Here is a 144,179-nt window from a genome sequence, read left to right as displayed (position 1 = left end):
TGCGATTCATTTGTCCAGGATCTGAAAAATTGACTCAAAACTCTTTTTGTCTCACATTTCGAAACTTTCTTGTCGTAAAGACTTAATCTGACTTCGTGCCTTTAGGATTTGTTGTCACGGATGTCATGAGGATCGTTGCTGTCAAATTTGTTTTCAGAACTGATAACTTTGAAGTTTTGAGCCTTTATTTTGGACCAAAATGCCCCTGCGTAGTCGTATTTCGGCCCGATTGTCCGAAAATTGTTCTGACAGTTTCTTTGCTTTAGTTTTACTCTAAAATTACCTTGTAAACTGATTTGATCGAAGAAAAAGAGCCGAAGCCCTTTTCTCCTTATGGCCGTGGGTTTTCCTAAGGGGAGGGGAGTTTTTCGTTTTCGAAAACTTGTCTTTTAGTACACGTTTGTCGTATTCTGAAGCTTTGATGCTTTGTCTATCGTTTATGTATTGTTTTGCGATCGAACTAATCGATTTTGTTTGAATTCTGCTTTGTTTTTCTCCGAGGTTCAGTTGAAGGAACTTTGGAATATTCAGAGCAACTGTTTGAGGACAACCTTGATTTCGAAGCTGGAACAGCTCGAGGTTAGGGCAACTTACATATATATTAGCTATGAATGCATGATAGGCGTCGATCAATTCGACTTATGCTTTACTTTGATGTTGATTATGTTGATGAACTGATGTTGTGATGTTGTGCTTTGTTGGATTGAGCGTTTTGACGCAATTTCGGAGTGGAGATTCATTGATCTGGTGATCTTTGATATTTCGGGTTGGATGAACAACCCTAGGCAAGTCCAAATGTGGGGTTTGAGACTTAGCCATATGTTGGAATTCTTAGACTTTCCCCGGGAAATGTATTTTGGGTGGTTGATCTTTGAAAACTTAGAATGATAGAGCTTTGAAAAACTAAAGACTTGGGAAACCTAGATTTTGAGAAATAAACTCATAACCTGACTAATCTGAATTGAAATCATTTTTATTAATGTTTAAGTATAGGAAAACTGAAGGGGAAAATATTTACGAAAGACGGGGAAAAGTCGACCTTTGCTGAGAGTTATCGGAATTGGGGAAAGCCACTAAGGTGAGCTATGGTGATGATTGAAGTCACCGAGTACTTTAGTACTCTTGGGGAGTGTTGTGGAGCCGTGTTGTATTGACCGACACCTAGTGCTCTTGTTGTTTGGGCTGTGTTGTATTGACCGACACTAGACCCTTGTGTTTTCTTGTTGGAGTTGTGTTGTATTGACCGACACTTACTCCGAGTTGTGTTGTATTGACCGACACTAACTCATTGGGTTTGGTTGAGATTGGGTTGTGAGCTAGACACTTTCGTGGTAAGGGCGATTCGTTGTTTGGCTAACCACGTTGCATTCAATCGGGTGAATAACGGGAATGGTTCACCTGTGCATATCATGGTGAATAACGGGAATGGTTCACCTTGCATTAATGATGAATAACGGGAATGGTTCATCATTCGGTGAATAACGGGAATGGTTCACCAAGGATGAATAACGGGAATGGTTCATCCAGGATGGATTTCATCCAGGATGGATAACGGGAATGGTCCATCCATAGTGAAAATGCTTCACTTGTGGCGAACGGGAACGCGTCACAAATCCGGATTCATATTGTGCATTTCACGCATACATTCATGCTGACTGAGACTGTGTGCTGTTTGTTTATTGAAGCAATGTTAGAGCCATAACATGCTAGGATTACTTATATGCTTATATAACAACTTATATATATACCCTGTCACATGTTGTGTGTATATGTACTTATTGCTGTGAGTTGACCCTAGCGCCTTGGCTTTGTTTGTATGTTTGTCTTTGGGCGGTCGGCCTGCTGCCAGATGTCGATGGCCGACTGGTTCTCGACGGTCTCTCCCTCGGGGGGGATCAGATATGAGTTGCTGGATAGGGATGCCCCCACCGCTTGGGTGATCGATGTGGCTGGTCACCGGGCGACGTATAGGGGAAGGGTCATGGAGGACCGGACGGATGAGCGAGGACGCCTGACGAGCGGAGTGTTACGGCGTATGGAGCTGAGTTTTGACTTGCCGCCCTCAGTTCATTGTGGACCAGGCACTGGACATGCACCACCTGCACCCCCTCCGACTTCACCTTCTGTTGAGGAGGACCCAGAGGAGATCGAGCCTGCTGCTGCTTCTACACCTGTTGTGCCACCTCCGGCTACTGCCATCGCTTCTACCGACGTGGCGTCGTCCTCTAGGCTCGTACAGCCGAGGAGGGAGTCTGTTGTCCCATCTGTCTCACGTCTCTTATCTTTCTCTTCACCGCACGGCTACCGTGTGGACCCCTTGATGAGGGTGGAGGAGGAGGATGTTCTCACAGGAGAGGTGGATGTGGAGACCGGCTCGACTAGGGCGGTGCGCAGGACAGTGAGGAGGGAGGTTATGGATTTGGACACCGAGATGATTACGGTGGATTCCGACTCTGACTCCGAGAGCAGTGGGGAGAGCTACTCGCCGAGCAGCGATGAGGAGGAGGATGATTGGTGAGCTGAGCTGGGAGGGTAGGTTAGGATTAGCGACATTTTTGTGTAGAGCTCTGATCGTCAGTTTCTTTTTGGGACAGGGTAGGTTCCGATGTGTGGCTTTTTGTGTGGTTCTTTTGAGGAGGATCACAGAGAGTCTGTCGGAGTATAGGGGTCTTCCTTTCAGGCCATTTTTGAGTGCCGACTTTCTCTTGGATAACTGTATTTTTGATACTTTTTCTCACAGTTCTGGTTTGTATATTTGCCTGCGGGCGTACTACTTTGGAGTCACTGCGGCTTCGCGTGACATGGAGTGCAGCCGAGGCTGTACAGATGTATATATATTTGTATATCGGTTAGTTTAGTTGTTGGGTATTGTCTCTACTTCTTTATCGCTTTGATTTAAAGGAAAGAAAAAAAAAATTACCTGTTTTTCCGCGTAAAGTTTATTTTTGGTTACTAAAGTGACACCTGGAAATCGGGGTGTTACAATAACTACCTTATTGGCACAATCAAGAAGGACATGATGGTGGGACAACCAATCCATGCCTATGATCACATCCAATCCCTTGAGAGGTAAACAGATCAGGTTTGCTACAAACTTCTTACCTAGGTACATCCAAGGACATTCCAAACATGCAGTGTTGGTTACTAGACTCTTAGATGCAAGGATAGCTACAGTCAAGTCAAACGGTAACTTTGACACTTCTAGCTTTAGCCTCTTCGCACAAGCTATAAATGAATGCGTAGCACCAGAATCAAATAGCGCGATAAGGGAATTACCCGCAATGTCGCAGGTACTGTGAATCAAACCATCGTCTTCCTCAACTTTAGTTCCACTGATCGAGTAGACCCTTCCACCAATAGTAGGCCTCTTAGCCCCATCAACATTTGCAGCAACCTCAACCTTAGGAGCCTTGCAATCCTTAGAAAAATGTCCAACCTTGTTGCAGTTCCAGCAAACCGGCTCTGTAAAGCGATTGGCAAAATGCCCTTTTTTGTTGCATTTGAAGCATGTCACATCCTCCAGACTTACTGATAGGGGTCTCGGTGCAATAGCATTCCCGCCCGAGGGATAAAAGGATCTAGAGGTTGTCCCTTTACCCTAAGGACGAAGGTACGGTTTCTTCTGATAATGCTTGCCTTTGTCATTTCTTCCTTGGTTAGCCCTAGACGGACCTCCACTTCCTTGGTGACACTTACTCACACCTAGGTACTTGCCCCTTGCGTTGTCAATAGCCTCGACCCCCTTGGTCTTCTCCACCAGCACTTGGTAGCGATTCAGCCATAGCGGTTGCACAGTTCTCTGCAGCTCATAACTCAGTCCATCAATGAAGCGCTCACACATATAGCCTTCATCCACTTGTCCTCAAAAGTAGCGAAAATGTCTCGCCAGCGACTCTAACTTAGAAGCATACTCAGCCACAGTCATGCCCCCTTGACGAAGTCTCAGAAACTGTGCTTCCTTAGCAGCCCTAACACTTGTAGGAAAGTACTTGCCCAGAAAGGCTCCACAGGAACACTCCCAAGTGATGGCTTGTTGGCAAGCCTCCATCATAGCTCTGGCCCCAACGCCACCAATACTCAGCTTCACCAGTCAGCAGGTAAGTCGCATAGTCCACTTTCATCTCTGCAGTTGTGCGCAGAGAGGTAAAGAACTTCTCCATCTCTTGAAGCCATAAGTCAGCTTCTTCCGGATCGAAGCCTCCAGATAACTTCGATGGATCCTGACGCTTGAAATCATTCAGACCTCTGGTCCGAGCACAGCTAGTTCACGTTCCTCAAGCTGCACACGGCGAGTATTCTCTTCAGCTTGGTTTTGGGCAGCCACCAAAACAGCAGTCGCAACACGTTGAGCTTCAGCTTCCTCCCTTGTAGCAGTGTTAGTAACTTGTTGTGCCATAAGGGCAGTCAGATTAGCAATAGCTTGCTCCATCAGATTCATGTTGTTTGAACCTTGAGTCTCGTTCAGTTGTGGAAACCTCCTGTTCCTGTTTTCATGAACAGTCAAAGACCACAACAGACACTCAGGTCAGAACAACACGAAGTTCTATGATAACTAACTATGTATATACATATCTATATTCTTATATCCAATGTTCTAAAAACCGGACCGGACTGGGAACCGGCCATCCCACCGGTCTGGAACACTACTAAAATTGGGGTATTATCAAACCGGTCAAAACCCGTGAAAACCGGTCAAAAACAGGTCAGAACCGGCAAAACCGGCGATTCTGCGGTTTAACCGATTGGTAAAAAAAAATCCTTTTTCAATCAGACCTGTTCGTATCTGCTCTAATTCCAAGCTGGTACCCCCTTGATTTTCGCATTCTAGCTACTAATATTGGTTATTTCCATAAAAAACTATGAACATTTATTATTGTTTTGAAATATAGCATTTACTACTACTTACTCCATTGACTGAAAAAAACAGAAAGAATATAAGTAAATCACTAAGTTGTATAGCTACTAAACAATGTACTGTCAGATTGTGCAATGATTGAAAAATAAAATGCAATGAAATATTTTGAAATGTAATGGAATCTATCACCTAGGTAGTTTAAAAAAAAAACCTAGGTGGGCTCTCTATCAGGGAATTTTCTGCTTTGAGCTTTGAATGCTTTGTAGAAAGTTGAAATGAATGTTTTGAGTTCTTGTCTTGCAAAGCAAATTCTCTTAGTCTTCATTCTTCATGAGTGTCTTATATACTCACTTGCTAGTGTTGTAGCCGTTGTGAGTCATGATCCGACCATTGTTCTAGCCGTTGTGAGATGAGATCCATCCGTTGATAAAAATGGCTTCGGTTGGTAGCTTCATTGAATGCATGCTCAGAATCAAGTCTGTCCTTTAGCCGGAAAGGTGATGTTTGTCAGCTAGTATGTGGTAATAAACTTGGGCTACTTTTCAGACACGAGACAATTGAGAAATTTGATGTTGACAACTTGTCTTTTTCCCTTGTTGGTCAGCGTGCCTTTAGCAAAAGCAAGATAGTCTTCACATGATTTGATTTGAATGTAAGTCAATTGGTTGCAATCTGACTTTGTCTTTGGCGCTCAAAATTTGTCTTCAATATTTCTAACTGATGAGTTGGCATTGGATGGTCAGAGCAGATGTGTCTTGACTTGAATGAGTTTGCTTGCCAAACAGTCTTGTGACTTCTGAAACCTTTTCTTTTTGTGATGATTGGACGTTGAAGCATACAGAGTGAATTGAATTTCTCCTGAAATTCAAATGTTATAAGAAGTTTAGTTGACAGTAGAGGTGCTTCTATGAAAATTGTTATGATCAAAATAAGATTTTAAAAACGTTATGAAACAATTGAACTTAACAAAAGCTTGTCCGACATAAGAAGTCTTTTGATATTTCTTTTGAAAACTTATTTGTACGCATATTTATGGATATAAATTTATCTATTATAGGGTAATTCCTATGCATATTATAGGGTAATTCGTATGCATTTGCTAGAGCATGTTTTGGAAAAAATTTATATTAGCATTTTTTGGAACTCTGAAAGTTCAGTCAGCATATTTAATTTTTGAAAGGTTACTTAAGTGACCCTCGAGAAATCGAGGCGTTACAGTGGCCCACGAAATCATCGTAGCCGACGCGATTCGCCAACTCATCACCGCTATCGGGGCAGTTTTGACCTAAAAAGTCGTTGTCACAGAACCTTAACAATATTACAGCCAAAACGCTCATAATATCACATACATCGACATCCAGACATGACCAAGATTTAATATTGTCTCTACCAAAATAATTGCCCTTATAAAGACATCATATCACATATAATACAAACAATTTATAAGATAATAATTAATATTATTATTAATATAATATTCCTTAGAACCCGCTCTTACAATTTTCGTGCAACAACTATTTCTTTTATATTACTCTTTCCGTTTCAAATGATTGTTGTTTTAGCTTTTCACATATTTTCCAAAATGATTGTTGTTTTAGGATTTCAAGACTATTTATCACACATTCTTCCATATATACCCTCATTTAATATTGTATCTCTCACCCACCACTTCTACTTCTCACCAATCACAATTCTCACTTATAACTTAATCAATAACCATCATTCTCTTTCTTTAATAAAACTTAACTTTAAATAAATGTGTTTTAGCCAAATTTTATATCAATTAATGAGCTCTTAAAGTGTGTGCTGTAACACCCCGATTTCGGTGGCGTCACTTTAGTAACCAAAAATAAACTTAATGCGGAAAAACGTGAATATTTTTTTTTTCGTCGATAACATAGACAAGACTGAAATAAGTAAAACCCAAATGCGAAGAGCAACAGAACTAATATACAATATATATGACAGCCCCCGCTGTAAGTAGCAACCTTGTCACGAGTAACCTCCAGTGACGGAAAGAAGAAAAGTAGCGCCCGTAGGCAATATGTACAAACCAAATATAAAGGTGAAGTGTCCGCAACACCATCCCTCAAAACTGAGAGTAAGCTGGCCCATCGGCCTGAAACAAGACCTCCTAAGTCCAACCAACTCTCTGTGATTCCCGTAAAGAAACCACACAAAAAGCTATAGGCGGGAAACTACCCTGTCCCCAAGAAACAAATGATGTTCAGAGCTAAGACTCTACTCCTACACTAATCCTATCTCGAGGAGCTCACACCAGCACTAAAACCTACATGCTAGCATGATCGTCGTCTGAATCTGAATCCAGAACGACCAAGTAACAATCACAAAAAATGTAAATTTGAGGGTCCAAAAGTGCATTTAAGTCATTTTTTTAAAATCCCCCTTTTATTCACGCTGAAGGCCATATCAGCGTGTTCCGTCAAGTTTTTGATGGATTTGGACGGAAGGGTAAACGGTGCAGCGTTTTGAAAGAATAGGGTTCCCATTCGTAGAAAAAAAAGATAAGGGTTGACAATCGCAAAAAGTTGAAACATGAGGGTCCAAAAGTGCATTTAAGCCTAATATTATATGCTGATTGAGCAATAGACGGGAAATCACAATTTGAATTTGAACATTGATATTGAAAGTTAGTGCACCTAGCCAAATTTCTTACTCTGTACAGACTACAAAATAAAGTCATATGGATGTTTCTAAGCTGCTTTATATACTACACTCTTGCATTGTCTTCTGAACTATTTTGGACTCTTTTGTCACAAGCCTTAACTTTTGCTTTAGAATACTAAAATGGATTCTCACACACATATGCTAATTATGAAATATACCATAAATATTATCAACTTAAGTGTCTGATGCAGTAATTCTATATTCTATAATAAAACATTTGTGTGCTCATGCCATTGTTCTAATTTAAATGCAGTGTGATGTTATGTTCACTAAAGCATCTTAACAGGTTTGTAATCCTCAATGAAGTCCACCTAAGGAGGCAAGTTCATCACTAATTACTGCATTATCTTGGTAGTCTAGAACCCTATTGTGATCCATACACCTATTTAAACCCTGCTCACAATGACTTCCTCTTCTTAGAAGTTAGAACCCGGGTGACATCCTATCCAGTTTCTATCCATGGCTTCCAATTTGGACAACATATCAGAGGAGAACTAACCTGATTTCTGCATTTTAATCGTAGGAGAGCTTGAAGAATGTTTGGATGGTTGGTAATTCTGGGTGCCTTTTGTTGAGTGGGTTCTTGATGTTGGGAGAACACTGTTTGACGGCGGAGATGAGGAGAGAAGAAGCACTTCAATTCAACTCGGCCTTGAGGTGGTGATGGCTTGATGATGGACATGAACTTTGTTTGAGAAGATCCAGTCATTAAAGCCTTTGCTTTTCCCCTTTATTTTCATTCCATACTTTCTTTGTTTCTAATTTTTATGAGTTCATTTCTTATTCGTTGTTGTTATTTTCTTTGATGGTCGTTATATACTTTAATTGTGCAGAACAAGGAAGAATCAAAGAAAGGGATTCAGCAATAGCTTAATGCACTATTATGAAATTTTGATCCAAACACGCGATTCTGTTTCTCGCGGTCCATTGACTCAGGTATATTCATTACTGGTGAAACTTTAGGGTTTCTCTTCTTCATGAATTGACTTTGTTCTTCAAATAATTGTAAGATATCATTAATATGCTTTGTGTGTTGAAGTTCAATTTAGGATAAAAATGAATGGACGAACGCGTAATTTATATTAAGCTTTGTGCTGTTGAAGTTCTTTTTAGGATAAAAATGCTCCACTCTCCCTTTTCTCTAAACCTCATTTGCTTGGCTGAGTAAAATCTTATCAGTTCCTTTCACCCTTTTGTTTTTGTGATTTCTCTGGTGCCCTTTTGGCCAGATGATCATTCTGAGTTTGTAAGACCCTGAATTTTATTATTATTATTATTATTATAATTATAATTATTATTATTATTTAGAAATAAATAATAAGTGAGGAGTTTTAGTGATGTGGAGATATGATTTTGATTTGTTGTGAGTTAGTTGCAACAAATTGAGAGAAGATATTTATGTTTTAATAAAAAAATTGAGTTTCTTTTATTAAAAAGGGATTTAAATTGATTGATTTCAGTTTTTTTTAGAAGATAAGGGTTTTATCTTTTATTTTTTTTTAAATCCTAAGAGATATGATAAGATTTTGTTTTAAAAAATAAAGATTGAGTGGTTTGAGTATCCGTCCGTGACTTTGTATGAATTTTTAAGAGGTCTTAACGACCTTTTCTGGAGAAGCTTCCTTCAGGAGAGTTGTAGCTCTCTGAGTTAGCTAAATTCTCCAAGTGGTTTCAGGTCATTCCGATATCGGTAGCCCGAGATATCCTAGTTTTAGTGACGATGGTTTTGGCTGTACAGTGCCAGCGGATTAATTGGTTAATTTTCCTTTTAATTCCGGTTTTAATCTGGTTTTTAATAAAAAGTGATTGGATTTTCTTTTGATTCAGACCTGTTTAAGTGGGTAATCAGTTAGGTTCAGGGTTTGCTTGTTTTGGGCTTGAAAAAAAGAAAAATCAAAACCCTAGCCCATCTAGAGTGTAGCCGCAAGTGATAAGGGGTGAAGGGGGGGGGGGGGAAAGAAACCCTTATTTTTCCTCCTCATGCAGAAATAGAAGTGCTGCACTCACGTAAGAAAAACAGAAGAGAAGAGAAGAAAAGAAAGAAGAGAGAAAGAAGGGAGAGGCCGAGAGAGAGAATTGAGTCAGAGAGGGAGGAGAAGAGAGGGAGCAGCCGAGAGTGAGGGAAAGGAAAGGAGAGGAGACTTGAAGAGAAGGCAGCAGCAGCCCTAGAGTTTGATCTAGAGCCGCTGCCACCTCCTTGCACCCTAGCATCGTCGGCCGCCGCACGCACGAGGAAGGGAAGCCGCGTGAGAGAGAGAGAGATCGAGAGGGAGAGATCGAGTGGAGAAGAAAGAAAAGGGATAGGACAACAGCCGTTAGGTTCTTTCTACACCAAAGAATCCTTCTTTCACCCTATTTCATTCAAGGTAAGGGCTTGTTCTTAGGAAAAGGGTAGAGTTAAGGCTTTACCATGATTGTTTTGTGATGTTGTGATTCTTGGCATGCTTTTATGAAATCTTGTTGAGTGTTGTTTGAAGGTATGAAAAACGGTAGAAAGGGGGGGGTTTGAATAACGTTTTCAGAATAAAACTTCCACCTTAAAGCTTTTAACAAATCTTTCGAGAATAAAGTGCTTAAGATAAGAGAAAGAAAAGCACACAGGGATTTTATCCTGGTTCACTTGATGAATCACTCAAGCTAATCTAGTCCACCCGTTAAGGTGATTTCTTCCTTCTTAGAATGAAGGCAATCCACTAATCAGGTAATTGTTACAACTGCACTTGAAACCTACATGTGACTAACAATACACTGACTTAGCTCACACTAAGATTCACTCTCTTAGTCTTCTTTAGGATCCGATCAACCTTGATCTCCTAAAGGTAACTAAACAACTGTTTAAGAAAGAATGTTTACAAAGAGATTGCTTCTAAAAAGCTTATAGTAAACACAATGAATTCAAGATGAAAGAATGCTTAGAAAGTTTGAATATAGCTTGCGCGTGTGAGATTCTTCCAACTGCATCTTTCCATCTTCAGCCTCTATTTATACTCCAAGGATTAGAGTTTGAACGCTGCATGGGAATGCTACCGTTGGAGGGCAGTTCTGGAAATTCCAGCTTCTGTTGTGGCTGAGAATGTTAGGTAGGTCGTCAGGATAGTACATTTGCTTTTGTACTTTGGATAGTGACTTGACCTTTAACCTAGTAGACTTCTGATCAGAAGAACGCTTCATGTTGGAACTTGTGAAGCTCGTTGATTGTGAGACCCAAGTTTTTAAATTTGGAATAAACCGAATAAAATTCCTTTTCACGATTAATTTGATGTAACGTGAAGGAAAACCTGAACAAGTGTTTATTGAATGGAATAAGTTTGTGAAGGAGAAAGTTCAGAAAAAAGCTAAGGATTGTATCAAAGTCGATAAAAGTTATACCACGATTAGTATTCGCTTAAACCTAGGTCAAAAACGCTAGTAAATAGCTAATTTATACTTAAAGACACGATGGAAACTAATTCCAAAAATCTTCAGAGAAATGTTAGAACTTCTCTTATTCGTCTATAAACAAGCGTTTCGATACGAAACCCTGGAATGTACGAATGTCAAATTCCAATACTCGGAAGTTTGCCGAAACTAAAACCCTGATAGTTCAAGAAACCTAAAATCAACGGACGATGAAGACTTTTTCTATTTGGAGCTTCAAACGAAGATTCCACACGCGAAAACCTATTTCTCTTGATGTTTCCAATCTTTCTTCAGAAGGAAGTTTTCTCATCAGACATCAACTGCAAAAAGTAACTTTTCGGGTAAAATCGATTTACACCGACTTTGGATCGTTTGCTTTAATTTCAAGAAACCTGTTTTGAGTTATGGAATTCTGTCGCCAGAACCTATCTTAGAGTTCACGGAGGAATGCGCAGGAAAAATCGGAATCGCGAAATTTTCATTTTTCCGCCTTTTCCAAACCTATAAATAGCAAGAAAATGAAAATTTTCACAAAATCTTCCCCATTTTCTTCCCAAACCCGCGAGCAACCCAAGGAGAGGAGGAGGAAGTGATTTTCGCCGTTTCTTGCCTGATCGTTGCACCGTTCGTTGCTACGCGTAGACCTCGAGGTATAGATGCTATTCCTTACTTCTGATCGTTAATTCTGTCGCTTTTCTCTATGTCTTTCTGTGCTCAAAGTTTTGAGCTTTTTGTAAAACTGTCCAAATAACTTGATTTTAGTGTCTAAACATATTCCCTACGTGCCCAAGAGTACTTCTAGCGGATTACATTTTGCCGAATGTCGCCGAATTCAAATTCTGCTTGGAAAACCCATTTTGAGGCAAAGTTTCGTTCTTTCGGTTTAAAACTCGTCGGTAAACGTCGTCATAAACGTCATAAACGTTGTACAATTTGTTTAGCGCTAGTAGGATTAGTTGTCATAAACGTCGTCGGTAACGTCCCCATCCAATTTGTTTTTTGAAATTCCAATTTTGAAATTCTGAGCTAAAAATGTTGACCAAAATATCCCTGCGACAGTTTTCGACCCGATAATTTTTCTGAGAGTTTCCCTGGCCTAGATATCGCCTAAGAATACCTAGGAATTAAATTAGATCGAAGAAAAAGTTCGGGAAGCCCTATTTTGATAATGGCCGAAACTTATATGCCATGGTACCGTGTCCAAAAATAATTTTTGGGTCTGTATGGCCTGAGCTATAGCGTAGCTCTCTCCGTTGTCGAAATTTTGGCTCTGGTTTCGTGTCATTCTGAGTTATGTAGCTCGAGTTATGCACGTTTTAGCGAATAAAGTGTTTTTGTACAAAACTTGAATCGAGTCAAAACTCATCTATTCGGGAAAAGCCTTTCCATTCGTGCCTAAATGTGGTACTCTAAAGCTCCTTGAGCTTTGTCTAACGTTAGTTAGTATTGTTTCGAGTGTATCGACTTATTTTGATTGATTTTGCTTTGTTTGCTCTAAGGTTCGGTTGTGGAAACCTTAGACTTGACTGAGCAAGCTTGGGATTGTGACTTACACTGTGATTCTGGAAGAACTAGAGGTAAGGGCAACTTACACTGCTAGCTAATGCTTTAGGCGTCGATAACTTCGACTTGCTTATTTATGTTTCTTTATCGCTTTGACTGGAGAAAATGTTTTGAGGCTTCGGCCGTGTGAAACTAATATGAGACGTGTGTCTCCGTTTTCTGAGAAGCTTCGGCCGTTTACTGGTTTCCGTCTTACTGCTTCCTAGTGGATAGGACAGGGTTATGTTTTACAGCAATTACTTGATTCACATGCCATACTTGCTACGTGCTAAATGGTTAATCTTAGGCTATGTGAATACTTGTGCGCATTATGTTGGAACATGCAATTATTATTGGAATATGCTGACCATATAGTGCAATTTATATCGTTTATTCGTGGACTACCAAAATGTGAGGAATAACGGTTAGTTATGCCCCGTTGGTGGCGAATTCTTAAGGGTTTATCTCGACAAGACGAACTGAGGTTCAGACTCTTGTCTTCTTTTGTGGTTTCAAGACCTTCTCATGGGATTTTTGGGGACATCGGGATCTTTTGAACTTATAGTTTTGGAAAGAAAATATTTTCATGAGAAATTCCATAATGCTTTAAACAACATTCAAACTCTTTTAATTAAATGTTAAGGATCTGAAATGAACTTCTAGGATTTGGATATTAGTTTTGGAAAATGAGAAGTGTCGCCGAATCAAAGTTTGGGGGAAGCTCAAAAGTTCCTGAGTATGCTTATACTCTTTCTCTCGATGAGCAGTTTATTTATTTGACTATCTAAAGGATAAGTCAGGGAACTATAAGTTTCCAAGTACATTGTTACTCTTCGCTCGCTGAGCAGTTTTGACCATCGAACTAGATGAGTCGGATGACTCGAGAAGTTATCATGAGTGATTGCACTCTTTTTATAGTTATCTGCCTTTTGTCGCAGAATCGATATATGCCTTCGGGTACAGTATATACCTTCGGGTACAGTATATGCCTTCGGGTACAGTTTTGGGCTGACTTACTTTCTTGGAGGACTGTATTTATAAAACTTATGACTCTGGCTATGGGTCGCACTTGTTTGCCGTTGGGAAATACTTTTAGTTATTTGATGTTACTTTCCGTCACTTGAGGACACTCGTGACGATGATTTTGGTTGCAGCAAGGGCTGTGCTTTTATTGTATATCAGTCGCAGTTAATCGCGGTTGGGTTGAGTCTTTATTTCGACAAGTCTTCTTATTTAAATAGAAAACGAAAAAAAGTATACCTGCTTTTCCGCTTTATTTGATTTTTGGTTACTAAAGTGACGCCACCGAAATCGGGGTGTTACATTGTGGTATCAGAGCTTGTCGAGTCTTTCGGGAGTCTTTGGGGAATAGGTCTTCTGTGCTAGGTTGTGTGACTCTGCAAAGAGTGAAAATTGATTGTCTGCCGAGTGATTTTCGCTTTAATTGATTGAAGTTGCTACCTAATCATATTGTATAGCTATGCATAATACTATCTTATGATTGGTACTGACTGTTTGCTAAACGAATACAGAACATGGTGAACGCGAACCAACTTGCTGAGATGGTGGCCACTTTGGTCCAAGCAATGACTGTACAAACGAATGACAATGCACATAGGCGTGCTGCTGAGGATGCACGTGAGCTACACCGGCGTCAGAGAGAAACAGCCCTGGACCAGAACAGGGGACTTAATGATTTTAGAAGGCAGGATCCACCCAAGTTCACGGGTGGGACTGACCCGGACAATGCGGATCTATGGATCCAAGAGATTGAGAAGATTTTCGAAGTACTACAGACTAGTGAAGGGGCCAAGGTGGGCCTGGCAACTTATCTGCTGCTGGGCGATGCTGAGTATTGGTGGAGGGGTACCAGAGGGATTATGGAAGCTAACAATGAAGAGGTGAACTGGAACTCTTTCCGTGCTGCATTTCTGGAGAAGTACTTTCCAACTAGCGCTCGAGAGGAGCGGGAGGCACAATTTCTGACTCTTTGTCAAGGGAGTATGACCATACCTGAGTATGCTTCCAAACTGGAATCATTGGCTAAGCACTTCCAGTTTTTCAACAACCATGTTGATGAACGCTACATGTGTAAGCGGTTTCTGAATGGGCTGAGAGCAGACATCGAAGATTCAGTGAGGCCGTTGGGAATTATGCGGTTTCAAGCTTTGGTTGAGAAGGCCACCGAGGTGGAGCTGATGAAAAATAGAAGGATGAATGGAGCAGGAATTGGGGGACCGATGAGGTCGAGCTCCCAAGACAACAAGGGAAAAGGAAAGTTTCAGATGAAGAAACCTTATCAGCGTCCTATAAGGGAAGGTTTTACCCCGGGACAGTACAAACCGATGACCATTGCCACTGGAGGTGCAGGGAATCAAACCGGCAACAAGGGTGTGACATGTTTCAGGTGTGGGAAGATTGGACATTTTGCTGACAAGTGCTCAGCGACTGGACCAAGACGCTTTAATTGCAACCGAGTGGGGCATCTAGCCGTGGACTGTAAGGCGCCCAAGAGGGAGCCATCCGTTAACACTGCAAGGGGAAAGCGCCCTGCTGCTAGAGGAAGGGTTTATATCATGGACGGTGAAGGAGCTGAGGGGTTAACCAGAGGAGAGCGCAAGAACGATGGTAACCTTCTAACTATTCTTTCTCATTCTAGTACAACATGCTCTTCATTACTCTCGTAGAATGTGCAACACGCCTAACTTGCTTTTACTGTCTGAGTTTTGACCTTATAATTATTACACCTATTAAGACTTTATTTGACTGTTGCTCGTGTTTAAACTATAGAGGTACACGATGTTTAGAATGACACACTAAGCCTAGAAAAGTAGTCTTGCACCGATGCGTTTATAAGGAAGCTAGAAGTTAAAGAGTGAATCTTAGAGATATTCCTTATGGGTAGTATACGTGTTATGTTGAGGGTGTGTAGTTCCGTAGCGGAATCATTTAAGGATTTAATATCAGAATATTTGTGACTATTGGATGATAGGAACTCATTGACTGTTCCAGTGGGTTTTTCTAAATTTCCACCTTCGATGTATTAGGCCTGATCAACTTAATATTGAGGGGGTGATATTCGGAATCACAGCTGGCTATGGACTTTGATAGAAGGATTGGTAAGATTAACTTGATTGGATCGAAGATTAGTCGAGTTTGGGAGGAAAAGTTCGCATTAAGTATTAGTTTTCTTGCGAAGGAGATATAGTTTTAAGAAATGGATATTCATTTAGGAAGTATTGAAGAATTAAAGGCCATTATAGGTCCAAACTTGGAAAAGGTTTAGGTTTTAAGTCTATGAATTCTTGTCTAAAGTGCGTAGGACTCGAAGTTTGTCAGAATTTGATTGAGAGATTAAGAAGTTGATTGACGAGATGGTGATCAAGTTACAAAAAGGAAAGTGTTAGTATCAAGACGAATACTGGAGGTATCGTATTTGGACGAGTTTCTTAGGGTCTAAGAGTGAATGGAACTTTGTTATGGATTTCGATTATGCATGCTAGGGTTAGTAAGTGAATTTTTACTAAGTTGAATGAGAATCCTAGGGGTAAGATTGACCTTGTGAGTTAAAGATCAGGTATGAATAAGAGATTTAGCGGTGTTAGCAGTTACGATAGCAGTTAAATCTCAGAAGGTTGAAGGATCAGATGTTGAAATGTAGTAAAGTCCCTTGAGGTATAGTTATGATTTGATCTTCTAGGGGACGGGTTCCGATTTGTGCGAAGTGTTAGAGATTTCAATAAGTGTAAATTGGTTTGAGTGAGGAAAGTTTTGAAAAAGGAGATGACAATAATGGATTGCTAGAAGATTAGCTTATAAGTTGTTGATAAGTTGTCGTTAAAGGGAATAAGTTTCGTGAAGGACAAGAAATGAGGACTTAAATCGAGTTTTAATTCGAATAGTGTCTGAGTAGAAGTTTGATTTCTTGGTGTTCGTGAGGATAGTTGCGAAGTTGGAAGTGTTTTAATGGACTAGCAGTTTCCAAGGGGATAGTTCATCTAGGAGTTATCGAACGATCAAGTCGAGTTTTGGATTGTGGATGAAGATCACGAGGACGAGTTGAGCATTCACTTTGAGATGACAGAGAGGCACCGAGTTTATGAAGAATTTCGGACGACCGAAAGTAAAGGAACAAGTGGTTAAGATTGTGCGATTGCACGGAGTGCCAACCAATATTATTTCCAACGGACCCGACACAAGTGGTCGAGCCGGACAACATAGAGCTGAAAGATGAGCTGTTTTTGGAGACGCTGCCAGTCAACATTGGGGATAAAAGAGTGAAACAGTAGAGAGGAAGAGAGATTGTGTTGGTGAAAGTCATTTGGAAGAAGGACACAGGGAATACTACATGGGAGCTTAAGGAAAAGATCAAGGAACAGTATCCGGAACTTTCTGCTGAACCTTAAGTTTCGAGGACGAAACTTTCTTTTTGGAGGGTAGTAATGTGAGACCCAAGTTTTTAAATTTGGAATAAACCGAATAAAATTCCTTTTCACGATTAATTTGATGTAACGTGAAGGAAAACCTGAACAAGTGTTTATTGAATGGAATAAGTTTGTGAAGGAGAAAGTTCAGGAAAAAGCTAAGGATTGTATCAAAGTCGATAAAAGTTATACCACGATTAGTATTCGCTTAAACCTAGGTCAAAAACGCTAGTAAATAGCTAATTTATACTTAAAGACACGATGAAAACTAATTCCAAAAATCTTCAGAGAAATGTTAGAACTTCTCTTATTCGTCTATAAACAAGCGTTTCGATACGAAACCCTGGAATGTACGAACGTCAAATTCCAATACTCGGAAGTTTGCCGAAACTAAAACCCTGATAGTTCAAGAAACCAAAAATCAACGGACGATGAAGACTTTTTCTATTCGGAGCTTCAAACGGAGATTCCACACGCGTACACCTATTTCTCTTGATGTTTCCAATCTTTCTTCAGAAGGAAGTTTTCTCATCCGACATCAACTGCAAAAAGTAACTTTTCGGGTAAAATCGATTTACACCGACTTTGGATCGTTTGCTTTAATTTCAAGAAACCTGTTTTGAGTTCTGGAATTCTGTCGCCAGAACCTATCTTAGAATTCACGGAGGAATGCGCAGGAAAAATCGGAATCGCGAAATTTTCATTTTTCCGCATTTTCCAAAACCTATAAATAGCAAGAAAATGAAAATTTTCACAAAATCTTCCCCATTTTCTTCCCAAACCCGCGAGCAGCCCAAGGAGAGGAGGAGGAAGTGATTTTCGCCGTTTCTTGCCTGATCGTTGCACCGTTCGTTGCTACGCGTAGACCTCGAGGTATAGATGTTTTTCCTTACTTCTGATCGTTAATTCTATCGCTTTTCTCTATGTCTTTCTGTGCTCAAAGTTTTGAGCTTTTTGTAAAACTGTCCAAATAACTTGATTTGTATCTAAACATATTCCCTACGTGCCCAAGAGTACTTCTAGCGGATTACATTTTGCCGAATGTCGCCGAAATGCCGCCGAATTCCAATTCTGCTTGAAAAACCCATTTTGAGGCAAAGTTTCGTTCTTTCGGTTTAAAACTCTCGACTTAGCTTAGCGCTAGTAGGATTAGTTGTCATAAACGTCGTCGGTAACGTCCCCATCCAATTTGTTTTTCGAAATTCCAATTTTGAAATTCTGAGCTAAAAATGTTGACCAAAATACCCCTGCGACAGTTTTCGACCCGATAATTTTTCTGAGAGTTTTCCTGGCCTAGATATCGCCTAAGAATACCTAGGAATTAAATTAGATCGAAGAAAAAGTTCGGGAAGCCCTATTTTGATAATGGCCGAAACTTATATGCCATGGTACCGTGTCCAAAAATAATTTTTGGGTCTGTATGGCCTGAGCTATAGCGTAGCTCTCTCCGTTGTCAAAATTTTGGCTCTGGTTTCTTGTCATTCTGAGTTATGTAGCTCGAGTTATGCACGTTTTAGCGAATAAAGTGTTTTTGTACAAAACTTGAATCGAGTCAAAACTCATCTATTCGGGAAAAGCCTTTCCATTCGTGCCTAAATGTGGTACTCTGAAGCTCCTTGAGCTTTGTCTAACGTTAGTTAGTATTTTTTCGAGTGTATCGACTTATTTTGATTGATTTTGCTTTGTTTGCTCTAAGGTTCGGTTGTGGAAACCTTAGACTTGACTGAGCAAGCTTGGGAGTGTGACTTACACTGTGATTCTAGAAGAACTAGAGGTAAGGGCAACTTACACTGCTAGCTAATGCTTTAGGCGTCGATAACTTCGACTTGCTTATTTATGTTTCTTTATCGCTTTGAATGGAGAAAATGTTTTGAGGCTTCGGCCGTGTGAAACTAATATGAGACGTGTGTCTCCGTTTTCTGAGAAGCTTCGGCCGTTTACTGGTTTCCGTCTTACTGCTTCCTAGTGGATAGGACAGGGTTATGTTTTACCGCAATTACTTGATTCACATGCCATACTTGCTACGTGCTAAATGGTTAATCTTAGGCTATGTGAATACTTGTGCGCATTATGTTGGAACATGCAATTATTATTGGAATATGCTGACCATATAGTGCAATTTATATCGTTTATTCGTGGACTACCAAAATGTGAGGAATAACGGTTAGTTATGCCCCGTTGGTGGCGAATTCTTAAGGGTTTATCTCGACAAGACGAGCTGAGGTTCAGACTCTTGTCTTCTTTTGTGGTTTCAAGACCTTCTCATGGGATTTTTGGGGACATCGGGATCTTTTGAACTTATAGTTTTGGAAAGAAAATATTTTCATGAGAAATTCCATAATGCTTTAAACAACATTCAAACTCTTTTAATTAAATGTTAAGGATCTGAAATGAACTTCTAGGATTTGGATATTAGTTTTGGAAAATGAGAAGTGTCGCCGAATCGAAGTTTTGGGGAAGCTCAAAAGTTCCTGAGTATGCTTATACTCTTTCGCTCGATGAGCAGTTTATTTATTTGACTATCTAAAGGATAAGTCAGGGAACTATAAGTTTCCAAGTACATTGTTACTCTTCGCTCGCTGAGCAGTTTTGACCATCAAACTAGATGAGTCGGATGACTCGAGAAGTTATCATGAGTGATTGCACTCTTTTTATAGTTATCTGCCTTTTGTCGCAGAATCGATATATGCCTTCGGGTACAGTATATACCTTCAGGTACAGTATATGCCTTCGGGTACAGTATATGCCTTGGGGTACAGTATATGCCTTGGGGTACAGTATATGCCTTCGGGTACAGTATATGCCTTCGGGTACAGTATATTCCTTCGGGTACAGTATTTGCCTTCGGGTACAGTATATGTCTTCGGGTACAGTATATGCCTTCGGGTACAGTATATGCCTTCGGGTACAGTATATGCCTTCGGGTAACTCGGACATTCGATGGGGGATATGATCGACCGTAAGGTTAGGATCGACCTGTTGATGTCAGGCATAGCGGAGGGAAAAGTCGACCCACAGGGTTAGGACTGATCCGGCTATGTCAAGGTTGTAAGTGACACCCGAGGGTTATGGTCGACACAATGCCAGTGTTAGGACCGACTCGATCGTGCCCAGCCTACTTCTTCCGGAAACTTTTGAATTGACGTTGCATTGACATATCATGCACTCTGACTATATTTGTTGAGATCTTGATGATTTGATGTTGATAAACATCGTTATGTGTTTTGATGATTTTATGTTGATAAACATCGTTATGTGTTTTGATGATTTGATGTTGATAAACATCGTTATGTGTTTTGATGATTGAATTGTATTAGAAATTTGATAACATGCTATGTATAAACCTTAGGGTAGACAATGCAGAACTTATGTGTATATATACAACATATATATATATATATATATATATATATATATATATATATATATATATATACTCCTTATACTTTACCTGTTACCTTGTATTCTCTATACTATATTCCGTAAGTTGACCCTTGTGCGTGCTACCTGTGTTTGGGGGGCTATGTATGCCCTTTTTGTCTGATGCCGTTGACGGATTGTTTCGTGATGCTTCGTCGTTCGGGGAAGACCCGGAGCGAAATGACTACTACTGAGCCTTCGACGTGGACCCGAACTTCATGCAGGATCGGATGAGGGTCGATGTTAGGGGTGTAGTATATCGGGTTTCGTTATCATAGCTCTGATTTTCATTTCTTATTTTGGGGCAGGGTAGGTCCCCGACTATTAGCTTTTGTGTGGTTCTCTTCCATGAGGATCACAGGGAGTTTGTCGGACGTAGGAGGTCCTTTGGATGCCGTTTTGGGCTGACTTACTTTCTTGGAGGACTGTATTTATAAAACTTATGACTCTGGCTATGGGTCGCACTTGTTTGCCGTTGGGCAATACTTTTAGTTATTTGATGTTACTTTCCGTCACTTGAGGACACTCGTGACGATGATTTTGGTTGCAGCAAGGGTTGTGCTTTTATTGTATATCAGTCGCAGTTAATCGCGGTTGGGTTGAGTCTTTATTTCGACAAGTCTTCTTATTTAAAAAGAAAACGAAAAAAAATATACCTGCTTTTCCGCTTTATTTGATTTTTGGTTACTAAAGTGACGCCACCGAAATCGGGGTGTTACATTGTGGTATCAGAGCTTGTCGAGTCTTTCGGGAGTCTTTGGGGAATAGGTCTTCTGTGCTAGGTTGTGTGACTCTGCAAAGAGTGAAAATTGATTGTCTGCCGAGCGATTTTCGCTTTAATTGATTGAAGTTGCTACCTAATCATATTGTATAGCTATGCATAATACTATCTTATGATTGGTACTGACTGTTTGCAAAACGAATACAGAACATGGTGAACGCGAACCAACTTGTTGAGATGGTGGCCACTTTGGTCCAAGCAATGACTGTACAAACGAATGACAATGCACATAGGCGTGCTGCTGAGGATGCACGTGAGCTACACCGGCGTCAGAGAGAAACAGCCGCGGACCAGAACAGGGGACTTAATGATTTTAGAAGGCAGGATCCACCCAAGTTCACGGGTGGGACTGACCCGGACAATGCGGATCTATGGATCCAAGAGATTGAGAAGATTTTCGAAGTACTACAGACTAGTGAAGGGGCCAAGGTGGGCCTGGCAACTTGCTTCTGGTTCTGATTCTGAACTCAGAGCGAAGTACTTGGTCTTCAGAGCCATCTTGCTTCTGGACTTCAGAGTCTCCACTTTTCAGCTTCTGGATCTTCAGAGTCTTCTACACCATCAGAACATCTGAACCTTCAGAGAGTCTGGGTTGTCAGAACGTCTGGATCTTCAGAACTTCAAGTGACTGAGTCCATATCAGAGCTTGTTTGACTTCAGATCTTCTGAAGCTTTTCTACTGTTCAGAGTGAACATAAAGATTGCGAAAGCGTTGCTTGGGACACTCCTTGAGCACAGTGCTTCTGATTTGTGTAAGATTGGATTAAGGTCAGAGCCTGTAAAAGCACACTCAGAAAAACACGTTAGAGTATCAAAATTGTTCATACTAAAATGTTAACTTGTAATCATCAAAACATAGAGTTGTACTACTCGATCAAAACTTGATCTTACAATCTCCCCCTTTTTGATGATGACAAAACTAAGTATTTGATGAACAATTCTTAAACAATAAACTGAATTCTCTCAGAGTTTAGAGAAATAGAATTAGACTTATCCTGATGTGAATGGTTTATTTTGCTCATTCTGAATCCAAGTCACAGCTTGATTCTGAGCATTGCTCCCCCTGAATCTAAGACTTAATGAAAACGTTAGAAATGTCTAGATTCTGAGCTAAATAATATAAGAGTTCAGAGTGAAAGCGCATGACATAGATGAAATGACTTAATCAGAGCGCATAAGATTTCAGAGTCAACAATAAGTGGTATCAGAGTCAAATAGAATCACTTCAGAAGAAGTGAATTGTATTCCTTGTATTTGCCCAGTGACACATCTATGGTCATAAAGGTGGAACTCTTAAATTCTCCAAAAGAAAGAAAAATGGCATCACTTCCAGAGAGAGAATGAAGCTTATATAAAGCGATTAAGAAGAGGGTAAGCTTCACAACTCGATCAATTCCAAATAAGAAAAATGGCATCATACAGGATTTCATTAGAAGAGCTCAGAAGGAAGGCTTTTGAGGAAGATATGTTCCTCAATATTAGGCACCCTGATGGTACAAGGACCATACAAGAGCTGACGAAGACACTGCTGGAAGAAGATCTTGGTCGAGAGTTGGAGAAAGATCTGAAGGAGTTCCTCTGCTTCGTGGAGGAGATTCAGGAGCTGTGCCAGCTAGAGCTGAATCTGCTGGAAGAGAAAGAAACAGGGGAAAAGAGACTCAAGACGATGGAAGATAGTCTGGAGAGAGATGAGCTGAGCATCAAGCTCGGCAACATAGAGTATGCACTAGATCGTCTGGAGAGGGAAAGAGTGGAGCAGCGCCAGGAATGCAGAAGAATGAGGAAGGATCCTCCATTCTAGATAGGGAAAAAAGTATGATGTAATGAATATGAGTTATATTAATAAAGAAAAGTTTTGCAAACAAATGTTATAAGTTATGCATTACGAAACCAAAAAAAAATAACACTTAAAAGCAAATATCTTGAAGTTAGTAAAACAATAAACTAAAAGTAAATAAATAAGGAAGAAAAACGAAAGAAATCCTAAAAACTAGGGCTTTTCAGAGCAACGCAGAAGTTCTTGAATAGCTCGATTCATGTCCACCAGGAGAGCCTCATGAGAGTTCCAAAATGTCAAGTCTTGAAGAACTTGGCTGTGTAGAGGTAGAGGGAACATCCTGAGCAGAGTGAGGAGCTTGAGTGGAATCAGAATCAGCATGTGTGAAAGGCACTGGTGCAAGAGCTTGACATCTGAGAGCTTCAGCTTCAGCTTGTATCCTTTCAGCTTCTAACCTTGCATTTTCAATTTGTGCAACCTCTTGACGTGCAGCTTCTTCTGCTTGTTCTTTCTTTCTTCTGGCTTCTTCAACAGCTTCAAGTAACTCAATTCTCAGCTGTTGTTCATGCAGAGCCACTCTCTTGTTGAACCGCTGCCTAGCAGCCTCAATCCTCTGATCCCTTTCCGCGGTGAGATGACTCATCATAAAAGGAACTTGAGCAATTATCCAATCACTCAGACGATTCCATTCTTCAGCAACAGAGTCAGAATTCTCACTCAGGTCAGTGTGACCTTGCACATTGCGAATCATCAGTGATGCTGAAGGTATGAAAAACGGTAGAAAGGGGGGGGGGTTTGAATAACGTTTTCAGTATAAAGCTTCCACCTTAAAGATTTTGACAAATCTTTCGAGAACTTAAGTGCTAAAGATAAGAGATAGAAAAGCACACAAGGATTTTATCCTGGTTCACTTGATAAATCACTCAAGCTACTCCAGTCCACCCGTTAAGGTGATTTCTTCCTTCTTAGAATGAAGGCAATCCACTAATCAGGTAAGAGTTACAACTGCACTTGAAACCTACAAGTGACTAACAATTACACTGACTTAGCTCACACTAAGATTCACTCTCTTAGTCTTCTCTAGGATCCGATCAACCTTGATCTCCTAAAGGAACTAAACAAACTGTTTATCAAAGAATTGTTTACAAGAGATTTGCTTCTAAAAAGCTAATAGTAAACTCAATGAATTTCAGATGAAAGAAATCTTAGAAGAATTTGAATTTGTCTTGCGCGTATGTGAATGCTTCTAGCCGCTTCTTTCAGTCTTCAGCCTCTTTATATACTCCAAGGATTAGGGTTGAGCGTTGCATGGGAAATGCTACCGTTGGAGGGCAGTTCTGGAAAATCCAGCTTCTGCTATGTCTGAGACTGTTAGGTAGGTCGTCAGGGAGGTACAGTTGCTTTTGTACTTGGATAGCGACTTGACCTTTAAACCTAGGAGACTTCTGATCAGGGGAATGCTTCATATTGGAACTTGTGAAGCCGGTTGATCAAAGTCAGAGGGAAAGCCCAGATCCTCTGACCATTGTTTCTTCTGATTCTGAACTCAGAGGGAAGTACATGGTCTTCAGAGTATCTTGCTTCTGGACATCAGAATTTCACTAATCAGCTTCTGGATCTTCAGAGTCTTCCACACCATCAGAATATCTGAGCCTTCAGTGTTTCTTAGTTATCAGACTTTCTGGATCTTCAGAACTTCTAGTGACTGAGTCCACATCAGAGTTTGTATAACTTCAGAACTTCTGAAGCTTTTCCACTGTTCATACTGAACATGGTGAATGCGAAAGCGTTGCTTGGGTCGCTCTTTAACACAGTGCTTCTGATTTGTGTGAGATTGAGTTGAGGTCAGAGCCTGTAAATAGCACACTCAGAAAAACACGTTAGAGTACCACAATTGTTCATATCAAAAGGTTAACTTGTAATCATCAAAACATAGAGTTGTACTACTAGATCAAAACTTGATCTTACAGATGCTTCATGATTAAAGGCACTGATGCACTCAAGAAGGGAGTTTGGCTTGAGGTAGGTATAGGGAACGATGGAAAGATTGGTTTCTGGAGAAGTGGGGTGGTTGCTGCTATTGGCCTCAGAAACACCTTGAGAAGAACCAACATCTAAGGTTTGGACATTTGAGGTGTGAGTCTCAAGGTTTGGCTCAGAAGTTTCAACCTGAGGGATTGGTGATCTAACTGAGGAAGGGTTAGATACTGAGTTTTCTGGTTCTGGTTGAATGGGTTGAGCTGAAGGGTCTGCTGCATTCAGAGGGTCAACTTGGATAGGATGATCTGGGTCAACTAGACATTCTGGTCTAGGTCCAGGGTATCTCCTTGGGCTAGGTACTGTGTGGTAGTACTCAGGAATGGCAGACTCTTTCTCTCTCGCAATTTGAACAAATTTGCGAACAGACTTAGAGTTATTGGAGGGTGAGGAATCAGCAACATTGGTGGGAAAAGATACAGAGGGACAGGGTGTTGTGGATTCTGTATCAGTGGTTCTGCAAACAGGACGTTCTGATGCTCTGGGGACAGAGTGATCAGAAGTTCTGGGTTCAGGTTCAGATTGTTCGAGGATGATGGGTTCAGAGGTTTGCGGGTTGTATTGGATGGTTATGGGTGAGGTAGGTTCAGAGGGTCTTGGAGTCTAAAGCATGTTACAAAGAGGTGCTTCTTGTTGGGAAGGTTGGAAAAATGAAGACCTAGGTGAATTGGGTGGAGAAGTGGTTTGGTCAGCTGGTTGAGACTCTGGAATAGGAGCGAGTTGGGTGGTTATACGGTTAAGGAGAGCAGAGATGGGGAGTGCATCAAGTGAATTTAACTCATCATCAGAATCTATAATAGCAGACTTACTTGATGATCGCACGGCAGACCGAGTAACTCTGACAGAAGTCTCCATTCTGATAACTGCAGCAGCTGGTTCCACACAGGTTGGCTTCTCCACAATCCTCACTTGCTTCTTTTTCTTCTTTGGAGGAGGAGCAGCATCAGTATTATAGAATCTAAAACCTTTAGATCGATCAGAGTAACCAAGTAATAAGCATTTAGAAGATTTAGCATCAAACTTATGCAATCTATCCTTAGTGTTAAGAACATAACAAACACAACTAAAAGGATGAAAATAAGAAATGTTGGGTTTTATATTCTTCCACAATTCATAAGGAGTCTTATTCAGAATTGGTCTCACAGAGATTCTGTTCTGAATGTAACACGCTGTGTTTACTGCCTTTGCCCAAAAGTGCTTAGCCATGCCAGTTTCTTGGAGCATGGTTCTAGCCATCTCCTGAAGAGTTCTATTCTTCCTCTCAACAACACCATTTTGTTGAGGAGTTCTGGGACAAGAGAAATCATGTGCAATTCCATAGGAATCAAACAGACTCTCAAACTTGTCATTCTCAAACTCTCCACCATGGTACTTCTGACACGCACAATCCTACAAGCCTTTTCGTTTTGCACTTGGGCTATGAAGGTAGAGAACACAACATGAGACTCATCCTTGCGGGTTAGAAATTTTACCCATGTCCAGCGGCTATAGTCGTCAACAATGACCATCCCATATCTCTTGCCACCTATAGACTCAGTTTTCACTGGTCCAAACAGGTCGATATGCAGAAGTTCCAACGGCCTTGAGGTTGATACAACATTCTTTGCCTTGAAAGGGACTTTTGTGAATTTGCCTTTCTGACATGCTTCACAAAGAGCGTCTGAAGAGAACTTCAGAGTGGGCAAGCCCCTGACAAGGTTGAGCTTACTCAACTGAGAAATCTTTCTCATACTGGCATGCCCTAACCGTCTATGCCATACCCATTGCTCTTCATTAACAGACAGAAGGCACTTCACATTCTGAGCCTCCAACTCAGATAATCTGATCTTATAAATGTTGTTCTTCCTCTTGCTGTTAAACAGAACAGAGCCATCGATCTGACTTACAGCCCGGCAGGACTTTTGATTGAAGATAACATCATAACCCTTGTCAGCTAATTGACTTATAGACAATAAGTTATGAGTTAAGCCGTCTACCAATAAAACATTGTCAATGCATGGACTACTATCTACACAAATAGTACCAGTACCAACAATTTTACCCTTTTCGTTGCCACCAAAGCCAACTTCGCCTCCAGGCTTAAGTTTTAGCTCTTGAAACATACGCCTTTCTCCCGTCATGTGACGCGAGCATCCACTGTCCAGATACCATGATTGGTGTTTCAGTGGAGCTATCAAGGATATCTGCAACATAGATAATCTTATCCTTAGGTACCCACTTTCTGGGTCCTCTCTTGTTAGTTACCCCAGAGGTTCTGATCACCTTGGGTTTCTCAACATGATAATGTAAAGGAATTTTAGCATGATATTTAGACATGGAGAAGGTTCCCTTTTTGAGAGGGGGTTTAGCAACTTCAGCAGGTAAAGGGTCAGGCAATACAGTACCAGAGGGAACAAAGCATTTATATAAGGATTTAGCCTTAGGCATAGGAGGCTCATTTCTATTTGGTTTAGAATAGCCAATGCCATGCAATCCATTTCTGCTTACGCCATAGATCAATGAAGCCATTAAGCTTCTGTCTACGCTTTTAGCCAGGAATCTTTGAAAGGATTTTTCATATTTAGATTCATGCTTACTATCAGAGGCATCACAAGCAATTACTTCTTCTAACTTAGCAATTTGATTCTTAAGCACAGAGTTAGAAATCACTAAAGCATGATTATCATTTTTCAAATCAGAAATAATTTTCTCATGTTCAGAAGGAGTCTTAGAAGCAGCAGATAAGTCCTTTTTCAGCTTTTTATGCTTAGACAATAAGGAGTTATACTTATCCATAATATCAGCAAGGCATGTTTCAGTTCAGAGGTTGAGAAAGAAGCGAATACCTCATTTTCATCGTCTGAGTTAGGATCTTCTTCTGATGCTGAGTCAGAGTCAGCTGCATCCTTTGACTTTGCTCCTTTGTCTTTGACAATAGCCATGAGTCCTTGAACTTCACCATCAGAGTCAACATCCTCAGACTCTGATTCGTCAAAAGTCACCATCAGACTTTTCTTTGTCTTGAAGTGCTTCTTTGACTTCTTGTCCTTTTTCAGCTTTGGACAGTCACTCTTGTAGTGCCCTGATTCTTTGCACTCAAAGCATGTGACTTCCTTGATTGAGGACTTCTTCTGTCCTGATGAGGATTCAGACTTTCCTTTGGCCTTTCCAGAGCCTCTGTACTTGTTCTGCCTGTGCTTCCAGATTCGGTTGAGCCTTTTTGAAATCAGAGTCAGCTCATCTTCATCAGAATCTTCTGATGCTTCTTCAGATTCTTCTGCTTCAGCTTGGAGAGCTTTTGACTTCTCAGATTTAGCCTTCTCAGATTTGGATTTCAAGGCTATAGATTTCTTCCTCAGATCTTGCATCTCTGAGCGCTTCAGCTCATGACATTTCAGTATGTTGATGAGTTCTTCTAAACTCATATGTAAGGCCCGAGTTTTTAAGTTCATGCTAAGTGAATAAACTTCTTATTCACGATTAGGGTTGATGTAATGTGAAGGGAAACCTGAACGAAAGTTTATTAAATGAAATATATTTATGAAGGAGAAAGTTCAGGAAAAGTTCAAGGATTTCATTATGATCGATAAAAGTTATAGCACGATCGTTACACGCTTAAACCTAGGTCAGAAACCCTAGTATATAGCTAATTTTCACTTTTAGGCACGCTGGCAGTTAATTCCAAAAATCTTCAGAGAAATGTTAGAATTTCTCTTCTTCCATATATAACAATCGTTTCGAGGCGAAACTCTAGGATCTACGAACGTCCGATTCCAATCATCGGAAGTTTGCCGAAACCGAATCCCTGGTATTTCAAAACCCTAGAATTTCCCGACTTTGAGGACTTTATCTATTCAGAGCTTCAAATGAATATTCCACACGCGTACACCCATTTCTCTTGATGATTTCAATCTTTCTTCAGAAGGAAGTTTTCCATTCCGACATTCGAGGCAAAAAGCAACTTATCGGGTAAAATAGTTTTACACCGACTTTGCACCGACTTTGCATTAGTTGCCAAAAATACAAGGAGACATCTTCTTAGCTTGGGAATTCCTTTGCCAAAACCTATCTTAGAATTCATGGAGAATGACGCCGGAAAAATCGGATTCGCGAAACTTTCATTTTCCCGCGAATTTCCACCTTCTATATATAGCAAACAAAGGAAGAAAAAACACAATTTTCCTCCATTTTCTCTCCTCTAAACCGCGGCCAAGAACAAGGAAGAAGGAAGAAGAGTTTTTCTTCATCGTTTGCTTGATCGTCGATCAATCAGTTGCTACTTCAAGGTTTCGAGGTATAGTCGCTAATCCTTACCTCCGATCGCTTTTTCCATAGCTTTTCTGTAGAGTTTTCTGAGCGGATAGTTTATGGGTTTTTGCAAAACTATCCTGAATCTTTCATTTCTGATTCTAAACCTCTTCTATGTATGCCCAAGATCACTTCTGCCGGATTAGATTTTCCGTTATGTCGCCGGAATTCCGCCGGAATCAATTTGAACCTAAAATACCCATTTTATGTAGTTTTTGAGTAAAGTTCCAACCTCTAGGCTGAAAACTATCGCCTTAGCTTAGTGTTAGTAGGATTAGTTGTCATAAACGTCGTTAGTAACGTCCCTGCAAAATTTTATTTTTGGGATTTCAGTTTTGAAAATCCTAAGTTAAAAATCATGACCAAAATACCCCTGCGACAGTTTTTGATCCGATAATTTTTCCGAGTTCAGAATACCCTTAGTTACGGCTTATGAAAGCATAGGAACCAAGTTTGATCGAAGAAAAATCGAACCCTACAATTACCTATAGTGGCCGAGAGCTATAAGGGGGGAGGAGGAAATTTCCTTTTCCGAAAACTTGTCTTTTCGCGCTAGATTATCGTACCTTAGAGTATAGATTACTTCGAGTAACCTTAGTAAGTATCGATAGCTTAGTTTCCGATAGATTCTGATTGATTTTTGTGGTTTTGTTCTAAAGGTGATTTTGAGGAATTTCCTGAGGATCAACACCTTGCTTGTGAAGAAGAGTTTGAAGTTTTTGCTGGAGAACCTTCAGGTGAGGGCTTCTCACTGAATCTCTAGTTAATGCTTAGGGTCGATATTTCGACATTGTTTACTGTTTATGCACTGAGATTGTGTGTGATTGAAAATGTTTTCTGAGGCTTCGGCTGACAATGTAGATGATTCATCTACTGAATGTTTTTGAAGATTGACTTACATGCTATGTGCTATGTGGGTAATCTAGGATGTGTGGTGCATGCTTTATATGCTAAGTGCTAAGTGTTTATGATGCGATTTATTGATATATGACATGTTGTTGATTGTGATGATTTAAATATGCTTTACACTGAAAATCTGAGATTCTGAATGGTGAGAATAGCGGGCAGGTCATGCCGATTTTATTTTGAGAGTTTTGAGAAAGTTTGATAGGACGAACGAGGTTCGGGCCTTGTATAGGGTTTATGGATCGAGACATTCTCTGGAGTCATTTGGGGATTCGAAGATCCCGAGAACTTATAGGAATTGCGATAAGACTAAAAATGATATTATTTTGAAAAGAAAATTCATAAGACATTAAACAACCTCTAAATCTTTAAGTAAGGGTAATAATCTCGAAAGGAGGCTTTGGATGAAAATCATAGTTTGGAAAACGAGAAGTGTCGTCGGATCCAAGTGTTGAGTCTGTTGTTGTTGTGCTGTTGGAGCAGCGTTGGTTGTTGTGCTGTTGGAGCAGCGTTGGTTGTTGTGCTGTTGGAGCAGCGATGTTGTTGGGCTATCCTGGGGATAAGTCCGGGGAACCGTTAGTTCCCGAGTATGTGATACTCTTGTGCTGTTGGAGCAGCGATGTGTGTTGTGAAGTGTGTCTTTTGTCGCAGAATCGACTTTACCTTAGGGTAAGCTTTTAGAGACTTTAACTTCCCTAGAACACGTGGCGACGTGTCGAGTGAGGACGGAGACGTTGTTTGACTAATCATTTTGCATACATGCAACATTAATGAGGTATTAACACAGGACGTACTCTGGACCTCGTCGGTTTCCAAAATGGTCATAAGACCCGGAATGCCGTGAAAGAGCGTTTGTAGACGTCTCTTGTAGCAGACCGAAATGGCAGACCTACGGGTTACGGCTGATCTGGCTACCTTGGTTTGGTGTAAGAGACACGCGGGCGGAAATGGTCCCACCGTTGCTGGTGCTAGGATTGATCCGTTGATGTCCATCCCAGAGGCACGCGAGCGGAAATGGTCCCACCGTTGCTGGTGCTAGGATTGACTCGTTGTTGTCCATACCTTTGCTTGGTGTAAGAGGCACGCGGGCAGAAATGGTCCCACCGTTGCTGGTGCTAGGATTGATCCGTTTGATGCCCATCCGTTCCGGATTGCATATTGGTTGACTGGGTTAACCTGCATACATATCACGCAACATGCATACTGACTTAGTTGATGAGTGTGGTTGCTATTTGATAAACTTACTTGGAACATGCTAAATGTTATTATTGTCATTATGATTTGGTGGAACATGCAACCCTAGGAATGATATCTCTAGTTATAAGCCTAAGTGGCTATATATTATTTGTACCTATTGGGTTTATTATCTACATAGTTCTTTAGAGTTGACCCTCGCGTCTTCTGTGTGTGTTTTGGCGGACAACGCCTTTTGTCAGATGAGTATTGCGGACTGGTTCACCATGGTTTACCCTTCGGGGGAAACTAGGTTGGGATGCTGGAACAGGAGCGCGTCGCGGTAGCGAGAGGATGACGGATGGTGTACATAGACTAGGTCGTTCTGGATTTCGAATTCGGACGACGATCATGCTAGCATGTAGGTTTTGGTGCTGGTGTGAGCTCCTCAAGATGGGATTAGTGTAGGAGTAGAGTCTTAGCTCTGAACATCATTTGTTTCTTTTGGGACAGGGTAGCTTCCCACCTATAGCTTTTGTGTGGTTTCTTAACAGGAATCACAGAGAGTTGGTTGGACTTAGGAGGTCTTGCTTCAGGCCGATGGGCCAGCTGATTTTCAGTTTTGAGGGATGGTGTTGCGGACACTTCACCTTTATTTTCAGTCTGTACATATTGCCTTCGGGCGCTACACTTTTCTTTCCGTCACTGGAGGTTTACTCGTGACGAGGTTAGTACTACAGCGGGGGCTGTTTATGTATTATATATTAGTTCTGATTTTGTTATTGTTGGGTTTTATTTAATTCAGTCTCGTCTTAGTTATTATCAAAAAAAAATATTCACGTTTTTCCGCATTAAGTTTACTTTTGGTTACTAAAGTGACGCCACCGAAATCGGGGTGTTACATCATACGCTCAACATCTCTTGTAAGCTCTATTGAGGTCACTAAAGGCATCCAGCTTTCAGGAAGACTTCTGATGACCCTTATGACATGATCTTTTGTAGTGTAGCTTTTGTTGAGAGGTCTTATTCCAGCTACTAGCAACTGAAATCTGGAAAACATGTCCTCTATGGACTCATTTGGCTGCATGATGAAGGACGTTGTCTTTGATCCTTTCACTTTCTTGTTTCCTTCATGAGACATCTTCAGTGATTCAAAGATTCCCTTGGCAAACTCACGATCTGTAATCTTCTGGTACTCTTCATAGGAAATAGCACTCAGAAGAATAGCTCTAGCTTTGTGGTGCTGTGAGTACAGCTTCTTTTGTTCAGTAGTCATCTCTAATCTGGAGATCTTCTTGCCTTCTTCATCAACTGGACGCTCATAGCCATCCACAATAATATCCCAGAGATCTGCATCGAAGCCCAGAAAGAAACTCTCAATTCTATCTTTCCAATATTCGAACCTTTGACCGTCGAACATGGGAGGCTTTGCATTGTAGCCATCTTTTTGCGTTTCACTGGTGGTAGCCATTTGTTTTTCACACCGGCCCGGATCACTGAACACTGTTAGGTGTGGTAATCCGAACTTGCGCTCTGATACCAATTGAAGGTATGAAAAACGGTAGAAAGAGGGGGTTTGAATAACGTTTTCAGAATAAAACTTCCACCTTAAAGCTTTTAACAAATCTTTCGAGAATAAAGTGCTTAAGATAAGAGAAAGAAAAGCACAAAAGGATTTTATCTTGGTTCACTTGATGAATCACTCAAGCTAATCCAGTCCACCCGTTAAGGTGATTTCTTCCTTCTTAGAATGAAGGCAATCCACTAATCAGGTAATTGTTACAACTGCACTTGAAACCTACAAGTGACTAACAATACACTGACTTAGCTCACACTAAGATTCACTCTCTTAGTCTTCTCTAGGATCCGATCAACCTTGATCTCCTAAAGGTAACTAAACAACTGTTTAAGAAAGAATGTTTACAAAGGATTTGCTTCTGAAAAGCTAATAGTAAACACAATGAATTCAGATGAAAGAATTCTTAGAAAGTTTGAATATGGCTTGCGCGTGTGAGATTCTTCCAACCGCATCTTTCAATCTTCAGCCTCTATTTATACTCCAAGGATAAGGGTTGGAACGCTGCATGGGAATGCAACCGTTGGAGGGCAGTTCTGGAAATTCCAGCTTCTGCTGTGGCTGAGAATGTTAGGTAGGTCGTCAGGATAGTACATTTGCTTTTGTACTTTGGATAGTGACTTGACCTTTAACCTAGTAGACTTCTGATCAGAGGAACGCTTCATGTTGGAACTTGTGAAGCTCATTGATCAGAGTCAGAGGGAAGCATGGATCCTCTGACCATTGTATCTTCTGATTCTGAACTCAGAGCGAAGTACTTGGTCTTCAGAGCCATCTTGCTTCTGGACTTCAGAGTCTCCACTTTTCAGCTTCTGGATCTTCAGAGTCTTCTACACCATCGGAACATCTGAACCTTCAGAGTGTCTGGGTTGTCAGAACGTCTGGATCTTCAGAACTTCAAGTGACTGAGTCCATATCAGAGCTTGTTTGACTTCAGATCTTCTGAAGCTTTTCTACTGTTCAGAGTGAACATAGAGATTGCGAAAGCGTTGCTTGGGACACTCCTTGAGCACAGTGCTTCTGATTTGTGTAAGATTGGATTAAGGTCAGAGCCTGTAAAAGCACACTCAGAAAAACACGTTAGAGTATCAAAATTGTTCATACTAAAATGTTAACTTGTAATCATCAAAACATAGAGTTGTACTACTCGATCAAAACTTGATCTTACATTGTTGGTTCTTGAAATTAAAGCATGTTATGAAACACATGTTATATGGATTTTGTTGTTGGAACATAGCTTAAAACCTTGTGCTTAATTGGTTTATAAATTAATTAGAGGCGGAAGTTCTCTGCCAGTTTTCTGTACTGGACCGCGGACTTCAGGGCCTATTATCACTCGTTTCTGGATCTCGGATGAAAAAGTGTTTAACTAGAGAGTTGTATATCTTTAAAATAGCTTTCCAGAAAGGTATCATACGTGATTTTTGGTTGAAAGATGCGTTCTGTAGACCAGTTTCAATGAATGTTGTTCCTGCTGTCAAAAGCTAAGTTGCGAAAATGTTTGAAGTTTTTGTTTAGGAACATGTGACTAGGTGTAAGGCCCAAGTTTTAACGCTTTGGATAAGTGAATAAAATAAAAGAGTTTATTTGATTAAGATAAATTTGTGAAGGAAAAAGGTTCAGGAAAAGTCCAAGAATTTATCGAAAAACCGATAAGAGTTATAGCACGACTAACATACGCTTAATCCTAGGTCAAAGGTATTAGTGAATAGTTAATTTACGCTTTAGGACACGATGGGAACTAATTCCAAAAATCCTCAGAGAAATGTTAGAACTTCTCTTTTCCGTCCTTAAACAATTATTTCGATGCGAAATCCTGGAAAGTACGAACGTCAAATTCCAATTCTCGGAAGTTTGCCGAAACGGAATCCCTGATAGTTCGAGAAACCTAAGATCGACAGACGATGAAGACTTGTTCTATTCGGAGCTGCAAATGAAGATTCCACCCGCGTTCTCCTATTTCTCTCGTCATTCCTAATCTTTCTTCAGAATGAAGTTTTCTCATCCGACGATCACTGCAAAAAGTAGTTTTTCGGGATAAACCGACTTGAACCGACTCACATCGATTTGGTATCATTTGGTTTAATTCCAAGAATCCTGTTTTGAGTTCTGGAATTCTGTCGCCAGAACCTATCTTAGAATGCGCAGAGGAACGCGCAGGATGTAAGGCCCAAGTTTTTAAGCTTATGCTAAGTGAATAAACTTCCTATTCACGATTAGGGTTGATGTAATGTGAAGGGAAACCTGAACGAAAGTTTATTAAATGAAATATATTTATGAAGGAGAAAGTTTAGGAAAAGTTCAAGGATTGCATTATGATCGATAAAAGTTATAGCACGAACGTTTTACGCTTAAACCTAGGTCAGAAACCCTAGTATATGGCTAATTTTCACTTTTAGGCACGATGGCAGTTAATTCCAAAAATCTTCAGAGAAATGTTAGAACTTCTCTTTTTCCATATATCACAATCGTTTCGAGGCGAAACTCTAGGATCTACGAACGTCCGATTCCAATCATCGGAAGTTTGCCGAAACCGAATCCCTGGTATTTCAAAACCTTAGAATTTCTCGACAATGAAGACTTTATCTATTCAGAGCTTCAAATGAATATTCTACACGCGTACACCCATTTCTCTTGATGATTTCAATCTTTCTTCCGAAGGAAGTTTTCTATTCTGACATTCGATGCAAAAAGCAACTTATCGGGTAAAATAGTTTTATACCGACTATGCATTAGTTGCCAAAAATACAAGGAGACCTCTTTATAGTTTTGGAATTCTTTTGCCAAAACATATCTATTAATTCACGGAGAATGACGCCGGAAAAATCAGATTCGCGAAACTTTCATTTTCCCGCGAATTTCCAACCTTTATATATAGCAAAGAAAGGAAGAAAAACTCAAATTTTCCTCCATTTTTCTCTCCAAGGCCGCGAGCTTCAACAAGGAAGAAGGAAGAAGAGTTTTCTTCATTACTTGCTTGATCGTTGATCCGTTAGTTGCTGCTTCAAGGTTTCGAGGTATAGTCGCTAATCCTTACCTCTGATCGCTTTTTCCATAGCTTTTCTGTAGAGTTTTCTGAGTGGATAGTTTATGGGTTTTTGCAAAACTATCCTGAATCTTTCATTTCTGATTCTAAACCTCTTCCTTATGCACCCAAGATCACTTCTGCCGGGTTAGATTTTCCGTTATGTCGCCGGAATTCCGCCGGAATCAATTTGAACCTAAAATACCCATTTTTGGAGTTTTTGGTGTAAAGCTTCAACCTTTAGGCTGAAAACTATCGCCTTAGCTTAGTGCTAGTAGGATTAGTTGTCATAAACGTCGTTGGTGACGTCCCTGCAAAATTTTATTTTTGGGATTTCAGTTTTGAAATTTCTAAGTTAAAAATCATGACCAAAATACCCCTGCGACAGTTTTTGATCCGATAATTTTTCCGAGTTCAGAATACCCTTATTTACGGCCAATGATAGCATAGGAACCAAGTTTGATCGAAGAAAAATCGAGTCCCCTAATTACCTAAAGTGGCCGAGCCTATAGGGGGAGGAGGAGGAAAATTTCCTTTTCCGAAAACTTGTCTTTTCGCGCTAGATTATCGTACCTTAGAGTATAGATTACTTCGAGTAACCTTAGTAAGTGTCGATAGCTTAGTTTTCGATAGATTCTAATAGTATTTCTGTGGTTTTGCTCTAAAGGTGATTTTGAGGAATTCCCAGAAGAGCAAGCCTTTGATTGTGAACAAGTGTTAGGAGATCGTCCTGGAGAATCTACAGGTGAGGGCTTCTCACTGAATCTCTAGTTAATGCTTAGGGTCGATGTTTCGACATTGTTTACTGTTTATGCACTGGAATTGTGTGTGATTGGAAAATGTTTTCTGAGGCTTCGGCTGACAATGTAGATGATGCATCTACTGAATGTTTTTGATGAGTGAATGACATGCTAAGTGCTAATTGGGTAATTTAGGATGTGTGGTGCATGCCTTATATGCTAGGTGCTATGTGGTTATTGCTTAAGATATTGACATATGACATGTTGATTGATTATGATGAGTTAATTCTGCTTTTGCACTATAATCTGAGTTTCTGAACGGTGAGAAAAGCGGGCAGGTCATGCCGATTTTATTTTGAGAGTTTTGAGAAAGCTTGAAAGGATGAATGAGATTCGGGCCTTGTTGTGGTGTTGTATGGATCGAGACATTCTCTGGAGTCATTTGGGGATTAGGAGGTCTCGAGAACTTATAGGATTCGCGATAAGACTAAAAGGATAATTATTTTGTAAAGAAAACTCATAAGACATTAAACAACCTCTAAATCTTTAAGTAATGGTAATAATCTCGGAAGGAAGCTTTGGATGCAAATCATAGTTTTGGAAAACGAGAAGTGTCGTCGGATCCCAGCATTGAGAAAGTTGAGGGGCTTCGAGTATGTAGATGTTGTGGTGCTGTTGGAGCAGCGTTTGTTGTTGTGCTGTTGGAGCAGCTATTGTGGTTGTGCTGTTGGAGCAGCTATGTTGTTGGGTGTACCTTCGACTTTGCGGCGCGAATCCGTATGTCCAAACCCGACGGGTTGGGCCGATTCGGCAATAACTGTTGACACGCGCGAATCCGTATATTCAATCCGATGGATTGGATCGATTCGGCGGTAGTCACTCAGGCACGCGTGAGTCCGTATGTTCAATCCGATGGATTGGATCGATTCAGCGATTGCCATTTTACCTCGCGTGAATCCGTATGTTCAATCCGAGGGATTGGATCGATTCAGCGACAACTTTTCGACACGCGCGGATCCGTATGTTCAATCCGATGGATTGGATCGATTCGGCGATAGTCATTGGACACGCGCAACGTCCGTATGTTCGACTCCTTTGAGTGAACCGACTTGGCGTTGTCATTTGTTGCGTGTGCGAGTCCGTATGTCCATCCCGATGGGTTGGATCGACTCGACATGCCTAATTGTGGGAGTTGCGTGTGCGAGTCCGTATGTTCAACCCAAGGGGTTGGATCGACTTGACATGCCTAATTGTTGGGCTATCCTGGGGATAAGTCCGGGAAACCGGTAGTTTCCGAGTATGTGATACTCTTTGCTTGTTGAGCAGTTGTGACCATCGGATTGAGATGAGTCGGATGATCCGGAGATCATCATGAGTTACTATGTTGATGTGAAGAAGTGTCTTTTGTCGCAGAATCGACTTTACCTTAGGGTAAGCTTTTAGAGACTTTAATTTACCTAGAACACGTGGCGACGTGTCGAGTGAGAGTCGGAGACGTTGTTTGACTAATCATCCTGCATTCATGCATACTGATTTAGTTGTCGAGTGTGATTGTTATTTGTTAATCCTATTTGGAACATGTTAATTGTTATTATTGCTGTTAAGTTCGTTATGGAATATGCAACCCTAGGATGTTATCCCTAGCTATAAGCCTAAGTGGCTATTCTCTTATCTATATCTATTGGTGCTATTATTTATGTAATTCTTTGGAGTTGACCCTCGCGTCTTCTGTGTGTGCTTTGGCGGACAAACGCCCTTTGTCAGATGTCTTTGGCGGACTAGTTCACGACGGTTCACCCTTCGGGGGAAACTAGAGTTGAGATGCAGGAACTGGAGCGTATCGCGGTTGCGAGAGGAGGACGGATGGTGTATGTAGACTAGGTCGTTCTGGATTTCGAATTCGGACGACGATCATGCTAGCATGTAGGATTGAGTGTTAGTGTGAGCTCCTCGAGATGGGATTAGTGTAGGAGTAGAGTCCTAGCTCTGAACATCATTTGTTCCTTTGGGAACAGGGTAGTTTCCCACCTATAGCTTTTTGTGTGGTTTCTTTACGGGAATCACAGGGAGTTGGTTGGACTTAGGAGGTCTTGTTTTAGGCCATCTGGGCTGACTTATTCTCAGTTTTGAGGGGTGGTGTTGCGGACACTTCACCTTTTTATTTGGTTTGTACATATTGCCTACGGGCGTTGCACTTTTCTTTCCGTCACTGGAGGTTACTCGTGACGAGGTTGCTACTACAGCGGGGGCTGTTTATATATTGTATCTTAGTTCTGATTTTGTTATTGTTGGGTTTTATTTAATTCTGTCTTGTCTTAGTTATTATTATAAAAAAAAAATATTCACGTTTTTCCGCATTAAGTTTATTTTGGTTACTAAAGTGACGCCACCGAAATCGGGGTGTTACACAGGAAAAATCGGAATCGCAAAAAAATCATTTTTCCGCATTTTCCAAAACCTATAAATAGCTCAAAAATTAGATTTTTTGCCAAAAACTACCCATTTCCCTCCCCAAACCCGCGAGCATCAAGAGAGAGAGAGAGATCCGGATCTTCGTCGTTTCTTGCCCGTTTGCTTCACCGATCGTCGCTAATCGAAGACCTCGAGGTAGGTAAACTATACTCTCCTTCGAATCGTCGTTTCTGTCCACTTCTCCTACGTCTTTCTGAGTTCAAAATTTTGAGGTTTTTGAAAAACTGTTCAAATACGCTGATTTCAGTGTCTAAACTTCTTCCTGCATGCTCCTGAGCGTGTTCTGCGGATTAGATTTTGTCAAATGTCGATGAAATGCCGCCGGGATCAATTTCTACCTTAAATACCCATTTTTCGGCAAAGTCGCAACCTTTGGGCTGAAATCTATCGACCTGGCATAGTGCTAGTAGGATTTGTCGTTATAAACGTCGTTGTGGACGTCCTCATCCAATTTGTTTTTCAAAAATCCAATTTTGAAATTTTGAGCTAAAAATAATGACCAAACTACCCCTATATCAGTTTTCGATCCGAAAATTTTTCCGAGCTTAGAACCGTCTTAGTTACGGCTTATGTTAACCTAGGAACCAAGTTTGATCGAAGAAAAATCGACCCTCCCAATTAAAGGAAGTGGCCGAGAGCTATATCAAGGGGGGGGGGGGAAGAATCCGATTTTTCGAAAACTTGTCTTAATGCGTTAGATTGTCGTACCACGGAGGTTGTAGTGTACCGTGTGACCCTAGGACTCTTTGATTGCTGAGTTTCTGACTCTTGGTGTTGATTTCTGTGATTTTTTCTTAAGGTTCTTTTGAGGAGATTCCTGGAGAACAAGGAGAAGAGCGTGAAGGACACTTGGAGGACGAAGCTGGAAGACCCACCGGTGAGGGCTACTCTCTGAATTACTAGATAATGCTTTAGGGGTCGACAAATTCGACTTGATTTATGTGTTATGCACTAAATTGCTAAATGTCTGAATTGTTCTCTGAGGCTTCGGCCGACCTTGCTGAGTATTTGATGCCATGATATTGTGTGCTAAATGATTCACATGCTACGTGCTACATGGTTAACTTAGGATGTGTTGGAATATGTTGTTTATGCTTTTGACTGAGTTGTTTTATTTATGCTATTCCACTTGTACCTGAGATTCTGAGGAGTGAGGATTACGGGCAGGTCATGCCAAATTTTTATGAGATTTTGAGAGAGTTTTAAAGGACGAACGGAGTTCGGACCTTGTTATGTTTTAATGGATCGAGACCTTCTCAGGGAATTATTTGAGATTATGGGATCTCTGAAAACTCTTAGGAAGTATTATAAGATTAAAATGAAAACTATTTTATCACGGAAAACTCATAAGACATTAATCAATTTCTAAATCCTTTGAACAATAATAATACCCTTAGATAAGAGCTTAGAGCCTGAATATTAGTTTGGGAAATATGAGAAGTGTCGTCGAGTCCACGTTTTGAGGAAATATACAAGTCTTCGAGTATGTTGAAACTCTTTTGCTCGATGAGCAGGTTATTATTTGGCTATCTAAAGTTTAGCCCAAGTACAAATCGTACTCTTTCGCTCGATGAGCAGTTTAATGTTTGGCTATCTAAAGTTTAGCCGGAGACTATAAGTTTCCAAGTACTTCGGTATCTTTTCGCTCGATGAGCAGTTTATTGATTGGCTATCTAAAGTTTAGCCGGGAACCATGAGTTCCAAAGTATCTTCTTCTTCTTTTGATTAATTCATTTTGTCGCAGAATCGACATTTGCCTTAGGGTATTTTTTTTAGAGACTTTAAGTTATTTAGAACACGTGGCGACGTGTCGGGTGAGGTCGGAGACGTTGTTTGGCTAATCACTTGCATTCATGCACTCATTTTGAGGTTAATACACGGCGTGATACCGGACCTCGGTGGATTCCAAAATGGTCATAAGACCCGGATTTCCATATTTAGGACACTACGGTGGTCCTCAGTAGCAGACGGAATGGCAGACCTACGGGTTCACTGCAGATCTGACTACTTTTGTGTGGTGTAAGAGACACGCAAGCAGGAAGGTACCCACCGTGGCTGGTGTTAGGGCCGCCTCGTTGATGAGCATTGCATTTCATGCAACATACATGCTGACTTAGTTGCTGAGTGTGATTGGTACCTGTTTATCATATTTGAGGCATGCTATTTGTTATTATGATTTCTTATATTCATTATGATACTTGCAACCCTAGGAAGTCATCCCTAAAATTATAAGCCTGAGAGGCAAGTATTTATTATCCTATATTATATCTGGTTTTATTATTTATATAATTCTTTGGAGTTGACCCTCGCGTCTGCTGTGTGTGTTTGGGCGGACTACGCCATTTGTCAGATGAGTATGGCGGATTGGTTTACGATGGTCAGCCCCTCGGGGGGGACCAGGTACGAGATGCTTGATCAGGACGACCCAGGTGCATGGGTGGTCGACCCCATAGGCCACCGTGCGACCTACACCGGTCGGATCATGGAGGACCGTGTTGACCGATTCGGACGCTTGACGGAGGGGGTGATGAGGAGACACATAGTGAGCTTCAACCTGCCGCCTGGTGTGCATTGTGGACCCGGCCTGGGAGGACCACCACCACCATCATCTTCGGATGATGAGGACCCCTCTGAGGAGGTGCCAGTGGGTGGGTTCTCGACGGAGTCTAGTCCGTCTGTAGCTGCTGTCATCGAGGATCTTGTTCCGGGCCCCGAGCCCAATAGGCCAGTGCAGGAGCGCATCAGGGTGGACAGAGAGGGTAGTGTTGTGTATGTCGACCTAGTCGTCCTGGATGCAGATTCGGACGACGACCGCGCTAGCATGTAGGATCGAGTGTTAGTGTGGGCTCCTCGAGTGGGGATTAGTGTAGGAGTAGTCTCGATGCTCTGACCGTCATGCTTTCAGTTTTGGGACAGGGTAGTTTTCCTGCCGGTAGCTTTTTGTGTGGTTTTCTTATGAAGATCACAGAGAGCTGGTTGGACTTAGGGGTCTTTTCTCAGGCCACTGGGCTAATTCGTTCTCAGTTTTGAGGTTTAGTGTTGCGGACACAGGTTACCTTGGTTTGTACATATTGCCTTCGGGCGTTACTTTCTTCCGTCACCCGTCGCTTGAGGTTACTCGCGATGTGGCTGGTACTAGTGTGGGCATGTATATATTTATGTAGATGTATATTAGTTTTCTTTTACCTTTTGTCGAGAAGTTTATTTTCTTTCAGTCTTTCATTTTATTATCAAAAAAAAAAAAAATAATTCACGTTTTTCCGCTTAAGTTATTTCTTTGGTTACTAAAGTGACGCCACCGAAATCGGGGTGTTACACTAGGAGATGCTATGAATTATATGTGGTTAAACTTGTGAACATGTTCTTGATTTTCTATATGTTAAGCATGATGTTACTTGTGAAGTTTTTGGAAGGTCGCTCATCCAGTTGTAATCCCTTCCATTGTGTTTTGTATGTTGTCGTTTATTTTTGATTCGTCGTTGACATAAGACTCTAGGACTGACTTTAGAGCCTTAAATACAAAGAGAATGAGACTTAACTTGCTTGCAAGTAAATGTGATGTCGTTAGAGACAACCGGTAGCTTGCACGCGCGGGAGATTTGTAGATCAGTGGATCCTCGTGAATTGGTTGACTGCGGTCACCGTGAGAATTGTGATTTATGGATCATTGCGTATCCATGTGATTGTGCATTTGCGGATGTACGTGATTGGCCAAAGAGTTTTGGTGGGTTGTGTGATGTGAGGATGCGCTAGTCTAACTGACTAATTGTCATAAAACTTAATTTCATAAGCGAATGATTATTGTGCTTTATGATATGTTTATGCATGATTTGTTGTGGAACCTGACCCTTGCACTATTTGTTTATGAGTTTATTTGGAGGGGGGGGGGGGTAGATGGTCGTGAAGATAACGGCGAAGACTCATTCTTGGGAGCTGATACTCCGTGACGAGCCACTGCCGGATGAAAACTACACTTCTGATGAAGAGGAAGAAGATAGAGAGGAAGGGGCCAAGGATATGGTTGGGTTGAGAGACATTCATTTTTCTTTTGGGTTGAGAGTACCGAGTTTTGGAAGCATTGAACCATTACTTTATTTTAGTTGGGATAGTTTAACTTGATGTAATTTACTTTGAAGTTTTCTTTCGGATATTTATTTCATACTCTTTTCAATGATTAATAAAGTTGAGGTTTACGTTGATGATTATTTCCGCAAGTTTGAAATGGTTAAGTTTCAAGAATTTTGTAAAATTGAACTTTTGTCACTAATTGAAAATTAATTAATTAAACGACGGAAATTCACGACGTTTTGGTTACTGTGTGACACTCGAGAAATCGGGGCGTTACAGAGTTTCTTTTACTTATAAGTTTAGTCTTTTCCTTTTTTGTGACTCAATAATAGGATTATTTTTGTTGCTTGTGTGACATGTGATTAGAAAAGTATATGCATCCCATGTTTCTCTATGCAGTACGCAGGTGGGAATCTTTATCTTAATTTGCAGGTGGCTATTTTATGATGTCCATAGAAATGTAGGCTGTTAAATGCTCAAATCCTGAGTTACCATGCATTTATTTACTTACTTATAGCTAGCTGCTTTGTGTTGGTGGAAAGTATGTGCATCCCATGTTTCTATGCAGTATATGCATGCATGAGATTGGCCTTGGAAGATGGGTTTCGCAACTGTGCTGCCTCAGCAACACCTGAAGTAACTCTGGCAGTTGTCCTACCTGATCGGTTTGAGGTAACGGTGAATTCCGGCCATATCAAGGGCTCCAACCGGAGCTCTTCTTCAAGATGTCACATGAGATCTATAACTATGAAGAAGGGTATGCCTCTAATCTAATTTTTCTTAATGGCATTCCTCAGATTATGTTTGGACTGGGCGAGACCCCAGGGTCCCTCGCCCAGGTAACTCAGCCTTAGGCGCGGAACATGCCTGGACCCTGGGCCGCTCTCCCCAAGGCCCAACCGGCCCATTTAGACAGATTAAAGGCACGAAGGCCCAACCCTAAATCTATAAATAGGGGACGGTTACAAATTGTAAGGGACTCTTGACTCATTTGGCAATAACAATATTGAAATTCAGTTATATTTTCTCTCTCTAAGCAGTTAAGAGCTCATCTCTCTAAAATCTCCGATCACATTCCACACACTCTTGGCACTATGCCTTGATTCTAATTTCTTGGCGAGAACATTGGCGCCGTCTGTGGGGAACGGTAGATTTCAATTCCCGGACTACGTGGAACGTGATTCAGTTGCGTGAAGCTCGTCTTCTTTGCAGTTTTTCTTGGAAGATTGTGATACAGATCCTGCGCGATCCACGATTCGATTTGGAGAAGTTCGATTTTCTGCAAGAATTTGCGTGAGTTTGTGTGGTTGAATTCTCAGCCAGTCAACAAATCCCGATGGAGCCTTCTCGACAACAACAAGGCAAGGAGCTGGAACAAAGCTACATCTCTTCCCCGCGCACTGCGAGGTTGAATCGGCACCGCCGCGCAGAGGCACGCCGTGCTTTAAGCAAAGACTTGCGATTACAAAATGAGTGTCTTCAGGAACAGTTGAGTTACTATAACCTTCGGCAGTGGAATCAAAAAGAAAATGCAGCTGAGGCCGCTGTTGAGGTTAAGCCTTTCTCGGCAGCAGTGCGGGAGGTGACAGTGCCAAACGGTATGACACACCTCGCGTTGGAGGCGTACGACGGGGAAACCGATCCGAAGGATCATTTGCTTCATTTCAATGCAAGGATGGCAATAAATGTAACACCCCGATTTCGGTGGCGTCACTTTAGTAACCAAAAAGAAAGTTTAAGCGGAAAAACGTGAATATTTTTTTTCGTCGATAATGTAAACAAGACTGAAATAAATAAAACCCAAATGCGAAAAACAACAGAACTAATATACAATATATATAACAGCCCCCGCTGTAAGTAGCAACCTCGTCACGAGTAACCTCCAGTGACGGAAAGAAGAAAAGTGTAACGCCCGTAGGCAAAATATACAAACCAACAGGAAAGGTTAAGTGTCCGCAACACGACCTTCAAAAATGAGAATAAGTTGGCCCAATGGCCTGAAAAGAAGACCTCCTAAGTCCAACCAACTCTCTGTGATTCCCGTAAGGAAACCACACAAAAAGCTATAGGCGGGAAACTACCCTGTCCCCAAGGAAACAAATGACAGTCAGAGCTAAGACTCTACTCCTACACTAATCCTATCTCGAGGAGCTCACACCAGCACTCAAAACTATGTGCTAGCATGATCGTCGTCTGAATCAGAATCCAGAACGACCAAGTCTACATACACTACCCGTCCTCCTCTCGCAACCTCGATGCACTCCGGTGCTGGACTCACGGGCTTAGGGCCCGAACCATGATCATCAATGATAGCAACCGTGGGTGAGCTGGACTCTGAAGAAGTCACTCTCACCGGCTCCTCCTCTGAGGGATCCTCATCATCAGAAGATGACGGTGGTGGTGGTGGTCCTCCTACTCCTGGTCCGCACTGCACACCGGGTGGCAAGTTGAAACTGACAGTGCATCTCCGCAGCACTCCTGCTGTCAAGTGTCCTACCCTATCTACATGGTCCTCCATGATCCGCCCCGAGTACGTCGCTCGATGGCTAGCGGGGTCGACCACCCACTAACCGGGGTCATCCTGGTCTATCATCTCGTATCTAATCCCCCCCGAAGGGTGGACCATTGTGAACCAGTCCGCTATGGACATCTGACAAAAGGCATTGTCCGCCAAATCACACACAGAAGACGCGAGGGTCAACTCCAAAGAATTATGTAGATAATAAATCCAATAGGTACAGATAAGATATAGCCACTTAGGCTTATAGTTAGAGATAACATCCTAGGGTTGCATACTCCACAATGAATGTAAACAACGGTAATAACAAATAGCATGCATCAAATAAGATTAACAAGTATCAATCACACTCAGCAACTAAGTCAGCATGCATGTTGCATGAAATGATATGACGGTTAACCCAGTTAACCAAATGCATTCCGGAAGGGATGGACATCAAACGGATCAGCCCTAACACCAGCCACGGTGGGACCATTTCGGCCCGCGTGCCTCTTACACCAACAACAACGGTAGTCAGATCAGCAGTAAACCCGAAGGTCTGCCATTTCGGTCTGCTACTAAGAGTCGCCTACTAGCGCTCTTACGCGGAAATCCGGGTCTTATGACCATTTTGGAATCCACCGAGGTCCGAATTCCGTCTCGTGTTAATACCTCATTAATGGTGCATGAATGCGAAATGATTAGCCAAACAACGTCTCCGACCTCACTCGACACGTCGCCACGTGTTCTAGGTAAATTAATGTCTCTAAAAGCTTACCCTAAGGTAAAGTCGATTCTGCGACAAAAGACACTTCTTCACAACAACACAATAACTCTTGATGATCTCCAAATCATTTGACTCATCTCCATCCGATGGTCAAAACTGCTCAACGAGCAAAGAGTATCAACATACTCGGAAACTACCCGTTTCCCGGCTTATCTCTCGGATAGCCCAACAACACAACTGCTCCCAGAGCACAAGAGTATCGACATACTCAAAACTTCTCACTATCTCAACACTTGGATCCGACGACACTTCTCGTTTTCCAAAACTAAGATTTGACTCCTAAGCTTTCCTTCGAGATTATTATCATTATTAAAAGATTTAAAGGTTATTTAATGTCTTATGAGTTTTTCCTTACAAAATAGTTTCCACTTTTGTCTTATCGCAAATCTTATAAGTTCTCGGGATCTCCTAATCCCAAATGACTCCAGAGAATGTCTCGATCCATGAAAAATCATAACAAGGCCCGAATCTCATTCGTCCTATCAAACTTTCCCCAAAATCTCAAAATAAAATCGGCATGACCTGCCCGCTATTCTCACTACTCAGAATCACAGATATCAGTGCAAGGACATAATTAAATCAGCACAATCAACAAACATGTCATATATCAACACATTCTAAAATAACCACGTAGCACTTAGCATATAAAGCATGCATCACACATCCTAGATTACCCACTTAGCATGTACCATGTAATTCAATCTCAAAAACATTCAGTAGATGAATCATCTACATTGTCAGCCGAAGCCTCAGAAAACATTTTTCCAATCAAGCACAAACAAGTGCATAAACAGTAAATCAATGTCGAAAGCATCGACCCTAAGCATTAACTAAGGATTCAGTGAGTAGCCCTCACCTGAAGATTCTCCAGGGTTCCCGTCTAGCGTTCCTTCACAATCAATGCCTTGCTCTTCAGGAAATTCCTCAAAAGCACCTTTAGAGCAAAACCACAGAAATCAATCGCAATGAGTCAGAAACTCAGCAAACAATACTCACTAAGGTTACACGAAGTAGTATATACTCCGAGGTACGATAAACTAGCGCGAAAGGACAAGTTTTTGAAAAAGGAATTTTCCTCCCTCCCCCCTAGGGTGCTCGGCCACTATTGGTAATTAGGTGGGTCGATTTTTCTTCGATCAAACTTGGTTCCTAGGTTATTATTAGTCGTAACTAAGGGTATTCTAAACTCGAAAAAATTATCGGATCAAAAACTGTCGCAGGGGTATTTTTGTCAATATTTTTAGCTCAGAATTTCAAAACTGAAATTTCGAAAAGCAAATTGGATGGGGACGTCACCAACGACGTTTATGACAACTAATCCTACTAGCACTAAGCTAAGACGATAGTTTTCAGCCCAAAGGACGAAGCTTTGCCCCAAAATGGGTATTTTAAGCAGAATTGAAACTCGACGGTAGTTTTTCGAGAATCGGCGCAGTATTATTAGCTAAACATGCTCTTGGGCACGTAGGGAAGATGTTTAGAATCAAAAATGAAGTTATCAGGATAGTTTTGCAAAAACCTCAAAACTATGAGCACAGAAAGACATAGAGAAAAGTTACGGAAAAGATGATCACAGGTAAGGATTAGCGACTATACCTCGATACCTTCAAGCAGCAACTGTTGAATCAACGATCAAGCAAGAAATGAAGAAAATCTCTTCTCCTCCTCCTCTTGTGAAACTCGCGGCCTTTGGAGAGAAAATGGGTAAGATTTTTGTGTTTTTTTTCTCATTTCTTGGCTATATATAGAGGTTGGAAAAATGCGGTAAAATGAAAGTTTCGCGATTCAGATTTTTCCGGCTTCATTCTCCGTGACTTCTAAGATAGGTTTTGGCGACATAATACCAAAACTCAAAAGAGGTTTCCTTGTATTTTAGGTGACTAATGCAAAGTCGGTGTAAAACTATTTTACCCGATAAGTTGCTTTTTGCATCTGATGTCGGAATAGAAAACTTCCTTCTGAAGAAAGATTGAAATCATCAAGAGAAATGGGTGTACGCGTGTGGAATCTTCATTTGATGTTCTGAATAGAAAAAGTCTTCATCGTCGGTTGATTCTAGGGTTTTCGAACTATCAGGGTTTTAGTTTCGGCAAACTTCCGAGGATTGGAATCGGACGTTCGTACATTCCAGAGTTTCGCCTTGAAACGATTGTTATATATGGATTAAGAGAAATTCTAACATTTCTCTGAAGAATTTTGGAATTAGTTTCCATCGTGACTTTAAGCGTAAACTAGCTATTTACTAGGGTTTCTGCCCTAGGTTTGAGCGTATATCGATCGTGTTATAACTTTTATTGTCCTTGATACAATCCTTAGACTTTTCCTGAAACTTTCTCCTTCATAAATTTATTTCATTTAGCAAACTCTTGTTCAGGTTTCCCTTCACGATACATCAACCCTAATCGTGAATAGGATTCTATTCACTTGACATAATCTTAAAAACTTGGGTCTTACAATAAACGCGGTTTCTGACGCGGTAGAGTGTAGAATATTCTCATCCACGCTCCGAGGATAAGCTATGGATTGGTTTGTGGCTTTGCCTCAGGGATCCCTAGCCAAGTTCCGCGACTTCTCATCAAAATTCCTCGATCACTTTTCTGCGAGAGCGATCGAGGACCTGTTTGACATGCAGCAGCGGGAGCGTGAAACCTTGGAACAATATATGAAACGATACAGTGCCGCGTCCGCAAGATTTGAAGAGCTGGAGCCACGCATGTGCGTGTGCGCTTTCAAAGGTGGTTAATCCTGGGGAAAGTTTAAGCGCGAGCTAAGCAAGGAACTGGCAAGTTCAATGATAGAAGTCCGTGCCAGAGCGCAAGACTACATCATCGAAGAAGGAATTTAAGCACACAAAAGGAAGCAAGAGAGGGCGGCGAGCGTAGAGCTGGAGAGAAAACGGATACAGGAGGAGGAAGCAAATCGTGAGCGAAGGTCTAAAAAAGCTGATCGACCTGTTAAGAAAGGCAAAGGAGAACAACTCAATCGGCGATCTCGCCGAACAGTTGAGGCGAACCGGCGAATGAGGCTGAAGGGACGCACAGGTAAGGAGCTAACAAAGTCGCTCTTGGAAGCGGAAGTCGAGGATGTAAGCAAGGAAGGTAAGTGCAGCACGAAGCTAGGACGCGAAGTGAGGAATAGGCTCAAATGGTGTAAATACCACAACTTGGAAGGCCACGACACCACCGACTGTTTTACACTCAAGGGTCAAATCAAGCGGCTAATCAAGGCGAGACAACCGTGGGTGGCGAAGAGAAAGGAAGCTGAGGAAGTCGAAAGCGGCGAGGACGAAGGTGTAACATCAAGTTTTGATCGTGTAGTACAACTCTATGTTTTGATGATTACAAGTTAACATTTTAGTATGAACAATTATGGTACTCTAACGTGTTTTTCTGAGTGTGCTATTTACAGGCTCTGACCTCAATTCAATCTCACACAAATCAGAAGCACTGTGCATAAAGAGTGACCCAAGCAACGCTTTCGCAACATCTATGTTCACTCTGAACAGTAGAAATGCTTCAGAAGATCTGAAGTCATACAAGCTCTGATATGGACTCAGTCACTTGAAGTTCTGAAGATCCAGACGTTCTGACAACCAAGAAACTCTGAAGGTTCAGATGTTCTATTGGTGTAAAAGACTCTGAAGATCCAGAAGCTGAAAAGTGGAAACTCTGATGTCCAGAAGCAAGATGACTCTGAAGACCATGTACTTCCCTCTGAGTTCAGAATCAGAAGATACAACGGTCAGAGGATCTCTGCTTCCCTCTGACTCTGATCAACGAGCTTCACAAGTTCCAACATGAAGCATTCCCCTGATCAGAAGTCTACTAGGTTTAAAGGTCAAGTCACTATCCAAGTACAAAAGCAAATGTACTATCCTGACGACCTACCTAACATTCTCAGCCACAGCAGAAGCTGGAATTTCCAGAACTGCCCTCCAACGGTAGCATTTCCATGCAGCGTTCCAACCCTTATCCTTGGAGTATAAATAGAGGCTGAAGATTGAAAGATGCGGTTGGAAGAATCTCACACGCGCAAGCCATATTCAAACTTTCTAAGCATTCTTTCATCTGAATTCATTGTGTTTACTATTAGCTTTTCAGAAGCAAATCCTTTGTAAACATTCTTTCTTAAACAGTTGTTTAGTTACCTTTAGGAGATCAAGGTTGATCGGATCCTAGAGAAGACTAAGAGAGTGAATCTTAGTGTGAGCTAAGTCAGTGTAATTGTTAGTCACTTGTAGGTTTCAAGTGCAGTTGTAACATTTACCTGATTAGTGGATTGCCTTCATTCTAAGAAGGAAGAAATCACCTTAACGGGTGGACTGGATTAGCTTGAGTGATTTATCAAGTGAACTAGGATAAAATCCTTGTGTGCTTTTCTATCTCTTATCTTAAGCACTTTGTTCTCGAAAGATTTGTTAAAATCTTTAAGGTGGAAGTTTTATTTTGAAAACGTTATTCAAACCCCCCCTTTCTACCGTTTTTCATACCTTCAATTGGTATCAGAGCGCAAGTTCTGATTACCACACCTAACAGTGTTCAGTGATCCGGGCCGGTGTGAAAAACAATGGCTACCACCAGTGAAACGCAAAAAGATGGTTACATTGCAAAGCCTCCCATGTTCGACGGTCAAAGGTTCGAATATTGGAAAGATAGACTTGAAAGTTTCTTTCTGGGTTTTGATGCAGATCTCTGGGATATTATTGTGGATGGCTATGAGCATCCAATTGATGAAGAAGGCAAGAAGATCCCAAGGTCAGAGATGACTGCAGATCAAAAGAAGCTTTACTCACAACATCACAAAGCTAGAGCAATTCTTCTAAGTGCTATCTCTTATGAAGAGTACCAGAAGATTACATATCGTGAGTATGCTAAGGGCATCTTTGAATCCCTGAAGATGTCTCATGAAGGAAACGAGAAAGTCAAAGAATCAAAGGCGTTGTCTTTGATCCAAAAGTATGAATCCTTCATCATGGAGCCAAACGAGTCCATTGAAGAAATGTTTTCCAGATTTCAGTTGCTTGTAGCTGGAATACGACCTCTCAACAAGAGCTACACAACAAAAGATCATGTCAAAAGGGTCATCAGAAGTCTTCCTGAAAGCTGGATGCCCTTGGTGACTTCAATAGAGCTTACGAGAGATGTTGAGCGTATGAGTTTAGAAGAACTCATCAGCATACTGAAGTGCCATGAGCTGAAGCGCTCAGAGATGCAAGATCTGAGGAAGAAGTCAATAGCCTTGAAATCCAAATCTGAGAAGGCTAAAGCAGAGAAGTCAAAAGCTCTCCAAGCTGAAGCAGAAGAATCTGAAGAAGCATCAGAAGACTCTGATGAAGATGAGCTGACTCTGATCTCTAAAAGACTCAACCGCATCTGGAAGCACAAGCAAAGCAAGTACAGAGGCTCTGGAAAGGCCAAAGGAAAGTCTGAATCCTCAGGTCAGAAGAAGTCCTCAATTAAGGAAGTCACATGCTTTGAGTGCAAAGAATCAGGGCACTACAAAAGTGACTGTCCAAAGTTGAAGAAGGACAAGAGGCCAAAGAAGCACTTCAAGACCAAGAAAAGTCTGATGGTGACTTTTGACGAATCAGAGTCAGAAGATGTTGACTCTGATGGTGAAGTCCAAGGACTCATGGCTATTGTCAAAGACAAAGGAGCAGAGTCAAAGGATGTTGTTGACTCTGACTCAGAATCAGAAGGAGATCCTAACTCAGACGATGAAAATGAGGTATTCGCTTCTTTCTCAACCTCTGAACTGAAACATGCTTTGTCTGATATTATGGATAAGTATAACTCTTTATTGTCTAAGCACAAAAAGTTGAAAAAGGACTTATTTGCTGCTTCTAAGACTCCTTCTGAACATGAGAAAATCATTTCTGATTTGAAAAATGATAACCATGCTTTAGTGAATTCTAACTCTGTGCTTAAGAATCAAATTGCTAAGTTAGAAGAAGTTATTTCCTGTGATGCCTCTGATAGTAAGCATGAATCTAAGTATGAAAAATATTTTCAAAGATTCCTGGCTAAAAGCGTAGACAGAAGCTTAATGGCTTCAATGATCTATGGCGTAGGCAGAAATGGAATGCATGGCATTGGCTATTCTAAACCAATTAGAAATGAGCCTTCTATGCCTAAAGCTAAATCTTTGTATGAATGCTTTGTTCCCTCTGGTACCATATTACCTGATCCTTTACCTGCTGAAGTTGCTAAACCTCCTCTTAAAAAGGGATCTTTCTCCATGTCTAAATATCATGCAAAAATTCCTTTACATTATCATGTTGAGAAACCCAAGGTGATCAGAACCTCTGGGGTAACTAACAAGAGAGGACCCAGAAAATGGGTACCTAAGGATAAGATTATCTATGTTGCAGATATCCTTGATAGCTCCACTGAAACACCAATCATGGTATCTGGACAGTGGATGCTCGCGTCACATGACGGGAGAAAGGCGTATGTTCCAAGAGCTAAAACTTAAGCCTGGAGGCGAAGTTGGCTTTGGTGGCAACGAAAAGGGTAAAATTGTTGGTACTAGTACTATTTGTGTAGATAGTAGTCCATGCATTGACAATGTTTTATTGGTAGACGGCTTAACTCATAACTTATTGTCTATAAGTCAATAAGCTGACAAGGGTTATGATGTTATCTTTAATCAAAAGTCCTGTCGGGCTGTAAGTCAGATCGATGGCTCTGTTCTGTTTCACAGCAAGAGGAAGAACAACATTTATAAGATCAGATTATCTGAGTTGGAGGCTCAGAATGTGAAGTTCCTTCTGTCTGTTAATGAAGAGCAATGGGTATGGCATAGACGGTTAGGGCATGCCAGTATGAGAAAGATTTCTCAGCTGAGCAAGCTAAACCTTGTCAGGGGCTTACCCACTCTGAAGTTCTCTTCAGACGCTCTTTGTGAAGCATGTCAGAAAGGCAAATTCACAAAAGTCCCTTACAAGGCAAAGAATGTTGTCTCAACCTCAAGGCCGTTGGAACTTCTGCATATCGACCTGTTTGGACCAGTGAAAACTGAGTCTATAGGTGGCAAGAGATATGGGATGGTCATTGTTGACGACTATAGCCGCTGGACATGGGTAAAATTTCTAACCCGCAAGGATGAGTCTCATGCTGTGTTCTCTACCTTCATAGCACAAGTGCAAAACGAGAAGGCTTATAGGATTGTGCGTGTCAGAAGTGACCATGGTGGAGAGTTTGAGAATGACAAGTTTGAGAGTCTGTTTGATTCCTATGGAATTGCACATGATTTCTCTTGTCCCAGAACTCCTCAACAAAATGGTGTTGTTGAGAGGAAGAACAGAACTCTTCAGGAGATGGCTAGAACCATGCTCCAAGAAACTGGCATGGCTAAGCACTTTTGGGCAGAGGCAGTAAACACAGCGTGTTACATTCAGAACAGAATCTTTGTGAGACCAATTCTGAATAAGACTCCCTATGAATTGTGGAAGAATATCAAACCCAACATTTCTTATTTTCATCCTTTTGGTTGTGTTTGTTATGTTCTTAATACTAAGGATAGATTGCATAAATTTGATGCTAAGTCTTCTAAATGTCTATTACTTGGTTACTCTGAGAGATCTAAAGGTTTTAGATTCTATAATACTGATGCTAAAACAATTGAAGAATCTATTCATGTTAGATTTGATGATAAGCTTGACTCTGACCAGTCACAGCTAGTTGAGAAATTTGCAGATTTAAGTATAAATGTTTCTGACAAAGGCAAAGCTCCAGAGGAAGCTGAGCCAGAGGAAGATGAACCAGAAGAATCTGGTCCCTCTGATTCACAAACTCAGAAGAAGAGCAGAATCACTGCAGCTCATCCTAAGGAATTGATTCTGGGCAACAAAGACGAACCAGTCAGAACCAGATCAGCCTTCAGACCCTCTGAAGAGACCCTGCTTAGTCTGAAAGGATTGGTGTCCTTAATTGAACCCAAGTCAATTGATGAAGCTCTTCAGGACAAGGACTGGATTCTGGCCATGGAAGAAGAATTGAATCAATTTTCCAAGAATGATGTTTGGAGCCTAGTGAAGAAGCCTCAAAGTGTCCATGTAATTGGAACAAAATGGGTGTTCAGAAACAAGTTGAATGAGAAAGGTGATGTAGTCAGAAACAAGGCAAGGCTAGTTGCTCAAGGCTACAGACAACAGGAAGGAATAGACTACACTGAAACATTTGCTCCAGTAGCAAGACTAGAAGCAATCAGACTGATGATCACCTTCTCTGTGAATCACAACATAATTCTACATCAGATGGATGTTAAGAGTGTCTTCCTAAATGGATACATATCTGAGGAAGTCTACGTTCATCAACCCCCAGGTTTTGAGGATGAGAAGAACCCAGACCATGTTTTCAAGTTGAAGAAATCACTCTATGGTCTGAAGCAAGCTCCTAGAGCATGGTATGAGAGACTCAGCTCATTCCTTCTGGAGAATGAGTTTGTAAGGGGTAAAGTAGATACAACTCTCTTTTGCAAAACTTACAAAGATGATATCTTAATTGTGCAAATTTATGTTGATGATATTATATTTGGTTCTGCTAATCAATCTCTATGCAAAGAATTCTCTGAGATGATGCAGGCTGAATTTGAGATGAGTATGATGGGAGAACTCAAGTACTTTCTGGGAATACAAGTTGATCAAACACCAGAAGGAACATATATCCATCAGAGCAAGTACACTAAAGAACTTCTAAAGAAGTTCAATATGCTGAAATCTACAGTTGCCAAGACTCCAATGCATCCTACATGCATTCTGGAGAAAGAAGATGCAAGTGGTAAAGTTTGTCAGAAGCTCTATCGGGGTATGATAGGATCACTTCTATACTTAACTGCATCTAGGCCTGATATATTGTTTAGTGTTCATTTATGTGCTCGTTTCCAATCAGATCCAAGGGAAACCCACTTATCTGCTGTTAAGAGGATCCTAAGGTATCTGAAAGGCACCACTAACCTTGGCTTGATGTATAAGAAAACATCAGAGTATAAGCTTTCAGGTTATTGTGATGCTGATTATGCTGGAGATAGAACAGAGAGAAAAAGCACTTCTGGAAATTTTCAATTTCTGGGAAGCAACTTAGTCTCATGGGCAAGCAAGAGGCAATCAACCATTGCACTATCCACTGCAGAGGCAGAATATATCTCAGCAGCAATATGCAGCACTCAGATGCTCTGGATGAAACATCAGCTGGAGGATTATCAAATCCTTGAGAGCAATATCCCAATCTTTTGTGATAACACTGCTGCAATTTCATTGAGTAAGAATCCTATCTTACATTCAAGGGCAAAGCACATTGAGGTAAAGTATCATTTCATTAGAGATTATGTACAGAAGGGCGTACTTCTTCTGAAGTTTGTTGATACTGACCATCAATGGGCAGATATCTTTACAAAGCCCTTAGCAGAGGATAGATTTAATTTCATTCTGAAAAATCTGAATATGGACTTTTGTCCAGCATGAAGATGGATCAGAACCTCTGACTATGATGCTTCTTTATTATAAGATGTCTAGTCCAGAAGGTAACTCGATCAGAGTTTATGTACCCATTGGTGCTGACTCTGAAGCTGAGACAGTAAACGTGTGTCAGTATCTCTGATACATAGTTCCTTGTGCCCGTGCTGACAGTCTGTCGTAATGAGTGTTGATGTGCTTCTCTCCTGCGTGTGATATGTGTATTAACTGTTATTATCATGTCTTTAATTTTTAACCGTTGATTTTAAATTGTTTTTTGATCAACAACGGTTATTTGTCAAAACCCACTATACACACACGTTCTCCTACACTTACGGTTTTACCTTCTCTCTCTTCAGTCTTTCAAAAACTTATCCCCACGATCTCTCTCTCTCTCTATTCATCCTTCTCCTTTCTACCCAAAACCTTCAACCGACTTCAAGATGGTGAGACAAAACAGAAACGAAACTGCAGCTACAACCAGATTTCCTCATATGGTAGTAGGCCAAGCTACAGGTCAATTCGGTCCTGAAACTCCAAGTCAAGGTCAGGCTCAAGAGAAGATGATTCCAATTGCAGAACGGGGCTGTGCCGTTCACTGTGTTTTTGCTCCGGAAGAACTCCAGGTGCTTGCTGAATGGAGATTCGACCTGGATAATATAGCTGCTAATGGGTATGATCTTTGTCCTGAAGTTCATGTTCAGGGCTGGGAAGAGTACTTCAACAGGCTTCGAGGTCCAATCTATGACAAATTGGTCAAGGAATTCTGGAAGCATGCGGACTGTGATGACACACAAGTGGTTTCCTACATTGATAGAAGGAGGATAATCATCACCGAGAAGTCTATTGTGAATCTTCTGGGTGCACACACTGGAACTGGGTATAGATTCCAACAGACGGAATCTACGGTGAAACCCAGAACCAAGGATGAAACCAACAAGGCTCTTTACACAACATACAAACCTGGCAAGAGCGACTACAAAGTGGTGGATCTTCATCCCAAGTAAGGATCTGGCACAAGATTCTGCTTCACTGCATCAACCAGAGGCCAAAGGGAAGCTCTCCTGATTACATCAACTTCTGCCAGAAGGCAATGCTGTTTTTCATTCAGGATCATAGGAAGATCTGCCTTCCTTTCTTCCTGTTCTCTTACCTGAAAGAATGCATCAGGAAGTCCAGAACCACTGCCTCCATCAAGTCTGCTATCAAGTACATCCCCTTTGGGAGACTGCTTTCAGATCTCTTCATTGAGAGCAAATTCATAGAAGATCTGATCAAGGCAGGATGCACAGAGGATCTGTCTACAATCGTTAGTGATGTCTTTATATCCACATCTTTAAAGAAGATGGGATTGGTCAAGAAGAAGATTGCCCCTGCTCATGAAGATACTTCTGATGAAGTAAGACAAAGAAGGGTGCCCCTGAATGATTACCCTCTGTGGTCCCAAGCAGATAACCCAGAAGCTATTTTGTGCTACATTGATGATCTGAAGCAACAAGGGTACGAGATTGATGTGGACGAGTTTTTCAGAAAACTGCCACCAGCTCCAGAGTTTGACTCTCCTACCAAGAGGAAAGTTCAGAGAAAAATGGTCTTGGAGGAATCTTCTGAAGAGTCTGATGTTCCTCTGAAGAAGAAGAAGAAGGCTGACAAGCCTAAGAGGAAGCACGATGAAACCACCAAGCCTGATGATGATGCTGGTGATAATGATGATGATGCTCCCTCTCCTCCAAAGAAGAAAAAGAAGCAAGTTAGAATTGTGGAGAAGCCTACCCGTGTGGAACCTGCTGCTGTAGTCATCAGAATGAAGACTTCTGCCAGAGTGACTCGGTCTGCCGTGCGATCATCAAGTAAGTCTGTTGTTACTGAATCTGATGATGATTTAAATTCACTTGATGCACTCCCCATCTCTACACTTCTTAACCGCACAGCCACCCAACTCACTCCTATCCCAGAGTCTCAACCAGCTGCCCAAACCACATCTCCACCAAATTCACCAAGGTCTTCATTTTTCCAACCTTCCCAAGAAGAAGCACCTCTGTGGAATATGCTTCAGACTCCACGTCCCTCTGAACCAACCTCACCCATTACCATTCAATACAACCCACTAACCTCTGAACCCATTATTCTTGAACCCTCTGAACCTGAACCCAGAACGTCTGATCACTCTGTCCCCAGAGCATCAGAACGTCCTGTTCGTAGAACTGCTGATACAGATTCTTCCACTCCCTATACTTCTGTATCCTTTCCTACCAACGTTGCTGACTCCTCACCTTCCAACAACTCTGAGTCACTTCGTAAATTTCACGAAGTTAGGAAAGAAAAAGTGTCTGCCATTCCAGAGTACTACCTCACAGTGCCAAGCCCTAGGAGATACCCTGGACCTAGACCAGAACGTCTAGTTGACCCAGATCATCCCATCCAGGCTGACCCCTTGCATGAAACAGACCCTTTAGCCCAACAAGTTCAACCAGACCAAGTTCAACAAGAACCCCTTCAACCAGAACCAGAAAACTCAATGTCTAACCACTCTTCGGTTAGATCACCACATCCTCAGGTTGAAACCTCTGTACCAAACCTTGAAACCTCTGAACCAAATGTCCAAACTTTTGATGTTGGTTCTCCTCAAGGTGCCTCTGAGGCAAACAGCAGCAACCACCCAACCTCTCCTGAAACCAATCTCTCAATTGTTCCCTATACCTACCTCAGGCCAACCTCTCTCTCTGAGTGCATCAGTGTTTTTAATCATGAAGCTTAACTGATGATTCGCAATGTGCAAGGTCACACTGACCTGAGTGAGAACTCTGACTCTGTTGCTGAAGAATGGAATCGTCTGAGTACTTGGTTAGTTGCTCAGGTTCCTGTTATGATGAGTCATCTCACTGCAGAAAGGGATCAGAGGATTGAGGCTGCCAGGCAGCGGTTTAACAGAAGAGTGGCTCTGCATGAACAACAGCAAAAAACTAAGTTACTTGAAGCTGTTGAAGAAGCAAAAAGAAAGAAAGAGCAAGCAGAAGAAGTTGCACGTCAAGCGGCTGCACAAGCTGAAAATGCAAGATTAGAAGCTGAGAGACTAGAAGCTGAAGCTGAAGCTCTTAGATGTCAAGCTCTTGCACTAGTGGTCTTCACTCCTGCTGCTTCTGATTCCACTCAAGCTCCTAACTCTGCTCAGAATGTTCCCTCTACCTCTACACAGCCAAGTTCTTCCAGACTTGACATCATGGAACAACGTCTCAATTCTCATGAGACTCAGCTGGTGGAAATGAAGCAAGTCCTTCAAGAACTCCTGCGTCGCTCTGACAAGCCTTAGTTTTTAGGATTTCTTTCGTTTTTCCTTCTTAACTTATTTTATTCTCATTTTTTTACGTTTATTATTTGCTATATTTTGCTTACTCGTCGTTTATCATTGCATATATATATATATGACATTGTGTTTGCAAATTTTTTTTTATTCATGATAATTCATGTTTATTACATCATACATTTTATTCCCTACATCTAGAATGGAGCATCCTTCCTCATTCTTCTGCACTCCCGGCGTTGCTCTGCTCTTTCCTTCTCCAGCCGATCCAGTGCATACTCTATATTGCCAAGCTTGATGCTAAGCTCGGTCTTCTCCAAACTATCTTCTATAGTCTTGATTCTTCTTTCCACTGACTCCTTCTCTTCCAGAAAATTCAGCTCAAGCTGGCTGAGTTCCTGAATTTCCTCCACGAAGCCAAGGAATTCTTTCAGATCTTTCTCCAGCTCTGGACCAAGATCTTCTTCAAGCAGTGTCTTCGTCAGCTCTTGTATCGTTCGTGTACCATCAGGGTGCCGGATGTTAAGGAACATGTCTTCCTCGAAGGCTTTCCTTCTGAGCTTTTCCAGTGCAACCATGTATGAAGCCATTTCTTTTTATGGTATTGATCGAGTTGTGAAGCTTACTCTCTTCTAAATCGCTTTATATAAGCTTCATTCTCTCCTTGGAAGTTATTGCTCCTACAGTTTCTCGAGGTTAAGTCCTTGGTAACTGAAGCTTCTCTTTACTCCCGTGGCCGGTGGTAAACGTTCTTCTTATGCTTTAACTCCCTTCTTTAATTCGCGTAACTCTTATTCATGCATCGTTTATTTCTCCATATCGTTTTTAAACTTGGACCTTCTCTAAGGGGGAGTACCTTGTACTTCAAGCTAAGTTTTTCACACCCCATACTTTTTGCTTATGACAAAAAGGGGGAGTACACCCAGTTTTTGATGTGTAAGCTGTGTTAGTGTGGTTTATTTTTATTTTGGAAGCGGGAGTCGAGGATGTAAACAAGGAAGGTAAGTGCAGCACGAAGCTAGGACGCGAAGTGAGGAATAGGCTCAAATGGTGTAAATACCACAACTTGGAAGGCCACGACACCACCGACTGTTTTACACTCAAGGGTCAAATCAAGCGGCTAATCAAGGCGAGACAACCGTGGGTGGCGAAGAGAAAGGAAGCTGAGGAAGTCGAAAGCGGCGAGGACAAAGGTGTAAGATCAAGTTTTGATCGTGTAGTACAACTCTATGTTTTGATGATTACAAGTTAACATTTTAGTATGAACAATTATGGTACTCTAACGTGTTTTTCTGAGTGTGCTATTTACAGGCTCTGACCTCAATTCAATCTCACACAAATCAGAAGCACTGTGCATAAAGAGTGACCCAAGCAACGCTTTCGCAACATCTATGTTCACTCTGAACAGTAGAAACGCTTCAGAAGATCTGAAGTCATACACGCTCTGATATGGACTCAGTCACTTGAAGTTCTGAAGATCCAGACGTTCTGACAACCAAGAAACTCTGAAGGTTCAGATGTTCTGTTGGTGTAAAAGACTCTGAAGATCCAGAAGCTGAAAAGTGGAAACTCTGATGTCTAGAAGCAAGATGACTCTGAAGACCATGTACTTCCCTCTGAGTTCAGAATTAGAAGATACAACGGTCAGAGGATCTCTGCTTCCCTCTGACTCTGATCAACGAGCTTCACAAGTTCCAACATGAAGCATTCCCCTAATCAGAAGTCTACTAGGTTTAAAGGTCAAGTCACTATCCAAGTACAAAAGCAAATGTACTATCCTGACGACCTACCTAACATTCTCAGCCACAGCAGAAGCTGGAATTTCCAGAACTGCCCTCCAACGGTAGCATTTCCATGCAGCGTTCCAACCCTTATCCTTGGAGTATAAATAGAGGCTGAAGATTGAAAGATGCGGTTGGAAGAATCTCACACGCGCAAGCCATATTCAAACTTTCTAAGCATTCTTTCATCTGAATTCATTGTGTTTACTATTAGCTTTTCAGAAGCAAATCCTTTGTAAACATTCTTTCTTAAACAGTTGTTTAGTTACCTTTAGGAGATCAAGGTTGATCGGATCCTAGAGAAGACTAAGAGAGTGAATCTTAGTGTGAGCTAAGTCAGTGTAATTGTTAGTCACTTGTAGGTTTCAAGTGCAGTTGTAACATTTACCTGATTAGTGGATTGCCTTCATTCTAAGAAGGAAGAAATCACCTTAACGGGTGGACTGGATTAGCTTGAGTGATTTATCAAGTGAACTAGGATAAAATCCTTGTGTGCTTTTCTATCTCTTATCTTAAGCACTTTGTTCTCGAAAGATTTGTTAAAATCTTTAAGGTGGAAGTTTTATTTTGAAAACGTTATTCAAACCCCCCCTTTCTACCGTTTTTCATACCTTCAGAAGGAACTGTGGAAACGGCTAACATGATCATTGTTGGGGGCCACAGGGGCGACGTCGGTACATTGATAAGGGGGCAAAAACTAATAGGGGAAACACCGCCGATGGAAGTCTGCTCGGCTTGGCTCGAGAACAAACACTCAGACATAATAGTGTCGTCCGCAGATTTTGAAGGAGTAAAGACCCATACAGACGATCCCTTAGTGGTAATGGTAAGAATCAGGGGTTTCAACATGAGTAGGGTGCTGTTAGACCAAGGTAGCTCAGCCGATATAATCTACGAGAATGCATTCGAGCAGCTGGGACTGGGGGACGAAGACCTAAGGCCATACACAGGGAATTTGGCGGGATTCTCAGGAAAGCAAGTTCAAGTGCGCGGTTATGTGGAATTGGACACGATTTTTGGAGTAGGCGAGGATTCCAAACTTCTGAAGATAAGGTACTTGGTCTTGCAGGTTGCGGCAGCTTATAATGTCATTATAGGGCGGAACACTTTGAATCGCCTTCGTGCAGTTATATCCTCAGCTCACCTCGTGATGAAATACCCGCTACCCTGCGGACGAGTGGGAAGGATAACAATAGATCAGGGAGGAGTGAAGAAATGCCGCGACCGTAGCCTTAACTTGTATGGCCGAGAGAAGGATAATGGTAGACACAGGATTCACGAGAATCGAGGGACTGAGGGCGAGCAGGGACATCCAGCGGCGCAGTACCAAGACGTCGCGGGCGAGTTAGAAAGGCAGGTCGGCGAAAAGTTGGACAGCGGAAAGAAGGTAAAGGGGCGAGATAAGGGAAAGAGTAGAGGAATATTGGCGATCGAGCCCAAGCTCACCATGGAGCAAGAGCGACGCTTGAGTACGCTGGTAAAAGACAACATCGATTTGTTTGGCGGAGAACAAGGAGGAACCTCTCCCAGGGGGCCACCTACATTGGACCAGCTCTTTGGGAAAGCTAATAGAAAGAACAAACGGTGTGAAAGTCGCCGAGATACAAGAGGATACGAACAGTCAGTGGACGGTAGGAAGAGGCCAAGGTACGCCGAGAGTGAAGATGAGCAACAATGGTTCCTTTCCTCCTACGGCGAGAAAGTTGGGCTGGGCGACGAGAATGAGGTGCTAGGTGTAATACTCTAATCAAGGAAGCAGCCAGAAAGTTAGGACTAAAAATAAAGATGCACTCTTTTTCTCCGACACAGGAGTTTTTTAACGAGGTATCCCTCGGTGTAAAAATTTAAACAAATCAAATACAAAAGGATATTCTTAGCAATACTCCTAGCTATCGAACTGAGACGGCAGCCCGGTGGGAAAAATTCCCTGAAGGTGGCAATCCCAACACGACCTTGATGTCTGGGGATCGCTCCGGAAAATCCGGCGCTGACCGTAGCCCATGCAGGCGACATGTGCGGATGAGCTTCCCGTCGCCACTGGTTGGCGGCATGCGTGAATAAAGCTCTTTATCCAAAGAACCTCCCCGAAATTTGGGCGAGTCAAGTCTTCCTGAAACGCGGGAAGCACTTTTAACTAGGCTAAAAGTCTGGGTAAACCCATATGGCCATTGGGCCCCCAGCGTTGTAAGTCCTCACCTAATAATGCTGGAGGGGTTGCACCTGCTCTTACGGGAAATATTGGTGCGAACGAAAGCCTTGGTAAAATACCGAGCGAAAGTCCTAGTTATGTGTAGCACACTCTCGAAAAATTACTCACACGGAACCGGAAGGCTAGCGCTGAAAACACGTGCTAGATGACGACGAACAAAAGGCGGAAGTAAGCTGCGGGCCGCTCGCCTCGCCCGCATAATTACCTTTTGTTCATTTAAATATTCATTCCTTCCTTCATTTATTTGTTTACGTCGTTATGATTTCCTAACTCAATTATTTGTTTGCTCGCATGATCTTATTAGTGCACGACAAAACAATTCGGGACACAAACTTTTATTCAAATACTCGACTTAGTACATTTAGAAGGGAGGGTCTCTCTTCATTCTCCTACATTCTTTGCGCTGCTCTGTTTTCTCGAGCTCCAACCGGTGTTGCTTGTACCCTAAGTTACCGAGTTTCCGGCTTAACTCCTCCTTCTCAGGACCTTCTTCTACCGCCTCCAGAGCTGTTATCACTGTTTCCTTCTCCTCCAGCAGATCCAGCTCCCACTGGCAGAGATCTTGAATTTCTTCCACGTAGGAGAGAAAATCCCGGAGGATGGCGTCCATTTCAGAGCTCAGATCCATTCCCAACAGTTTGTTGGTCAATTCGTAGACATTGGGATCTTTTGGATGCCTGACGTTGATGAAGAGATCTTCATCAAAAGCTTTTTTCCTGAGCTCTTCCAAATAAGCGATGTAACATGCCATTTCCTGTGGCGTTTGATGTTTGAAAGAAAGATGGAGTTTGATGTTTCAGGAAGATGAGGAGATATGAGATTTACTCGGCGGTTAGACTCCATTTATAGCTTCAGTTTTGTCAAGACCTATAAGTAGCAAAACATGCATTCAACCAGTTCAGTTACATACATAATTGATATATAGATCAAACAAATTTAATTTATATCATTTCCTTGATCATCATCAACTTCATATACTCTTCTTCATCTCTCCAATCCACTCAGGAACCTCTCCTGAGAAAGCATGACTGACGGAGGGGTAGACAGTGCACTGTTTGAAAATATGAGGGGTAGAAACGTCGACAAAAATAGAGTAGGGGCAAAATTTGCACAAACTTGAAACATCAGGGGGCAAAAATGCTTTTTAGCCATTTAAATAATTTCACGTAGGTTATCACTTGCAAGCATTTACATTAACATGAAAACATATGTCATGGGGGAAATTACGCATGTCAGAAACTATCAAGGATATGAGCAGGACGGAGCGGTAACCAATATCAGAGACATTGAAATCGAATCTCGACGGTAATTTAGCTTTTATCATAATATACCGGAGAAACAAAAAGACTTTTAATTGCCGACAAACAAATTAAGCGACATTTATTGATTATTTTTGCAGGAAAAATTTAAATGGTTTTTATACGGCGAATTTGTTGACGATTTGCATGCAGTTCCAAGTGCAGGAGATAACAAGCATGTTGTTGTTATCATACTACTGGGAGCGGTAACAACACATCAAGTACATTTAATAATTTTGATCTAAATTCTAAAATAAACTTCTCTATAAAATTCTTAATTCATCATTTTGATTAGTCTGTAAATAACATCCGGCCACTAAAAAAATTGGCAGGGAAATATCAGTTAACTACTGGGTTAGAATGCACTGGAGTAATGTTCAATCCTAACATCCCTGAAGCTGTGTGCTACAAAGACAGGTTTGTCCGTACAAAATATTGAATAATCGTTTCAACAAATTTGAATGACAATTCCAACTCATAATCATTTCTTTGCAGGTTATTGGAGTGTGACACAGTTCCTACTCAACTAATGAACGTATTGCTTGAAAACTTAAAAGTTACTGAAGAAAATGAGTTCCTAAAACTGTTTTCACGCACAAACATCGAATATTTGGTTGCGTGCAGATCGGTATGTTTTTCTCACTTATATTCCTTAATTAATTTTAATTATACCATTTATAATTTTAAAAAAAAATCGGAGCATGTTTCATTTTTACACTACAAAACGTATTTTTTTTGAAAAATAACAAATGAAGATATAATTTTTGAACCACAAATAAGAAAATTAAATAATCAGTAATTAAAATTATAAAACACATATTTAATGCTTTTAAAAATGCATTAAATTGAAAAGAATTATGAGAAATTTATTACAAAATAATATTCAGTTAAAATTTCAAATAGTTATAGCATTGACTCTTATATAAGAAATAATTAGTTTGAATTAAATTTAAATTGTGAAATTTATATTAGAAATATTAGTGCCAGCATTAATTGAATTATTAACCATTCATTTAATTTTCAATCATTTATTTTGAAATATTCATGATTGAAAATTAAATACATTAATTACTTTTATTTATTTATTAAAGTTTATTCTTCAAAAATAGTTTTGATTCCTTAATTCCTTAATTACAGTCATCAATTTCTTAAAATTCATGATTTCAAATTTCACAAAATGATTGAAAAATAAATTAAAAAAACTTATCATCTTTCTTTCCATTTTTAAATACAAAACGCTTTTTAAAGAAAAAATGATGGAAGTATTAATTACCATACATAAATGAAAGAATTAAAAAAATAATCACGTATTAACTGCTTTAAAAAGACATTTAATTAAATTCAATTATGAGAAATTTATTACGCATTAATACTCAGTCAAAATTTAAAATTAATTATAAAATTGATACTCAGCAAACGTTACGTTCTTTTATTTTTTATGATTAATGATTACAAATTTAATTCATTAATTACGTTCATTTATTGTTATAAATCCATTCTTCCAAATTAGATTCATTACTTTAATTACGTCCATTTATTTTTAATAATTTAATCCAATTACTCATATTTATTATTTCAGCGTACAATATTTATTGTGTATGTCGCGATTGAAAAAATTGTGTACACCGACGATTGGTTTTATCATGACTGCAAATGTCATGCGACAACATCATCTAACGAAGCACTTTATTACTGCTCAAATTGTAACATGCACATAAATCCTACCACATGATAAACTCCAATTACCATAATTTAGTTAATTTGATTCATATTCTGTTTAAGATTAAACAATTCCATCGAATTGAGTATGATTGTACGTATGATAGCATCTACTATATCAGGAATATCAATGAACCCGATTATTGAAATTGCTCAGATACCCTTTTTAAAATTAATTTAATTTTTTTTATGTTTACATTAGGTACAAGCTGTTAGTTAATGTTGCGGATAATATTGGATCAACAACTGATAATTATTTATCATGATAGTTGTGCTTTCCTCAATAAAAAAAAGCAAAGAAATACTAGAGAAAAATGGAAAAGGTGAACATGTACATGTAAATAACACTACTCTTTAATTAAATTATGAATTGATAAGATACTAATTTTTTTCTTTTTATTTAAAATTATTATAGAGCGGCAACATGGAACACCCCCACACACCAAAGAAATTGGTGATTTGGCGCATAAGCAAATTCTATTCAAGGTAGAAGGAAAAGACAACTTCGACAAAGAGTTTAAATCAACATTTAACGTCCTCAAAATTTGCACAGTCCAGGACATAATTTCAAAGTTCAAATCAAATGTCAAATTTCATACTCTAATTGCTAAATCATGGTTGTTTAGAACCACATTATTGAATTTATCCACAAATATTACATGACATTAAAATAATTTATCTTTACTATGAACATTACAAGATTTAGAACTCATCGGGTTGGGAGCTCGAGAATGATGCCCAAATGATGTCATTTAACAATACAGAGTTTTGACAGTTTTAAAGTGTAACCTCACTTTTTTTCGGCTACATTACATTTACACCGTAGTTGAACATTTACTATTATTCAAAAGTTTTGTCAGTTTAATTTACATTTTGTTCTATTTTCACATATCGATCTCATAAATTTGCCCTTAAAACACCGTGCTTTGCAACAACAATTACGCCAAAAATTGTCTATTTATTTTCTCAAAAAACTTTATGCTTCAATAAAAAAGAAACAAAAACAAATGCGCAGAAATACAACAAAACCAAACCACATCACTTTGATTATGCAATAAAATTAATTAAATATTTGATCAACAAACTTTATACTTATATTCAAAATTAAATTCCCCCGTGCAAGGCACGGGTCATAAACTAGTATATTAGAAAAGAAGAACTTCCATCAGGCCAATTTGATGAGGTGTCACTCCGAGATTAATTCTCAGGCCAATTTGATGAGGTGTCACTCCCAGATTAATTCACATTTGGCTTCTCTTCTCTTGACACATGTACACCTTTTTTTTTTTAAAGCACCTCTCCCTTCTCTTCACCCGTGCTTTTCCTGCTAATTATAACCTTATTTTCGCTGAAATCATTTATTTTGTTGTATTTTTTGTAAATTAAAAATAACACAATGCTGGATTTTGGTCATTATTATAATTTAATTTCGGTTAAAGGTGGGTGTTAAAAAAAGTATGGAATTTTTTTTAAGGGGGGAAAAATGACAATGTTGTTGCACGTGGCTGAAGTTTCTTGAAAACAACTCTTCTTTTCGTATAGATAATAGATTTCATTTGCTATACTTTTTTATAAATTTTTTAAATATTTTAAAAAATATTTGCAAATAAAAACTATCATTATAATTTTTTAAACAATTATTATATTCTAAACTAATTGATTGATATTATGTTAAATTCAAATAGGAGGAAGCAAGCACAACGCAGCAAGCTCGGTGGAGCTGTGCACCGATGGGAGTATGCGACCAGGGCCGGGTGTGATCGACGGAGGGGGAGTGCAGCACGACAAGGATGGTCGTTGGCTGTCGAGTTTCACAGAATTTTGGGGAGATGAAGATGTACTCACTGCTGAATTGTGAGCTTTGCATACAGGGTTGTGCCATGTTTGGGACCTTGGCTACCGTAGCTTGATGTGCTTCTCAGATTGTACTGAGCTGGTGGAGGTGGTGATGGGAAATCAGGATGTGAGTCAGTATTGATAGTGCGACTTGATTCAGCAGATTAGAGAGATGCTTCACCGCGAGTGGCAGGTTTCATTTCGACACCTAATTAGAGACCGCAATTTGGTAGCGGATGCTTTGGCGAAATATGCAACGAGGACTCATTGTAGGAGGCAAATCTGGCACCTCCCTCCTACTAACGTCGTGCCTTTATTGTGTCAGGATGTTCTAGCTTAGTTTTTTGTTAATTTTCCGTTGTAACAAAAAAAAATTCAAATAAAATCAAATGGGCAACATAATGCATTCAGTTATTAACGGAGAGAAGAAATTTCTGCACCTAAAATTTATTTCCAAAACAAATCTATCTTGGCCAATTTAAAAACTTTAAATCTGAGAAACTTTTTCATAAAATATTAAAATTTTAAATCCACGCTGTGTATTAATTTTCTTAAATTAATAACAAGGTTGTAAGATCCACACTTCTGTAAGGCAGTCTCTAATTTACAAGTTCCAGCCTTCACTTAACGAGGGATGCGTTTATCAGATCCTTCTTTGGAGTGGGGGAAAGTAGAGGAGATTTCAGAACAACCTCTCATGCATACAAAATCAATTTTCAGTATATCCTTTTGTGGCTGAAACCACAACATAAAATCAAAATAGGAGATGACATAGAAATAAGGGAGTTTACTCCTTCTGGCTCTGGTCTTCCCTTCAAATTCTCTCAAAGGCAATTCCCGGTGACTTTATGCTTCGCAATGACTATAAACAAGAGTCAGGGTCAGTGTCTTTCTCATTTGGGTTTGTACCTTCCGAGGCCTGTGTTTACTCATGGACAGTTGTATGTCGCTCTCTCAAGGGTGAAGTCTAGAAAAGGGCTGAAGGTGCTCATTATGGATGAACAAGGGGTAGTTTCGAGCTCCACGCGCAATGTTGTCTATCAATAAGTTTTTGAGAACGTATGAGCGGAAACGAACGCGCATAATCACGTTCACTGTAGATTAACTCAGCTATTGTTTATTAGACACCAGAAAACCGTCCCCTTATATGTTTTGGAGAATTTGAGATTTCGTTAAACAATCTTTTTATTAGTTAATCAGTTGTTTGCTTCGCATTTCAAACCCTTATATTTCATCTTTGTTTATTAGTTATTCAATTGCACGAATTTCAAACCAGTGTTTCAATTTAAGACTTTTTCACCACTTTGCTTAACGTTTCAGACTCTTCTATTTCATCTGTTGTTTAATATGTTGGTAATGCCTTATATCTATGATTTGTTCTATTGCCTTTATGTTTTTGACCACTTTGCTTACCATTTAAGATTTTTCTATTTCATTTTTGTTTATTATATTTAAAATAATCAACGTAGTGATTGACGTATAAAATACGACAGACAAATTCCTGGGTAAAAAAACACTAGTAAAGTTTATAAAAAGAGAAGTATGTATATATCATATTATCATTGTTGCTTCTGCCGATGAGAGCGACACCAGCGAGGGCATGTCGTTTCAAATCCCGAAATTGGACTCATTTGTCCCCCAAAGTTTCACAAAACGACAAAACGAGCCATCGCCATCTCTCAGATTTCAGTTGCTGACGTGGCATTAACCGGCAGAAAAAAAGAAACAGTTAGCTCCTCTCAGAAGAGAGAGAGAGAGCCTCTCGCGTGTTACCAATCTCCAAAGCTCTCACCGAATTTGAGCTGGGAAAATCGAATCGAAGGCATTGTCTCTCAATCATAGCAACTCGCAATCGAAACCTCTGTTTCTGCAAATTTTCTTCGCTGCGGTTTTAACAACCCTGAGTTCTTTGAAAATGGTTCAGTTTTTCATGATTTCTGGGGATTCCTTGCAATGTCGCTTGTTCTGATATCTACTGCGTTGTTCCGTTCCACATTTGTGACGTTGAAAGATTTTGGTGGGATTCGAGTTCACGGGCATTCTAGGGTTTCTTTTCGCTGCGTTTTGAGCTGAATGCGTTTCCCCGAGGCATTTTTCTCCGCGGTTTTATGAAGCTTGAGTGTAGTTGAGCTATGGGGTAGATAAAAGCAGCTTTGTTTCTTTTTTCTTTTTGATCAAATTTGCGAGAGCTGAAATTGGAGTTTTGGTTTTCATGGAGAGAGGTTGGACGCTGCTTTATGGTGTCTGCTTTGTGTTGGGTTGTGGTTCAAATGGGTATTGGGTCCGTTCTTTGGAAGCGCCTCTTATTGCAACTTGAATGGCTGATCCTCAGAAAACTGGTGTTGGCGACAACAGGGATATCGAACAGGTTCAGTAATTGCTTTCTTTAAATTTCATGTTATTAATGAATAATGATTAATGTTGACAAAGGAGAAAAAAAGTTGGCTTGAAAACATTCTATTTGCTTATTTGTGTGTGTCATTCACCTCCGTTTTTATTTAGTTCTTCATTGTTCAACAGATATATTTTTATGAATAAGAGCTCATAATATAGTTTCTTCTTTACTGACATAAGGAGAGGTTAAAGCTAGAATCAGAGGTCTTCCATCGTGCTTTACGGTTTTGCAGTCATAGGATTATTTTCTTTTACAGTTACCTGACATTATATGTTCCTTTTATAGGCAATTACATCTCTGAAGAAGGGCTCGTATCTGCTGAAGTATGGGAGAAGAGGGAAGCCGAAGTTCTGCCCGTTTAGACTTTCCAATGTATGTTTCAGTGGTATTTCTTTTCCTAAACCTTTTTATTAGCCCATCAAATGACATGGAACTACTTTATTTAATTAAAATTTTATTTTATATCCCATCTTTTGTTTTATACAAAAAAAAAACTCGTAAGTTGTTAACAATGCTAACAGTTTGCTAATGGAAAGTGACAAAAACAACAAACAACTCTGGTCCCCATACTTGTATTCTCAGTTCTGGAAAGATATGAACCTTTAACCTTATTCTCAATCCCCTTCCTTAGAAGTGAAGTTAGACCTTCCTTCAAAAAAAAAAGTTAGACCTAAAAGTCATTGGCCAGTAGTTCCACTTTGAAAGTTTTCGTACGGTTAGAAACTTATCATCATAAATATAGATGGTTTTTATTTGAAGCATTGATTAGTTGACGAAGCTTCGTAGACTCAAATGCCAACTTGCATTGTGAATCTTTATATTAGGCTGCTATTAATAGTAATGATGACAATGAAAACATGATAGTAGTTACGTACATTGTGTAGTTGTAAACAATAGGTTAGGGACATGTGAATCTTGTTTGGAGCTCCAATCGTATAATTTTCTCAGGTTCGAAACAGTCAAGGGCATGCAAAATCAAGCTTGAGATGAAGACAAGATCAAAATCATTTTCTTTAGATGCATTGTATTTGTGATGTTATATATATATATATATTTCTCGGGTATTTTAGCTTTTTCAAGGAATACTTAAAATGTATTAAGGTTCCTGTCTATGATTTGAGACAAACCATTAACACTTAATTTCTAGATATCTGTAGCATTGTGTTTTTTGAATAAATTTAAAAAGAACAAGAAGCATCAGCATGCTATGTTCTGTTCGATTGAATGCTTTTCATATGTGGTTCAGGATGAGTCTCTGCTCTTATGGTACTCTGGCAAGGAAGAGAAGCAGCTTAGGCTCAGTACTGTTTCAAAGATCATTCCTGGGCAGCGAACTGTAAGTTTGTAGCAAGCAACTATATGTCCGAGCTCAATATTTTTTCCTGAGATTTTGCACTTCACCCTGTGTAGGCATAGTTTGGAAAAATACATACGTATAGATCTGAGTGCTTTATTTTTTCTATGGGCTTACTGCTTTGTACTCATTATTTTGATTTGTTTGTAATGATGCAGGCAACATTTCAGCGGTATCCTCGGCCTGAGAAGGAGTATCAGTCATTTTCTCTTTTATATAATGATAGGTCCTTGGATTTGGTGCGTGCTCTTTCTGCATTATTATTAAGTATATTATAACTTCTAGTACTGTAATGAAGATTAACTCATCATTATTTCTTCTCTTACTGTCTTGTTGTGAAAAGCGAGTCCATAGTTTTTAAAAAGAGCATTAAGATAAAGGGGATTTATACATTGTAAACATCATGACCTGACTCCACTGCTATTGTATTTACAGATTTGCAAGGACAAAGATGAAGCCGAAATCTGGTTTGTTGGTCTTAAGGCATTAGTTGCGCGAGGTACCTATAACAAGTGGAGATTCGAAGCAAGACCTGATAGTCTGTATTCTGAAAGTCCGAAGTCTGGCACGAGAAGATCCCCTCCATCAATTACACCATTTGTCTGTAACAATGGCTTTCACCTCCTTTTGTTTCATACAGTTCGAATAAACTATTAGACATTGACAAATTGCTTTATTTTCACTCTTTCTAGTTTTTTTTACAACAGGACCCTGGAGATACCAACGGAGCTGCGTTTGAAATTTCTTCACAAAATAAGTGGGTAAAGGCTTTCTCTGAAATTATTTCATATACTTCAGCTAGCAAGAGTTCCAGTCAAGCTGAATCAGTTGCAAATTCATCTTTATCCTCTGGGTCTGTGGACAACTCGAGCAATCGAAATTCTGCTTCTGAGGCATTTCGAGTTAGTTTATCCAGTGCTGTAAGTTCATCCAGCCAGGGTTCTTATCATGAAGATTTTGATGCCTTAGGTGATGTTTTTATTTGGGGAGAAGATATAAGTTATGGAATTCTTGGTAGTGGCAGCATGCAAAGAGTTGGAAGCAGATCTAGTTCTGAGATGGATGCAATCCTCCCCAAGGCCTTGGAATCAAAAGTAGTTCTTGATGTTCATAGTATTGGTTGTGGCTACAAGCATGCTGTTCTAGTTACCAAGCAGGGAGAGATATTTAGTTGGGGAGAGGAGTCAGGAGGTAGGCTTGGACATGGTATAGAAGTGGATGTTTTTCACCCTAAGCTTATTGACACACTTAGTGGCATGAATATTGAGTTAGTGGCATGTGGAGAATATCATACTTGTGCTGTTACATATTCTGGGGATCTTTATACCTGGGGTGATGGTACTCACAATTCTGGTTTGCTTGGGCATGGAAATGAAGTCAGTCACTGGATTCCTAAAAGAGTAAGTGGTGATATTGAGGGTGTACGTGTATCTTATGTGTCCTGTGGACCTTGGCACACAGCTATTGTTACATCAGGCGGGCAGTTGTTTACTTTTGGTGATGGAACTTTTGGTGCCTTAGGTCATGGTGATCATAGTAGCACAAATATTCCTCGGGAAGTAGAGACTTTGAAAGGGTTGAGAACAACCAGGGTTTCCTGTGGTGTTTGGCACACTGCTGCAGTTGTTGGGGTTATAGATGAGTGTGTGGAATCTTCTTCACAGTCGTCTAGTGGAAGACTGTTCACCTGGGGTGATGGAGATAAAGGCCAACTTGGACATGTTGATAGGGAACCAAGACTAGTTCCGGAGTGCGTAATTGCATTGGGTAATGAAAACATTTACCGAGTGGCTTGTGGCCACAGTCTTACAATTGCTTTGACAACCTCAGGACATGTATATACAATGGGCAGTACAGCTTATGGACAACTTGGCTGTCCTCCCGCTGATGGGAAAGTCCCTACACGTGTTGAAGATAAAATTGCTGACAGTTTCATAGAAGATATTGCCTGTGGTTCATATCATGTTGCAGTACTCACTTCTAAGGCAGAGGTTTACACATGGGGAAAGGGTTTGAATGGGCAATTAGGTCACGGAGACAATGATCACAGGAATAAACCCACACTTGTCGAGTTTTTGAAAGATAAGCAAGTGAAGAGTGTTGTTTGTGGTTCAAACTTTACTGCTGTTGTGTGTCTTCATAAATGGATACCAAGTGTTGATCACTCTTGTTGTTCCGGTTGTCATAATCCATTTAATTTCAGAAGGAAACGTCATAATTGTTACAACTGTGGACTTGTGTTCTGCAAATTATGCACCAGCAGGAAATCTATGAAAGCTGCCCTCGCTCCGAATTCCAGCAAGCCATATCGGGTTTGTGATGACTGTTATAATAAGCTTAAGAAAGCTTCTGAATCATTACCCTGTGTACAAACTCCTAGCTTGAGATGCGTTGGTTTGCAAGACAGTAGGGCCACTAAAATACAGGGAACTCTACTGAGACTTCCTTCTTTTGGTTCTATTGTTCAAACAGAAAGCAGTCACTTGAAGCTTCCAGAATCACATTATAGCCATATTTTTACAGCTTTGAATGGAAAATTACAACTTGGGGGTTTGGTTCCTCCAAAATCATCAAATTCTCTTTCTGGAGAATGCAGGAAACACATTTCAGTTTCTGAGCCTGCTACAAGAATATCTTGTCAATCAACGTCTCCAGTTTCATCAAAGTCAAGCCCACGTCAATCTTATGAAGATATACATGATGATTTAAAGCACAGAAATGATATGCTAAATCAAGAAGTTTTAAGTTTAAGGGCACAGGTATGCTGGATCAAAATTTTATGCATATCCTTCTTTAAAAATTACTATTTGTTGGGATCTGAAAATCCTAACGTGGAAAAATGAAAGAGAAAGGAAGATAAATGTAATATTTTTGATATTTTTCTGAATTAAAGACTGATACTAAAATAAAAAGGATAAGCAGGAACTGAGAGGCTGGGTCCTCTACAGAGCTAAGGGCTGGTTTCTCCAATAGGGCTGGTTCCCTTTACAACTCAAATAATTCAACCCATGATTCTAACCTAAGGGGAGTACTCCTATTGATAATGACTAAATCCTAATAACAATAACTTAATCTGATACACATATACAGTATTATACAATATATTTTAGGAATTGATATGCATTTCTAGTGTATTATGCATGGTATTTTGGGGATTAATTGGATCGTTAGTTATAAGGACTGAAATAGAATTATAGTTAGTTGTGAGGGCTGAAACAGAAATAGTAACTCTCTTATATAGTCCAGCAGAGAGTTTGTTACAGTATGGTTGATAATAGTGAAACCTCTTTATCCCTCAACTCTTCTTTTCTCTTTGATTCTCTCTACTCTCTTCCTCTGTCTTCTCTCTTCTTTCTACCTTCTTCGTATCATTGTTGTTGAAAGTCAAACGCAATTAATTAGCACATTAATTAGAATAATTAGAGTCGGATTTGTAAAACTAATTAGGACTTTTATGTCAATATTATTAGCATTCTTAGAGAGAATATTATCCTTGATTTCTGAGGAAGTGGAAGACCTGGAATTGCTAAACAAAGAGACTTAGTTTTGGAGGATTTTAAGGATGTTTGTGAGGAACCCACACAACTACCTCTGTAACATCCCGATCTGACGACAGACCTCACTCTAACAACACGAGTCTTTTCAACGTGCTTTGTCCTCACTTACGCGCTTCCCGGGAAAACTTCCCAAAGAGGTCACCCATCCCAATATCTCAATATTGCTCTAAGGCAAATCACACTTAACCATGGAGTTTTTATGAGATAGGCTCCCGAAAAGAAGATGCATCTTATTGTTATGAGTAGTAACAGTCAAATCGTTTATACCCTCCTCAACTGTATAGTCCTATACCTATACAGTCTCAAAATACCTCTTGTTTGGGTGCGAGATCGGTTCATTCATGTGTCCCTCCGCCTAGAAGCCTGCCAGGAGTCGCTCCTTGTCTGTGCCTCACTGTACCGGCGATCACTCCCCGCCCTCGTCGGCCCCGGGTGTCACAACCTTCTTTTAGGGGTCTTCATGATCATAAAATTGTCCTTAAAGAAGGTTCAAACCCAATTAGTCTTCGCCCTTATAGGTATTGACCTGCACAAAAGGATGTTATCGACAAGATGGTGAACGAATTGCTGGACTCAATGGTGATACAACCAAGTTCTTCCCCATTTGCTTCCCCCGTGGTATTGGTTAAAAAGAAAGATGGTAGTTGGCGTATGTATGTTGACTATAGGAAATTGAATGAGTTAACCATTAAGGCAAAATTTCCTATACCTCTTCAGCTTGAGGGGGAGTGTTAGATATGTTGTAAATAAATATAATATCTTTTATTTATGGTTATTAGGTAACAATAACATACTCATGTAATTAGAGAAGTGATCATGTGAATACGAAGTAGATTATTTCTAGGATATTTTGTATTTATTGTTCCTTTATGGTGTCTATTATAAATAATGATCACCGCTGTGTAGTTTAGACACTAAGTTTCTCCTAATTTTACAGCTGCCATTGTCAGGATCTGAAACAATAGAGAAAAGGAAAATATTTTTAGTATTTTATTATAAAAGACTGGAAAATAAAGATAGAAAAGAACTAAGAGGCTGGTTCTTCTCTAGAGGCTGGTTCCTCCAAAAGGGCTGGCTCCCCTTACAACTTCATAATTCAATCCCTATTTATAATAAACAGACTCTATCAAAGACAATATCATAAAAGATATAATCTTGATAGAATATGACTCCTAACAAAAGATAGTATCTTAAATTAAAACATAACTCCTAAAATAAAATATTGACTCTAAAATTAAAAGATAGAATCCTAAATTAAAATAAATTTAATCCCTAATATTTAGATCCTAACAATACTCCCCCCTAATTATCAACCTTGTCCTCAAGGTTGGAAGCTAGTAGATAAAATCTTCTCCTCCCGGATCCCATTGTAGGTGACAAACCGGGTGAATCTTCAAATCAGCAAGTGCCAAAGTGTCCATATCCAGCGGCATTGGAGGAGGGCGCCTGGTTAAGATATTGAGGACCCATAGCTTCATCTGCACTGAGAGCTCACCCCTCTGTGTCGAGTGGTCATCATTGTCCATGTTGAAAGTCAAATGCAATTAATTAGCACACTAATTAGAATAATTAGAGTCTGATTTGTACAGCTAATTAGGACTTTTATGTTAATGTTATTAGCATTCATAGAGAGAATATTTTCCCTGATTTTAAGGCTAGAATAGTGCCCAGGTCTTTAGTCATTTGTATTCTATAAATACTGCTCATGTATCATTTTACCTATCAATATAATATCATACATTTTCCGCATGGTATCAGAGCTCGATCTGAACCATCCCTAACCTAGCACCGTCAAGCCATGGGAGACCAAAAATCTGATGAGTCACTCAAGGCAGAGGCTGGATCATTTCCGACCAGCTCACACGACGGGCTTACTCACCTTATCACTGGTCATAAGTTGAATGGCCAGAACTATAACCAATGGGTAAGGTCAGTCACGATCTTCCTCCAAGGAAAAGGAAGAGAAGGCTACATCACAGGAGATTCCAAGTGTCCTGAGAAAGGGGACACCAATCTTCAAAAATGGCAACTTGAGAACAGCCAAGTGATGACATGGCTGCTCAACACCATGACAAATGAAATTGGTGAAAATTTCATGTTCTATGACACTGCAAAAGATATATGGGATGCAGTGAAGGAGACGTACTCAGATGTCGACAATACATCTGCTGTGTTTGAGATAAAAAGCATACTCCATGACCTTCGACAGGGAGAATCCTCAGTTACTGAGCATTTTAACATACTCAACAGACATTGGCAGCAACTGGACATATATGAAGAAGTTAAATGGCGCTGTACGGAGGATCAAAAGAAATACAAGGACCTGGTCGGAAAAGAGAGAATTTACAAGTTCCTATTGGGACTAAACAAGGATCTTGATGAGGTTCGTGGAAGGATCCTTGGAACTAAACCACTTCCAAAAATTCGAGAAGCTTTCTCAGAAGTAAGAAGGGAAGAAAGCAGGAGGAAACTCATGCTAGAGACATCCATCTCAGCCCCATCCACTGAAAGCTCTGCAATGGCAGCAAGAGGAAACCAACCTCAGCCACCAACAAAGAAAACCCCTGGTGTGATCACTTGAATTTGATGAAAATATATTTCTGTAATTCATTCATAATACTTGACTAAAGGCTACAATATATAGACTAACAAAGAGATAAAAACAAACTAAATCTATCTAAACTTATCTCTATCTAAATAGATATTATCTCTATTTAAATAGATACTAATCTAAATAGATAAACAAATCTTAACTATATCTCTATGAGATAAGACTACTAATAATAAACTAAATCTTAACAGATATTCAACACTCCCCCTCAAGCTAAAGCTTACTTAGCTTTAAGCTTGTAACAAATCGAACCCAAGAAGAAAATTATCTTCATAGATATCACTTAATAATGACAGTCTTGGCAAATCTCTGAATTGAATAACCGTTCAAACTTCTAGTAAATCCATGGCAGCAAAAGACAACTTCTCATACTTCAATTGAATTATCTTTCAAACTTCTGCTAAATCCATGGGCAGGCAAAAGACAACTTCTCATACTTGATCTGGCTGAAATTGATGCAAGACAAAAACCAATTCTTCTGGAGTGTCATAGGGTAGCTGAGCCAGCAAACAAGGGCGAAAAACCAGCAACAATACGCCCGAAAACAAAACAAGGCTGAAGCAACAACTCACCAACAACAACCACACAGAAATAAAACATACTTGAAGTCGATCGATTGATGGCTTCTAAGACAAACAATGGTGTCAAATTTGACACAGACAACTCTCAAACATTAGAGAGTGGGCCAGCGCAGCTCGCAGCTGAAGCCCTAAAACCAAAACCAATAACTCTCAACTAGATAGTGGGCCAGCGCAACTCGCAGCTGAAGCCCTAAACCAGAAAACCAAACAACTAGAAAACCAAACAATCGAGACGAAACAAACGAAGGTGACATTGTCACCTTCAAAACCAAATTGCATAAAGTCAGCCAAGATGAGTATAATAAGAGCATCTCGAACAATGAGACGCAAACAACAACTCAAGTCTCAAAAACCAATGCGGAACCTGAGCGTCAAACCAGAGTTAAAACTCTAAACCAAACCAAACCAAACTAAACCAAACCAAACCAAACTTGGCCAACAATGAGAGATGGCACAACACACGTCAAAACAGAGGATCCTTAAAACCAAACCTGGCTGATACACAGATAGGACCAGCGAGAACAATGCAGCTGAGCAATACAATTAGATTCAACCTGATGCTTCTGCCTCTCCCAAAAACATTAGCACAAACTGGATTATGGAGAAATAGGAAAGCAAAGGAACGCAACAATCTGAATCAGATTGTTGGATACTCCAAAACACGCTGCTATTAAACAATCACCATAGAAGCTTCATTCTTGGATACAACCTCCACCAAACCAGCAACAAGGATAACGATTGTCGGCGGTGGTTGACTGTGGTCTCTATTAGGATATTTAGCAATATCCAACACTTCCCCTCAAGCTATAGCATACATGTCATATGCATAGCTTGTAACAAATATAATTAAGATTTAACAATATCCAGCAACAAGGGGAAGTGTTTTTTAGAAAGAACGAGGCCGTAAGAAAACGGCTAGAGTTAACAAGCGCGGAAGAGAAGTATAAGGAAAATTAATTCCAAAGAGATTTGGAAAAGCCCCCGTGAGGGGGCTCACTGGGGAGGAGCCCCCTCACAGCGGTAGGATCGAAACTTGCTCTGATACCAACTTAGAAATTGAGAGACCTATACTCAACCACAAAAGATAGCTCAAGAGTTGAGGTTTGCACAACCCTTATAAAGGCTATCTATGTTCTATCTCTAGCCAATGTGGGACTTCTAACAAAAAACTTTCACAGGAATATGAAATACTTCTTCTCCGAATTCGTCTTTACTGAGCTCACAAATCTCTACTCTGACCAACTTGGATAAACTTTTAACTTTCCCCTCAAATGAACAATCACTAAATTCTAAAGTAACACTAACAGATTTTCAAGAATAGGACATCCATAAAGAAACTCCATAAAATCTTGAGGCTTTTCAAAGTAAGTTGAAAAAGTTGCTCGGTAACTCGAATCCAGGACAACAGTCGACTTCAAGGTTCTCAACTCCACGTTGCATTGCTTTGTTCAACCACCGCTTCACATATGGCCAATAGCTTGGTAATCATCTTCTGCGAGGAGGCGAAACCCTTTGATGGGTTGGCGTGAACCTCGTTCATGAAGGACAGCACATACGAAATCAATAAAGCAATCATACAAAAATAGGGTTGGGACTGAAAGCCAAAGTGGCATCCACTTCTTTGAAACAAGACTTGTGGTAATGATATCTTCAATAGGAAGAAACTGAGAGAATGTGAAGCAGAATTTCCTTTGGCAACTGACTAATCCTATCAGTCATTGGGGGCTTTGGAGCCATTGGTGTTGTGATAACAACTTAGAAATTGAGAGACCTATACTCAACCACAAAAGATAGCTCAAGAGTTGAGGTTTGCACAACCCTTATAAAGGCTATCTATGTTCTATCTCTAGCAGACAATGCAAGAGGCCAGGCCACACCAAGGAGAATTGTTGGAGTATATATGGAAAACCTCCAGAAGCCAAACAATTCAAAAGCAAGGAAGGCAGAGGAAACACTGTGGTTCACCACCAAAACTCTGAGGTAATATCTAATTCATCACCATTCAGCAAAGAACAAATGGAGACTCTTCAAAAACTCCTTCAGCAGACCATGTTAACTGCAGGAAAAAGTGGTACTGCTGCAGTGGCTCAAAAAGGTAATTTCTTATATGCCTTAAACACTAGCAAAGGAAAAATAGAGTCATGGATCATTGACTCAGGAGCTTCAGATCACATGACTGGAGACTTAACTTTGTTTAGTAGTTATTCTCCTTGTCCCTATAACTACACTGTTCGAATAGCTGATGGAACACATTCTAAGGTCATGGGTAAAGGATCAATTATTATCTCCCCACATATTACACTTGAATCAGTTTTATATGTGCCCGAACTTGATTGTAACTTGTTGTCCATTAGCAAGATTACAAGAGATTTGAAATGTGTTGCTAAATTCTCTGATAACCTGTGTGAATTTCAGATTTTGGAGTCGGGGAAGACGATTGGCAATGCTAAAGAGTGTGCTGGACTCTACCTCCTCAAAGTTGAAAAATCAGAAGAATTGAAAACCCATTCTTATGCAGTAGCAACAGTTCCAAGTAGTGAAAATGATGTAATGTTGTGGCACTACAGATTAGGCCTCCCAAATTTCATGTACTTGGAAAAGATTTTTCCCTCATTATTCAATAAAAACCAGAAGAATTTTCAGTGTGAAACTTGCCAATTGTCTAAGCATACTCGCAGCCATTACCCACCACAACCATATAAACCATCTCAACCTTTCTCATTAATCCATAGTGATGTATGGGGACCTTCACGGGTTCACAACATTACTGGCTCAAGATGGTTTGTCACCTTCATTGACGATCACACACGGGTCACTTGGGTGTTTCTAATGAAGGAAAAATCAGAAGTTGGGAAGATTTTTGAAGTATTTCATAACATGGTGCAAACACAATTTCAAAGCAAGATTCAGATACTTAGAACTGACAATGGTCGTGAGTATTACAATCTTGCTCTAACTTCCTACCTTCAAAAGGTTGGAATTGTTCATCAAAGTTCTTGTGTAGACACCCCCCAACAGAATGGAGTTGCGGAAAGGAAGAATAGACACCTTCTGGAAGTGACTAGATCAATCATGTCGGCTACTAATGTTCCAAAACAATTTTGGGGAGAAGCTGTCCTTTCGGCCACATATCTCATAAACCGAATGCCTTCCCGTATCCTTGACTTTAAGACCCCATTATCCACACTTCAAACCACCTTTCCAGCCAGCAAAATCCTTTCTTCCATTCCATTAAAAGTCTTTGGATGTTCAGCCTTTGTCCACAACCTCAACCCCCGCCGTAGCAAACTGGACCCAAGGTCTATCAAGTGCATTTTTCTTGGTTATTCTCCCCACCAAAAAGGATATAGGTGCTACTCTCCCATAACTAAAAAATTCTACCACACTATGGATGTAACTTTCTTTGAGAATCAAGCCTATTATACCAAAGTTGGCATTCAGGGGGAGCAATCATACAGGTATCCAACTGAAACTTTGGAATACCAATCTTTGGGACTTGAACAAACTGAACCTGCACAAACCTTACCAACCCAAGCCTCCTCTCAACCAGCTGAAACAACACCTAAGCCAATTGAAAGGACAGCAGAAGTTGTAGCAGAAACTGAAAATGATGGAGTTGAAGTTTTAACTTCATCCCAACAGAATCAAGACCCAAAAGTACAAGGAGGAAACTTGAAGACTTATGAAAGGAAAAGGAGGAAGGAAGTAGAACCATGAGTCCAACCAGGCCCTAGAAAATGAAGTCCCTACGGGTAATGTTGTTCCTAATTCTGTTCCTGTTAACATGAATGCACCTGACACTGATATTCCTATTGCCATGAGAAAAGGGGTGAGAACTTGTACTCAACACCCTATTGAGAGATATGTTTCATATGGAAAGTTATCACAAAAATACAGGTCATTTGTAGCTGCTGTTGACAACATAGAAATTCCCAAAAACATTCAAGAAGCTCTGCAGAAACCTGAATGGGCAGCAGCTGTAACAGAAGAAGTTCAAGCACTGGTAAAAAATGGGACTTGGGAAATCACCACTATACCAGAAGGAAAGAGGCCAGTGGGATGCAAGTGGATATTTTCAGTCAAATACAATGCTGATGGAAGTATAAACAGGTACAAAGCCCGGTTGGTTGCAAAAGGATTTACACAATCATATGGAGTGGATTATGAAGAAACATTTGCACCTGTGGCAAAACTCAATTCTGTTCGAGTCCTGTTATCTTTGGCAGCAAATCTAGATTGGCCTCTTCACCAACTAGATATAAAGAATGCCTTTCTAAATGGTGAGTTAGAAGAAGAGGTGTATATGCAAATACCTCCAGAACTTGAATCACCCAACACTTCAAACATGGTATGCAGACTCCGTAAATCACTATATGGCCTAAAACAATCACCAAGAGCATGGTTTGACAGACTAACAAGGGTTGTCAAAGAAGATGGTTTTGTTCAATGCCAAACAGACCATACTATGTTTGCTAAGCACTCTATGGATGGGAAGATAGCCTTATTCATTGTCTATGTTGACGATATCGTTATTACAGGAGACGATTATGACCAAATCAAACATCTCAAGAGTCTTTTAGCAAACGAATTTGAGGTCAAGGATTTGGGCCAGCTCAAGTACTTTCTAGGGATGGAAATTGCTCGGACAAAGAATGACATTTATGTTTCTCAGAGGAAGTACACTCTGGATTTACTTAAAGAAACAGGGATGCTCGGATGCAAAGCAGCTAATACCCCATAGAGCCGGTCAAAAGAAGTGAAGAGGAAAGTATTCCAGCTGATAAAGATAGATATCAAAGTCTGGTTGGAAAATTAATTTATCTAACTCGCACGAGGCCAGATATTGGCTTTGCTGTAAGCTTGGCTAGTCGCTACATGTCAAACCCAACTGAGACTCACATGAAGACTGTGAACAGAATCCTCCAATACCTAAAGGGATCACCTGGTCGAGGACTTTATTTTCAGAAGAACTCAAACAGAGGCATTGAAGTCTACACTGATTCAGATTGGGCAGGTTGCTTATCTGACAGGAAATCTACCACAGACTATTGCACCTTTGTATGGGGAAATATGGTAACTTGGAGAAGTAAGAAACAATCTGTAGTAGCTAGGAGTAGTGCAGAAGCTGAATTCAGAGCTATGGCACAAGGTATTTGTGAAGGAATTTGACTCAAACGAATGCTGGATGAGATCAGAATTCCTACCAATTACACCATGAGAATACTGTGTGACAACAAGGCTGCTATAAGCATTGCTAAGAATCCAGTTCACCATGATAGGACAAAGCATGTGGAGATTGATAGGCATTTCATTAAGGAGAAAATTGATCAAGAGATTATACGTGTTGATCACATTCCATCATGCAAGCAAACAGCAGACATCATGACTAAAGCTCTTCCAAGGAACATATATGAAAATATCAGATCCAATCTGGGTATGATAGATATCTTCCACCCAGATTGAGGGGGAGTGTTGAAAGTCAAATGCAATTAATTAGCACACTAATTAGAATAATTAGAGTCTGATTTGTACAGCTAATTAGGACTTTTATGTTAATGTTATTAGCATTCATAGAGAGAATATTTTCCCTGATTTTTAGGCTAGAATAGTGCCCAGGTCTTTAGTCATTTGTATTCTATAAATACTGCTCATGTATCATTTTACCTATCAATATAATATCATACATTTTCCGCAGTCCACAAAGTCCAGTGTTAATTGTGTACCTAGATGCTTGAAAACGTCTGCATTGCCAAATTTTTCAATCTTAACAGCATTCATAGTCATTGACATCGGAGCCTCTACCATAGAGATTGTGCTTCCAAAAGACTTAATACTAGAGATGTGGGGCGTGATGGCAGCATCGTCTGTGAGACATTCCATTGGCAAAGCAGTGTCATGCTATTTAGATCTGAACAGCCTAGAGAGGAATAACCTGACCGATGCCATTTTAGCCACGGGAGAAAAAGTGTCACCATAAATCCAAGCCAAACACCTGTGTATATAACCTTTGGTCTACAAACAAGGTTTGAGACGACCAACTTGATCATCAAGCCCAACTTTGACTTTGAGAATCCACGTGCAACCTACAAAAGACTTCCCAAGAGGAAGAGGAACAAGTCCCAAGTACCACTATTATGAAGAGCTCGCATTTCATCAATTAGAGCTTCCCTCTAACCAAGGTGAGATAAAGCATCACCTCACCTACAATCTTAAGGAATAGCCATAAGAGGCAAAGAGGGAAATACATGCATAATGTAAAGGTTACACTAGATCTCAAAAGTGTTATAAGTGTTGCTCCCTGTCTCTTCGTTGGTACTTCGTTTCAGTTGATGTTACATTCTTTGAGTCTACCGCTTAATTTGGGACCTCTACAAGGTTGAGTCCACATTACCCATGTTTTCATCATCTCAACTTACTACTCCTCAGCAGGAAGTTTAGTCTCCTCCACCAGCCAATCCAGATTCTTCAGGTCCTTTGCAGGTTTATCAGTTCGACCACGACCAAATCCACCATCACCAGCCCATGCAGAGATCGCAACGAACTCCCCTCTGGATCCAACTCCTTTGTCTCCTCTAGCCCTACCCCGAGAGACTGATCTCCCAATTGCATTTCGAAAAGGTATATGCTTAACCCGTAAACCCTCTCCTCATTATGTTAATTTGGGTTATCGAAACTTGGTTCAGTTCTATTGAATAAATCAATTCTTCTTCTCAATCTTTTTGTTTCCATAATATTAGTATCAGAAGTCAGAACTCCATCCAGGAGCTGTGGTATCCAAATGTTTATGGTAGTGGGCAGAATGGGTAATCGAGTAGAAGCCATGGAAAGGTACATTGAAGCTTTGAATCACAATAAAGATGAAGAGCTAGGAACTGCGAGGAGGATTGCAGAATTCGGCAAGGTAGTCAAAATCGAGATTCTACTTGGGATCGGGAGGGGAGTAAAAGATCGTAAAAGCGAGATCGTAACACGACTCGTAAGATCCTACTTATTAATAAATATATATATATGCATAAAAATTCATATATGTGTAAAATACCAACTCATAACATAAGACATCAAACTCAATAAAAAGGCTTAAAAAACCAGCGTTCAAAGGAGAAGATGAAGCAAAACTTCAGGGTTTGAAGCCCCTGTTCCAGACATGGTGTGCAACTTAGAGCAAGGGAGAAGATGAAGCAGAACTTCTGATGGTGAGAGACTGAGAAGTGAGAAGAGGAGAATAACACAATTAAATAGAAAACCCAAAACAGAACGTGCATAATTTGAAATTGAATTTGGAAGTTTGAGAGATTTAAGGAATTAATGGTTGAATAACGGATTCGAGGCTGAATCATGGCTGAATAGACGGTGGAAGTTACGAAAATTATGGGATTTTAGGCGTTTAACTTACCCGGGTCGCGAACCGGGTCGGCGGGCGAAACGGGTCGGCGGACGAAACAGGTCAAAATCCATCCAAACAACGCAAATCTGGGTTCGCCTCGGCACGTCGATTCAACCGATCTAATGCTCCAGCACGACGATCTCACTCGATTCCATATTTCCGCACCGGAGGGCGAGATCGAGCACGGCGGCCGGCCGGCACGTAAGAATGTGCGATCTCACGCTCCAGCACGCGATTTTGACTACCATGGAATTCGGAATAGGAACGATACAAACGTGCGATCGAGAGGGAGCGAAATGAAGAGAGGCTTCGGAATTTGGACCCCATTGTGGAATCGGTGTTGCGACGAATTGAGGAGAGCTCAACAGAGCTGGTGGAGGAATTGGGGGAAACAAAAATGTGGACGAACGCACTGTTTTTGGTGGTATAATTGGGGGCGTTGCCGGAAGTGTGGGCGGAGGAAGCGGTGGACCCAAGAGTTCACATTGTTTGGCGGCTGAAAGGTATATGACTCCAACTAAAAAAATGGTGGAAGCTTGACATCCCGATTTTTAATGGATGCATACAATTGGATTCAGAAATTTGAAAGGATTCTTCTGGATTAAGGGAGCACTTGAGGATGAGAAAATTCAAGGGCTTTGGATGGCAAGGCACTAAGCTGGAACCGGTGGTGTTGATTATGTTCAATTATAATAGGAATTGTTGTATAGTTAAATGGTGTGTGATTTTAATTACCCTATTTACATCATTTCTAATATTTATTTTGGATCTTCATGTACTTGCTTGTATTCACATCTCCGGTTTTAGTATTGGCACATATATTAATTAAACTAATAAATTATCTATTCATTGACTTGAAATTATTATGACTTTCCACTTTCTAGTATCATTTGTATTATTTGTTTATAAACTCAATGTTGAAAAGACTATAAGGTTACTCATGTCAAGCTGATCAAATATGGTTGGTAGGTGGACAATCTTACTAGTAAGTCAAGAAGTCTCGAGGCTGAACTTGATAGAACATTAAAGCAATTGAAGGAAGTGACCGCAGTAGCTGCAGAGGAAGCTGGAAAGTGTAAATCTGCAAAAGAGGTTATTAAGTCATTAACTGCTCAGGTAGGGTACTCATCCATCGACATATTTTTTCTTTTTTAAATTTCTCTGCTTCTAATTTTTATTTTCCATATTAGGTAGCATAGTTTATGTTTGTTCATACTGTTTATGGATTATGTAAACTGTTCTTGAAGGGGCAGATCTAGAATTAGACATCTGCTATATATCTTAAGAATCAGAATAACTGAACAAATATAGGACCTGACGTTAAAGGACCACCTTTAGGGGCAAATAACCCATAATTTTAAATTTTTGTTAGAAATAAAAGGCAATCTGTGAATGTTACAACTTCTAGTTGTGTAATTTTTTTTGGGAAGAGGAAGGGGGAGTTGGTTTGATCGTATGTGGTATCTACTGCATATATCTACAGTATGTTGAGCTTGATAATGCACATGAAGATTTAATCTTTAAAAGAATAAACTATGAAGGAAAATTTTGACATTGAATTGTCGGGATTTGAGAAAGATATTTCGACTTTTCTCCTGTCTGACTTGCAATCTTGTATTGGGCTGAATTTTAGGCATTGAAGAGCCAACAAGAAATTAATCTCAATGTTGCAGAAATTCCTCGATTTAGTGCTTTAATGCTTGTCTGCTATGATTCTAATGTATGACCTTGTGTGATGGATTTAATCAAATGAAAATAATAATTCAATTGTTAAAGTCGAAGTTATTTCCCAGCGTGTTTATTTCTTTGGGTCGCCAAAGAATTCAGTTACATTTTGAAAACAGCCGAAAATGACGTGTATAGCCTAGAACGAGATTTATAGATCGATTTATTGTGAGTGGTAATTAAATATTTTCTTATCATTACGATAATGTACGCGTACTTTGGTGATTTTTGACTATAATATTGCTATGATGTCGAAAAATTCTACAGATAGTGTTTTCGGCTTGTAAACGAACCAGCTAGAAACCTGGTCAGATTTGAGGAGACTTAGTGAGGAAGCCTTGTTAGTGCAATTAGACAAACTTAGGATTTGAATTGAGTGGGCCAACACATGAGACAGGTTTGAGTTTGGTTGAAAGGTACATGTGCATGTAAGTGAGGTAAGCATTTGGAGAAGGGAAAAATCTGAATCCCCCTCTCACACACTTCAGATTTCTTTGCTAAGAGAGAGAGAAATGCCTAGGAGAGAGAGAGAGAGAGGCAGACAGAGAGAAGAGAGAGAGAGAGAAAGAAAGAGAGTTAGTGAGAGAAAGAAATAATTCTTCTTCACTAGAGCTGAACCTTGTCTCTTCATCACTCCCAAACACCACCCAATCTTCATCTTTTGCTCTTCACTTCTTCACAAAAGAGCTAACATTCAAGGTGAGTTTCATGATGCCAAAAAATGTCAACTTTACCTTTTATGTGTTAAAAAACTCTTGTTGGTTTTGTTGATGTCGTCAAGCTTCTTCTTGGCTTCATGGAAGTTAAAATGGTTTTGGAAAAAGGTAAGGTTTTAGTGTTAGTACATTTTGAACTTGAGTTTTGAAGAATTTTTTTTTGGTAAAGGTTTTAACCATGGAGAAGGGCTTCCTAACATGTGATTTGTATTTCCAAAAGATGAGTTTTGATGATAAAAGGTTCGGAAGAATTGCTCTTTAAGGTAAAACCTTGTTCACGTTGGTTAGGAGCACTTAGGTTTTCCAAAGATGTGCTTAGTGATTGAGGAAAGCTTGAGTCTTGACAATATGTTTTTTGTTGATGTTTTGGTCACAAGAAAATGCTTTAGAAATGGTCATATGAAAAGAAGGGTTTAGGGAAAGTGGAAAATGGATTTCAAGGTCAAAGTTTCAACTTTAAAGAGGAATAGTTTTGGTTTTGATGCAAGCATCCTCTACAAGTGTTGTTGTAACCCTAAAACCAGACCTTGAGCTTGACCCAAGAGTAGATAACCTTGTGTATTTGTTGAGTGTGGCTAAGATATGTATATATATATATATATATATATATATAGTATGTATATATTGTATATATATATACATGTATATGACTATTGATTGATGTATGATTATTGTGAAGGTGTTAAACCTTCTTTAATTTTACCCCGAGAGCTTTGAGTGGGAAGGAAAGCGATCGAGGAAAGGGTACTTCGAACTTAATTATGGCCTTAAGCTTGTGCATTATTTGTGAGTGTTGTATGAAACTTGAATATTCGGTGATGAATATGTTAAATGTGATGAATAGCTAATGGAAATGGACCTTGATATGATGCATGAAACTTGCATGTAAAGGGGCTAAAAGATTAAGACTTAAGCTAAAAATGAAGTTCATAAGCTCTGTCCTAAGGCCATGCATGAGCGTGCATGCCTGAGTGCTCATGTGCAGGAGCCATGCATGAGCGTGCAACTCTGTACGCTCATTGGCACCAGACGACAGTGGCACTGTAGCACGCATGAGCTTGGGTCAGCATGCGCACGACCCCTGTGTAATATTTGAAAGTTGACGTTTTTTGCCATGTTTTGGAATGTTTAGGAGGTATTATTGATTATGGATCGAAACCTTGAATATTATGTAAAATATACATGAAATATATGAGTTGAGAATGTATGATTAACATGAGGATTGAATACGAACATGATGATTTATGAATTGGGTGATGAATGTTGTTTATTGAACGAATATGACGCGTACTTAAGCGTAAGCTTGTAGATTATGTTTATCGATTGTGATCGATGTGCAGAACCGAAATGAGGGTGAGCTGTCATCGTGACAAGTAGTTGTGGACACCTATAAGTTAGTGATCCCGACCACTCATGAGGTGAAGGTGTGTTGGACAACGTTAGTGAATATAATTTTGTTGTTTGACTAACCACGATCGCGTCATGCGTGCATACATTTGTTGGGATGATGGAATGGTCATGCCCGTGTTGGTGGGCGATGAAGAGGTCGTGCCCTCGATGGTTGATAATGGAGTGGTTAACAATGAAGTTACAATCACTAGTCAGAAGGTGATACTGGGGATGGTATCCAAAGTGTTGTTCCACCTACCCATTGTGGATGCTGGCGTTGATTATCCGGATCAGGGTGAAACTACATTGAGCATATGGCATACGCTAACAATAGGGGTTCCTAACAATAGAGACCACGTAGGTTCCCTGGAACTTCATCGATGTTGTGAATTGGTTGTCATTGCGTGATACATGATCGTGCGACTTGAGACCTTGTGACATGCCTGCTTGAGGATATACTGTGTCGTGAGCTATGTCAATAATCATGAGTGTGTGTGTAAGAATGATATACATGTATATATGTATATATATATATACTGCGGATATACTTTTATTCTGGAAGTTGACCCTTCAACACCATTGTCTATATGTTTGACTATGTGCCGCCGTTTCAAAAACCAGTTGCGAGGGATATGGGAGAGCGACGTTCGACTGACGGAGATAGCTCTTCAGAGGAGAAGTAAAGTCTTGTGTAAGGCTAGAGCCTTTGGGGTAGGGAGCTCACCGTTGGTGCTTGAAGCAAGCAGGATGATCTTATGAGTCTTTCATTGTACTTATGTTTATGGTTGTAAGGTTATTTATTATTAGCTAATTATTATGCATTCGTTAGAATATGTTTTAGGAAAAGAAAGAAAGATGCTTCGAAAAAAAAATATATACCTGCATCGTTATGTTTTCGAAAGCTAATCAACTTGTTTAATTTACTTTGGGGCACTAAGTAACCCCCGAAAATCGGGGCGTTACAAGAGTAGTACAATGGATGTGTGATTACATCAAGATAGTCAAAATCGAGATCCTATGTAGGATCGGTTTGGGGAGTGAAGGTCTTAAATCATGGGATAGAAAATATTTTTATTTATATGCCTATGAATCCACATACAAGCATAGGAAATAGCTTACGTGAGAAAAATAACTTTAAACCACAAAAGAAATAATACTTACTTCCATTCCTAACATAATACATAGAAATGTCAAGCATGGTGTACTATTACTAAGAGAGAGACCAGCAGTTGCAGTACCACCAGCACTTATTGAGGACATTTTCAGAGCAGTAGAGGAATGAAGAACAAACAGATACCTAATCTGAGAAGCAGGGAGATTGCGAGGTGAGTTTCAATTAAAGAGGAAGAGCTGATGGGGGGAGATGAAGAAAAACAGAAAAACGAAACTGGCGATATGAGTTTCGATTGAAAAGGAGGTGATGGGAGACAACGGCACAAGAGGAAAACATAACCAGCGAGGTGAGTTTCAATCGAAGTAAGAGGAAAATTAGTTTCTGAAAGATGCATTTGCCATTTAGGGTTCAAACAAAACCGGGTCAGAAAATGGGTTACTGGTTCATAGTGGAACCTAACTTGTTTTGTGAGCTTGACAAGATGACTACTGATCACACAATTTTATGAGTTTAATGGTTATCCTAACCATTCATACAAAAATGAGTTATAAGCCAATATTGGAATCACTTAGGCAAGTATAGCTCTATCTTAGGTACGTGATTGTGATTTTGACTACTATGGATTACATGAAATAATATACCTCTAATAATGAAATTATTCGAGAGAAAGCTTTAGGTAGCTCCTTCGATTGTGAAAAGATGGCAGACTCTTTTCTTAGGTTGTTTGAGCATATATGGTGATGATTTGTTGAAACAGCTTCAAGGAGGGTTCTCTAGAGTTGTCCTATATAGAGTTTTAGATAAAGACCAAGGAAAAGTATAGGTCTAACAATAAAAAGATGTTTAGAGTTAAATGGTTTACCATTCTACTTAATTACATTATTCTTTGTTTGGTCCATGTAGTTGATTTCACTGTGTGAGAAATAACTTTGGATGTTGTTGCCAAAAACATTGTGTACCTTACGTAGGTTTGAAGAAATTGCTTGAGTTGAGTACAAATAAGATAAATATTTAATACACAAATTGTTATAATAAATCTAAGATTATATTGCTTTCTTGTTGTGACCAAGGGACGTTGGATTAGAATATTAGTATTGAAGTTTAACTTCCCTGTGCTTTAGCCCTCGACTCATTTTCTCTAATGTTGTCGATTATAAATTGTGGTACAGTTGAAGGAGATGGCGGAAAGACTGCCAAAAGGGCATGATACTGACTCCAGCACAAACTCCTATGCTGAAACCACTAACAGAATTGTAGATCAGTCCTTGGATGAGAGCTATATATCAAACACTATCACTCCTGTAAGTGAAGGAAGCAGCAATGAAGAAAAGCCAATATTGGCTAATGGTTCTAGAACACAAAGTGGAAAAGCAGAGTGGGTGGTGCAAGATGAACCAGGTGTATACATAAGTTTGTCCTCCATTCCCGGTGGTGGTAATGAACTTAAGCGCGTTCGCTTCAGGTATTTATCGTCTGCTATCCTCTAATTTGTTTAATATGTAAATTTTCCACCATATTCTCAGTTGACAATATGTTTATTCCTTTAGTATCGTGACCAATGTTAAAATTAAATCCTTCTCAACAAATCATTAGAAGTGACACTTGGGATGACTCTTGGACCCAAACCTAATGACTACACATAAAAACATCCCACATAGGGTAAATTGGGTTTAGCAATCATCCATAAAATTTTGTAGGTATGAGTTCCGGTTATGAATACAGTAGAATCCATGCATGACACACTATTTATTTATTATGTTTTATTATTAGAATTTGAAGTTGCATAATTTTTTCTTGAAGTTTCATGATTATGTTTGTAATGTTTATATTAGTAATTAGATGCCTGTACCAGCAGCTGGCCCCTGATGTACCGTACGAAGCGTAGAGGATACCTCGGAAGTATCCTCCTCAAAAGAAGTAGGCGGTGTGGGCAGGAATCTGCCTCTCCCCAGGCTCATCAAAGAAGGTGGAAGGTCAAAGCTCACTGTCATCCGGCGTAGTCTCCTTTGGACCAGGTGTCCATGCGCATTGTGCACGTCCTCGACCACTCGTCCTGTGTAGGTAGCCGTCCTGGAGGCGTGGTCAACCTCTCAAGACTCAGGGTCAGTTCTATCAATCATTTCGTAGCGGATTCGCCCCGAATGGCGAACTCCCTGAAACCAGTTTTCCAGCATCTGGTAGTTTGCTGACCGTCCAAACACAAACAAGACATGCAAGGGTCAACTTACTAGAATAATGTATAATACACTGCAAGATATCACAATATAACAATTTATAACATATAGTAACATGATTAACAATGACATATCCATATTAGGTAAAACATCCAATCATGTTATCAATCCACAAGTCACAAGTTCATCATCAACACATCAACAAATATAGTTAGTTGCATGACATGCTAGCGCAATGTATGCTCAAAGGGTTATCCGGATATACGCCACCCCACCTGGTGACGAGACAATCCAAAGGTCTTGGTGCTCCATGACTGGACACCTCGGAGTTGATCCAACACAAGCCTAGTGTTGACCATTTTTGCTCGGGTGTCGCTTACTACCTAGGCATAGCTAAGTCGATCCAACCCTCCTGGTTGACCATTTCTACTTGCACATGTCGGAAGACGGTACCTCTGTACGCTTCCATGAAGGCCCGATCTGATATCGTTTCCCTTACCTTCGTCGATTCTTCTTTTTTCCTTGTCCTTGCTCAGTTGCTCCAACTCTTTGAGTTTCAAACTTGAACGTTTCAACCTTTAAGCAAAACACAGTCTCTTAGTCACTCCGCGACTACTAAACTTAAAGCGACTAATCAATATCAGAAAGTTCTCTAAGCTCTAGGAATGCAACACTTAAGAGAATACAAGCTTAACCGGAATGGGTAACTTGACTCAAAATTCAAGTTTTAAATTATCATGTAACAAGCAAGCTTCTAAGATTTCACCTTCACATGCTAATGCACAAAACATGTTAATTTCCACAAGTGATTTCTGACATTTTCCCTTCTCCCTTTTCTCTATGGCCCACGACCTCATGTGTCTAATTGGCACAAAATTCCCTTTTCATTTCACTTCCCACATACAACACCAATTTAAGCTCATGTGAGGTTTTTCCTGTCAATAGGATTAGCTGGCAGAATTAACTGCCAGCATCCTGCATTTATTTACAGTTGTAATTCATTCTATAATTAGAATAGGCTAGTTGTAGGATAGCAGTTATAACAATTTAGCATATTTTTAGGGATTGTATTATGCTATTTATATCAGAATCCTCCAGCAGGAGAATACACAGTTCAAAGTTCAAACCTATGTTATTTTCAGAGTCTAACATGGTATTAATCTTGGTTCTGATCCTATCATAGTTTCGTTGAAAATTCCTTGTCCTAATCATAATCCTGGTTCTCTCTTTTGTCTCAAGCTTATCCTGGTCAAGTCCAACTTCCTTTTGTTCCTTGTTCAGACTTCAACCTTTGTGGTTGTTCTCTTTTCTCAGTCTCATGGCTTCAGAAAAATATGACATCTTATTTGTTCGTCTCAATGGAAGGAAGAACTACTCAGCCTAGGCATTTCAGTTCGAAATATTTGTCAAAGGTAACCTTTGGGATCATGTTGACCGCAGCACCCTAGCTCCTGATAAGGACAAATTTAAGACTAAACATGCCAAGTGGGAGGTCAAAGATGCTCAAGTCAAGGCATGGATCATCATCTCTGTTGATCCCAACATCGTTCTCACTCTTTGACCATGCAAGATTGTTGCTGATATGTGGGACTTCCTAAAGAAAATCTAGTCAGAATAACACTGCTCGTAGATTCCAACTTAACATGAAATCTCCATTTCTCAGCAGGAAAGTCTCTCTATCTCTGAGTTTTATTCTCATTTCACTAATCTTTGGGCTGAATATACTGACATGATCCATGAGAACTTGACTATAGAGGGTCTGCCGGGCGGTCAATAGCAACAACAACATTTGGATCTTGGCGGGGCGGCGGTGGATTAACATTCTCCTTTTTTTCGACAGCCGGTTTGGATTTGGGAGGGGGCCGGGTTGACTCAAGTTTGTTTGTTTAAAGACCCTATCACTAGTGGTCTTCTCAGAGGCGCCAGAGGTTCTTTGACGCTTGAGATCCTGCTCATTGCCAGCATCAGAATTGCCTTCGAGGCAGGATTCCTGATTTCTCTTCCTTTCATTTTCAGTAGCCTTCTTCTCAATTTCAGCAGCAGCTTGGGCTAGATAAGCCTTCATGCTCAAAGCACTAGCATCAGCCTTGCCTCTGCCCATCTTAGCTGCACAAGAAAGTATTACGTTAAAACAAGAAGAATGGCGAGCTACAAGAGCGAGCATATAGAGAAATAATCAACTTACTAAAAAATTGAGCCACGGTTCCGTTCTTGGAGGCCTCAATCAAGTCATGGCCAGAAAATGTGGGCAATGATTGGAGGTAGGCGGCGACCCCTCGCTCGGAAATTTTAAAGCATCAAATGAAACATAAATTTTCCGGCGAGGATTTTTGGTCCAATAAAAAGAAAAGAGAGGACAATTATTTGAATCTCGAAACATATTGTTTATCTCTGGCGACTCAACAATCTTAAAAAACTTTTTTTTGCCAAACTTTGTAATTACTCGAGAGGGGTGAATAAGCTCATTTTCTTTCGGGCGAGAAGTGGGATCCATTTAATGGAAGTAGGTTTCTTGGTGACAGACTTATAAAAGAAAAAGAATAAGGGGTACGTCGGTGTAAAGCTCAGATGATCGCACAAAATCTCAAAGCATCGTATAAAACCCCAAGCATTGGGAAGAAGTTTTATGTTAAGATCGGTGAAAATATAGCCGTATAAGTAAAAGAAATCAGGCGATTCATCTGATGTCTCCTCTCGGAGAGTAACAAAATCATCATCGCCGCAGGGTAGGACGTTCAAATGCAAATCATCATTACAGGAGGTGGCGAGGTTCACCTTCGTGAAACCCTAGGCAGTCAATCGATGAGAGTTGATGCTCCCAATGCTACCCCAAATGGAACGATACAAACACTTATCCTCAACCAAGTGTTCATTGGATTCACCATTCTGGCGATGATAAACCATCGTTGGAAGAAAGGACAGAATCAATAGAGCCGGCGGGCCCAGACTCATCTTGAACGGTGGGGGAATCGGGAATCACGACAACGGACGACGAAGAAACTTCCCAGTTCGTTGAAGAAGAATACACTTCTAAACAGAAGATGCTATTACTATTTAATGACATTCTGGGAAATTTCATGCAAGAAGATGAACAAAATGAAGAAAAAAGGAGAAAAGACACAGAAACAACAATCAGAGGAAAGAAAAGGCAAGAAACTAATCCGAAAGAGGCTCGTACGAGTAAGTGGCAAGAACGTGGGCTAAGGGGAAGCACCGCGCAATGACGACGACCGGAGCAAAGTCAAATCAGAAACTGGAAGAACTGGAGAAAATCAGGAATTACAAAAGCTTGAAACTTGGAAGCGGAATATGGAGAATGACGGTGAAAGGGATTTTTATAGGCAAGGCAAAAGGAGAGAGAATGGGAGGAAAGAGGAGTGTGAACCGTCGTGTACTAAAAAGGACAGAATTTTGAAAACCGAAACGGCATGATTCAAGGTTTATACCAATCAGGCACCCCCTTAAAACGCGCGTGAATGACAACTGTATTTATTGCTAATGATGGCAAATTTTTGGGAAAGTGTGGAAGCGTGTGTCCGTAAGCAAAAAGTGATTGATGTTTGATTGACAAGCGGCGGGAAGACCGCCGCTTAAACCCTTAAAACCAGGAAGTGAAAAGATAGGCTTGAAGACTAAGACACCTCAACCCGTTGGCGGCGAGTTTCGTGTCTTTTGGGCTTATGGACCCGGGCGGTCTTTGGACACTCAATAGGAACTGCGAGATTCGACTACTATGAACACACTGTGGGCTTGGCGACATTCATACTCTACTTTAAAGAACCGATGACGCAGTAGGACACTTCAACTCATTAACATCAAGTTTCGTGTCTTGTGGGCTTGTGGACTGGGCGGGCTTTCCTCAACCTATTGCCCGCTCGGGACACTTCAGAAACATGGCGGGATATAGCCGCTTGAGACACAGAAGACCCTCATGGGGTTAAATAGACACCTGTCTTACTCGTGGTCTCATGCCAGCTATTAGATTCTTCCTCTTTTGTCTTATTTACATTAGGGTTTAGGCCTCGGTTGTGAGACCCAAATGTAAGAATATTCTAGATAAGGACCACACCCACTATAAAAGGGGAGGTCCTCACCTTGTACTAGACACCTTTTTGATCTTTAATGAGAATATTTCCTTATTTTACATCATCTTTCCATTTATGCTCTGCTAGGGTTTAGTCAGTGTACCTTTCAGACCTAAGTAAGCTCTAGTACGGAACAAATCAAGTATTTTCTTTCTTCCTCTCTTCTTCTCTCTAGCTGCGACTCCTCTTTCTTATCGTGAAGGGGAATAATGTTTTTCTCCTTTAAATAGGAAGGAGGGACAAAGATGAGTGGATGAGAATGCTTTGCATTTTTGTCCACTCATTTGGGCCAAGTGTTCTTCCATAAGAGTTTGACATTTGACCCGGAAAACTTTATTCGTATGGGAAAATTTTCTTTTTGGAAAAAGATTCCGTGTGGAAAAAGAATAATAATAGACGAAATGAAAATTTGAAACAAAGTCCCGAATATTTTTATTTGTGACCCAGAAGTTCCCTAAAAAGCCTATGCGGAGATTAAGGAAAACTTCCCCGGGTTTCAGAAATAAACCCTTTCGATATTACAATCGAAAGTTCTGAAATCGAACACACAGTCACAATCAGACCCTGCCAGGTCTTATTCCCGCTCCAATTTCGAATATGCCGAATCGTAGTCAGGTTGTGAATATGATTGGGACTTAGCATTTGAAGTGGCTACAACTCCATAGATACACATGCCTGTAAAATATTTTATATCATTTCACTTGTCAGTTTTAACACATACTTGTCTCAACATCCTTACGCCACCACAGAACCTTAGGCGTAAGTCAGAATTTAACTCATAATAATAGTAATAGAAATCTAGGTCTTACAGAGGACAGGGGTAAAAGGACATTGACTCCTGAAAAGTGGAGATGTATGCACAACAATTAGGAGGGTGATAACATGTATATCTTTTTTCAAGCCAAAAAAGTTTTTGTGAAGATTTCATAGAAGATCCTCCTTGTGAGGAGCTTCAAAACCTTCAGGTTTTGTCATGTATTTATCTTCTAAGTTCCCATTTCAGAACGCAGTTTTAACATCTAATTACTCGAAGTGAAGATTTTCTGCAGCTACAATACTCAGAGATAACTTTGATAGTGGTAATCTTAACAATAGGAGAGAAAATCTCTGATAATGAAGATTTTTTGCTAAAACCCTTCCACTACAAGTCTTGCCTTGTATCTTCTCCGCTATCAGATTCTTCATTTAGTAGGGAGAAAAATACTGTTGTTTCGGGTAATCTCCAAAATCATTTAATGCCACAACCAAGGCATAATGAGAGAGTTCTCATCAAGCCACATATCACGGTCGTGGTCCGTTTTTGCTGGAGCTTTCTTTTCTAGGTGATTGTAGAGGCCAGAGATGGTTTGAGCATCTGGGGAGAAAAACATGAGAAGCAACGATAGTTAGTAGTAGAGGGAGAACTATATGCCAATCCAACAACAACAAAAGTCTTATCCCACTAAGTGAAGTTGACTAAACTAAGTGTGCCCTATCCATTGAGAACAACTGCTGGTTTTTGAGAACAACTACTTGTTGTTGTTGCTCTAATTTTATTCTCTTTGTGTTTGAATTCTCCTTGTATTATGGGTTGAGGTACCCCTTGTACCAATATTTATAATGCACCTTTGGCCTATAAAAAAGAAAGATTTGAATGGCTTGTCATTAGACATAATTGAGATAAGAGATTATTTAGTTTGGATAAACTTCTTTAACTAGCACATTGGAAATGAAAATTTAAAATGATATTTGCATTAACTATGTTTCGTCTAAATAATAGCTTCCATGTATGTTTAAAATTAGCTTCTATATCTCAATTTTACTTGTCCATAAGCACCTATGAATTAAAAGGACATTTTCGTGAGTTTAGAACGAAATGCTTAACTCAATTGAAAAACTCGCGTTGGATAGAAGCTAATCTAAATTGGGCACACCTAGACATTTATTTTATTTTACTTATCAGTCTTATTTAACCTTTCGGGTCTTAAATGAATGATAACGAGAACGCATTTTATTCTCATGCAAGTGTGGACATTCGTTTATTTTATTATTATATTGTTTTTGGGGTCAGCCACATTTACCTTCGGGATGTTGTAGAATATTTTCTTCATCTGTTTTTCGGGTAATCCGATTTCCTGCACAGTTAATTAACTCATTCTAAAAATGTTTTTGCAGTCGAAGGCATTACACGGAAGAACAAGCTGAAAAGTGGTGGGCTGAAAATGGAACCAAGGTATTGGAGCGGCACAATATAGTTGCCTTATAGAATGCAAGAGAACCTGTTCTGTTTCCATGATCAAAAAGTCAAGCGTGATTGATATGTGACGCTGTGGAAACATTAAGTTCTTTTCTTTTTCCCTCTTTGACAATTAGCAGGGGTCTTTTGTCCAAAATTGACAGGTAGAATACAAATTTATGGAAAAAAAAAACCACGGTAGGAAGAAAACTTAATATCCCGAAAAGTTCTAAACCCTTCCTCGCCCTCCTGAAAAAACAAGAGTATAGAGGTGTAAAATTTTCTTTTCTGTACTCTCAGTGCAATTCATCGGGGTCATTTTCTTTTCTTTTCTTTGTACAACAGTGCAGATGCGTGTATGTTTCCTTGCAGCTGAGGATTATTTTATTCAGTTCTTTTTGGCCTTCTCTATAGTTAGTTCTCTGAACCATGTTACCGTGCATTTTGTCAATGTATTAATTTCATGCAGAACATTGCAAGGCACTGCACCCCACGTCACATCCCATGCTCTTTGCATTCTGCAGCTAAACAGTTATGCTTAAGCAAGGAGGATTGTACGATGCATGCATCTAAACTTAAAAGGTGCACACTCAGGTGCCTTAACACAAATGAGTGTAATTTACATGACTTATGTGTTCCGGTAATAATGAAACATGTTTTAAATGAGGTGGTATGATTAATTCAGAACGGAATTTTTATATAATTGCTAAAGTGCCCTTCTTTTATTTTTGGCTTAATCCAGTTTTTGGTCCCCAACCTTTTACATATACAGGGCTTTCGTCCCTCGCCGGCGTAAGTGTGGGGACGGGTTCCTCTTATTTTGCAAAATGTTTGGCTTTCGTCCCTCCGATCGTTTGGGTTAACGCCGGAGCTCTGGCGGCTGATGTGGCCTTGCCACGTCCCTGACACGTCAACTAATGAGCCCGGTTGGAATTTTTTTTTTCTTTTTCATTTAAAAAAAATAAGACACACTTAATTAACTACTTAATTTCCTCTTAATTATTTACATATTTTAAAAATTAAAAGGCAATCGCGATCAAATGTCAAGGGAATCGCGATCTGGTTCGAGATCTTCTTCCAGCATTTCTGTTCGACGCAGAATGATACGACGTGCGAGGTGTAATTGTAGAGAGATGGTGGTGTATTTGACTTCCCTCACTGATTTGAACCTGGATAGAAATTTCTGGAGATGCAGAAATTTCTTGGTAAGTCATTTCTGTCATGGGTACTGAAATTGTCATTGTTCTTGTTAATTTCTGACCCTAATTAGTAAAGTTGTTTTGTGTGACCCAATTGTTAAGTTCAAACGCATCATAACGTTTTTAAAATCTTATTTTGATCATAACAATTTTATAATAGAAGTTTCTTTGAAAATTTATTCACTGATAACATTCTTAATTACAGGAGAAACTTGGCTCTATATCACACGCCTCAACGTTCTATCACTTATTAAGAAGAAAGTTTTTTCTCCGGGAAAAGAAGGAACCTTGCAACTACTGTACCCTAGTTGAAAATTCTGATCGTTCAATGACACATCATCAGTCAGATATTTCAAGCAATATTTTGAGCGCCAAAGACTCAGTTTGATTTCAACCAGTTGTCTCACATTCAAATCTTACGACAATCACTTGAATTTCATTCAAACTAAATCAGATGAAGACAAACCTTGCTTTAGCAAAAGGCACGCTGACCAACGAGGAAAAGTACAAGCCGTCAACATCAAATTGCCAAATTGTCTCTTATCTGAAAAGTAGCCCAAAGTCTATCACCACCTACTAGCTGACAAACATCACCTTTCAAGCTAAAGGATAGACTTGCTTCAGAAGTAACATTTAATGAAGCTACCAACCAAGCCAATTGAATCAACGGTCCGATATTAAAACTCAACGGCTATCTCAACGATTGGATTGTGTCTCACAACGACTACAACACTAGCAAGCAAGTATTTAAGAGATCCTTGAAGATCTGAAGACAAGAAGAATTAACTCTGAGAATCCAAGCATTCAAGCATTCATATTCAAACTTCTCAACAACATTCAAAGCTTGAGCAGATATTCCCAAGTGTCAAACACAAGTTATAAATTCTGCCCAGTGGAAGAGAAAACCTCGTACCTTAAAAGAGTCACATCTTTTATTCTCTTCACACTATTGTAGTAACTCTGAAGTGAATTCAATAGTCAAATCTGAACCCAAACACTTAGAGTTCCAGTGCCATAAAGTCTCTACCCTCACTCTTGAAAGAAGAGAACCATTGTAGAGTATCATAAATCTTTGTAAGATTTAGGAGAAGTCATGTACAATACTTATAGGAGGAGTCCTGCAGAATACTTGGAGAAGTCCGTGATAATACTTGGAGAAGTCTTGGATAATACTTGTATTGGAGAATTCCTTGATACTTGCTAGTGAAAATCTTGGTGGTGGCCAAGTACTGGACGTAGCCCAATCGTTTAGGATGAACCAGTATAAATCTCTGTGTGCTGATCGTTCTGTTCTGTTTACTGTTTTACTTCCGCTGCACTTAAACAGATTGTGAAAAGTCACTCTTAAACGTTTTGCCTAAGAACTAATATTCTTTTCATAAAACAAAGTTTTAAAAAGTAATTTTCAAGAACACAATTCAAACCCCCCTTTCTTGTGTTACTTTATTGCATCTCACCAATGACTGTGGGTTTTTTCTCTGGGATGATGAGTCAGGCTTGGATGGTGCATATAGACAAAATGCAATGGAAGTGATGAAAACATTTCAAGAATTGGAGGATATGAAGAGGGTATTGGTAGATAGAAAGATGGAATTGGAGGACACCAAGAGGAAGTTGGAGGACACAATGAGCAAGTTGGAGGATAGCAAGTTGAAGATTGTGAATCTCCAATGAAACCTGAATTGTGAAATTCATAAGAAAAACATGGCATTTTTCACATGTGTTTTGTTGTTTGTAGTGTTTGTATGAGTTGTGTGTAATGGAAAGTCCATTCCATAGATTGGATTGTAGTGGATGTGTAGCCAAGTATGTAATTAGTGGATTGTAGTGTTGTACCTAATCCCTGGCTAAATGTAATGATTGTAGAACCTTGTTTGAAGATTTGAAGCCAAGATTGTATTGAAATGTACCTTGTACCACCACTGAATGGAATGAATATTTTGGATCTCATCCTTGTTTGAAAAATTGTATTTGGCATTCGTTCCTATGAATATTTTTTTTAGTTGGATGTCCTCCTTGTGTATGAAAAACATTTTGGTAGTCCCTGAAAAATTGTATTTGATGGAATGAATGATGTTGGTTATAGTCCTTATACACAAAGTGTATTTTGGTATTAGTCCCGGCAGTAACATACTATTTTGGCTGTAATCCTCAAAAGTTAAATACTCTTTGAATACATTTGGTATAAAACTCTGCCAATAGGTATTAATGATTTATACTGTATTAAAGAAGAGGAAGGTACATTAACATCAGCTTCATAACTTAGTCAGAAAAGGCAGTGCCACATGTTTAAATAGTAGCCTAAATAGTATTACAAAATGATAGTGGTCCATCCACTACAAATCCTAAAGAGGCCAAATGGCATTAGTTGTCCACATTCAAACATTAAAGAGCCAACATTAAAAACACCATGTTGCCATGTGTATGTCTAATAAACTATTACATCATATTCAAAGGAAAGATTCCCTTTGAAGCAAATAAAAAGCAAACAGAAACTTTCAGGCTCCTCTTCAATTATTGTCTCCCAACTTCTCTCTCTATAGTAGCTGGAACCTGATTCTTCTCCTCTACTTGTCATGCACTGTCTCTTCCATTAGCTTGATTTTCCTACACTGGATCTGCAACTGGATCATTCATCCCTTGATTTTCATGCAATGGATCATTCATCCCTTGCTGTTGTAGTGAAATTAAAGTTCTGTAAGTTATAAGTATTTGCATATGTATATTTTTGAAATATCATGATAATATCTTCAGATCTTAAAAGAAAACTTACAATAGGTGTAACGCCCCGATTTCTCGAGTGTCACACAGTAACCAATTAATCCAAATGAAAGCAAAATAATTGTTCAATGCTTCCCGAACTCAGTACTCTCAACCCAAAGAGAAAAATGAATGTCTCTCAACCCAATCCTATTCCTTGGCCTCTTCCTCTTTATCTCCTTCCTCTTCATCAGAAGTGTAGTCGTCATCCGGTAGTGGCTCGTCACGGAGTATCAGCTCCTAAGAATGGGTCGTCGCCGTTATATTCACGACCATCTACCCCCCCCCCCCCAAATAAACACATAAACAAATAGTGCAAGGGTCAGGTTACAAATCAAACATGAATACACATCTCACATCACATATTATCTCTTACTTTAATAGGGTATCATAGAACAGTTAGTCACCTAGGTATTTGGTTAAACTAACGGTCCTCACTTCATACAACCACCTCAACACCTTGGCCAATCTCGAACATCCGCTGATGCACAATCACAAGGGGACCAACACAGTCGACCCAAGTCACGTGGAGACCAACACAGTCAATCCACAAATATCAGGGAGACCAACACAGTCAACCCCTATCCCATGACTCAATCATGGTTATCACATAAAGACCAACACAGTCAATCCACAAATTCACCCTCGCGTGCAAGTAACCGTTTGTCTCTAACGGCACCATCGTTCTCATGGTCCATAGCCTACTCTTAGAAATATTTCCCATAAATCACATCACACTACTTGCAAGCGATTAATCACATCCTAATCTCATGTCACTAAGTTAAGCAACAATAATCACGATCTCATAAGCATCATGCAAGAATCATATCATACAAGTCTCATAGAGAATAGAATTTCACGGTTAACATGTCATCATGCTAATCAACAATCACTTAAGCATATTATCACACATGGTCACATATTCTCATGCATCACACAAAAACCAGCAAGTAATCATGGCAAAAACCTAAGCTTCTACCCTTTTCCAAAACCAGCCCTTACCTTTGCCTTAAACTTGAGAAGAAAAGATGAAAGATGAAAGATGAGGAAGATAGTCCCTTGCCCTTGATCTCCCTTGATCTCTCTCGGCCTCTTCTTCTTCTCTTTCTCGTTTCTCCTTCTTTCTCTCTTTCTCGGTCTTTCTTTCTCTCTTACGGTCTTTCTCTCTTTTTCTTTCTTTCTGTTTCAAAGTGAATGTGTGTGTGTAGAATAGGGTTTCTATCTCAATCTTATCACTCTTTAAAAAACTGAATTCCCCTCCTCTTTCTCTAAAATCAAAGGTAAATTTGGACTGTACACTGTACAGGCAGACCTGTTGGCACTGTACAACCAGTCCTTTCCCTGGCACTGTACAGCCAGACCTTTGCTCACTAAAATTCAATTATCTTGAGCTACAGACATCGGATTGACACGAAATCAGTTGGAGAATTTAGCTAACTCAGAGAGCTACAACTATCATGAAGGAAGCTTCTCCATAAAAGGTCGTTAAGACCTCTTAAAATTTCATACAAAGTCACGGACGGATACTCAAACAACTCAATCTTTATTTTTGAAAACAAAATCTTATCATATCTCTTAGGATTTAAAAAAAAAAAAAGATAAAACTCTTATCTTCTAAAAAAGAAACCTGAAATCAATCAATTAAATCCCTTTTTAATAAAAAGAAACTCAATTTTTTATTAAAACATAAATATCTTCTCTCAATTTGTTGCAACTAACTCAAAACAAATCAAAATCATATCTCTACATCACTAAAACTCCTCACTTATTATGTATTTCTAAATAATAATAATAATAATAAAATTTAGGGTCTTACAATACCACCCTCCTTAAAATAGTTTCGTCCTCGAAACTACTATAGGAGGACACACCACGCTTCCATTGCGCACTCTGATACTTCGTAAGGATCGCTTGCATATGGCCTAAGCCAACTGTGTGTTAGATGAATCATGTCGAGGAGGGATCTTTCAACCTTCACGAGTTCGTCATCTAAGTTTACAGTCCACACAACATCAAACAAGGTTTCAGAGTCTAAGAACTCTAAAGGTTGAGCATCATGGCAATGACGCTCTAGACAATCTCACAAGTCAAGCAATCATCTTAGCAAACAAGTCTACCCAAATCTCACCGCGGAACTTTGAAAACACCTTTTTCAAAAACAAAACACAACGAGTTCGGAAACTCGTAAACCCAAAACCCTTAGTGCTCTGGTTTCTCAACCGGAGCTCTGATACCACAATGTAACGCCTCGATTTCTCGAGTGTCACGGGATGTTACAATAGGTTCTTGTACTACCTCAGTTGGTGGCTCAGGAGGTTGGGCTGTCTCAGCTGTATGCTGAGGAGCTTGTGGTGCCTCAGTTTCTGGAACTTCTTCAGTTGGCTGAGTTGTAGCTGTGTGCAAGTCATGATATTATGGCCTAGGGCTCCACACCTTCCACATCTGTGTCTAGCATTACTTTTGGATCCTTCCTCATCATCCTCATGTGGATCCCTCCTCCTAAGCTTTTTGGGCCTTCCAGGCTTCCTCCTGTACAATGGCGACAGAATTGGTCCATTTGGAGTGTAGGGCCACATTCTCTTTCCATTTATTGGGCTGATGCCATGTCCATAGGCTGCTTTGTAGGCTTCCCTCTTGTAGTAAGCATGGACATAGCTTTCTAGATCCTGGCCATTGAATGAGATTGCTGCCACAGCATGCCCACAGGGGATGCCAACTAGATCCCACCAATAACAGCTGTGGGATTTCTGCCTTAGGTCAACAATGAACTGATCTCCATCCAGCATAGACTTCACCTCAAACTTGGCATGTGCACATGCTTGTGGTACCTAGTGTTGGCTTCTTTAAGTCTCCCAAGTCAACCTCCTCAATGGCTTGGGCATGACCTAGCCAGTATACTTCTCTAATTTCTCATTCATTGCAGAAAACCTACCCATGATATTACTCCTGATCCAGTCAATCATTGTGAGAATTGGCTTGTCCCTGGCCAATAGTATTGTAGCATTGAAGGCCTCCGAGAGATTATTCATCAGTACATCAAACCTTGGATACATACTAAAAGCATGTTTGCACCATTCTCTTTTGGGATGAGTCATTAACCAGCCATGTGCTTCCTCACTGACCTCCTTCAACACTCCCTCATCTTTTCATCAAACAACTGTTCATATGTGGCCTTTGCTACCTACCTCATCAAATCCCTTATAAATACTCCACCCCCAAATTTCTTTTTGAAATTAGCATACAAATATCTTAGGCAGAATCTGTGTTCCACTTCGGGCATTAGCTCATCAAACACTTGCAGTAGACCCTGATGGGACAAGCAAATACACAACCCACAGTAAGTATACAAAATCATTTACATTTTGGATTTAGTCCTTGTAAACCAAATTAATTTTTGGATTTAGTCTGCTAAACCAATTGTTTTTTGGTTTTGGTCCTTGTCCAGAAATTAGTAATTGGAGTCCTTACTCCACACCTATTAGAGTCATGTATGTTACTAAGTCATTCTTTTTCAGACATATAAAACCTAAGTCATTTCTTGTAAATAGATTGAAAGGCCTAAAAAAAACAACCAAGCATGAAAAGCATGTAAAACCTAACCTTCTACTGGTCAGAGATAAATATCCATCTGCTCAGTCCTCCAATGTGAGCCAACAAGAGTTCCAAGAACCATTTCCAGCTTTCTTTACACTTTGACTCGACAATTGCAAAAGCTAATGGTAATATTGGTTGTTGGGGTCTCTTCCAACAACACACAGTAGTATCCCTCCAAACTGTGTCTTCAGATGACACCCATCCAGACCTATGAAAAGCCTGCAGCCAGCCACAAAACCTTTCTTGCACCCCTCTAAGCAGATGTAGTACATGTTGAACCTTGGTAGACTAAACTGCGCAGTAGGAGGAAGGCAATGAAACTTGTAGGAGTTACCTACTGATACTCTCTTCAATTCAACACTAAACCTGAACATAGTGGTGTATTTCTCAGTAGCATCCCCCTCAACTATGGACAAAGCCTTTTGCCTACCCCTCCATGCCCTCCATGGCGTCACTCCAGTTCTATAATGAATCCTCATCTCATCCACACCTTCACCGAGCCTATATTTCCTTGCAATGGTGACCTTTTCCTTAAGCTTGCTTGCAATAAAGTCATAAGTGGCACTCCTGTTGTTGTACACCCTACAACAAGTATGTTCAGGTTTCAGAGTTTTGATATTGTAAGTGTGCTTGCCTCTCACCTTGCTACATAATATCAAGAAATCACACATCCTCTTGCATATGACCTGTAAGACCTGGATTTTCAGAACAAGTTAAGTTTCCGACTCACACGTAGAATCAGTGTAAGCGTGGCAGGAGTTTGACATTTGAGAAAGATTAATGAAGAAGAAAGTTCAGGAATTGCTTGAGGTATGTTGCGTAGTCGCTGTAGGAATTAGTGCGAGTTGTCTGCACACCTGCCTTATGGCGAGCGTGTCCAGAATAGGCTATTTCGCTCTTAAAGCAACGTTTTGAGTGAGATTTCGAACTCTCGGAAAATTTAAAGATTCTCTTTATTTTTCCATCGACCAGCGTTTCATTTCGGAACTCTGGACTGTACGCACGATAGGTTTCACTTTTCGGATGTCCGCCGACGCTAATTTCTTTGCTTCGAAACCCTATTTTCGAGCAATGGATGAAGACTTTTTCTATTCGGGACTTCTAACGAAGATTCCGTCCGCATTGCCAGACTTGTTTCGACATTTCCAATCTTTCTTCTGTTGGAAGTTTTGTCGTTTGAGCATCACAGCAAAAAGTAGTTTTTCGGGACAGACTAACTTACGCCGCTTTTGGCGTTTTGGATATCGTTTTTCCCAAATCCTAGATATTTGTTTTGAGTTCTGGAATTCTGACGCCAGAATCTCTCTTAGAATTTCTCGGTGATCGTGCTGCAAAAATCGGAATCGCGAAATTTTCATTTTCCCGCGATTTCACCCGCCTATAAATAGCGCGAAAAAGCAAAATCCTCTCATTTTCTTTCTATTTGGGCCGCGAGTTTTGGGAGAGCAAGGGAGGAAGAGATTTTCGCGAAACCTTGACCAATCTTCGTGCAGTTCGTCCCTACTTCTAGGTATCAAGGTAACTAACACGATTCCTACCTCTGATTGTTGTTTCTGTTGCGTTTCTGAAGTCGTTTCTGTGCTCTAAGTTTTGAGCTTTTTCTAAAATTGTCCGATTTCTCTGATTTCTCGCTTGGGTTATGTTCCTTATGTTCCCCTGAGTCTAAAACCTCTGTCAGTAAACTCTGATTGCGATTCAGTTGTCCAGGATCTGAAAAATTGACTCAAAACTCTTTTTGTCTCACATTTCGAAACTTTATTGTCGTAAAGCTATAATCTGACTTCATGCCTTTAGGATTTTTTGTCACGGATGTCATGAGGATCGTTGCTGTCAAATTTGTTTTCAGAACTGATAACTTTGAAGTTTTGAGCCTTTATTTTGGACCAAAATGCCCCTGGATAGTCGTATTTCGGCCCGATTGTCCGAAAATTGTTCTGACAGTTTCTTTGCCTTAGTTTTACCCTAAAACTACCTTGTGAATTGATTTGGTCAAAGAAAAAGAGCCGAAGCCCTTTTTCCTTTGTGGCCGTGACCTTGTAGTGTTGGGGAGGGAGTTTTCGTTTTCGAAAACTTGTCTTTTCGTACCCGATTGTCGTCTTCTGAAGCTTTAATGCTTTGTCTATCGTTTATGTGTTGTTTTGTGATCGAACTAATCGATATTGTTCGGATTCTGCTTTGTTTTCTCCGAGGTTCAATTGAAGGAACTTTGGAAGGTTCGGAGCACTTGAGTGAAGGAGCTTGTGATTTCGAAGCTGGATCAGCTCGAGGTTAGGGCAACTTGCTATATTTAGCTATGATTGCATGATAGGCGTCGATAAATTCGACTTATGCTTTATCTGATGTTGTATATGATGATGATTTCTTGTTATGATTGTTTCATAACTTATGATATTGATGATGTGTTGAATTGAGCGTTTTGACGCAACTTTGGAGTGGAGGTTCATTGATCCGGTGATCTTTGACATTTCGGGTTGGATGAACAAACCTAGGCAAGTCCAAATGTGGGGTTTGAGACTTAGCCATTTGTTGGGATTCGTTGGAATTCCTAGACTTTCCCCGGGAAATGTATTTTAGGTGGTTGATTTTTGGAAACTTAGAATGATAGAGCTTTCGAAAAATAAAGACTTGGGAAACTTAGACTTTGAGAAATAAACTCATAATTTGACTAATTTGAATTGAAATCATTTTTATTAACATTTAAGCATAGGAGAACTGAAGGGGAAAAATATTTACGAAAGGCGGGGGAAAAGTCGACCTTTGTTGTGGGTTTGGAAAGTTATCGGAATTGGGAAAGCCACTAAGGTGAGCTATGGTGATGATTGAAAGTCACCGAGTACGTTAGTACTCTTGGGGAAGTGTTATGGAGCCGTGTTGTATTGACCGACACCTAGTGCTCTTGTTGTTTGGGCTGTGTTGTATTGACCGACACTAACTCTTGGGTTGTTTTGAGTTTGGGTCGGAGCAGTTTGTTGTTTGGCTATCTAAAGGATAAGCCGGGGGAACTATAAGTTTCCAAGTACATTGGTACTCCTTCGCTCGTTGAGCAGTTTATTTAGCCATCCAAAGGATGAGCCGGGAAGCTTCACTGAGGCGTGAGACTTCGTGAAAGCATGGAACTTCACTGAAGCGTGAGACTTCGTGAAAGTGAGTAAGCTTCACTGAGGCGTGAGACTTCGTGAAAGCAGAAACTTCACTGAGGCGGGAGACCTCGTGGAGACGGGAACCTTCGCTGAAACGGGAGACTTTGCGGAGGCGTACACCTTTGCTGAAGCGGGAGACTTTGCGGAGGCGTGCAACTTCACTGAAGCGTGAGACTTCGTGAAGGCGCAAAACTTCACTGAAGCGTGAGACTTCGTGAATGTGTGAGATTTCACTGAAGCGTGAGACTTCGTGAAAGCGTAAGACCCCATTGAAGCGTGAGACTTCATGGAAGCGTGAGATTTCATCGTCGTTTACCCTAGGGCAACGACAGGGAACATTGGTTTAGTTGGATACGTGTGTGTTGGGAGGACGATACATTGTTTGACTAACCTTATCACCTAACTTCATATATTGAGATTATGATGATTTGATGTTGATGAACATCGTTAGGTATTAATGATTGAACTGTGTAGGAGATTCGAGAACATGTTATGTATATACCTTAGAGTAGGCAATACATAACTTATATGTATATATATACAACATATGTATATATCCCCTTTATCACAAGTTGATTGTATATCTATTGTATTCTGTAAGTTGACCCTAGCGCCTTGGCTTTGTTTGTATGTTTGTGTTTGGGCGGTCGGCCTGCTGCCAGGCGTCTGTCAGCCGGTTCGTGATGATTTGTTGTGCGGGAAAGACCCGGAGCGGAACGACTATTACTGAGGCTTTCGACGAGGACCCGGACTTCATGCCTGATCGAGGGAGGGTCGATGATAGTAGTGTGGGGTATGGGTGGTTAGAGTCTTTTGGAATTGGTTGTTACTGTAATAGCTCTGATTCGTTTTGCTTTTGTGACAAGTAGGTTCCCGATGCATGGCTTTTTGTGTGGTTCTCTTACGGAGGGATCACAGTGAGTCAGTCGGACCATAGGGGTCTTTGCTTAGGCCATTTGAGGCCGACTTTCTCCTAGTGGTTTGTAATTATACTTTTTCTCACTCACACTTCTGGATCTGTAAATATTTGCCTACGGGCACACTACTTTGGAGTCACTGCGAGTGTGTGTGACGTGGAAGTGCAGCTGAGGCTGTACATGTTTATATTTGATGTATATTGGTTAGTTTAGTGGTTGGGTTATGTCTTTATCTCCTTATCGCTTTATTTACAAAGGAATCAAAAAAAAAAAATTTATTACCTGTTTTCCGCGTAAAGTTTATTTTTTGGTTACTAAAGTGACACCTGGAAATCGGGGTGTTACATGGCCCTAACTCTAATATCATCATTTTTTAAGAACTCCAACTCCCTCCCATTAGTCACTAGATACTCCCTCAAAGCTGCTTTAAATTGGCTCAATGAGGTAAATTTCATGCCAAGTTTGAACTTAAAATCAGATTTCTTCAAGTCTTCTTCATAAAACTGGGGCTTCCTGTTTTTGAGCTTCCTTTGTTTTCTTCTTTGTTTTCTTTGGGACTTCTTTGCCTAGTTCTTCATCTTCACTGTCAGAGTCATAATCACTAGACATACTATCCAGTGACTCACTCTCCCACTCATTGTCCATTTCATGCTCAATGCCATGTCCCTCACCATAATCATTATACATTTTAGCAACTGGTTCACTCTGTCCAGGATGATTTGCTGCATTGTTTTCTTCTTGGTGTGCTCCATCATCTGGTTCAGTGTTTTCTTCTAGGTGACCTCCATCAAGTGGTACATTCTATCCAGTATCCATCTTATGCAACTGGTCATTCAACATTTCCTCTACCACACCAATTGTTGGGTTGTCAAAACCATCATTCAAATTATTCACCCTCTCTTCCTCACTATCAGAAAAACTCACCTCATCCGTGTCACATCCAAAAGTCTCATCAATGAAACTCTCCTCACTATCATTAAGCATAGCCCTAGACCTCTGTCTCAACTCAATTTCATTATTAGAGTCATCACTGGATAAGATCAACAATTCAGGGAGACCCCTCTTCCTCTTAGAAGCCCCCCATTAGCAATTATCCTATTGGACTACCCCACTGGTTGATTAGCAGGCCTCTTGGAGGGAGTGAGTTTTTTGGGTGCCTTCTTAGGTTGGCTCATAGTCTTGGGGGGGGGGGAGCAGTTTTGGGTTAAGCTTTTGGTGGAGCTTTGGGTGGGAGAGTATAGGGTTGAGATGCTTTGGGTGGAGCTTTTGGTGGGACAAATTTGGGTGGTGGGACAAATTTGGCTTGTGAGGCTTTCGGTGGTGGGACAGATTTAGGTGCCTTCTCAGGTTGAGCTTTTGGTGGAGCAGTTTTGGTTGGGAGAGTTTTGGGTTGCATTCCTTTAGGTTGAGGGGGTTTAGAGGGTGGATCTTTGGGTGCACTTGCCGTAGGTTTCTTTCCTTTGTGTTGAGAGGATTTAGAGGGTGGAGCTTTGGGTTGAGAGGGTGGAGATTTGGGTGCAGATGCCATAGGTTTCTTTCCTTCGGGTTGAGAGGGTTGAGAGGGTTGAGAGGGGAGCTGGTTTGCATAGGCAAGGATTTTTGGATGGAGGCTTGAAGGGCTTTTGATAGCTCCTTTGCAAGTGTACAAAGTTGCCCGTAGTAATAAATTATCGATCCCTCGAGGATTGTGATTCAATACTAATAATATTAACTTCTAGTATTTAGATTATGAAAATACAAACCAATTTTATAAATTTTGAAGATTGTAACAATCACTAATAAAAAGTAAAAGCGAAAATCAAATAGTTTAAGAAATCAGATGAGAAAGATAGTACTTGGGTCCTGTTTCACCTATTCGGCTTATGCCTTTATTCTAACAATGTTCATATGAATTTAATAAACTCCTCTACGGCGATTTAACCTATGTTCTAAGATGTTGATAACTCACACGCCCTAGACTTTCAATTCAATTACTAAGTCTGTTTTACGAGCACCTAGACCAGGGAATTGAAGATTAAGTTCTATTTAAACTAGCCAACGCAATTAGGTTCTACTCTTGAATCAAGCAGTAGGGAACGCCTAATCTAATTGTTTCCTTGTTTCTCTAATTCCTAATCAACTTCCGTTCTCATAAGAATCAATAAATTACTCGCATGCATTCAAGTATAATCAAGATAAATTGAAACAACTACGTAGATTAATAAATAAAATTCATATGAAGCAAAGATTCGAATCAAAACATAATCCTAAAAAGGTTCCACACCCAAGTACTAAAAGAAGTTTAGCCAACCATGGCCATGAAAATTACCAAGAAATAAAGGAAGAACCTAAGAACTCAATGGTGAATTGAAGCTTTTCTTCCTTCCCTATTCACTTCGTTCTCCTGCCTCTGCCCCCTAAAGCGCCTACGTTCCGCTTGCAGCCAATACAAGCACAACCCAACTTGCACGAGATGCAAAGAAACCTAATATATTTTATTCCCAAAATCTGATGTTCCTTCACGTGACTCCTTTATCACAAAAGGTGAAATCAAAATTAACTAAAAGTTGCCACGTGTCAGTTGCCAATTGGACCAAGCTTTAAGTGTGGACTCCAATACTTCACGGGTCACGGTCTTATGGTAGACCTATGGCAAGATTAAGCCAGGTGTCAGAGAACAAAGCAGCAACCGTTGGATCTCCTGCGGGTGCATGATAGCTGTGTGGATCCTCAGCGCAGGATCTGCTCCTTTTTCCTGATTTTCTCTTTTCTTTTTATTCCGAAAATCCTAAATAAAATAACAAGATAACTCAAAATAAAATACTAGAAAGATAATAATTCAAAAATAAAAACTTAAATCCTAACTAAATCTATAATTTAAAAAGTACTAATTAATGATAAGATAAAAACTACTAAAATCTAACAAATCAAAATAAAAACTCATAAAATCCTAAAATAATTAAAAATACGAAAATTACTTAAAAATACCATAAAAACTAATTAAAACTCAAAATATAAATTAAAAATAAAATAAAAGACCTACAAAAATACCCTTATATCCCCGGGTCAACAGCTTTGCTTGAAGGGCTTTTCTTTGAGGAGGCTTTGAAGGTCCACACTTGGGTTGAGCAGGCTTTGATGTAGTAGGGTTTATGAATGCAGGGGGTTTTGGGATCACCCTTAATGCAGTGCATATCACATTGAGGGGGATTTCCTCATCATCGTGCTCCACATTCTAATGCTTAGTCTCAGCATACTGCCCAAGCGCCATCGCATGCCCATCAGTCAACAATAGCCTAATCTTGTGATTCACAACATCTTCTTCTTTCCTCCACCACAACTTGAACTTCCTGACGGTGTAGCCCATATCCTTAACAAGATCCTGACAATAAAAAAAGCTCAAAATGTCAAGATCAATCCTAGAAAAAGTCTTCACATTTCCCTGTCTGTAATGTAGGTCTGGGGTATAAACAAACATCCCCCCATGATGGATGAGGACAGTGAAAGTCATCCTGCACATTAAAGGCAAAATACATTCAATTTCAAGCCAATAATGAATACCCAGATTGGAAAATAGAAAACTCTTACCAAAAACCCTAATAATCAACACCAACAATCAATACCCAGAGAGGAAAAAGGAAAACCCTAAACCCCCAACTCAAAATAATACCTAGATTTGTAGTTCGAAAACCCTAACTAACAAAACCAAATGTAATACACCAAATAAACTCAACAATCATAACAGTAAAGCAATTAACAATAAACCCAGTAACATCTCAACCCAAAACCCATAGTCGTACTCGATTTTCCCCCTTTCACCCATTTACGAAAGCAGTAGCTAGTTCGACTAACCTTGCAACCTTCTTCGATTCTGGGTTGGATTCGTCGTTGCCTTCTTTCAACCTTCTTTCGTTCTTTCTTTCTTCGTCGATTCTGGGTTTCTATGTTGGGGAGTGAAGTGAGGGAGTGATTTAATGACTGTTTTTTAAGTGAAGGATAATTAAGTGTGTAAATAATTAAGAGGAAATTAAGTATTTAATTAAGTGTGTCTTGTCCTCCACATAAATCTGTGTTATCATGAGCTTTCCTTTGTCATTCTTCACAAACATAGTTTTATCAATTCCTCCCTTACAGTAACCATTGCATACAAGAAACTCAGTTAACCTTTCATACCAAGCCCTAGGTGCTTGCTTCAAACCATACAAGACTTTCCTCAGTTTGTACACATGATCTGGATGATGTGGATCTATAAATCCTTTAGGTTGCTCAACATAAACTTCTTCACTCAAATAGTCATTCAGAAAGGCACTCTTCACATCCATCTGATAGAGTCTGAACTTCAAAAGACAAGCAACACCTAACAAGAGTCTTATAGATTCCAGTCTAGCTACTGGAGCAAAGGTCTCATCAAAATCAACCCCTTCTATCTGAGTATATCCTTGAGGAACTAGCCTTGCTTTATTCCTTGTGATTGTTCTAGTTTCATCTGATTTGTTCTTGAAGATCCACTTGGTGCCAATGATGTTTACTTCTTCAGGTCTAGGCACTAACTCCCACACTTCATTTCTCCTGAACTGCTCTAGCTCTTCTTGCAAAACATTTATCCAGTATTCATCAGTGAGAGCTTCATTGACATTCTTGGGTTCTATCTTAGAGATGAAACAACCATGAGAAATAAGGCTTCTGGATCTGGTAGTTACCCCTTCTTGAAGATTTCCAAAGATGTTTTCTTGAGGATGATTCTTCTGAACCCTGATTGATGGAGCTTTGTTTGATGGGATCTCCCTGTCTTCTTGTTCATCTGCACTTGTCTCAGACTCCTTGTCGAGGACTGTTGTCGGAGCATCGGCTGGAACATCTGCACCATCATCATCTTCATTCAAATTTGTTTCTACTTTCTTACTTGGTTCATCATCCACAGTCACATTCACAGATTCCATCATGGTCTTTGTGCGAGAATTAAATACTCTATAAGCTTTGCTGTTCATAGAATACCCCATGAAAATCCCTTCATCACTTCTTGGATCAACCTTCCTCCTAGGATCACGATCTGCAAGAATATAGCATTTACTTCCAAATATGTGAAAGTATTTAACAGAAGGCTTTCTACCTTTCCAGAGCTCATACTGTGTAGAGGATGTCCCTGCTCTAATGGTGACCCTATTGTGTATGTAACAGGCAGTACTCATAGCTTCAGCCCAAAACTGGTGTGGAATCTTCTTAGCATATAGCATTACTGTAGCTGATTCCTGGAGAGGTCTATTTTTCCTTTCAACAATTCCATTATGCTGTGAAGTGATAGGGGCAGAAAACTCATGACTGATACCTTCTGTTCCACATAACTCCAAAATTTTTGAGTTCTCAAACTCCCTTCCATGATCACTTCTGATTCTCACAATCACACAGTTCTTCTCATTATGAAGTCTCAAGCATAGGTTCTTGAATATTTCAAAAGTTTCTGATTTTTCTCTTATAAATTCAACCCATGTATACCTTGAAAAATCATCTACACAGACAAACACATATCTTTTTCCTCCCAAGCTTTCAACCTGCATGTTACCCATAAGAATCATGTGAAGCAATTCTAGAACCTTTGTCATGGTCTGATGCTGGAGCATCTTGTGTGACACTTTGGTTTGTTTTCTAATCTGACATTCTCCACAAAGCTTTCCTTTTCCCAAGCTTAATTTGGGCAACCCTCTTATTGCTTCATCAGCAATAACCTTTTGCATGCTCCTGTAGTTGAGATGTCCTAGTCTTTGATGCCATACATTCACCTCATCTTCCTTGGTTATCAAACATCTAGAAACATGAGCCTTTTCCTCTGATGTCCACGTATAACAATTGTCCTTTGATCTGACTCCTCTCATCACAATTTTGTCATCATCAGTGGTCACAACACATTCTATTTTATTGAACTTCACATCATACCCTTGGTCACAAAGTTGACTTATGCTGATCAGATTTGCAGTTAAACCATTGACAAGTAACACATTATTCAAATTAGGATATTTTGTGCTGACAAGCTTTCCTACTCCCTTGATCTTTCCTTTAGCTCCATCTCCAAAAGTAACATAATTGGTGGAGTGACTTCTGATGTCTTGTAAGAAGCTCTTGTTCCCTATCATGTGATTTGAGCAGCCACTATCAAAATACCAATCTTCCTTTGATGATGCTCTTAAAGATGTGTAGGCTACCTGACATCTGACTTCACCCTTGGGCTTCCATTGCTTCCTCATCTGAATAGGCTTTGAAGACTTGATATTATTGTGCATCTGAGGATAGCCATATAACTTAAAGTAGTAGGGCTTTATATGACCATTCCTACCACAGTAGTGACACTTCCAAGGTACAGTTTTTCCAAACTTAAGCTGAGGGTTCACATGCTGAGGCACATGTCGGGGCAATGGGTCTGACAACTGATAATTCCTGGGCTTCTTGAATTCAGTTTGTTTTGTAGCAGAAATAAATTTCTTTGATCCTTTTTGATCTTCTTTGTTAGCTGTCCTGTAGTCAAAGCCAATTCCCTTCAAACTCCCTCCTTGCTTTCTAGTTTCTTTCAGAATTTCATCAAGCATATCAGAACCACTGTTCAACATTCTAAGAGATTTGTGAGTAGCTTCAAGCTTTCTTGTCAGAGTTGCCACTTCCTCTTGAAGTCCCGCATTAATTAACATTAGATTAGCCTTTTCCATAACATCAGCATTATTAAACTTACTTTGCCATTCCTCCAGATCTTCCTTCAGCTTTGTACTGAGCTCTTTCAACCTTTCATTCTGAGAGACAAGTTGTTCTATCTCACTTTGCTTTTCTCTCACAAGTTTACATGCTTCTTCCCACTTGTTATGTAGCAGCTTGTAAGTCTCAGCCAGTTCCTCATCTGAAATGTCCTCATCACTTGTATCAGACTCATAGATGGTTCCAGAGAAAGCATTGACTTTGTTTGCAGACATCTCCTCCTCATCTTCAGTGTCTTCATCTGACCAAGTTACCATCATACCTTTCTTCTGCTTTTTTAGCTAGGTGGCACATTCAGACCTGATGTGACCATATCCTTCACATTCATGACACTGCACTCCTTTATTCTGACCAGATCTTTCTTCTTCCTTGGTCTTCCTCTGTGAAATAGAAAACTTGGGTTTGTTGTCCAACTTCATGTCCTGAACATTAGGCCTGGTTCTTTTGTCAATCTTTTTCAATGCTCTGTTGAATTTCTTTGCTAGCATAGCCAGAGCCTCTTAAAGGTTTTCACCCTCACTGTCTTCATCATCACCTTCATCAGTGTTATACACAAAATCAATACTCTTATTCTTCTTTTCAGACTTTCCACTCAGTTTCAACTCAAATGTCTGCAAAGAGCCAATAAGTTCATCAACCTTCATGTTCTCAATGTTTTGAGCCTCCTCAATTGCAGTGACTTTCATAGCAAATTTCTGAGGAAGAGATCTCAAGATCATCCTTACAAGCTTCTCATCTGACATAGGTTCTCCCAAAGCAAATGAAGCATTAGACAAGTCACGGACACGCATGTGGAATTCTGAGATAGTCTCTTCTTCAGTCATCATCAAATTTTCAAATTGAGTAGTAAGCATCTGAAGCCTTGACATCCTTACTCGAGTAGTTCCTTCATGTGCAGTTTTCAGAATTTCCCAAGCATCCTTTGCCACAATACACGTATTGATCAGTCTAAACATATTCTTGTCAACTCCATTGAAGATAGCATTTAGAGCCTTTGAGTTTCCAAGAGCAGCTTCATCTTCAACACTGGTCCATTCCTCTTCAGGTTTCTCCACAACAGTGGTAGAGGTGCCTTCAACATGAGGCTTAGTGGGGTGCTTCCAACCCTTGACAATAGCTTTCCAAGTTTTGTTGTCAATTGACTTGAGAAAGGCTGTCATGCGAACCTTCCAGTAGTCATAGTTAGTACCATCCAGAATGGGTGGCCTATTGACTGATCCTCCCTCCTTGTTATCTATGAGAACTTGAATCAAACTCCCTTGAGCTCACCCAACAAGAACAGGGTGCCTGCTCTGATGCCAATTGAAATTCAAGTTCCCTGTAGTACGAATGTCCTGCACGATGCTGGGGCGACAATCGTTTGACAGTAAAACAGAACTGAAAACAGAAACAACAAAACAAGGAATTGTTAACCCAGTTCAGTGAAAAACTTTCACCTACGTCTGGAGGGTTTGCACAAAAAGAAAGGAAATCCACTATCTCAAGATTCAGGATTACAGACACTCATGAACACAACAGTTCATAGTTCACTTCCTAATCTACCCAGTGTATTTCTACTTAGTATCTCAACCTAAGTATGAGAGCCCCTCTCACTTTCTCTCAATCACTGCCACAGTGATTGGTGAACACAATAAACAATCAGAGTTTGAACATAATCAAACACACAGAACCCTTCTTTGCTTTATAGAATCAGTGAGCAAAGAAGATTCACAATTAACAAAGGACAAAGCACAATCACAAATCCTAAAACACTTGATCTCTCTCTATAGCTTCGGTTATCTTCAAGTTTTAGGTCTTCATCCTTTTATAGACTTCAGCAGCGGTGGCATGGGCTCTAGGGTTAGCATGGGCTGAAGTAACAGATTGCAGCAACAACAATTCAAAACGCAATCTTGATAGATTTTGTTTACTTATTGCACAAGTAAAGATAGAATCCAATCTTTTAACAAAGATTGTTTCAACAAATAACAACCCATAAATAAAACCCCTCTGGAATAGCTACTTGCTCCTCAAGTAACACGAAAACATATCTTCAACTAATCTTCAGAGGGCCCACAACAGAAACTCAAGTTGAGGACTGATGCCCTAGCTTCACAGAATCAGATGCCACGTCATCTGCTTCGACAATCGGTTGTTTTGACAAAATGCAAGACAACATGTACCAACAAGAGGATTTGCGCAGTTCGTTTGTTCTTCGACTGTTTCTTGTGATTTCAGTTGCATTGGAGAGGTTAGGAGGTAGGGATCACTTCCCTTGCATCCTTTTCTTCTTTCTCATGTCTTTTTCCATGTCTTTCTATGCTCAAAGTTTGGAGCTTTTTGACAAAAAAATCAGTTTATGTTCTTTTCTTCTTTCAAATAGCTTCTACAACTCCTATATGTTTCATATTCATGATCCATGCGCTTAGATTCTTGCTGTGGTGTCGTAGATCTAAATTTATAGACCAAAAACCCATTTTGATCAACCGTTACTTTTTGATGAAAAAAGCCTTAACCTTGCTTAGCGCCTTTAGAATAGTTGTTGATAAATTCCTCGTTTATAGTTATTCAAAACCCGTTTTGAAAAATATCAACTTTGAGTTTTGAGCTTTTAAAGTGGATCAAAAAGCCCTTATTTGTGTTTTAAGTCATGTATTTTTTTCCGAGTGCTTTTCTACCCTTGATATCACCTATGAATGCCTAGGAGTTAAATTAGATCGAAGAAAAAGTTCGGCAAGCCCCATTTTTAGTGTTATGGCCGAGAGCTCCATAAGATTGGGGGGGGGGGAAATCCTTCATTTCGCGAAAACTCAGGGATGATGCATGAAACTAGGTTGTTTTCCGACAAGTGTTGGGTAGAGCATGATATCCAACATGAAGGTTGTGAAAATATTGTCGAAAAGTGTTTTTGTACAAAACTTCAATCAAACCAAGACTCACCCAATTGGGGAAAACTTTACCATTCATGCTTATATGTCAAACTTTGAAGCTTAGAAAGCTTTTTCCGACTTCGGTTAGCATTATTAGATTGTTTTCTTTCTTAGTGACTAAGCAATGATACTTTTCTTAAGGTTTGGATCGAGCTAAGCTGGGAAGAGATGACTTGGAACAAACTGAGAAACTGCTGAATGGAGTAGGAATCTCAACAGGTGAGGGCAACTTAATTTACTGGATAAAGCTTTAGGTGTTGAGATTTTGACTTATATTGATGATTGATGAATGATTGAGGCTTATGCTATTATGAAAGATTGAGGCTTATGCCATTGTGACTGATTAAAGCATATGCCATTGTGACTACTGAGGCTTCGTCTGTTTACTGGTTTCTGTCTTAATGTTTTCTAGTGATAGGACAGAGTTATGTTTTACAACACTGTATTATGTTTCATCGCTCAATCGAGTTTGATGTTATTGTGCATATGTTTATTTTGTTGGACTGTGTTGACTGGAATATATGCATGTTTATGCAATTGCGGAGTGTGAGAAACACTGAGTTATGTCATGGTGATCAAGATTTGTTTTGAGAGGGATTTTTTATGTTATTGTGCATATGTTTATTTTGTTGGACTGTGCTGACTGGAATTTATGCAATTGCGGAGTGTTAGAAACACTGAGTTAAGTCATGGTGATGACAGTTTGTTTTGATGACGGTTTATGTCTTACTGTTTTCTAGTGATAGAACAGAGTTATGTTTTATAACACTGTATTTTGATTCATAGCTCAATCGATTTTGATGTTATTGTGCATTTGTTTTTTTGTTTATCATTTATACGTGTTATTTACTCCGCCGATGTCTGCTGATTTTCACTGGATCGTCGTAGATATGAAAAATCGACCAAAAACCCATTTTTTCTCTCATATGTTTACTTTCCGATTAAAAAGTTGCAATCTAACCTAGTGCCCTTAGGATTAGTTTCTATAAACGACGTTGTCGACAACCTCATCAATTTTATTTTTCCAAATTTCAACTTTGAGTTTAAAACCTTGACCCGATAATTTTTCGACCTGATAATTTTTCCGAGCTTTAATTCGCCCTAGATACGACCTACGATAACCTAGGAATCAAGTTTGATCGAAGAAAAAGCGCCGGAACACTAAAATAGTGCCACAGCCGAGAGCACCCTTAGGGGGGAGGAACATTTCTTTTTCGCGAAAACTTGTCCTCTCGTGTTAGACTAGTACTCTGAAGCTTCTAACGCTTCTTCTGACGTTAGTAATTATTGTTTGGTCAGTGTTGAATTGTTTTGATAGAATTCTGCTATTTTTGCTCAAAAGGTTTGACTGTGGAAACCTTGGGAGCTGTTGGAGAAGAGAGTGAAGGAACCCTGTCGTTTCAAACTGGACGACCCGGAGGTGAGGGAAACTTACCCAGCTAGATAATGACTTAGGCGTCGATAACTTCGACTTGTTATTTGTTTATGCTTATGATTGATTAAGCTGATCTGGAAAATGTTTCTGAGGCTTCGGCCGTTGTTAATCAATAGAGACGCATGTCTCCGTTTTCTGGGGATTCGACCGACATTTGTGTTATTGTTTGAGTATTGTTATGGTTGCTATTGATTGATTCACATGCTTTACGTACTAAGTGGTTAATCATAGGCTATGTGGACACTTGTGCACGTGATTTGTTGGATTGTACTAACTATATTGTGCAATTATATGTATATCTGTGGAACGTCAAAGTGTGGGGAAACGAGAAGTTAGGCCATACTAGTGACGATACTTTTGAGAGAATGTTTGACGGGATGAACAGAGGTTCAAGTCCTTGTCACTTTTAGTGGATCGATACCTTCGCAGAGAGTTACTGGGGATGAGGGGATCTTTTAAACTTATAGAGTTAGAGAGAAAAAGAAATGGACACTATTTTACAAAAGAAATTCATATTACACTAAACAATATCCGAACACTTTGAAATAATGATAATAATTTCTAAAGGAAGCTTAGGGCTTGGAAATAAGTTTTGGAAAAAGAGAAATGTCGGGGAGTGTCTGTGATCCAAGTTTTGGGGAAACCCTGTGTGCTTTGGCACTTTTGCTCGATGAGCAGTTGGTTGTTTGGCTATCTAAAGGATAAGCCGGGGAAACTAGTAAGTTTCTAAGTACATTGATACTCTTTTTCTCACTGAGGAGTTTTGACCATCCGATGGATGAGTCTGATGACTCGAGTAGTCATCAAGGGTGTTTGCACTCTTTTGTTGTTGGAATATATTTTTGTCGCAGAATCGACGTTTACCTTAGGGTATTTTTAGAGACAATATATTAGCTAGAACACGTTGTCGGGTGAGGTCGATACGTTGCTTGGCTAACCATATTGCATCATGCATACATATTTGAGGTCAAATGTGATGGGATGTCGGGCCTCGGTGAAGCCAGAAATTATCGGGTTTTCACATAAGAACATCGAGAGTGTTTCTTATAAAGCAGACAGAAATGGCTAACATGCGGGTTAAGGTTGATATGACTACATTTAGGTGGTAAGCGACACCCGAGCAGAAACGGTTAAACACTAGGCCAGTGTTTGGACTAACTCGATGGTGCCCAGCCTGTCCGGAGCATTTTTTTTTTTTTGCAAGACATTGGTGATTTGATGATTTGATGTTAATAAACATCGTGATGTTAGTTGATAATCATATGAGTTGGTGATAAATGTTTATTATTGTTGATATTCGAGAATATGATACTTGATACTTATATGCTATGATAAGACCTATTGAACCTAAGTATCTATTCCGGTATATTTTACCTGTCATTTGTATTATATACATTATTCTGTGAGTTGACCCTTGCACCTTGCCTTGTGTGTATGTTTGTGTTTGGGCAATCGACAAACTGCCAGATGTCGATGGCCGACTGGTTTACGATGGTTCACCCTACGGGGGGGACCAGGTATGAGATGTTGGAAAGGATGGACCCCGTCGCATGGGTGACTGACCCCGCCAGTCACCAAGCGATGTATATGGGGAGGGTTTGGGAGGACATGATATATGAGCATGGGAATTTGACTAAAGGAGTATTGCGACGCTGCTCGCTGAGCTTTGATCTAACGCCTACGGTGCACTGCGTATATGGAACTGGTGTACCACCACCTGCACCGCCACCGTTGTCGTCTGGAGATGAGGATCCTTTAGAGGATGAGGCTGCTGATGGAACACCATCTGAACCGACTTCTCCTGCCTATGTTGATCCTTCGGACGTCACGTCTTCTTCGGGGCTCGTTGAGCTAAAGGAGGAGCCTATCACCGTTTCTACCACCAGCTTCGGGGCATCTACTTCCTTCCGTGGCTATCGCGTGGAACCTTTGGCCCACGTGATGGGGGAGGGTGTCCTCACCGACGTGGTAGATGTGGAGACCGGCGTGTCTAAAGCAATGAGCCAGACAGTGAGGAGAGAGGTTCTAGATGTGGACAAAAAGGTGGTCGTTTTGGATTCTGACACCGATGACGACTACACTAGTGAGAAGGAGGAGGAGGGTTGAGAGACCCGCTTCCTCGGCGATTAGAGTAGGTGTCGTGTCGTAGCTCTGATTTGTCATTTCTTCTTTTGGGGCAGTGTAGGTCCCCGACTCTTAACGTTTTGTGTGGTTCTCTTAACGTTTTGCGTGGAACCTTTGGCCCACGTGATGGGGGAGGGTGTCCTCACCGACGTGGTAGATGTGGAGACCGGCGTGTCTAAGGCAATGAGTCGGACAGTGAGCAGAGAGGTTCTAGATGTGGACAAAGAGGTGGTCGTTTTGGATTTTGACACCGATGACGACTACACTAGTGAGAAGGAGGAGGAGGGTTGAGAGACCCGCTTCCTCGGGTGATTAGAGTAGGTGTCGTGTGAAGGTATGAAAAACGGTAGAAAGGGGGGGTTTGAATAACGTTTTCAGAACAAAACTTCCACCTTAAAGATTTAGACAAATCTTTCGAGAACTTAAGTGCTAAAGATAAGAGATAGAAAAGCACACAAGGATTTTATCCTGGTTCACTTGATAAATCACTCAAGCTACTCCAGTCCACCCGTTAAGGTGATTTCTTCCTTCTTAGAATGAAGGCAATCCACTAATCAGGTAAGAGTTACAACTGCACTTGAAACCTACAAGTGACTAACAATTACACTGACTTAGCTCACACTAAGATTCACTCTCTTAGTCTTCTCTAGGATCCGATCAACCTTGATCTCCTAAAGGAACTAAACAAACTGTTTATCAAAGAATTGTTTACAAGAGATTTTCTTCTAAAAAGCTAATTGTAAACTCAATGAATTTCAGATGAAAGAAAGCTTAGAATATTTTGAATATGTCTTGCGCGTGTGTATTACTTCTTCTCGCCGCTTCTTTCAATCTTCAGCCTCTATATATACTCCAAGGATTAGGGTTGAGCGTTGCATGGGAAATGCTACCGTTGGAGGGCAGTTCTGGAAAATCCAGCTTCTGCTGTGGCTGAGAACGTTAGGTAGGTCGTCAGGAAGGTACACTTGCTTTTGTACTTGGATAGCGACTTGACCTTTTAACCTAGGAGACTTCTGATCAGAGGAATACTTCATATTGGAACTTGTGAAGCCGGTTGATCAGAGTCAGAGGGAAAGCACAGATCCTCTGACCATTGTATCTTCTGATTCTGAACTCAGACGGAAGAACATGGCCTTCAGAGTTTCTTGCTTCTGGACTTCAGAGTTTCCACTATTCAGCTTCTGCAACTTCAGAGTCTTCTACACCATCAGAACATCTGAACCTTCAGTGTTTCTTCGTTATCAGAACTTCTGGATCTTCAGAGCTTTTAGTGACTGAGTCCTCATCAGAGTTTGTATAACTTCAGAACTTCTGAAGCTTTTCCACTGTTCATACTGAACGTGGTGAATGCGAAAGCGTTGCTTGGGTTACTCTTTATACACAGTGCTTCTGATTTGTGTGAGATTGAGTTGAGGTCAGAGCCTGTAAATAGCACACTCAGAGAAACACGTTAGAGTACCACAATTGTTCATATCAAAAGGTTAACTTGTAATCATCAAAACATAGAGTTGTACTACTAGATCAAAACTTGATCTTACAATCTCCCCCTTTTTGATGATGACAAAACTAAGATTTTTGATGAACAATTCTTAAACATTAAACTGAATTCACTCAGAGTTTAGAGATATAGAATAATACTTATCCTGATGTGAATAGTTTATCTTGCTCATACTGAATTCAAGTCACTGCTTGATTCTGAGCTTAGCTCCCCCTGAATCTAATACTTGACGAAAACGTTAGTAAAGTCTAGATTCTGAGCTAAATGATATAAGAGTTCAGAGTGAAAAACTTATGACATAGATGAAAAACGAATAATCAGAGCGCATAAGTAATCAGAGTCACGGACAAGGTATCAGAGTCTTGGGTATCAGAGTCAACTTAGAATCACTTCAGAAGAAGTGAAATGTATTCCTTGTATTTGCCCAGTGACACATCTATGGTCATGAAGGTGGAACTCTTAAATTCTCCAAAAGAAAAATAAATCACACTAACACATCTTACACATCAAAAACTGGGTTTACTCCCCCTTTTTGTCATAAGCAAAAAGCTTGGGGTGTGAAAAACTTAGCTTGAAGTACAAGGTACTCCCCCTTAGAGAAGGTCTAAGTTTAAAGAAAATGAAAACGATGTAAGAGTCAGAGGTAGGCGAAATAAATAAAGGAGTTAATGCAAGAGAAGAACGTTTACCGCCGGTCAAGGGAGTAAATAGAAGGGTCAGTTACCAAGAACTTAACCTCGAGAAACTATAAGAGCATTAACTTTCAGAGAGAAAGTGAAGCCTATATAAAGCGTTGGAGAGAAAGGTAAGCTTCACACCGTGAACAATTTGTAGTGAAAAATGGCATCATACAACGTAGCACTAGAAGAGCTGAGGAAGAAGGCCTTTGAAGAGGACTTGTTCCTGAACATTAGGCATCCAGAGGGTACAACGACCATCGCGGAGCTAACACGGACACTGCTGGAAGAGGACCTGCGTCCAGAGTTGGAGAGAGACCTGAAGGAATTTCTTGCCTTCGTGGAGGAGGTGCAAGAACTCAGCCGGCTTGAACTCAAGATGCTGGAAGAGAAAGAGAGTTTGGAAGAGAAGCTCAAGACTTCAGAAGAGATTCTGGAGAGGGATGAGCTGAAGAACAGGCTCAGCAACATCCAACATGTACTGGATCGTCTGGAGAAGGATAGGTCAGAGCAGCGCCAGGAGTGCAGAAGAATGAGGAGAGATCCTCCATTCTAGACTTCTTAGGGAAGAAATGTATGATGTAAACACAAAAAGATTATGAATAAAACGAGTTTTGCAAACATATGTGACACAAATATATATATATATGCATATATAATCACAAACGAACAAAAAAGAATAAATAAACAAAAAGAAACAGAGTTTAATAAGAAGATAAAACAAAGGTAACGAAAAAGAAGGAAAAAGAAGAGATTCTAAAACTAAGGTTTGTCAGTGCGTCGCAGAAGTTCCATCATCATGTGCTTCATCTCAATCAGCATGGATTCATGAGTGTCAAGACGCTGTTCCATGATGTCGAGTCTGGATGAGCTTGGCTGAGTAGAACCGGAAGGAACATTCTGAGCAGCTGGAGGATCTGGATTGGAAGCAGAAGCAGCAGGAGTAAACACAACTGGTGCAAGTGCTTGGCATCTAAGGGCTTCAGCCTCAGCTTCAAGTCGCTCTGCCTCTAGTCTGGCTTGTTCAGCTTGAGCTGCTGCCTGACGTGCAGCTTCTTCTGCTTGTTCTTTCTTTCTCTTGGCTTCTTCAATAGCTTCAAGAAGCTTATTTCTCTGTTCTAGTTCATGAAGAGCCACCCTTCTAGCAAACCTTTGCTTGGCAGCCTCAATCCTCTGACTTCCCTCTGCATGCAGGAGCTGCATCATAAGTGGAAACTGAGCCACTAGCCAAGTGCTCAGATTGTTCCACTCATCAGCCACACTTTCAGCATTCTCACTGAGGTCAGTCTGACCGTGCACATTGCGGAGCCTCAAGGAGGCTTCATGATAGAAAATATTGATGCACTTAGAGAGAGATGTGGGTTGGAGGTGAGTATAGGGAATGATAGAGAGGTTGGTTTCAGGAGAGGCTGGGTGATTGCTGCTATGAGCTTCAGAGGCACCTTGTGGAGAACCAATGTTAATCATGGGAGCATTGGGTTCAGAGGTTCCACGGTGAGGGTCTGAAGTTTCAACCAGAGGGTGAGGTGATCTAACCGAGGATTGGTTAGACACTGATTGTTCGGGTTCAGGGTCTGGTTGAATGGGCTCTTGTTGGTCAGGGACAGGGTGAGCTGGTTGAGCCAAAGGGTCTGCCTCTTGTAAGGGATTGGCCAAGATAGGTTCATCTGGGTCAACTAGACGTTCAGGTCTAGGGCCAGGATATCTCCTAGGGCTTGGACAAGTAAGGTAATATTCCTCTAAGGTAGACACCTTTTCTTTTCTAACCTCCATGAATTTTCTAATAGATTCAGAGTTATTGGAGGGAGAAGAATCAGCAACATTGGTTGGAAAGGATACAGGTGTAAAGGCTGTTGAAGAGTCTGTATCCGTGGTTCTGACAGCAGGACGTTCTGATGCTCTGGGAACAGAGTGATCAGACGTTCTGGGTTGTGGTTCTGTTTGGTTTGGCTCGGGTTGGTCATGGATGATGGGTTCAGAAGATAATGGGTCGTATGGAATGGTAATGAGAGAGGTTGGATCTTCTGACCTAGAGGGTTGGTTCTGAAGCAAATTCCAGAGAGGTGCTTCAGTAGGGGAAGGTTGAAAGAAGGAAGATCTTGGGGAATGTGGTGGAGTGGTGGTTTGTGCGGCTGGCTGGGATTCAGGAATAGGAGTGAGGGGATTTGAGGAGTGTTTGAGCATAGCAGAAATAGGGAGTGCATCAAATAAATTCAAATCATCATCAGAAGCAAGTGCAGGCTTACTTGAATGTGCTGATGATCTAGTCACTCTGGCAGGAGGTTCAGTCCTTCTGACTACTTCAGCAGCTGGTTCCACCCGAGTAGGCTTCACCACGATTCTGACCTTCTTCTGCTTCTTCTTAGGAGGACCATCCTCACTATCACTATCATCACCATCATCAGGCTTTCTCTTCGTCTTCTTGACCAGAGGGACATCAGATTCTTCAGAGGATTCTTCCAGAACCATCTTCCTCTGAGCTTTCTTCTTGGGAGGAGAAGGAAACTCTGGAGCTGGCGGCAGTCTGCTGAAGAAATCATCAAGATCAATTTCGAAGCCTTGAGCCCTTAGGTCTTCGACATAGCACCGGATGGCTTCAGGATTGTCTGCCTGAGTCCACAGTGGGTAGTCATTCAGAGGCATCCGTCTGCTTCTGATCTCAGAGGATGTGTCTTCACGAGCAGAAGCAATCTTCTTCTGGACCAAACCCATCTTCTTCAGAGAGTTTGCAGTGAAGACATCACTGACAATTGTGCTCAGATCCTCTACACATCCAGCATTAACCAGATCTTGCACCAGGTTGCTTTCAATGAGAAAGTCTGAGAGCAGCCTCCCAAAAGGGATATATTTGATCGCAGACTTGATGGAGGCGGTGGTGCGAGACTTCCGGATGCATTCTTTCAAGTAGGAGAACAGGAAGTAGGGAAGGCAGATCTTCTTCTGATCTTGGATGAAGAACAGCATCACCTTCTGGTTGAAGTTGATGTAGTCTGGAGAACTGCCCTTCGGTCTCTGGTTTATGCAGTGGAGTAGGATCTTGTGCCAGATCCTGAGTTTGGGATGAAGGTCCATCACCTTGTAACTCGTCTTGCCCGGTTTGAAAGTGGTGTACAGGGCCTCGTTGATTGTATTCTTGGTGCTGGGTTTCAGCTTCGATTCCGTGAGTTGGAAACGATACCCATAAGCAGTGTCTGCTCCCAGCAAGTTCACGAATGACTTCTCAGTGATGATGATCTTTCTTCCAAGAATGTGAGAAACCACCTGAGTATCATCGCAGTCGGCGTGCTTCCAGAATTCCTTTACCAGCTTCTCATACACCGATCCTCGAAGTCGGTTGAAGTAATTTCCCCAACCTTGAGCTTGGACTTCAGGACGAAGATCATACCCATTTGCGGCCAGGTTGTCGAGGTCGAATCTCCATTCTGCCAGGACTTGAAGTTCCTCAGGAGCAAATACGCAGTGAACGGCACAGCCCCGTTCTGCAATTGGAACGATCTGCTCTTGAGCTTGAACTTGTTCTTGTGTCGGATTCTCAGAGGCCCTTTGACCCGTTGCTAGACCAACTACCATGTGAGGGAACTGAGGTGCATCTGCAGTAGATCTTCTGGTTTGTCTCACCATTTTGAAGTGGTTGAAGGTTTGAGGTAGAAGATGAAGGTTGAAAGATGAAGAGAGATCGAGAGAGAAATCGAGAAAAGGCGGTTTTGAAAAGCAGAGAGAGCGAGAGTGAAAACCGGAAGTGAAGAGTGAAGGTTTGAAAAACGACTAGAAGGGGGGGTTGAATAGCGTTTTCAATATAAAAACTTTCCCCTTAAGATTTAAAGTAAATCTTTTCGGTTTCTCTACGATAGATGGTGCAGCGGATAAAGATAGAGAGAAGAGAAAAGCACACAAGTATTTTATCCTGGTTCACTTGATAAATCCCTCAAGCTAATCCAGTCCACCCGTTAAGGTGATTTCTTCCTTCTTAGAATGAAGGCAATCCACTAATCAGATAATTGTTACAACTGCACTTGAAACCTACAAGTAACTAACAATACACTGACTTAGCTCACACTAAGATTCACTCTCTTAGTCTTCTCTAGGATCTGATCAACCTTGATCTCCTAAAGGAATCACCACTAAGATTCACTCTCTTAGTCTTCTTAAGGATACTGACCTACCCGGTCCCTTTTAGGAAAATCAAACAACTGTTTGAGGTTGGTGTTTACAAAGGTTTGCTTCTAAATAAGCTGAGTGTAAACTAAATAAGAACAGATGAAGAAAGTAGAAGCTTGAATCTTTTCTTGTATTGCAGCTCTTGATCTCTCTCTCTTGCTTTCTTCTTTTCTTCAGCCTTTTATAGTCCAAGGTGCAAAGGATATTTCTGTTGAGAGAATATGACCGTTGGAGGGCATTTCTGGAACTTCCAGAACCTGCTGTGGCTGAACCTTGGTAGGTAGGCATTTCAGAATAGTACACTGCTCTTGTACTTCTTGATAGAGACATTTGCCTATAACCAATGACTTCTGATCAGAGGAATGCTTCGTGTTGGAACTTGTGAAGCTTGGTGATCAGAGTCAGAGGGATGCTTGGATCCTCTGACCTTCGTAACTTCTGCTTCTGGACCTTCAGAGCCTCTGGTCCCTCAGAGCTTCTGGTCTTCAGATCTTCTGATCCTCAGATCTTCTGATCCTCTGATCTTCTGATCCTCTGATCTTCTGATCCTCTGATCTTCTGATCCTCAGATCCTCAGATCCTCTGATCCTCAGATTCTCAGATCCTCTGATCTTCAGATCCTCTGATCTTCTGATCTTCTGATCTTCTGATCTTTAGTTCTTCTGATCCTCTGATCTTCAGATCTTTCTGATCTTCAGAACTTCTGGCGAATATATCTTCTGGTGTCAGAATCAGAACCTGTTTGTCAAAACACTCAAGACAAACATTAGAGTATCATAGTTGTTCATCCACAAATAAATACTTGTTATCATCAAAACATAGAGTTGTACCACATGACCAAATCTTGATCTTACAATCTCCCCCTTTTTGATGATGACAAAACCATGTATTTTGATGAACAACTCTAAACAAATAAACTGAATACACTCAGAGTATAAGGTATCAGAGTTAAATCTTATCCTGATGTGTATAGTTTATCTTGCTCCTTCTGAATCCAAGACTCGTGCTTGATTCTGAGCTAAGCTCCCCCTGAATCTAGTACTTAATATCAACGTTACTAATATCTAGATTCTGAGCTAAATAATATAGGAGTTGTCAAGATACTATAAGTTCTCCCCCTTTTTGTCATAAGCAAAAAGAATGAAGGTGGGAAAAAATAGTAAGAGCGTAAGATGAAATACTCCCCCTCAGAAGGAATACCAAGGGATACTTGGCTTCTGATTAGCATATCTTCTGATGAGAGCAGAAGTGTGGTTCTGGTGACATCTCCGTTCTGGACAAAATTTCATCTTCAGATACTTCAGAATGAGAAGCTAGGAACCTACTCTTCTTCTGATGACGCAAGTCAGAAGTTGTAGTAGCATCTTCTGATGTTGTTGCTTCTGGTTCGACAAGTTCTGAGTCTTTGTTTCTTTCTGAAACGGTCATGCTCATCTCTGCAAGCTTTTTCAGCTAGCTTTGACTTGACCAAATCTTACTCTACTGATGCCTCCAAGATCAACTTCACCTTCAGGTTCAAGTTTTGGATCTTGGGACATATGCCTTTCTCCCGTCATGTGTTGCCTGCATCCACTGTCCAGGTTCCATGGTTGGAGTTTCGATGGACCTATTGAAGATATCTGCAACATATATAATCTTATCCCTAGGTACCCACTTTCTGGGTCCTTTCTTGTTAGTTAGCCCAGAAGTTCTGACAACTTTGGGTCTTTCAACAGGATAATATAAAGGAATTTGAGCATGATATTTTGACATAGAGAAAGTTCCTTTCTTAAGAGGGTTTTTAGCAATTTCAGAAGGTTTAGAATGACCAATGTCATATATTCCATTTCTGCTTACGCCATAGATCATTGAAGCCATTAAGCTTCTGTCTACGCTTTTAGCCAGGAATCTTTGAAAAGATTTTTCATACTTAGATTCATTTCTACAATCAGAGGCATCACAGGCAACAATTTCTTCTAACTTAGCAATCTGGTTCTTAAGCACAGAGTTAGAATTGATCAAAGCATGATTATCATTTTTCAAATCAGAAATAATTTTCTCATGTTCGGAGGGAGTCTTGGAAACAGCAGATAAGTCCTTTTTCAGCTTCTCATGCTTAGACAATAAGGAGTTATACTTATCCATGATATCAGATAATGCATGTTTCAGTTCAGAGGTAGAGAAAGAAGCGAATACCTCATTTTCATCGTCTGAGTTAGGATCTCCTTCTGATTCTGAGTCAGAGTCAACTGCATCCTTTGACTCTGCTCCTTTGTCTTTGACAATAGCCATGAGTCCTTGAACTTCACCATCAGAGTCAACATCCTCTGACTCTGATTCATCAAAAGTCACCATCAAACTCTTCTTGGTCTTGAAATGCTTCTTTGACTTTTTGTCCTTTGATGAGCCTTTGAATTTGCTCTGCCTGTGCTTCCAGATGCAGTTGAGTTTTCTGGATATCAGAGTCAGCTCATCTTCATCAGAATCTTCAGAGGCTTCTTCAGATTCTTCTGCTTCTGCTTGAAGAGCCTTAGCCTTTTCAGATTTGGATTTCAAGGCTATAGACTTCTTCTTTTGATCTTGATGTTCAGCACGCTTTAGTTCATGACACTTCAGTATGCTGATGAGTTCTTCTAAACTCATATGCTCAACATCTCTAGTAAGCTCTAAAGAAGTTATCAAAGACATCCAGCTTTCAGGAAGACCTCTAAGGATCCTCATGACATGATCCGCAGTGGTGTAGCCATTGTTAAGGGGTCTTATTCCAGCAACGAGCAACTGAAATCTGGAGAACATATCTTCAATGGATTCGTCAGGTTCCATTTGGAAGGATTCATATTGCTTGATTAGAGACAACGCCTTTGTCTCTTTCACTTTCTTGTTTCCTTCATGAGACATCTGCAAGGATTCAAAGATGCCCTTGGCGGAATCACGATCAGTAATTTTCTCATATTCTTCATATGAAATGGCACTTTGCAGAATAGCTCTTGATCGGTGATGATCTCTGAACTCCTTCTTTTGATCTTCACTCATCTTCTTCCTTGGGATCTTTACACCATGTACATCAACAGGAGGGGTGTAGCCATCAACAACAAAATCCCAAAGATCAGGATCAAAGCCAAGAAAGAAGCTTTTGATTCTGTCTTTCCAGAAATCAAATCTCTGACCATCAAAGATAGGTGGTCTTGCACTGTATTGATATTTGCTTGTAGTAGTGGTGGAATTCATGAGTTTTTCACACTGGCCCGGATCTACTGAACACTGTTAAGTGTGGTAATCAGAACTTGCGCTCTGATACCAATTGAAGGTTTGAAAAACGACTAGAAGGGGGGGTTGAATAGCGTTTTCAATATAAAAACTTTCCCCTTAAGATTTAAAGTAAATCTTTTCGGTTTCTCTACGATAGATGGTGCAGCGGATAAAGATAGAGAGAAGAGAAAAGCACACAAGTATTTTATCCTGGTTCACTTGATAAATCCCTCAAGCTAATCCAGTCCACCCGTTAAGGTGATTTCTTCCTTCTTAGAATGAAGGCAATCCACTAATCAGATAATTGTTACAACTGCACTTGAAACCTACAAGTGACTAACAATACACTGACTTAGCTCACACTAAGATTCACTCTCTTAGTCTTCTCTAGGATCCGATCAACCTTGATCTCCTAAAGGAATCACCACTAAGATTCACTCTCTTAGTCTTCTTAAGGATACTGACCTACCCGGTCCCTTAAGGAAAATCAAACAACTGTTTGAGGTTGGTGTTTACAAAGGTTTGCTTCTAAATAAGCTGAGTGTAAACTAAATAAGAACAGATGAAGAAAGTAGAAGCTTGAATCTTTTCTTGTATTGCAGCTCTTGATCTCTCTCTCTTACGTTCTTCTTTTCTTCTGCCTTTTATAGTCCAAGGTGCAAAGGATATTTCTGTTGAGAGAATATGACCGTTGGAGGGCATTTCTGGAACTTCCAGAACCTGCTGTGGCTGAACCTTGGTAGGTAGGCATTTCAGAATAGTACACTGCTCTTGTACTTCTTGATAGAGACATTTGCCTATAACCAATGACTTCTGATCAGAGGAATGCTTCGTGTTGGAACTTGTGAAGCTTGGTGATCAGAGTCAGAGGGATGCTTGGATCCTCTGACCTTCGTAACTTCTGCTTCTGGACCTTCAGATCTTCTGGACCTTCAGAGCCTCTGGTCCCTCAGAGCTTCTGGTCTTCAGATCTTCTGATCCTCAGATCTTCTGATCCTCTGATCTTCTGATCCTCTGATCTTCTGATCCTCTGATCTTCTGATCCTCAGATCCTCAGATCCTCTGATCCTCAGATTCTCAGATCCTCTGATCTTCAGATCCTCTGATCTTCTGATCTTCTGATCTTCTGATCTTCAGTTCTTCTGATCCTCTGATCTTCAGATCTTTCTGATCTTCAGAACTTCTGGCGAATATATCTTCTGGTGTCAGAATCAGAACCTGTTTGTCAAAACACTCAAGACAAACATTAGAGTATCATAGTTGTTCATCCACAAATAAATACTTGTTATCATCAAAACATAGAGTTGTACCACATCACCAAATCTTGATCTTACAAAGAGAACGTGTGTGTATAGTGGGTTTTATCAAATAACCGTTGTTGATTCAAAAGCACTTTAAGATCAACGGTTAAAAATTAAAGATAGATAGTAACAGTAAAATACACAAATCACACACAGGAGATAAGCATATCTACACGCAATCATAACAGACTGTCACACGGGCACAAGGAACTATGCATCAGTAATTCTGACACACATGTTGTTGTCTCAGCGTCAGAGTCAGTACCAGTGGGTACACACACTCTGATTGAGTTACCTTCTGGACTAGACATCTTCTGATCAAGAAGTATCATAGTCAGAGGTTCTGATCCATCTTCACTCTGGACAAAAGTCCATGTTTAGATTTTTCAGAATAAAATTAAATCTATCCTCTGCTAAGGGCTTTGTAAAGATATCTGCCCATTGATGGTCAGTATCAACAAACTTCAGAAGAAGTACGCCCTTCTGTACATAATCTCTAATAAAGTGATACTTTACCTCAATGTGCTTTGCCCTTGAATGCAAGATAGGATTCTTACTTAATGAGATTGCAGCAGTGTTATCACAATAGATTGGGATATTGCTCTCAAGGATCTGATAATCCTCCAGCTGATGTTTCATCCAGAGCATCTGAGTGCTGCATATTGCTGCTGAGATATATTCTGCTTCTGCAGTTGATAGTGCAATGGTTGATTGCCTCTTGCTTGCCCATGAGACTAGATTGCTTCCCAGAAATTGACAATTTCCAGAAGTACTTTTTCTCTCTGTTCTGTCTCCAGCATAATCAGCATCACAATAACCTGAAAGCTTATACTCTGATGTTTTCTTATACATCAAGCCAAGGTTAGTGGTGCCTTTCAGATACCTTAGGATCCTCTTAACAGCAGTTAAGTGGGTTTCCCTTGGATCTGATTGGAAGCGAGCACATAAGTGAACACTAAATAATATGTCTGGCCTAGATGCAGTTAAGTATAGAAGTGAACCTATCATGCCACGATAGAGCTTCTGACATACTTTACCACTTTTATCTTCTTTCTCCAGAATGCATGTAGGATGCATTGGTGTCTTGGCCACTGTAGATTCCAGCATATTGAACTTCTTCAGAAGTTCTTTAGTGTACTTGCTCTGATGGATATATGTTCCTTCTGGTGTTTGATCAACTTGTATTCCCAGAAAGTACTTTAATTCTCCCATCATACTCATCTCGAATTCAGCCTGCATCATCTCAGAAAATTCTTTGCATAGAGATTGATTAGCAGAACCAAATATAATATCATCAACATAAATTTGCACAATTAAGATATCATCTTTATAAGTCTTGCAAAAAAGAGTTGTATCTACTTTACCCCTTGCAAACTCATTCTCCAGAAGGAATGAGCTGAGTCTTTCATACCATGCTCTGGGAGCTTGCTTCAGACCATAGAGTGATTTCCTCAATTTGAACACATGGTCTGGTTTCTTCTCATCTTCAAAACCTGGGGGTTGATGAACATAGACTTCCTCTGAAATATAACCATTTAGGAAGGCACTCTTTACGTCCATCTGATGTAGAACTATGTTGTGATTTACTGAGAAAGAGATCAATAGTCTGATTGCCTCCAGTCTTGCTACTGGAGCAAATGTTTCAGTGTAGTCTATTCCTTCCTGCTGGCTGTAGCCTTGAGCAACTAGCCTTGCCTTGTTTCTGACTACATCTCCTTTCTCATTCAGCTTGTTTCTGAATACCCATTTCGTTCCAATAACATGAACATTCTCAGGCTTCTTCACTAAGCTCCAAACATCGTTCTTGGAAAATTGATTCAATTCTTCTTCCATGGCCAGAATCCACTCCTTGTCCTGAAGAGCTTCATCTATGGACTTGGGTTCAATTAAGGACACCAATCCTTTCAGACCCAGCAAGGTCTCTTCAGAGGGTCTGAAGGCAGATCTGGTTCTGACTGGTTCGTCTTTGTTGCCCAGAATCAATTCCTTAGGGTGAGCTGCAGTGATTCTGCTCTTCTTCAGAGTTTGTGAGTTAGAGGGACCAGCTTCTTCCTCTGGTTCATCTTCCTCTGGCTCAACTTCCTCTGGAGCTTTGCCTTTGTCAGAAACATTAATGCTTAAATCTGCAAACTTTTCAACTAGCTTTGACTGGTCAGAGTCAAGCTTATCATCAAATCTAACATGAATAGATTCTTCAATAGTCTTAGCATCAGTATTATAAAATCTAAAACCTTTAGATCTATCAGAGTAACCAAGTAATAGACACTTAGAAGATTTAGCATCAAATTTATGCAATCTATCCTTAGAATTGAGAACATAGCAAACACAGCCAAAAGGATGAAAATAAGAAATGTTGGGTTTTATGTTCTTCCACAGTTCATAGGGAGTCTTATTCAGAATTGGTCTCACAGAGATTCTGTTCTGAATGTAACATGCTGTATTTACTGCCTCTGCCCAAAAGTGCTTAGCCATGCCAGTTTCTTGGAGCATGGTTCTAGCCATCTCCTGAAGAGTTCTGTTCTTCCTCTCAACAACACCATTTTGTTGAGGAGTTCTGGGACAAGAGAAATCATGTGCAATTCCATAGGAATCAAACAGACTCTCAAACTTGTCATTCTCAAACTCTCCACCATGGTCACTTCTGACACGCACAATCCTACAAGCCTTCTCGTTTTGCACTTGAGCAATGAAGGTAGAGAACACAGCATGAGACTCATCCTTGCGGGTTAGAAACTTTACCCATGTCCAGCGGCTATAGTCATCAACGATAACCATCCCATATCTCTTGCCACCTATAGACTCAGTTTTCACTGGTCCAAACAGGTCGATATGCAGAAGTTCTAACGGCCTTGAGGTTGAGACAACATTCTTTGCCTTGAAAGGGACTTTTGTGAATTTGCCTTTCTGACATGCTTCACAAAGAGCGTCTGAAGCGAACTTCAGATTGGGTAAGCCCCTGACAAGGTTTAGCTTGCTCAGCTGAGAAATCTTTCTCATACTGGCATGCCCTAACCGTCTATGCCATACCCACTGCTCTTCATTAACAGACAGAAGGCACTTCACATTCTGAGCCTCCAACTCAGATAATCTGATCTTATAAATGTTGTTCTTCCTCTTGCTGTTAAACAGAACAGAGCCATCGATCTGACTTACAGCCCGGCAGGACTTTTGATTGAATATAACATCATAACCCTTGTCAGCTAATTGACTTATAGACAATAAGTTATGTGTTAAGCCGTCTACCAATAAAACATTATGAATGCATGGACTACTATCTACACAAATAGTACCAGTACCAATAATTTTACCCTTTTCATTTCCTCCGAAGCCAACTTCGCCTCCAGGCTTAAGTTTCAGCTCTTGGAACATACGCTTTTCTCCCGTCATGTGACGCGAGCATCCACTGTCCAGATACCATGATTGGTGTTTCAGTGGAGCTATCAAGGATATCTGCAACATAGATAATCTTGTCCTTAGGTACCCACTTTCTGGGTCCTCTTTTGTTAGTTACCCTAGAGGTTCTGATCACCTTGGGTGTCTCAACATAATATTTTAAAGGAATATTTGCATGATATTTAGTCATAGAGAAAGATCCCTTTTTAAGAGGGTTTTTAGCAACTTTAGCAGGTACAGGATCAGGCAATATGGTACCAGAGGGAACAAAGCATTCATATAAAGATTTTGCTTTAGACACAGAGGGCTCATTTCTAATTGGTTTAGAATAGCCAATGCCATGCATTCCATTTCTGCTTACGCCATAGATCATTGAAGCCATTAGGCTTCTATCCACGCTTTTAGCTAGGAATCTTTGAAAAGACTTTTCATACTTAGATTCATTTCTACAATCAGAGGCATCACAGGCAACAATTTCTTCTAACTTCGCAATCTGGTTCTTAAGCAGAGAGTTAGAATTTACCAAAGCATGATTTTCATTTTTCAAATCAGAAATAATTTTCTCATGTTCAGAAGGAGTCTTGGAAACAGCAGATAAGTTCTTTTTCAACTTTTTATGCTTAGACAATAAAGAGTTATACTTATCCATGATATCAGACAAAGCATGTTTCAGTTCAGAGGTAGAGAAAGAAGCGAATACCTCATTTTCATCGTCTGAGTTAGGATCTCCTTCTGATTCTGAGTCAGAGTCAACAGCTTCCTTTGACTCTGCTCCTTTGTCTTTGACAATGGCCATGAGTCCTTGGACTTCACCATCAGAGTCAACATCCTCTGACTCTGATTCATCAAATGTCACCATCAAACTCGTCTTGGTCTTGAAGTGCTTCTTTGGCTTCTTGTCCTTCTTCAATTTTGGACAGTCACTTTTGTAGTGCCCTGATTCTTTGCACTCAAAGCAAGTGACTTCCTTGATTGATGACTTCTTCTGACCTGAGGATTCAGACTTTCCTCTTGCCTTTCCAGAGCCTTTGTATTTGCTCTGCCTGTGCTTCCAGATTCGGTTGAGTCTCTTGGAGATCAGAGTCAGCTCATCTTCATCTGAATCTTCTGATGCTTCTTCAGATTCCTCTTCTTCAGCTTGAAGAGCTTTTGACTTCTCAACCTTAGCCTTTTCAGATTTGGATTTCAAGGCTATGGACTTTTTCCTCAGATCTTGCATCTCTGAGCGCTTCAGCTCATGGCATTTCAAAATGCTGATGAGTTCTTCTAAACTCATTTTCTCAACGTCTCTTGTGAGCTCTATTGAAGTCACCAAAGGCATCCAACTTTCAGGAAGACACTTGATAACCCTTATGACATGATCTTTTGTTGTGTAGCTCTTGTTGAGAGGTCGTATGCCAGCTACAAGCAATTGAAATCTGGAGAACATTTCTTCAATGGACTCATTTGGCTCCATGATGAAGGATTCATACTTTTGGATCAAAGACAATGCCTTTGATTCTTTGACTTTCTTGTTTCCTTCATGAGACATCTTCAGAGATTCAAAAATGCCTTTAGCAAACTCACGATCTGTAATCTTCTGGTACTCTTCATAGGAAATAGCACTTAGAAGAATTGCTCTTGCTTTGTGATGTTGTGAGTACAGCTTCTTTTGATCTGCAGTCATCTCTGACCTTGGGATCTTCTTGCCATCTGCATCAACTGGACGCTCGTAGCCATCCACAATAATATCCCAGAGATCTGCATCGAAACCCAGAAAGAAACTTTCCAGTCTATCTTTCCAATATTCGAACCTTTGACCGTCGAACATAGGAGGCTTTGCATTGTAACCATCTCTTTGAGTTTCACTGGTGGTGGCAGCCATTGTTTTTCACACCGGCCCGGATCACTGAACACTGTTAGGTGTGGTAAGCGCGTGATCCTTCAATTGGTATCAGAGCCAGGTCCCGTGTTCGAATCCCACGGAAGGCATGCTGTGCAGCTAGTTTGGCTGGCAGGTGCTGGGGGGGGATTGTTGGGTCCAGGTGGGCCAGCATCCTGCCTGCTAGGTAGCGTTCGAAACGGGGCGCTGTCTGCTACGCTATAAGGAAATAACGTTGCGCCCTCACTAACACCAATTGGTTTTGGCGTAGTGGTAAGCGCGTGATCCTTCATCGTGTCGTAGCTCTGATTTCTCATTTCTTCTTTTGGGGCAGTGTAGGTCCCCGACTCTTAACGTTTTGTGTGATTCTCTTCCATGAGGATCATAGGGAGTTTGTCGGACGTAGAAGGTCTCGAGGATTCCATTTTGGGCTGACTTACTCACTTTGGAGGATGGTAATTATAAACTTTTCACTCTGACTATGGACCTGTAAATATTTGCCTATGGGCTCACTTTCCGTTACTGTCCATCACTGGAGGTTACTCGTGACGTGGCTTTTGGTTACAACGGGGCTGTAAATATATTGTACATTAGTTTATGTTTATCGCATTCGGGTTGCGTCTTTATTTTGGAAAGTCTTTTTTTTTAAAAAAAGAAAAACGAAAAAAATACCTGCTTTTCCGCTTCATTTTAATTTTGAGTTACTACTAAGTGACACCCAGAAATCGGGATGTTACAAAGGGGATGAGTCGTGTGTGGCGAAAAGGTTACTAGGGTGCAGGTGACACTCATTACTTGTTAAGCATTGTGATGAAGTGTCAGGTAGAGTACTTCTGGAGCAGCAGGACGTGACGGTCAACCATGTAGAGTTGTATCGTTCCTAACTACACTTGGCACAACATGAAGTGACGGTCAGCTAGTCAGAGTTGTATCATTCTTGTTGATGTCCGACATAGCAAGCAGAAATGGTCAAACCAGGTATAATTGGACCGTCTTGACTATAGCCAAGGTGGTAAGTGACACTCGAGCAGAAATGGTTAAACACGAGGCCTGTGTTAGGACCATCTCGAGGTGCCCAGCCTTTAAGTGGCAATATTGTTGGTTTGTTTCGTCGCTAGGCATAGTGACGTTTGTTGGGTCCAGGTGGGCCAACATCCTGCCTGCTAGGTAGCGTTCGAAACGGGGCGCTGTCTGCTACGCTATAAGGAAATAACGTTGCGCCCTCACTAACACCAATTGGTTTTGGCGTAGTGGTAAGCGCGTGATCCTTCAATTGGTATCAGAGCCAGGTCCCGTGTTCGAATCCCACGGAAGGCATGCTGTGCAGCTAGTTTGGCTGGCAGGTGCTGGGGGGGATTGTTGGGTCCAGGTGGGCCAGCATCCTGCCTGCTAGGTAGCGTTCGAAACGGGGCGCTGTCTGCTACGCTATAAGGAAATAACGTTGCGCCCTCACTAACACCAATTGGTTTTAGCGTAGTGGTAAGCGCGTGATCCTTCAACGTTTGTTCGGATTGTGTCAGCATATGTTGCATTGGGACGCCATTCACCTAACTTTATTTTGAGTGATGTGATGAGCATATACTTGTTACTTGCATGATGATAACATGATAGGAATATGTTTATGATGAAACGTGTTATATACATATAGACATATCTTTAGCTTGTATTATACTATATACCGTGAATTGACCCTCGCACTGCCTTGCTTGTCTGTTTGTGTTTGGGCGGTCGACAAACTGCCAGATGGTTGTTGGGAAATCCACAAGTGTACGAATCCACCCTGTAAGACCCAGATTTCGGAACTGGATTAAATAATTATTTTTCCGACTCACGCGTAGGATCGGTGTAAGCGTGACAGGAGTTTGTTCTTTGGGAAAGTTTAATGAAGAAGCAAGTTCAGGAATTGGTTGACGATAATGCCATAGTCATTATAGAAGTTCGTACGAGTCGTCTGCACACCCGCCTTGTGGCGAGAGTGTCCAGAAAAGGCTAATTCCGCTCTTAAAGCACTGTTTAAGCGAAATCCTAAATCCTTGGAAAAATAAGAAGCTCTCTTTATTTTTCCTTCGACCAGCGTTTCATTTCGGAACTCTGGACTGTACGCACGATAGGTTTCACTTCTCGGAGTCCGACGACGCTAAATTCTATTCTCTCTCAAGACTTTAAATTAAAACACTGGATGAAGCCTTTTTCTATTCGGGACTTCTACCGAAGTTTCCATCCGCGTTGCTAAATTTTTTCGACGTTTTCAACCTTTCTTCAGAAGGAAGTTTTGTCATCCGACTTTCACAGGAAAAAGTAGTTTTTCCGAGCATTTTAGCTCACACCGCTTTTGGATCGTTTTCTTCAAATTCAAGAGACTTGTTTTGAGTTCTGGAATTATGTCGCCAGAATCTCGCTTAGAATTCACAGATGAACGTACTGCAAAAATCGGAATCGTGAAATATTCTTTTTCCCGCGATTTCTCTCTCCTATAAATAAAAAAAACAAAAGAACTTGCCATTTCTCATGTGTGTGGCCGCGAGCTAGAGGGAAGAGAGGGAGCGGGAGAACTTCGCCGTTTCTTGACGGATCTTCGAGCTGTTTGTCTCTACTTCACGGCACAGAGGTAATCTACTCACTTCTTTGTAAGATCAACCTTTGATCTAGTAGTACAACTCTATGTTTTGATGATTACAGGTTAACCTTTTGATATGAACAATTGTGGTACTCTAACGTGTTTTTCTGAGTGTGCTATTTACAGGCTCTGACCTCAACTCAATCTCACACAAATCAGAAGCATTGTGTATAAAGAGTGACCCAAGCAACGCTTTCGCATTCACCATGTTCAGTATGAACAGTGGAAAAGCTTCAGAAGTTCTGAAGTTATACAAACTCTGATGTGGACTCAGCCACTAGAAGTTCTGAAGATCCAGAAAGTCTGATAACCAAGAAACACTGAAGGCTCAGATATTCTGATGGTGTAGAAGACTCTGAAGATCCAGAAGCTGATTAGTGAAATTCTGTTGTCCAGAAGCTAGATACTCTGAAGACCATGTTCTTCCCTCTGAGTTCAGAATCAGAAGAAACAATGGTCAGAGGATCTGGGCTTTCCCTCTGACTCTGATCAACCGGCTTCACAAGTTCCAATATGAAGCATTCCCCTGATCAGAAGTCTCCTAGGTTTAAAGGTCAAGTCGCTGTCCAAGTACAAAAGCAACTGTACCTTCCTGACGACCTACCTAACAGTCTCAGACATAGCAGAAGCTGGATTTTCCAGAACTGCCCTCCAACGGTAGCATTTTCCATGCAACGCTCAACCCTAATCCTTGGAGTATATAAAGAGGCTGAAGACTGAAAGAAGCGGCTAGAAGCATTCACATATGCGCAAGACATATTCAAATTCTTCTAAGCTTTCTTTCATATGAAATTCATTGAGTTTACTATTAGCTTTTTAGAAGCAAATCTCTTGTAAACAATTCTTTGATAAACAGTTTGTTTAGTTCCTTTAGGAGATCAAGGTTGATCGGATCCTAGAGAAGACTAAGAGAGTGAATCTTAGTGTGAGCTAAGTCAGTGTAATTGTTAGTCACTTGTAGGTTTCAAGTGCAGTTGTAACTCTTACCTGATTAGTGGATTGCCTTCATTCTAAGAAGGAAGAAATCACCTTAACGGGTGGACTGGAGTAGCTTGAGTGATTTATCAAGTGAACCAGGATAAAATCCTTGTGTGCTTTTCTATCTCTTATCTTTAGCACTTAAAGTTCTCGAAAGATTTGTCAAAATCTTTAAGGTGGAAGCTTTATACTGAAAACGTTATTCAAACCCCCCCTTTCTACCGTTTTTCATACCTTCAATTGGTATCAGAGCGCAAGTTCTGATTACCACACCTAACAGTGTTCAGTGATCCGGGCCGGTGTGAAAAACAATGGCTGCCA

At 40.3% G+C, this 144,179-nt stretch overlaps 1 protein-coding gene and 2 long non-coding RNA genes across 5 annotated transcripts; 2 read left to right on the top strand and 1 right to left on the bottom strand.

Annotated features, from left to right (window-relative positions):
• Positions 1-69,705: 69,705 nt before the first annotated feature.
• On the top strand, positions 69,706-99,763 carry LOC130710045 (PH, RCC1 and FYVE domains-containing protein 1). Of its 3 annotated transcripts, none has more exons than XM_057559197.1 (9): positions 69,706-70,420; positions 70,733-70,819; positions 71,694-71,783; positions 71,960-72,040; positions 72,237-72,401; positions 72,494-74,560; positions 86,904-87,050; positions 92,048-92,340; positions 92,734-93,140. In XM_057559197.1, exons 1-9 carry the CDS (start codon positions 70,370-70,372, stop codon positions 92,876-92,878), a joined length of 3,126 nt encoding a protein of 1,041 aa, XP_057415180.1. In that variant the 5' UTR covers positions 69,706-70,369; the 3' UTR covers positions 92,879-93,140. The 3 variants fall into 3 exon arrangements, with proteins under 3 accessions (XP_057415180.1, XP_057415181.1, XP_057415182.1); XM_057559198.1 differs by lacking the exon at positions 92,734-93,140 and adding an exon at positions 99,292-99,763 and having other exon boundaries at positions 69,713-70,420; XM_057559199.1 differs by lacking the exon at positions 92,734-93,140 and adding an exon at positions 99,292-99,763 and having other exon boundaries at positions 69,715-70,420; positions 72,509-74,560.
• A 2,989-nt stretch (positions 99,764-102,752) lies between these two features.
• LOC130716151 (uncharacterized) lies at positions 102,753-104,803 on the bottom strand. Its single transcript, XR_009011878.1, has 3 exons — positions 104,314-104,803; positions 103,325-103,587; positions 102,753-103,224 (listed from the first exon to the last, which is right to left on the bottom strand). It is a non-coding gene; the product is annotated as an uncharacterized LOC130716151 (long non-coding RNA).
• LOC130716153 (uncharacterized) lies at positions 103,125-111,174 on the top strand. Its single transcript, XR_009011879.1, has 2 exons — positions 103,125-103,248; positions 110,708-111,174. It is a non-coding gene; the product is annotated as an uncharacterized LOC130716153 (long non-coding RNA).
• The last annotated feature ends 33,005 nt before the right edge of the window (positions 111,175-144,179 follow it).

Source organism: Lotus japonicus, chromosome 4 (assembly GCF_012489685.1).
Source record: "Lotus japonicus ecotype B-129 chromosome 4, LjGifu_v1.2".
Taxonomy (NCBI): Eukaryota; Viridiplantae; Streptophyta; class Magnoliopsida; order Fabales; family Fabaceae; genus Lotus; species Lotus japonicus.
The sequence above is the reverse complement of the archived record's forward strand: the minus strand, read 5'-3'. Positions and strand labels throughout refer to the sequence as shown.

Coding starts and splice junctions, on each gene's coding strand:
- LOC130710045 (XM_057559197.1), top strand. CDS start 70,370: ATGGCTGATCCTCAGAAAACTGGTGTTGGCGACAACAGGGATATCGAA. Junction 70,421..70,732: donor ACAACAGGGATATCGAACAG/GTTCAGTAATTG, acceptor TTCCTTTTATAG/GCAATTACATCTCTGAAGAA. Junction 92,341..92,733: donor CTTAAGCGCGTTCGCTTCAG/GTATTTATCGTC, acceptor CTGTACCAGCAG/CTGGCCCCTGATGTACCGTA.